We start from the raw sequence: 140,077 nt of genomic DNA on the forward strand, positions 1-140,077 counted from the left end.
ATAGTACTCTAACACATTAAACATACTCTAGATACTAACATAAATGGTAACAAGTACCCTAACATGTACTCTATAAAGCATACAGGTAAACTTACATGTACCCTGAAATCACCTAATATACTCTAACCCTGACCCTAACATGTATTCTATCAAGTACCTTGACATGTACTGTAAAATATACAAGTATCCATACATGTACCCTAACATGACTCAAACATAAGCTAGCATGTACCCTAACATCTGCTCTAACATACCCTAATAAGTACTGTAAACCACACAAGTATGTTTTTTTGCATCCTAACATGTATCCCCAATGTTCCTTACACATACTCTAATCTTAACATGTATATTAACATGTGCCCCAACCACTAACACACAGTAACAAGTACCCTAACACATACAAGTACTCTTATAAGCACCTTAACATGTACCCCAAATGTACCCTAACACTAACCCTAAGCAATACCCTAACACACGTCGTAAACCTAACACAATATTGACTTGTGGCCTGAAACATCATAGTTCCCTAACATGTGCTCTTTTACCTAGGTACCCTTACAAGCACCCTAACATGTACTCGAAATGTAACCCAACACATACCCTAACACGTGCCTGAAAAATAACCAAAACCATAACCTTAACCAATACCCTAACATATGTCCTAATCCATGTCCTAACCCAAACACATACTCAAACACATATCCTAATGAATACCCTAACCACTAATACATGGTCTAAACCATACAGGTAACCTTCATGTACCACAAATGTATAACCTGACACATGACCTAGTGCTGGCTCTAGTCCTAACATGTACCTTAACCCTAACATGTACCGAAAATGTTCCCTAGCATATACCCCATCATACACCCTAACTCTGGCCCATACTCACACCCTAACATATGCCCTAACCTAAATCCACACACAAACATGTACCCTAACACCTTATGTACCTTAAAATGTGCCTCAATCATAAAATGTATGGTAAACATTAACATGTATCCTAACAAGTACCCTAACACGTACTCCAATTGATCCTTACATGCACCCTAACATGTATCCTTACATGTACCCTAACATGTACCCTTACACATACCTAACCCTAACACATAGCTTAACCCTAACAATCCCAAACACTTACCATAACTGTACCATGTACCCTAATGTATACCCTAACCACTAATATGTACAGAATCAAGTACCCTAACATGTACTTTAAACCATAAAGGTTTGTGTACACCCTAACATGTACTCCAAACCTACCCTAAATGCATGCCCTAACATGTACCCTAATGTACCTTAAACCCAAACACTATCTTAACTTGTTCCCTAACGTGTACCCCACCATACACCCTAACTCTGAACCCATACTCACATCTTAACATGTGCCTTATCCCACACTCATACTCATACACTAAGACATACCCTAAGCCACTCAGCAATCTTATGGCCTCACACTAAACCAGCTGCTAACCCAAATCCATAACTGTTTGACTAACACTTTCTACAACTCCCCAAACCTACATTAATCCTTTACTAACAAATTACCTAATCCTCACTTGTTCGATACCCACTCTGAAGACTGCTCCATAACATATCCAATATCCTAACCCATCCCACAAAGTTCTTCCTTGCACGTTCCCAAACTAACTCTGAACCTAACTTTAACATGTATTTTAACCCTAACAGATTTCAAAATAGCACTCTAATACATTACACATACTCGAGACCCTAACACATATGGTTAAAAATAGCCTAACACATACTCTGTAAACCATACATGTAACCTTACATGTACCCTGAATGTACCCTAGAATTCTCTAACCCCGACCTTAACATATACCCTAACATGTACTCTAACAAGCACTGTAAAAAACTATAACCCTAACACACATCCAAACATATACTCTAATACAAGCTCTAAACACTTACATGTATCCTACAAGTACTCTAACATGTACTTCAAGTATTACATGTACCCTGAAGTGTGTACAACACAGGTAACCTTACATATACCCCAAATGTATAAGTACCCAAACATGTACTCTATAAACCTAACCTTAGCCTGACCCATTCCATAATCCAAATGTTAATCCCTTCCATAACTCCTAACTTCACCAGATCCCTAACCCATTCTCTAACTAATCCATTATCATATGGTAACATTGACCCTAACACTAACTTAGCTCTTCATACAAACCTGCTCTGTTTGGCTAATTGAAAACCCAGCACCTGATCTAACCTAGTTCTGATCCATAACAAAAAATTTAATTCTAACTTCCACCTTGAGTAGCCCTAAAACACCCAAACTTAACCCTGCCCTTAGCATCAACAACCCTACACCTACAACCAGTTCCTCAACAATTCTTTCATAACCTTATGCCTCTCATAGCTTTGGGAAGTTGGTCAAAGCTCCTGAATGTGTTAGGTACACACTTTGTGAATGGATTTGAGTTAGCTCACAGCAGAGGACAGAGGGCAGGGTTGGGACCTAGAGTCATCAAAGTTGTTCTGACAAGTAACAACTTACAAGCAGGAAGGAGTAGTCCTCCCTTCCTCACAAATGCCTTCACCCCTTCTCCAGGTAACATAAGCACAGATGAAAGCACGGTAGAGATGAGGATGCAGACCTAAGTTGGGTCTCAGTCTGCCAAAGCATACATCGAGTTGTAGAGCAAGATTCTACATGCATAATTCAAAGTGTGTGAACTCTCCCCAGCTTCTCCTGACACTCAGTACATTTTCTCCTCAAAGTGCCTACAGGCAGAGGCAGGCAACCATCAACAAAGGATAGGCATCCAGGAGCCCTGTCACAGACAAGTGGGATCTGGTATGTCTGACAGGGAAAAGAAAAGGCTGGGTTATGCCTTCTGCTTCCCTCAAAAAATCCTTATCAGAATGTGGACATGACTCCAGTCTACAGAAACTGATTGGCTTCTAATGCATAAAATGGAGAGCTAAGTGTTGAGATGTTGCCCTAGCCTGTGAAGAGCCCTGAACATAGTATCACCAGAATTCAACAAAGAAAATTGAAATACCTTGGAATGCCTGACAAAAGGTCTGTAAGGTGTATGTAATGAAAACAAACGTGTCACACATCCTCTCACCCCCTAACCACCATACCTTATGCAGGACATAGCTGAAAGCTCAGTAAAGACTTGGTGACATGGATACAGGCCTGGGATGAGCCTAATGTGCTCAAATTTGTTCTGACAGGTATCAACTTACCAAGCAGGAAGGGAGAGGCTTCACCTCGTTCTCCAGGCCCAAGTGTAGACATGAAAGTATAGATGAAAACTTGATGCAGACTCCGAGAAATGCCAGCGGCAAGAGCAAGTTCTGATGGGATCCGATCCGTCCAGACCATCCCACATTAGTCTATACACCATGAACCTATATTCGTGATTCCAAGCTTCCAGGATCTCCCCATTTTATCCTGACACTCTGCGTGTTTTCTTCTCAAAATGCCTATAGTCAGAGGAAGACAACATGCATCAAAGTCTGAAAATCATGGAAAACAGCTCCGGACGCCTGGCTCAGTGCCTAAACACCGAAGTCACCTCAGGAAGTGCTCAAATGACACACCGGGAGAGGCAGGCCGCACTTCACACCCTTCCACAGACACCCGCACCCAGGCCTGGCCCTAGACAGCTCCGGACGCCTGGCTCAGGGCCTAAACGCACCGAAGTCACCTCAGGAAGGGCACAAATGACACACCCGGAGAGGCAGGCCGCACTGCTCCACCCTGTGCCCCACCAGCCCCACCCCAGGCCCCGTCCGCACCTGGCCGGAGGCCGCTCGTCCTCCGCAGCCGCCTCACGGTCCGCTCAGCTCCGCTCGTCCTCCGCAGCCGCCTCACGGTCCGCTCAGCTCCGCTCGTCCTCCGCTGTCGCCTCACGGTCCGCTCAGCTCCGCTCGTCCCCCGCAGCCGCCTCACGGTCCGCTCAGCTCCGCTCGTCCTCCGCAGCCGCCTCACGGTCCGCTCAGGCCCCGCGTCCCGCCTTCTCCACAGACAAGCTGACCGCGCAGAGCCCGCGTCCTCCAGGCGCTTCCCCCGTAGAAAAGCCGCTGGCGCCTGACAGGACCGGGTCGGAAGCCCAGCCCGCCACAAGACCACAGCGCGCCAGCTCCACAGGCCCCCACGCCACCGCCCACCGCGCGCGCTCGGAGGAAGGAGCTGCCCGCGGGTCTGCCGCCTCAGAAAGAACCGGCCCAGACTAGTCCAGCCCTCCGGCCCGCCCCCGCCCCGCTCACTTCCTCTCTCCTGCCCCGCCCCTCACGCGCTCTGCCCCACAAGCCCCGCCCATATCCTGCTCACTCCCAATCTAGTTCTGCCCTTCCCATGCTCTATCCCCCCGAAGTCCCGCCCCTGGACCACTCACTTCCTCTCTCTAGTCCCGCCCTTCCCCCCCCTCCTGCACAAGCTCCGCCCTGCTCCCCGCAGGCCCCGCCCTGCTCCTGCAAAGCGCCGCTGGCTCCGCCCCGCTCCCCACAGCCCCCGCCCTGCTCCTGCAAAGCGCCGCTGGCTCCGTCCAGCTCCACACAGCCCCCGCCTTGTCAGGCAGAGCCCCGCAGGCCCCGCCCTGCACCTGCAAAGAGCCGCTGGCTCCCCACAGACCTCACCTGGTCCGGCAGAGCCCCGCAGGCCCCGCCCTGCTCCCGCCCCCCCTGCTCCTGCAAAGCGCCGCTGGCTCCGCCCCCTCGCCACAGGCCCCGCCCTGCTCCCGCCCCCCCCTCCTGCAAAGCGCCGCTGGCTCTGCCCCCTCGCCACAAGCCCCGCCCTGCTCCCGCCCCCCCCCCCCCCGCTCCTGCAAAGCGCCGCTGGCTCCGCCCCCTCCCCACAGGCCCCGCCCTGCTCCCAGCCCCGCCCTGCTCTCCACAGGCCCCGCCCTGCTCCCAGCCCCCGCTGCCCCTGCCTCCACTCCACTCCCCACAGGCCCCGCCTGGTCCGGCAAAGCCCAGCAGGCCCCGCCCTGCTTCCAGCCCCGCCCTGGTCCTGCACAGCCGGAAGACCCCGCCTCGCAGGCCCCGTCCTGGTCCCCGCAGAGGCCCCGCCCACCCTGCGCCGAGAGGCGACCCAGCAGCAGGCAGCCAACCAATGGTGGTGGGCCAGCGCTGCAGGGTGCTCTGGTGGTGGTCGTGGGAGTCCGCAGCCGTGGGGTCCGCGGCCAATCTCGGAGGAGGAGTGGCAGAGGGGGAGGAGGCGGGGTTAAAGCCAGCGCCCGTGGGCGGGGCCAGCAGGGTGGGCTGCGGGGCGGGGCCGGGATTTCCCGCCAAGGTGGTGGTTCTTGTGAGGCTTGGAGGCGCAGGGTGTGGTGGGCGGGGCCGGGATTTCCCGCCAAGCCCCTCTCGGTGGCCGCTGTGCTTGTGAGGCTTGGAGGCGCAGGGTGTGGCACGCGGGCAGGGCCTGGATTTCCTGTGGGGCGGGGCCGCGGGGAGGGGCTTGCGGAGAGGGGCGGGGCTAGGAGTTCCCGGGCGCGGTGGCCCGGGCAGTGCAGCGGCAGTGGCGGGAAGTCAGAGGCGCCAGGGCCCACGGGCGGAGCGCTGGACAGGCCGGCACCGCCTGCTTTCGAGACCCTACAGGAAAAAAAAGCACAAATAAGTCCCGAACCCGCGTGATCCGACCCTGTACTGGAACTCAGCACACCCGTGCGGGGGGGGGGGGGGGGGGGGAGGAGTCCGCGTGTGTGCAGGGGTGAAGGGAGGGGTACTGGGGTCAGGAGGAGGGATCAGGTGGAGGAGGGCTCAGATGGAGGAGGGATCAGGTGGAGGAGGGTCAGGTGGAGGAGGGATCAAGTGGAGGGAGGTCAGGTGGAGGGAGGTCAGATGGAGGAGGGATCAGGTGGAGGGAGGTCAGATGGAGGAGGGATCAGGTGGAGGGAGGTCAGGTGAAGGGAGGTCAGGTGGAGGGATCAGGTGGAGGAGGGATCAGGTGGAGGGAGGTCAGGTGGAGGAGGGATCAGGTGGAGGGAGGTCAGGTGGAGGAGGGATCAGGTGGAGGAGGGATCAGGTGGAGGGAGGTCAGGTGGAGGGAGGTCAGGTGGAGGAGGGATCAGGTGGAGGAGGGATCAGGTGGAGGGAGGTCAGGTGGAGGAGGGATCAGGTGGAGGAGGGATCAGGTGGAGGGAGGTCAGGTGGAGGAGGGATCAGGTAGAGGGATCAGGTGGAGGGAGGTCAGGTGGAGGAGGGATCAGGTGGAGGAGGGATCAGGTGGAGGGAGGTCAGGTGGAGGGAGGTCAGGTGGAGGGAGGTCAGGTGAAGGAGGGATCAGGTGGAAGGAGGTCAGGTGGAGGGAGGTCAGGTGGAGGAGGGATCAGGTGGAGGGAGGTCAGGTGGAGGAGGGATCAGGTAGAGGGATCAGGTGGAGGGAGGTCAGGTGGAGGAGGGCTCAGGTGGAGGAGGGATCAGGTAGAGAAGGGATCAGATGGAGGAGGGTTCAGGTGGAGGGGGTCAGGTGGAGGGAGGTTAGGTGGAGGAGAGATCAGGTGGAGGAGGGCTCAGGTGGAGGGGTCAGGATGAGGGGTCAGGAGATAGGGGTCAGGTGGACAGGGGATGGTAGAAGAAGGCAGGATCCCCTCCTCTGAGCCCAGGGGCATTTAGGGACAGGGATGAGTGGCCGTGCGGTGGTCAGAACTTGAAGACAAGGGACCGGGCAGGGGCTGAGATCAAAGGCGGCAGCAGAGATGTCTCCTAGACTTAGGGGACAGGGTCTCCTGGGGGTCAGGTCTCCTAGACCTGAGGGTCAACGTCTCCTGGGGTCAGGGTCTCCTAGAGGACAGGGTCTCCTGGGGGACAGAGTCTCCTCGGCCTGGGGTCAGGGTCTCCTGGAGGTCAAGGTCTTTCTGGGGTTTCATGAATGTTCCTGGGTCATCTTCAGCGGCCTGAGGTATGGAGTCAGTGTCTGCCCAAAGAGCAGCAGAGGCTGAAAGTGGGTACAGCAGGTGGCTGGCATGTGGCATGTGCTGGGGACCCAACCCTGTGCCTCAGGCTGCCCAGGATTCCTCCCAGGTGACAGATGCTGGGTATGTGGGGGGGAGGTGCTAGGTGTCCCCATGGAGGGTCTGACTGCTGAGTGTCCCCACAGTGAGCCTGAGTGCTGAGTGTCCCTGTGGTGGCTGAGTGCTGAGCGTCCCCACAGTGAGCCTGCATGCTGAGTGTCCCTGTGGTGGCTGAGTGTCCCCACAGTGGGCCTGAGTGCTGAGTGTCCCTGTGGTGGCTGAGTGCTGAGTGTCCCTGTGGTGGCTGAGTGTCCCCACAGTGAGCCTGAGTGCTGAGTGTCCCTGTGGTGGCTGAGTGCTGAGTGTCCCTGTGGTGGCTGAGTGCTGAGTGTCCCTGTGGTGGCTGAGTGCTGAGTGTCCCCAGTGAGCCTGCATGCTGAGTGTCCCCACAGTGAGCCTGAGTGCTGAGTGTCCCTGTGGTGGCTGAGTGCTGAGCGTCCCCACAGTGAGCCTGCATGCTGAGTGTCCCTGTGGTGGCTGAGTGTCCCCACAGTGGGCCTGAGTGCTGAGTGTCCCTGTGGTGGCTGAGTGCTGAGTGTCCCCACAGTGAGCCTGCATGCTGAGTGTCCCTGTGGTGGCTGAGTGCTGAGTGTCCCCACAGTGAGCCTGAGTGCTGAGTGTCCCTGTGGTGGCTGAGTGCTGAGTGTCCCCACAGTGAGCCTGCATGCTGAGTGTCCCTGTGGTGGCTGAGTGTCCCCACAGTGGGCCTGAGTGCTGAGTGTCCCTGTGGTGGCTGAGTGCTGAGCGTCCCCACAGTGAGCCTGCATGCTGAGTGTCCCTGTGGTGGCTGAGTGCTGAGCGTCCCCACAGTGAGCCCGAGTGCTGAGTGTCCCTGTGGTGGCTAAGTGCTGAGCGTCCCCACAGTGAGCCTGCATGCTGAGTGTCCCTGTGGTGGCTGAGTGTCCCCACGGCAGGCCTGAGTGCTGAGGCACCCTTACCACACCCAAACACCAACGTCTTTCGTAATGCATACCCTAACATGTACCCTTAATATATACCACAACACATACCTAAACCATAACACATACCCTAACTGTAACACAAACCCTGCCACATACTATAAATTATACCTTACCCTAATACATACCATAACATACACTCTAAACACTAACATGTATCATAGCAGTAACTGTTATGTGAACTTTGAACCATACAGTTACTCTTACACATACCCTAGCATGTACCCCAAACACTCTAATGTATACCCTAACCAAAGATAAAAATTAAAAGATACGCTAACATTTACCCTAGACATAACATGTACCCTAACCCTATCATATACTGTAAACCTTACATATACCCTAACAAGTACCCTAAACTTATGCCAACACACATCCTAACATGTTGCCTAACCGAAATCATAACCATAACCCTGAGACATGCCCAAACATGTTCCCTATATCTAACACATTAATGTGTCTCCTAACAAGTACTCTATCATGTACTATAAGTCATACATGTACCAGTATATGTACCCTAACATGTGCCAAACATACCATGTATCCTAGTATGTGCTCAAAACACTCATATCCTAACAAGTACTCTAGCACATACTCAAAACCATACAGGAACCCTTACATGCACAATAACATGTACCCTAGAGTAAACTAATATACACCCTAATATGTGTCCTAGCTTTAACATGTATCTTAACCATAACAGATTTCCCAATAGTATTTTCACTCTAACACACCAAACATGCTTTAGACACTAACACATATGGTAACAAGAACCCTAACATATACTCTATAACTCATACAGGTAACCCTTACATGTACCCTAAATGTAACCTAACATACTCTAACCAAAACCTTAATCCTGACCTTAACATATACCCTAACATGTACCCTAGCCACTAACACATGCTCTAACAAGCATCCTAACCCATACTCTAATAAATACATGTGCCCATACATGTACTCTAACATGTACCTCCAACATACCCTAACATGTTCCTTAACCCTAAGATATACCCTAATATACACCCTAATATGCCCTAACAAATATTTTAATCTAAACAGGTACCCCAATGGGTACCGCCAATGTACCATAGCACATATCCTAACATGTGCCCTAACCCTAACAGTAACCATAACCCTACCCCAATTGAGTACCCTAACACTAACACATTCTGTAACATACCCTAATGTGTGCTCTAACTCTAACCCAGACCATAACACCAACAAATCCCTTATCAATTATCCTAACTCTAACATATACCCTAACATGTACCCCAACACATATCCTAACACATACCCCAATACATAACAGATATATTAACAAAATGTACTTTAAACCATAGTTACCCTTACATGTACCCTAACTCATACCTTAACACAAAAACTAACCCAAACCTTAATACCCTGACACATGCCCTAAGGCAAACGCCAACATGTATACTAATGTGTACCTTAACCACTAATACATACGATAACAAGTACTCTTACACATACAGATACCCTCACATGCACCCTAATATGTACCCAAATGAACCTTAACACTAACTGAAACTCAACCCTAAGTAATACCCTAATACATGCCCTAACCGTAACGCATACCCTAGCCATGTACCCTAATCCTAACACATCATCTAAACCCATATCCTAATTAATTCCCTAGAACATACTCAAAACCATGCAGGTACCCTTACAAGCACTCTAACCACAAATGTAATCTAACATATTCCCTAACACATGTGTTAACTTTAACAAAACCATAAACCTTATACCCTGAAACATGTCCTAAACTTAACACATACCCCATCACATACCCTAACATGAACCATTAACATTAGCACATATCTTGATATGTAGCCTAACTATGAACACATACTCTAAATGATACATGTGCCTAACATGTTCTCCAAATTTATGGCATAACAGTAGCCTATAACTTGCCGAGATCCTAACATGTATCCTGACATGTTCTCTAACATATATACATATCCTATCTCTGGCCCATACTAACTCCCTAATTTGTAAACCTAACCATAACCCATACCTTGACATGTACCATAACTAACACATATCTTACCATGTACCTTAAAATGTGCTCTAACCTCAAAATATTATTTCAACATTAACATGTATCCTAACAAGCACCCTAACAGTACTCAAAACCACCCTTACATGCACCCTAACATGTACCCCAAATGCACCCTAACAAATACTCTAACATGCCTTAGCCCTAACAGGTACCTTAACCCTGTCATTTCCTACGCTAACATGTACTCTAAATCATAGCAATACCATTACATGCCGTGGAACATGTACCCCAAGCAACTCACCAATCTTATGTCTCACTCTAAACCATCTACTAACCCCAATCCATACATAACTACACAACTAACACTTTCTGCAATCCTAACCCTAACAAGTTCACTAATCCTCACCTGTTCCATAATCAACTTTGAAGACTACTCCATATCCATACCACATCCATAATCCCAACCCATCCCACAGAGTTCTTCCTCACACATTCCCTAACCCTAAACCTTTCCTGGACCCTTACTCTAACATTTCCTCAAGTGCATCCCCAACATCACCCTTTGTCTACCATATTCCCTACACCCTTTCCTGACCTTAAGACTGACCTATTCCATAATCCAAATGCTAGCCCTAACCTCACCAGATCAATAACTTTAACCCATAATCCTAACACTGACAATGACCCTGACTCTGACCCTAACCCACAACCCTAACCCATACCCTAGCACATGCTCCAACATGTACCCTATCAGTTATCCTAACACATACCTTTACTCTAAAACCCTAAACTGTAACACATACCCTAATAAGTACCATAACAAATATAGTAAACAGTGTCACATTCTATCAAGTACCCTAACAAGTACTGTAAACCATACAGGTACAGTTACATACACCCTATGATCTACCTCAAATTCACTTTAACACATACCCTAACACTTGCCCTTAACCCAAACTATAACCCTAATATACACTATAGCATATACCTTAACCCTAAAAATACCCAAACTCTAACACAAACCCTGACATATACCATAAACTTCATCCTAACTCAAACACATGCCATAACATATACTCTAAACACTAAAATGTGTGGTAACTACTCTTACATGCACTCTAATACATGCCCAAACATACCCTAATACATAACCTTAACCCTAAGCCAAACCCTAACAAATACTCTAACATATACCCTACTGATTAACACAGACCCTAACCATTATCATGTACTGTAAAGCTTACATATACCCTAACAAGTACCCTAAACTTATCCCAACATACTTCCTAACATGTTGCCTAACCCAAACCATAACTGTAACCTTAACACATACCCAAACACATACTCTAACACACACTCTAAACATTTACATGTATCCTAACAAGTACTCTAACATGTACTTCAAGTCATACATGTACCCGAACATGTGACAAAATATACCCTGTTTGCTAACATGTACTCTAAACACTAACTCATACCCTAACAAGGACCCTAACACTTATTGAAAACCATGCAAATACCCTTAAATACACTCAAACTTGTACCCAAAAGTAACCCAATGTACACCCTAATATGTGCCCTGACTTTAACATGTCTTTTAACCCTAAAAGATTTCCCAATAGTACTCTAACACATTAAACATACTCTAGACACACATACTCTAACAAATACCCTAACACATACTCTATAAAGCATACAGGTAACCTTACACGTACCCTGAATGTACCTAACATACTCTAACTCTGACCTTTACATATACCCCAAATACCTTGACAAGTACTCTAAAAAATAAATGTACCCTAACACGTGACTCAAACATATCCTAACATGTACCTTAACCCTAACATGTACCCTAACATGCACCTTAACATCCCCTAACAAGTACTGTAAACCACACAAATATCCTTACATGCACCCTAACATGTACCCTCAATGTTCCCTAACATATAGCCTAACATGTGCTATAGTCTTAACATGAACCTTCACCCTAACGAATCCCCTGTGAAGTATGCTAACTCTAATACATACCATAATATGTGCCCTAACACACACTCTAACATGTACCGTAACCCTAACAAATCCCCTATCAAGTACCCTAACTCTAACACATACCCTAACATGGACTCAAACACATACCCTAATACATGCCATTACTTTAACATGTATGTTAAACCTAACAGATTCCCAATATACTGTAATACACTAAACATGCTCTGGACACGAACCCATATGGTAATAAGTACCAATTCACATATTCTATAAACTGTACGTGTACTCTGAATGTACCCTAACAAACTGTAACTTAACATGTACCCTAAACGTAGCACATCCCCTAATAAATACTCTAAATTCTAATACATTGTCTAAACCATACAGGTAACCTTATGTGTACTCCAAATGTGTAACCTGACACAGGCCCTAGTCCTGACACATACATGTACCCTAAAATATTCCCTAACATATACCTCATCACACACCCTAACTCTGGCCCATACTCACACCCTAACATGTACCCTGACTGACATCCATACGCCAGCATGTACCCTAACTCTAACACCCTATGTACCTCAACCCTAAAATTTGTGGTAAACATTAACATGTACCCTAACAAGTACCCTAACGTGTACTCTAAGTGAGCCTTACATGCACCCTAACATGTACCCAAAATGCTCCAGTGCTCTGCTTTTCCACAAGCCCTGCCCCTGGGCTGCACACTTCCCTGCTCTAGGCAGAAGGTGCTCTAGGCAGGTGCACCGTCCATGGAGGACACTGGGTTCAGTGAGGGCTGCTTCCCACCAGAGGGCGCTCTAGGTATGCACCATCCTCCTCAGGACCCCGGGGCCTCCCACAATCTCCGCCCCTGGCCTGCTCACTTCTCCTTTGCCACACCCCTCCTGTGCTCTGCCTCCCCACAAGCCCTGCCTCTGGACTCGTTCTTGCCCCACTCCTATCACTCTCTGCCCCTCCACAAGCCCCGCCTCTGGACCGTTCACTTCCATGCTCTGCTCCTCCCACAAACTAGAGGGTGCAGTGAGCACTGATTCCCACCAGAGGGCGCTCTAGGCTTGCATACTGTCCTCCTCCTCTCAAGACCTGGAGTACATTAAGGGCTGACTCCCACCAGAGGGCGCACTAGGCAGGTGAGCTCCTTGCTGCTCTCCTCAGGACCCAGGGTGCAGTGAGAGCTGATTCCCCCAGAAGGTGTCTAGGCAGGCTCATCGTTATCTTCTCCTGAAGACAGGGTGAGGGGGGTGGGAGTGCAGTGAGGCTGCTTCCCACCAGAGGGCGCTCTGGGTGTGTGCACCGTCCTTCTCAGGACCAGAGGGTGCAGTGAACACTGATTCCCACCAGAGGGCGCTCTGGGTGTGTGCACTGTCCTCCTCTTCTCAGGTCCAGGGGGTGCAGTGACCACTGATTCTCACCACATGGTGCTCTAGGTGTGCACATCATCCTCCTAGGACCCCAGGGCCTCCTACTAGCCCCTCCCCTGAACCCCTCACTTCTGCTCCCTTGCCACACCCCTCCTGTGCTCTGCTTTTCCACAAGCCCCGCCCTTGGACCGCTCACTTCCAAGCTCTTGCCCCTCCCTTCTCATGCTCTGTCCCTCCACAAGCCCCCATTGATCTGCTCTTTTGCACTCTTGCCCCATCCCTCTCAAGCTTTGACCCTCCACAAGCTCTGCCTCACTTCCAGGCTCTTGCCCCTCCCCTCTAGTGCTCTTCCAGTCCACAAGCCCCGCCCCTGGGCTGCTTACTTCTGGGCTCTTGCCCACCTTTCTCAAGCTCTGCTCCACCCACAAAACCTGAGGGTGCAGTGAGCACTGATTCTGGCCAGAGGGCGCTCTAGGTGTGGAGCCTTCCTGGTGTGGGGCCTACCTGGTATGGGGCCTGGTGTGCGGCCTGGCGTGGGGCATGGTGTGGGACCTGCCTGGTGTGGGGCCTGCCGGTGGTGGAGCCTGCCTGGTGTGGGGCTTGGCTGATGTAGGGCCTGCCTGGCGTGGGGCCTGCTTGGTGTAAGGCCTGCCTGGTGTGGGACATGCTTGGTGTGGAGACCGTCTGGTGTGAGGCCTGGCATGGGGCCTCCCTGGTGTGGGGCCTGCCTGGTGTGGGGCCTGGAGTAGGGCCTGGCGTGGGGTCTGGTGTGGGGCCTGCTTGATGTTGGGCCTGGCATGGGGCCTGCCTGGTGTGGGACCTGGCATGGGGTCTGGTGTGGGGCATGCTTGATGTGAGGCCTGGCATGGGGTCTGGTGTGGGGCCTGGCATGGGGCCTGGTGTGGGGCCTGCCTGGTGTGGGGCCTGGTGTGGGGCCTGCCTGGTGTGGGGCCTGCCTGGCGTGTGGCCTGGTGTGGGGCCTGCCTGGTGTGCGGCCTGGTGTGGGGCCTGCCTGGTGTGGGGCCTGGTATGGGGCTCCCTGGTGTGGGGCCTGCCTGGTGTGGGGCCTGGTATGGGGCTCCCTGGTGTGGGGCCTGCCTGGTGTGGGGCCAGGCATGGGACCAGCCTGGTGAGGGGCCTACCAAGTGTGGGTCAGACCCGGCACTCACCACTCCAAGCTTCTGAGCTCGTCCCATTCTCTCACTGCAGCACCTGAGGTCAAGGGCAGTCTCGGGAGAACAAAGAATCAGCGTCCTGCAGGCCCTCCGCTGCTGAGCAGGATCTGGAGTATGGCTGAGAAGAAAAAGAAAAAGCCATCTCAACCACACTGTCTGCTCCCACCTTCTGCTACCAGACCCAGCTCCTAAGGAGACAGATCTCAGGCCAGGCCCGAGGCAGTGATGGTTTACTCCTAATAACCCTGCCAGTGAGAGGGTCCTCCAGGCACAGAGAAAGATCACAAAGGAGTTTTACTAATGGGTCTGCAACTACTGCGTCCTGAGCTCTGTCAGAACTAGGAGCAGCTGCAACCTACAAGGCTTTTGTTTTCTCCTTCCCACAGGTGTCAGCTCTCTGCAGGCCCCTCAGCTCTCCAGGCTCTCTGCCTCTCCGCCGGCCCCTCAGCGGAGCCCCACCGGCCTGAGGAGAACCCTCGCCGGCCTGAGGGGACCCCGCGCCGGCCTGAGGAGACCCCGCGCCGGCCTGAGGAACCGAGGCCCGCCGGCCTGAGGAACCAAGGCCCGCTGGCCTGAGGAGACCCTCGCCGGCCCCTCCGCGGGTCCCTCAGCCCAGCCTCTCCCGCCACAGGAACTCCTCTGCCAGGCCCCTCCGATAGCCGGATCCCATACCACACTTCTCTCCTGCTCGGCCCCACAAACCCCGCCAAGTGCCACTCACTTCCTGTCCTGCTCTACTCCACAGACCCCGCACTGCGCCACTCACTTCCTGTCCCTAATCCCGCCCCTCTCCTGCTCGGCTCCGCAAACCCCGCCCTGTGCCGCTCACTTCCTCTCCCTAACCCCGCCCCTCTCCTGCTCGGCTCCGCAAACCCCGCCCTGTGCCGCTCACTTCCTCTCCCTAACCCCGCGCCTCGCCTGCTCGGCTCCACAGACCCCGCCCTGCGACGCTCACTTCCTGTCCCTAACCCGGCCCTCTCCCTAACCCCACCCCTCTCCTGCTCCACAGACCCCGCCCTGCGCCACTCACTTCCTCTCCCTAACCCCGCCCCTCTCCTGCTCGGCCCCACAGACTCCACCCTGCGCCCCTCACTTCCTGTCCCTAACCCCGCCCCTCTCCCTAACCCCGCCCCTCTCCTGCTCGGCCCCACAGACTCCACCCTGCGCCCCTCACTTCCTGTCCCTAACCCCGCCCCTCTCCCTAACCCCGCCCCTCTCCTGCTCGGCCCCACAGACTCCACCCTGCGCCCCTCACTTCCTGTCCCTAACCCCGCCCCTCTCCCTAACCCCGCCCCTCTCCTGCTCGGCCCCACAGACTCCACCCTGTGCCCCTCACTTCCTGTCCCTAACCCCGCCCCTCTCCCTAACCCCACCCCTCTCCTGCTCCACAGACCCCGCCCTACGCCACTCACTTCCTCTTCCTAACCCCGCCCCTCTCCCTAACCCCGCCCCTCTCCTGCTCCACAAACCCCGCCCTGCGCTGCTCACTTCCTCTCCCTAACCCCGCCCCTCTCCTGCTCTGCTCCACAAACCCCGTCCTGCGCTGCTCACTTCCTCTCCCTAACCCCGCCCCTCTCCTGCTCTGCTCCACAGACCCCGCCCTGCGCCGCTCACTTCCTCTCCCTAACCCCGCCCCTCTCCTGCTCGGCTCCACAGACTCCGCCCTGCACCACTGACTTCCTCTCCCTAACCCCGCCCCTCTCCTGCTCGGCCCCACAGACTCCACCCTGCCCCACTCACTTCCTGTCCCTAACCCCGCCCCTCTCCTGCTCGGCTCCACAGACCCCGCCCTGCGCCGCTCACTTCCTCTCCCTAACCCTGCCCCTCTCCTTCTCTGCTCTTCCCACAAACCGAGAGGGTGCAGTGACCACTGATTCCCACCAGGTGGTGCTATAGGTGTGCGCACCATGCTCCTCTCCTCAGGACTAGAGGGTGCAGTGACCACTGATTCCCACCAGATGGTGCTCTAGGTGTGCCCACCATACTCCCTTTCTCAGGACCAGAGGGTGCAGTGACCACTGATTCCCACAGGATGGTGCTCTAGGTGTGCACCATGCTCCCTTTCTCAGGACCAGAGGGTGCAGTGACCACTGATTCCCACCAGATGGTGCTCTAGGTGTGCACCATGCTCCCTTTCTCAGGACCAGAGGGTGCAGTGACCACTGATTCCCACCAGATGGTGCTCTAGGTGTGTGCACCATGCTCCTCTCCTCAGGACCAGAGGGGGCAGTGACCACTGATTCCCACCAGATGGTGCTCTAGGTGTGTGTACCATGCTCCTCTCCTCAGGACCAGAGGGTGCAGTGACCACTGATTCCCACCAGGTGGTGCTATAGGTGTGTGCACCATGCTCCCTTTCTCAGGACTAGAGGATGCAGTGACCACTGATTCCCACCAGATGGTGCTCTAGGTGTGCACACCATGCTCCTCTCCTCAGGACCAGAGGGTGCAGTGACCACTGATTCCCACCAGGTGGTGCTATAGGTGTGCACACCATGCTCCCTTTCTCAGGACTAGGGGGTGCAGTGACCACTGATCCCCACCAGATGGTGCTCTAGGTGTGTGTACCATGCTCCCTTTCTCAGGACTAGGGGGTGCAGTGACCACTGATTCCCACCAGGTGGTGCTCTAGGTGTGTGCACCATGCTCCCTTTCTCAAGACCGGAGGGTGCAGTGACCACTGATTCCTGGGCCCTCATTTCCGCTCGTGCTCCACTCTTCCGGTACTCTGACCACACCGGCCCGGCCATCTTGAGCATCAGCACAGGAAGGCGGCCGCACCCTCCAGCCCCGCCCCGCCCAGAGCCAGGCTGCGGCCCGCAGGGAAGCCGGCTCCTGGCTGCCGGCGCTGCCGCGGGGGTCCGGGCGGGGCCGGGGGTCCTCAGGCCGAGCCGGGCGACGCGGAGGCCCGGCCGGACACAGCTGCCGCCACGCGCACCCCGGGCCGCGCAGGGGCCGAGCGCGGGGAGCGAGGGATGCGGCGGATGCGGCCATCTCCCCATAACACCTCTATGTAACGGAATGTGAATGGGATGGTTTCCCTAACTGTGGATTGTTGGTGCACAAAGGCCCGTCCCTGTGCGTGAAATCAGCCGGTTCCTAGGACTCAGATCACACACCTGGATGCCCCGTGTGCACACACACAGATCACACACCTAGATACCCTATGTACACACACCGATCACACACCTAGATACCCTATGTACACACACCGATCACACACCTAGATGCCCGTGTGCACACACACAGATCACACACCTAGATACCCTATGTACACACACCGATCACACACCTAGATACCCTATGTACACACACCGATCACACACCTAGATACCCGTGTGCACACACACAGATCACACACCTAGATGCCCGTGTGCACACACACAGATCACACACCTAGATACCCTGTGTACACACACCGATCACACACCTAGATACCCATGTGCACACACACAGATCACGCACCTAGATGCCCGTGTGTACACACACAGATCACGCACCTAGATACCCGTGTGCACACACAGATCACACACCTAGATACCCGTGTGTACACACACAGATCACACACAGATCACACACAAATCACGCACCTAGATGCCCGTGTGTACACACACAGATCACACACCTAGATGCCCGTGTGTACACACACAGATCACACACAGATCATACACCTAGATGCCCGTGTGTACACACACAGATCACACACCTAGATGCCCGTGTGTACACACACAGATCACACACCTAGATGCCCGTGTGTACACACACAGATCACACACCTAGATATCTGTGTGTACAGAGATCACACACAGATCACGCACCTAGATGCCCGTGTGTACACACACAGATCACACTCTAGATGCCCGTGTGTACACACAGATCACACACCTAGATGCCCGTGTGTACACACAGAGATCACACACCTAGATGCCTGTGTGTACACACACAGATCACGCACCTAGATGCCCGTGAGTACACACACAGATAACACACCTAGATTCCCCTGTGTACACACAGATCACACACCTAGATACCCGTGTGTACACACAGAGATCACGCACCTAGATGCCAGTGTGTACACAAAGATCACGCACCTAGATGCCTGTGTGTACACATACAGATCACGCACCTAGATACCCTGTGTACACACACAGATCACACACCTAGATACCCTGTGTACACACACAGATCACCCACCTAAATACCCGTGTGTACACACACAGATCACACACCTAGATGCCTGTGTATACACACACAGATCACGCACCTAGTGCCCGTGTGTACACACACACATCACACACCTAGATGCCTGTATGTACACACACAGATCACGCACCTAGATACCTGTGTGCACACACACAGACCACACACAGATCACACACCTAGATGCCTGTGTGTACACACACAGATAACACACAGAGATCACACACCTAGATGCCCGTGTGCACACACAGATCACGCACCTAGATGCCCGTGTGCACACACACAGATCACGCACCTAGATGCCCGTGTGTACACACAGATCGCGCACCTAGATGCCCGTGTGTACACACAGATCACGCACCTAGATGCCCGTGTGCACACACACAGATCACGCACCTAGATGCCCATGTGCACACACACAGATCACACACCTAGATACCTGTGTGCACACACACAGATCACACACCTAGATGCCCGTGTGTACACACAGATCACACACCTAGATGCCCGTGTGTACACACAGATCACGCACCTAGATGCCCGTGTGTACACACAGATCACGCACCTAGATGCCCGTGTGCACACACACAGATCATGCACCTAGATGCCTGTGTGCACACACACAGATCACACACCTAGATGCCCATGTGCACACACAGATCATGCACCTAGATGCCTGTGTGCACACACACAGATCACGCACCTAGATGCCCATGTGCACACACAGATCATGCACCTAGATGCCTGTGTGCACACACACCTCAGCACAGGCGATGCCAACACCAAGGAGACGCGCTGGTTACACACTCACCCTAGGAGGCCCCGCCCTGCTCCTGCAAAGCACCGCTGGCTCCGCCCTGCTCCCCACAGGCCCCGCCCTGCTCCCGGCCCCGCCCTGCTCTCCACAGGCCCCGCCCTGCTCCCGGCCCCGCCCTGCTCTCCACAGGCCCCGCCCTGGTCCGGCAGAGCCCCGCAGGCCCCGCCCTGCTCCTACACAGCCAGAAGACCCCGCCCCTCTCCGCAGGCCACGTCCTGGTCCCCGCAGAGGCCCCGCCCACCCTGCGCCGAGAGGCGACCCAGCGGCAGGCCAACTATGGCGGGCCAGCGCTGCAGGATGTGGTGGTCCTGGGAGTCCGCAGCCGCGGGGCCCACGGCCAATCTCGGGAGAGGAGTGACAGGGGAGGAGGAGGAGTTAAGGAGAACGCCCGTGGGCGGGGCCAGCGGGGTGGGCTGGGGGCGGGGCCGGGATTTCCCGCCAAGCCCCCTCTCAATAGTGGGGTGCTTATGAGGCTTGGCAGTGTGGGTGTGGCACGCGGGCAGGGCCTGGATTTCCTGTGGGGCGGGGCCGGGGGAGGGGCCTTGAGAGGGGCGGGGCTGCAGGGAGGGCGGGGCTGCAGGGAGGGGAGGGGCTGCAGGGAGGGCGGGGCTGCAGGGAGGGCGGGGCTGCGGGGGAGGGGCGGGGCTGCAGGGAGGGCGGGGCTGCAGGGAGGGGAGGGGCTGCAGGGAGGGCGGGGCTGCAGGGAGGGCGGGGCTGCAGGGAGGGGAGGGGCTGCAGGGAGGGCGGGGCTGCAGGGAGGGCGGGGCTGCGGGGGAGGGCGGGGCTGCGGGGGAGGGGCGGGGCTGCGGGGAGGGCGGGGCTGCAGGGAGGGGAGGGGCTGCAGGGAGGGCGGGGCTGCAGGGAGGGGCGGGGCTGCAGGGAGGGGCGGGGCTGCAGGGGAGGGGCGGGGCTGCAGGGAGGGCGGGGCTGCGGGGAGGGGCGGGGCTGCAGGGAGGGGCGGGGCTAGGGCTTCCCGGGCGCAGTGGCCCGGGCAGTGCAGCAGCGGCAGTGGCGGGAAGGCGGAGGCGCCAGAGCCCACGGGCGGAGCGCTGGACGGGGCGGCAACGCCTGGGTTCGAGACCCTACAGGAAAAAAAAAGAAAAGAAAAGCACAAAACGTCCCGAACCCGCGTGCTCTGACCCCGTACCGGAACTCAGCACACCTGTGGGGGGGGGAGGGTGGAGTCCGTGTCTGTGCAGGGGTGAGGGGAGGGGTACTGGGGTCAGGGTCAGGTGGAGGAAAAATCAGGAGGACAGGAAGAGGAGTTGTCAGTAGGAGGGGTCAGGAAAGGGGATCAGGAGGAAGGGTCAGGTAAAGGAGGGATCAAGTGTAGGACGAGCTCAGGTGGAAGAGGGTTCAGGTGGAGGGGGTCAGAGAAGGGTCAGGAGTGAGGTTCAGATGGACAGGGGAAGGTAGATGGGGGCAGGGTCCCCTCCTCTGAACCCAGAGACATTTGGGGACAGGGACGAGTGGCCTTGGTGTGGTCAGAACTTGAGGACAAGGGACCAGGCAGGGGCCGAGATCAAAGGCGGCAGCAGAGATGCCTCCTACACCTGGGGTCAGGGTCTCCTGGGGGTCAGGGTCTCCTAGATAGACCTGGGGAACCAAGTCTCCTGGAGATCAGGTCTCCTAGGGGTCAGAGTCTCAGACCTGGGGACAGGGTCTCCTGGGTGTCAGGGTCTCCTAGACCTGGGGTCAGTGTCTCTTGGGGGTGAAGGTCTCCTAGATTTGGGAACAAGGTCTCCTAAGGGTCAGGGTCTTCTAGTCCTGGGTTCAGGGTCTCCTAGGGAACATGGTCTCATAGACTGGGGGTAAAGGATCTCCTGGGGTTCAGGGTCTCCTAGACCTGGGGACAGGGCCTCTTAGGGGTCAGGGTCTCCTAGACCTGGGAGACAGGTTCTCCTGGGAGTAAGGGACTCCTAGACCTGGACAGGGTCTTCTAGACTTGGGGGTCAGTGTCTCCTGGGGGTCAGGATCTCCTACACCTGGGTTCAGGGTCTTCTGGGGGGGCATGGTCTCCTAGGCCTGGGGGACAGGGTCTCCTAGATGTAGGGTTAGGGTCTCCTGGGGGTTAGAGTCTGTCTGGGATTTCATTAATGTCCACTGGTCCTCTTCAGGGGCTTGGGCCTGAGATCTGGAGTTAGTGTCTGCATAAAGGGCAGCAGAGAGTGAGGGTGGGGACAATGGGTAGCTGGAATGTAGCACATTCCAAGACCCAGCCCTGTGCCTCAGGTCACCTGGCATTCCTCTTGGGTGACAGGAGCAGAGGCAGACACTGGAGGTGCTGAGTGTCCCAGCAGTGGCTGAGTGCTGAGTGCTGAGTGTCCCCACACAGGCCTGAGTGCTGAGTGTCCCCATGGTGGCTGAGTGTCCCCACAGTGGCTGAGTGCTGAGTGTCCCCACAGTGCCTGAGTGCTGAGTGTCCCCACAGTGGCTGAGTGCTGAGTGTCCCCACAGTGGCTGAGTGCTGAGTGTCCCCACTGTGGCTGAGTGCTGAGTGTCGCCACAGTGGCTGAGTGCTGAGTGTCCCCACAGTGGCTGAGTGCTGAGTGTCCCCACACAGGCCTGAGTGCTGAGTGTCCCCACACAGGTCTGAGTGCTGAGTGTCCCCACACAGGTCTGAGTGCTGAGTGTCCCCACAGTGGCTGAGTGCTGAGTGTCCCCACTGTGGCTGAGTGCTGAGTGTCCCCATGGTGGCTGAGTGCTGAGTGTCCCCACATAGACCTGAGTGCTGAGTGTCCCCATGGTGGCTGAGTGCTGAGTGTCCCCATGGTGGCTGAGTGCTGAGTGTCCCCATGGTGGCTGAGTGCTGAGTGTCCCCATGGTGGCTGAGTGCTGAGTGTCCCCATGGTGGCTGAGTGCTGAGTGTCTACACAGTGCTGAGTGCTGAGTGTCCCCACTGTGGCTGAGTGCTGAGTGTCCCCACTGTGGCTGAGTGCTGAGTGTCCCCACTGTGGCTGAGTGCTGAGTGTCCCCATGGTGGCTGAGTGCTGAGTGTCCCCATGGTGGCTGAGTGCTGAGTGTCTACACAGTGCTGAGTGCCACCAGAGGGCATGCTAGGCAAGTCAGCAGCATGCTCCTCTCCTCTTGACCTGGGGTGCAGTGAGGGCTGCTTCCCACTGGCCTGTGTGCAGTAGGACAGATGGGGGGTACAGGGGGGGCAGTGGGAGTGTGCCTGGTGTGCAGCGGGAGGGGTCAGTAACAGGGGGTGTGCCCCGTGTGAATCCGGACTGGGGGAGGGGGGCAGTGACAGGGGGCGTGCCCCGTGTGAATCCGGACTGGGAGAGGGGGCTTAACAGCTTGGCTCTTTGGGAAAGGTAACTGTACAGCCTCTGGGTCTTGCAAATATAGTCATGGCAACAAGGTAGAGTCCTTTTTTTTTCAATCCCTTGGCATAGGGACTGTGGAGGATGTGGCAGAAGGGTATACCCCTAGCTACCAAGTCTGAGGACAGACCACTAGTTATACTCCAATAGGACTAATAAATGAATTACATCTTTAAAGAAAGACATTGATGAGGGGCCTAGGGACTGGGGGGAGCTAGCCTAGCACCCATGAAAGTCCTGGAGTTCAATCCTCAGGAACTGAAAAGCAAAACAAGGTGGACCCAAAAATGTGCTGATTCTTGTAAGCTTTGTTTTCTGGATAGAATAAACAACACAATTAAAACACGAATTTTCCTGGATCTATCATCCCTTCCAAAATTTAAAAAAGAGGCAGGCAATGTAATTCAGGGACAATGAGGGATGAGGGAACAGCTGCCAGGAATTCTAACACCGATGCTTTCCTAATGATTGGATCAAGTAAAGGCACATACACTCTATTTTCTTTGTTTGAAGCCTTTCAGTATCTCAAATGCTGCCACACTCAGTAACTACGACAGGAGAGAAATACAAAAGAGCAGATCCCTTCCTCTGTCCTTCTGCCCAAATAATTAGTATACTCTAGAAACTAATCAGAGATATCTTAAAGAAGGCAGGGCTGGGCACATGTGGCTCATGCCTATCATCCTAGCTACTTAGGAGGCTGAGATTTGAGGATCACAGTTAAAAGCCAGCATGAGCAAGAAAGTTCGTGAGAATCTTATATCCAGTTAACCACCAGAAAACTGGAAGTAGACCTGTGACTCAAAGTGGTAGAGCACTAACCTTGAGCAGAAAAGCTCAGGACAGCACCCAGGCTCTGAATTCAAGTACCTACAATGGACAAAAAAAAAAGTAAAAGGAAAAAGAAAGCTGGGTGCTACTGGCTCTTTCTGTAATCCTAGCTTCTCAGTAGGCTGAGATCTGAGGATTGTAGTTTAAAGCCAGCTGGAGCAAGAAAGTCCACAAAATTGTTACCTATCTCAAAGGAAGGATGTTTCAAAAACCCTCTAAATGCCAGGCATGGTGGCTGGAAGCCAGCCTTGGCAGGAAAGCTCGTGAGACTCTTATCTTCAATAAACCATTTGGAAAACTGGAAGTGCTGTGGCTCAAGTGGTAGAGCGCTCACCTTGAGCTGAAGAGCTGAGGGACAGCGCCCAGGCCCAGAGTTCAAGCCCCAGAACCACTACCACCACCAACAACAACCAAAAAAAAAACCAATCCTCCAAACAATGAGAAGAAAGCAACCACAGGGTTCTTTTTTAACTACACAAACTCAAACTAGCTAGCTTTCCTTCTTTTTAATTTTCTTTTTCCTTCTCTGTACTGGATGACTGTGAATTCAGGGCCTGGAACTTGTCTCCCTCACTGAACAAGAGATGTTCCACTTAAGCTACACCTCAGCCTTGTTTTTTTTGAAGGGGGGTCAGTCGTGGGGCTTGAACTCTGGGCCTGGGCACTGTCCCATCGCTCGCTCTTCATCTCAAGGCTAGCCCTCTACTGCTTGAGCCACATGACCACTTCTGGTTTTCCAGTGGCTTATTGGAGATAAGAGTTTCACGGACTTTCCTGCATGGGCTGGCTTTGAACCGTGATCCTCAGGTCTCAGCCTCCTGAGTAGCTAGGATTACAGGTGTGAGCCACCAGTGCCCAGCTTTACCTCAGCCTTATTTTGGAGCAGTAATGTCTTGGATTTTCAGCAAGTTCTTTTAAAACAAGATCCACAGGCTGGGAATATGGCTTAGTAGCAGTGCTTGCCTAGCATGCATGAAGCCCTGGGTTCAATTCCCCAGTGCCACATACAAAGAAAAATCCAGAAGTGGTGCGATGGCTCAAGTGGCAGAGCTCTAGCCTTGAGCAAAAGAAACTCAGGGACAGAACCCAGGCCCAGAATTCAAGCCCCAGGACTGGAAAAAAGAAAGAAAGAAAGAAGGAAAAAAAGAAGGAAGGAAAGAAGGAAAGAAAGAAAGAAGGAAGGAAGGAAGGAAGGAAGGAAAGAAAGAAAGAAAGAAAGAAAGAAAGAAAGAAAGAAAGAAAGAAAGAAAGAAAGAAAGAAAGAAAGAAAGAACCCAAACCAAACAAAAAACCCATGATCCTCCAGAGCTCAGGCTCCACAGCTAGGGTTACAGTCCTGCGCTGAGCTTTTTCCTTTTTTGCAGGGAACGGGCTGGGCAGCGTCTTGCGGTCTTTGAGATCCAGGCTAGCCTAGAACCTGACATGTTTCCTGCCACTCCTCATGAGTGCCATATGACAGTACAGGCAAGCACAGGCCACTACAGCCAGCCAGTTTAGTTGGGTATTTCTCAGGAAACTCTGTAAGGGAGGTGACTATAGAAGAACTTAAACCTTTTTGCCTGTCCTCCAACCCTCACTGCCCCCAGCCACATAAGAAACAACAGGACACCAAGAATAAAGGACCCCTCTACCTAGACCCTCCTGGACACTCATGCATCCGTGTCAGAATGTGCATAACTCATCTTCTGTCAATTTGAAACTTCTCCACAAGGTTTGTGACAGAGCTCAGCAGAACGAGCCACTTGCCTAACACAATTGAGTCCTAGTTAACCTCAGCAGGAACATCTTTTCTGAGCATATTCTCCCAGGGCCTAGAGATTCTGCTTGTGACTGGCCGATTGCTGGGTTCGTTGGCACCTCTCTACATTGCAGTCCTCCACAGCTTGGTATATCCTCTTTTCCAAGTCTGATGGATCAGCTGTTTTCTCCTGTCTCTCCTTCTTCCTGTAAAGTAAAGGTCTGAGTTCTCTACTGTAGCTTCAACATCAGATGAAGGCTGCAGAAGCAGCCAGCTCTCCATAGGTGGTCTTTCTTTGGAGAAGAATGGCCACCAGCTGGGCAGCCACTTAGAACCCTATCCACATTGTCACCTCTTCCCTCCTACTGCTTAGGTTGCTACTGGTAGAGGCTGTACTCCTCACAGTGTCAAAAACAAAAGTGCCAGCAAAACAAAAAGGGAAGAAAAGAAAATGTTTAAAAGCTCCCTGGATTAATAAATATGGACTTGTAGATACAGTGATTATGAAGGAATTGAGCACAAAAAAACTTCCAATAAGGAACAAAAGTGTAATGACAAAAACTTAAGAAAAAGAAACTTAGGCCGGGCGCTGGTGGCTCACGCCTGTAATCCTAGCTACTCAGGAGGCTGAGATCTGAGGATCGCGGTTCAAAGCCAGCCCGGGCAGGAGAGACCGTGAGACTCCTATCTCCAATAAACCACCAGAAAACCGGAAGTGGCGCTATAGCTCAAGTGGTAGAGCGCTCGCCTTGAGCTGAAGAGCTGAGGGACAGCGCCCAAGCCCAGAGTTCAAGCCCCACGACCGACAAAAAAAAAAAAAAAAAAAAAAAAAAAAAAAAAAAGAAAAAGAAACTTAGAAGACCCATGGTTTTAAAGTTCCTAAAAGGGTGTGTGTGTGTGGGGGGGGGGGGGGGGGGGAGTATGGCAGTGACAGGCCAAAGTACTTGTCCTCCTGGCCTATAGCATGTTAGGGTAGCACTGACTAACAGCCTTCTATTAGCATGGCCAGGCTCTCCTGCGACAATGAAGAACACATATACATTCTATTAGCACGGCCAGGCTCTCCTGCGACAATGAAGAACACATATACATTCTATTAGCACGGCCAGGCTCTCCTGCGACAATGAAGAACACATATACATTCTATTAGCACGGCCAGGCTCTCCTGCGACAATGAAGAACACATATACATTCTATTAGCACGGCCAGGCTCTCCTGCGACAATGAAGAACACATATACATTCTATTAGCACGGCCAGGCTCTCCTGTGACAATGAAGAACACGTACACACAAGCCTGTGGAGATAGCTTCCTTTAGTAACCATCACTTAGAAGACACCGGCTTGGTACAGTTTCACCTTGAGCCTGGCTGGCATCTTGGAAGACTGACTTCTATGCATACAGAACATAAGTACATTGGAAATGCCAAGGAGCAGGTCAGAAGCAATGCCACACTTAAACATGTTACATATGCACATTTGTTTAGTTTTTGCTTTCATGAAAAATTATGAATATATTATTAAAGAAGACTGTACATGAAGGGCACCAATAAAATCTTCACATCTGAGTAGAGGGGAACCATTCCAGAAAAAAAAAAGGCCAAAGTCCTACTGAACAGTTTATTTATTGAAAACTAGACACTGTAGATAAAAGGACAATTAGACAAACTCATAGACAGAGCTGTACCTAAAACAATCCTTTCTTTTTTCCACAATTGTAAGGTGATCCTTTTAAGGACTTACAGATAGGGCTGGGAAGGTGGCTCAGTGGTAGAGTGCTTGCCTTGCATGCATGAGCCCCTGGCTTGATTCCTGAGCACCACATAAACAGAAAAAGCCGGAAGTGTTGCTGTGGCTCAAGTGGTAGGGTGCTTGCCTTGAGCTGAGGAGATGAGGGACAGCGCCCAGGCCCAGAGTTCAAGCCCCAGGACCGGCAAAAAATAAAAAAAATAAAGTAAATACAAAATGAAAGACTTACAGATAGACAAAAACAAAGCAAAACAAAACAACTCTGACTTTATAAAATAGTTTTTGTTGTTCCTTTGTTCATGGGAGGTGTTTTTGTTGTTGTTGTTTTAGATGGTGGGGTGTGAACTCTGGACCTGGGCGCTGTCCCTCAGCTTTTCAGCTCAAGGCTACTGCCCTATCATGGGAGCCACAGTGTCACTTCCCATATTCTGGTGGTTTATTGGAGCTAAGAGTCTCACAGACTTTCTTCCCCTGGCTAGCTTTGAACCTCGATCCTCAGATCTCAGCCTCCTGAGTAGCTAGGATGACAGGCGTGAGCCACACCAGTGCCCAGCTTCATGATTATTTGTTATCTTTGTCTCACCTTTGGCTGAGACTGGCCTGCAAAGGAGCCCTTTTTAGCTTCCCTGTTGTTGTCATACCTGCTATGATGAAGTCCCAGGAAAAAAGCAATCTTAAACTGTTTTTCTGAACAAAACATATCTACTAAACATTCAGATACTATAAAATAGAATCGCATACAAATTACTTCTCCAAGCAGCCAAGATCCCTTTAGCCACCCCACAAGATGGCACTCACAGTACCCTTCTTTGACTTTAGGCCCCAAGTTAAAAACGATGTCTGCTTTCTTTTTCTTTTTTCCAAAGTACATCAGAAGCAGACTGCCCTGGGGCCGGACTGGGGAGGCTGAGGGATAAGTTCCCTCCTGGAACAAACCTCCACCCTTCCCCAGATGACGGAGGCCCCTGAGAAAGCACCCCAGGCCCCTTGAGGGCTGAAGTGAGCCCTGCAGCTGGCTGGGAAAAGCCAAACATTGCTTAATTCTGTTTATGTGGAAATACCTAGAATAGTCAAATCTAGAGACAGGCAGCTGAGGTCCAGAGGTCTCACGCCTGGAATCCTGGTCATTCAGGAAGCTGAGCCGGTCTAGCACACCATCTCTGCCTCTTTATTAAAAATACTTCACTCTGTTATTACTGTGGAGGCGATGTAGAGAGGGGTGAGCATCCCGCCACCCAGATTTCCAGTGTCTTCCTCCCTGCCTCCGGGCCCGGCCCCATCACCTGCTCCCTCCCTGCCCCATCACCAGCTCCCTCCCTGCCCCTTCACCGGCTCCCTCCTTGCCCCATCATCACTCCCGGCCGGCTCCATCAACAGCTCCCTCCCTGCCCCATCATGGGCTCCCTCCCTGCCCCATCATGGGCTCCCGGCCTGCCCCATCATGGGCTCCCGGCCTGCCCCATCATGGGCTCCCGGCCTGCTCCATCATGGGCTCTCTCCCTGCCCCATCATGGGCTCCCTGCCAGCCCCATCATGGGCTCCCTCCCTGCCCCATCATGGACTCCCTCCCTGCTCCATCATGGGCTCCCTGTCAGCTCCATCATGGGCTCCCGGCCTGCCCCATCATGGACTCCCTCCCTGCCCCATCATGGGCTCCCTCCCTGCTCCATCATGGGCTCCCTGCCAGCTCCATCATGGGCTCCCGGCCTGCCCCATCATGCGCTCCCGGCCTGCTCCATCATGGGCTCCCGGCCTGCCCCATCATGGGCTCCCTGCCAGCTCCATCATGGGCTCCCGGCCTGCCCCATCATGGGCTCCCTCCCTGCCCCATCATGGGCTCCCTCCCTGCCCCATCATAGACTCTCTCCCTGCTCCATCATGGGCTCCCGGCCTGCCCCATCATGGACTCCCTCCCTGCCCCATCATGGACTCCCTCCCTGCTCCATCATGGGCTCCCTCCCTGCTCCATCATGGGCTCCCTGCCAGCTCCATCATGGGCTCCCGGCCTGCCCCATCATGGGCTCCCGGCCTGCTCCATCATGGGCTCCCGGCCTGCCCCATCATGGGCTCCCGGCCTGCTCCATCATGGGCTCCCTCCCTGCCCCATCATGGGCTCCCGGCCTGCTCCATCATGGGCTCCCGGCCTGCCCCATCGTGGGCTCCCGGCCTGCCCCATCATGGGCTCCCGGCCTGCCCCATCATGGGCTCCCTCCCTGCCCCATCATGGACTCCCTCCCTGCTCCATCATGGGCTCCCTGCCAGCTCCATCATGGGCTCCCGGCCAGCTCCATCATGGGCTCCCGGCCAGCTCCATCATGGGCTCCCGGCCTGCCCCATCATGGACTCCCTCCCTGCTCCATCATGGGCTCCCTCCCTGCTCCATCATGGGCTCCCTGCCAGCTCCATCATGGGCTCCCGGCCTGCCCCATCATGGGCTCCCGGCCTGCTCCATCATGGGCTCCCGGCCTGCCCCATCATGGGCTCCCGGCCTGCTCCATCATGGGCTCCCTCCCTGCCCCATCATGGGCTCCCGGCCTGCTCCATCATGGGCTCCCGGCCTGCCCCATCGTGGGCTCCCGGCCTGCCCCATCATGGGCTCCCTCCCTGCCCCATCATGGGCTCCCTCCCTGCCCCATCATGGACTCCCTCCCTGCTCCATCATGGACTCCCTCCCTGCTCCATCATGGGCTCCCGGCCAGCTCCATCATGGGCTCCCGGCCAGCTCCATCATGGGCTCCCGGCCTGCCCCATCATGGACTCCCTCCCTGCTCCATCATGGGCTCCCTCCCTGCTCCATCATGGGCTCCCTGCCAGCTCCATCATGGGCTCCCTCCCTGCTCCATCATGGGCTCCCTGCCAGCTCCATCATGGGCTCCCTCCCTGCTCCATCATGGGCTCCCTGCCAGCTCCATCATGGGCTCTCTCCCTGCCCCATCATCGGCCCCCGCCGGCGCAGGTTCCGGGCGCCCAGGCCCTTCTTGAGATGACTCTGAAATGCGCCGCGCCTGCGGTGAGGAAAGTCTCCAAACCGAACGCAAGCCCCGCCGCGCGGTCCACGCGCAAGGCCGGGGCTGATCCGCCCAGCCGCGGGCCGGGGCTGGGCTGAGGCCGCGCCCCCCAGGCCAGGACGCGTCCGCGGTGCGGCTCCGCGCTGGGACAAAGGCCGGCGGCCGGAAGTGGCCGGCGGAGGCCGCGCGCGGGGCCGGGCCCTTTAAGGGGGCGGGGCGGGCGGGCGGCGCGGAGGGCGGGGCGGCGGCGCGGGGAGCGGCGGCGGCGGCGGCGGCGGCGGCTCGTGCTCGGCGGGGCTCCGGGCTCCGCACCGCGCCTGTCCCCGGCCCCGCGCCCCGCACCGCGCGCGCCCACCGAGCAGCAGCCATGCCGCCGCGGCGCAGCATCGTGGAGGTGAAGGTGCTGGACGTGCAGAAGCGGCGCGTGCCCAACAAGCATTACGTGAGTGTGGCCCGCGCCGCGCCCGACCCCGCGCCCCGGCCCCCCGCGCCCCGGCCCCCGCGCCCCGGCCCCCGCGCCCCGGCCCCCGCGCCCCGACCCCCGCGCCCCGACCCCCGCGCCCCGATCCCCGCGCCCCGGCCCCCGCGCCCAGGCCCCCGCGCCCCGGCCCCCGCGCCCCGGCCCCCGCGCCCCGGCCCCCGCGCCCCGACCCCCGCGCTCCGGCCCCCGCGCCCCGGTCCCCGCGCCCCGGTCCCCGCTCCCAGGCCCCCGCGCCCGGGGCCGGCTGGCGAGGCTGTCGGTGCCCGGGCCGTAAACGTGCGCCTTCCGCGCCGCCCTCCCCTCCTCCCCGTCCCACTCGGTCCCCGCCGCGCACCCGGGGCTCCGCCCCTTGCTCGTCCGCCGCCGCGCCCTCCCGGTCCATCCCCGGCCCGCGGCCCCCACGCGGCCTGCCAGGCCATCGCCAGCCCGGTGGAGACCGCGAGACAGACCCGGAGCGGACGAAAGCTCGGGCCTTGCGACCTCAGACAGCCCCCCCCCCCCAGGCTCGGGACGGCGCACCCCGCGTCTGGGGACGGCGCACCCCGCGTCTGGGGACCCCGCGTCTGGGGACGGCGCACCCCGCGTCTGGGGACGGCGCACCCCGCGTCTGGGGACGGCGCACCCCGCGTCTCGGGACCCCGCGTCTGGGGATATGCCTGTCCTTTGGAGAGATCCGGGAACTGAGTATTGGCGACCCTCGCTCGAGGCAGCTCCTTCTGTTGACACCGCCAAGTTTTATTTTCTGGCCTGGCTGTCGTGTGTGGTGCGGCCGGCAGGGAAGAGGGGCAGCTGCCGACGGGCCCCAGGGGCCTCGGAGGGGCAGCCGTGCCTGAGTGGGGTGCCCGGCCTCACAGTTCTGTCCGCCCCGGGTCCCTCCAGGACGGGAGGGGATGGGGTCTGGGTGGTGAGAAGGGGGGATGGGGTCTCGGCGGTGAGAAGGGGGGATGGGGTCTGGGTGGTGAGAAGGGGGGATGGGGTCTGGGTGGTGAGAAGGGGGGATGGGGTCTGGGTGGTGAGAAGGGGGGATGGGGTCTGGGTGGTGAGAAGGGGGGATGGGTCTCGGCGGTGAGAAGGGGGATGGGGTCTGGGTGGTGAGAAGGGGGGATGGGGTCTCGGCGGTGAGAAGGGGGCAGGGGCCGCCGCTGTGGAGAAGTTAACCAGGAAGGAGGGAGGCGAGTGGACAGAGGGGCACGTACAATGGCTGGGAAGGGCGTTGGCCTGGGCGCTGCCCCCTGGCCTCTCGGAATCCCGGCTAGGTCTACCTTCTCAGCCTCCCCGGAGTGCCCGAGCCCTTGAGGTTCTGGAAGGGACGGGCCTGGTTCTCTAAGGTGGGTGCGGGCTTGTTGCTGGCTGGGCACGTGGCTGGCCCGGCCCACAGCAGGGGAGCATTTCCTGTTCCTACAGCATCTTTAAACACAAAGTTTCCTTGATTCCTGAGAGCAATTCAGTGGGCTTGTTTGTTATTTTCCTGTTCTTTTTTCTTCTTTTTCTTTGCAAATCTTGGTTCTTGTTGGAGACTGTTGAGTGTGCTAACTGATTACACTGCTTAAGCCCATTTCACAGATGAAGAAACTAAGGCTCAGAAAGATGAAGTCTTACATTTTACTAAACCAGACCAGATCACACCAGTTCCCGGATCCCAAAGCCAATGGTTTGCACAGGAAAGGTTCTCTCAAAATCTGGGAAATCTGCCATCCCATTGGGGATAGGCCAGAAGTGTCTCTGCTCAAGCACGGGCTCCTCTGCCGGGGCTGTGAAGGTTGTGCAGTGTTGTAGGACATCTCTCTAGGCCCAGCCAGCTGTGAGGGCCCATTAAGAAGGGTTCAGGGCTTGACCTCACAGCCAACAGGGACCTCTGAGCCTCAGTTTCCTGATCTGTATGCTGAGCATGGTGTTTCCCATCCCCAGAGGAAGCAGCTTAGGTACTGACAGGAATGTACTTCCTTTACTGAGCCCAGTGCCTGCCATCTGCCTCGGACTGGAAGCATGCAGAGGCCATGGAGAAGGGGCTGTTTCCCCAAAGAATTGTTTCTTTGCATGAGGGTTTTAGTCATTCCTGTGATTCAAGGGGCCCTCTCCTTGCTGGCCAGCTTTTTGCTTCATGAACTGTGGATGAATGATGGGGGTAGGGTGGACTGACTCAGCTCCAGGAACAGAAAATTTAGTGCCACAGTGGCATGGGTTCAAACCCAACAGAAAAGACAGCAGCCATCACTCCTGTCCCGAAGCCTATACGGCATTACACACTCTTGAAGGAATGGCTGGGGAGGGGGGGCCTACTGGCAGGCTTAGACCTTGACTATCATTTGTTATCCCCCTTTTGAAGCCATTCTGGGTAGGGCATGAGCAGGCAAGTTGGACAGCCCTAGGCTCTCCCACTTCCTGCTGTCTGACCCTGGGAGAGAGATAGGGTTACCTCTCAGCTCCAGCTTCCATGATGTGCTCATTATCAGTATTGCTCTGTGCTTCTGTGACTGCGTTTCTCAGTTTCAGTTCTGCTGGTATTTCCCAGATTATTCATTTTGTGGAGGACTTTCCTTGGGCCTTGCAGGACATAAGGAACATCTTTGCCATCTACCCACTAGATACCAGTACCATCCTTCTCCCTGGTTATGACAAGCAAAAACATGCACAGGTATTATCACTGTCTCCTTGGGGATTTTCTGTTACTTTAACAAAGTATACAAGGCTGGGTGTTTTGTAAAGAGAAGAGACCTGTCTAGCTTGGAGTTTGGGAGGCTAAAAGTCCAAGATAGAGCAGTCCCATTGATTTGGTCTCTGGTAAGAACACCCTGGGATTGCTCACAGCATGGTGGAAGACACCAGGGGATGTATGAAAGGGTAGCTCACACGGTGAACCTAGAGGCCGGGGAAGGGTCTATCTTGCTCTTTATATAGCAACCCACTGTCTTAGACACTAACCGGGTTCCCTCTCCTAATTCTGGCCAAGGGCTTCACACCTACCTAGTGACCTACTCAGACCCCACTAGGCTCCACCTAGTTCCCACCACCTCCCATCACCTACAATCTTCCAGAGCTTGAGCTCTTGGAGACAGACCATAGCCACACCATAGTAGGGCAACATCACACCCTCCCTACACCAATCACAACACCACCACAGAATGCACCAATCGGTTTGAGTGCTTACTTCACTACTGATTCCCATCGTCCATTTCCCGTGGCCACCATGTGCCCCTCAGTCAATTACCTGGCATGGACGATAGTGTAGGTGTGGTGGGCATCACTAGAGAACTGTCCCTGGAGTGTGGGCTGCCTGCCAGGGCTCAGCCTCTTCTTGCGCCACAGTGACATCTTCTGCCTGTCAGGACGCAGCCACGTCCACCAGTGGGTAGAGGTTGCTGTGCTCCTAGGCAGGGCCACAGGCCAGATGTACAGGATGCACCATGCTGCCCAGAGCTCAAGTGCTTTGGATGAGATGTGAGGAGATTCTCCTTGACTGAGCTGTCTTCCAGCTTGAGCAGGAAGGGAGTCCTGTAAGATAGAAGGAGTTGTTGGGAACCTTTGCCACCTGTCTGTGCAGAGCACTGGATTACCAGACTGAATAATAGCCAGCAGCTGAGTCCCTGCTAGTGCATGGTGAAAGAGAAGACAAGGCTTGTACAAAGGCCATGTGTCATCTAAGGCCCCAAACTGGGCTCTTCTTTGCTTCTGTCCTTCTACTCTTAGCCTTGGCCTCTGGGAGGTAGATGGCTTTGTTAGGGAGATTACAGTGAGCTTTTGTGCAGAAAATCTGGGTTTTTTGTGAGCTGGGATGGTTGTCCCTGGAGCTTCCTGGCTTGAGGGCAGCTCCCAAAGTCCAGGCTCTGAGCTCCCTTTCCTGTATAAAGCACGCTGGGGCTGGAGGAACCCTGGGACGTTGTGGGACCGGCTGATGGGAGCGATACAGGAGGCTTTGTCATCGGCAGTGTGGCCATGGGCAAGTGCCTGTGTGGTTGTACCCACCCCTACCCCTGACTCTGCCTCTTCATGATCCCTCAGGTTTTACCTTTGACATAAGGCTGGTTCTTTTGCCCTGCTGTCCAAGATCCAGTGCATTATCTCCCTGGCTGACATTCTCTCTCCATTGTGAGCCTCAGTGCACAGGTCTGCTGGCCTACAGTTCCTTCATGACGCAGGGAGAAGGGGCTCGGGGGTAGAGCTCTGTGCCTGCCTATCTCAGGCCGGTCTGTATGCCTTGGGGTGGCCAGATTGACGAAACAAAATACAGCACTAGTACTGTAATTTGAATTTCAGATAAGTCTGAAGTACCTGAGATGAGTGTATCATTATTTATCTGAAATCTAGATTTTCTTAAGCATCCTGTATTTTGAAAAAAAAATACTACCTCTGAGAACCCCTTCTATGTTGGAACATTCACTGTGTTTCTTGAGAAATAAGGGGAAAAGTTGCTCCAGGGAAGGTGTGCTTTTGAGCTCAAGGATAATGTCTAAATGACAAATGGAGCATGAGACCTTAAGGGGATCAATGTCCTGAGAAAGACAAGCAGACAGGTCACTGTGGGGCTGGCCCAGAAGGTAGGGGGTGAACAGAGTCCTCTGCGCTTGGCTCTAGCCCACAGAAGTGATCCGAGGCTGATCTGAAAGTATGGGAGGAAGGTTACCAATTAGATAAGGATGAAAGAATATCAGACAGATAGAACAGGAGAGCAGAGAAATAGAAACACAGGAACCCAGCATATTTGGGAAGGCTGTAGAGAGTTGAGTGACAGAGGATGCCTGATGACTTCGGGGGGTGGGGGGGCGGGGAATCCCAGGACTAGCCGAGGCACCACAGAAGAATGGTCAAGGCCAGAGCGCCGGTCCAGTGCTAGAACTGAGAAAGAAGCTGTCCAATGCAGAAGCCACCAGAGCCCCTCACTGGAACTGAGCAAGGCCTTGCTCAGCCTTACTAGAGGGCAGAGCTCACACACCTGGACGCATTGGTTCACAGTGTGGGGCTTCGAATACAGAGAGGAGCAGAGGGAATTATGAGCAGCACTGTGAACACCAGTCGGCATTCTGAAGTTTGAGGGGTCTTTTGTGGTACAGTTTTGTCAGAATGTACTAATTATTATTAATAAGGCTCATTATCGGAGGTAGGGACAGGAAGATCACAGTTTGAGGCCAACCAGGGCAAAAGTTAGTAAGATCTTAACTGAATAAACAAGGTAGGCATGATTGCACACACCTATGGCCCAACTACTCTGGAGGCAGAGGTAGAAAGATCATGGTTCAAGGCCAGCCTCAGGAAAACTGGTGGACCCTATCTGAAAAGTAAATGAAAGCAAAGCAAAAGAGCTGGAGACGAGACTCAGGTGCCTGCCTGGTAAGTGCAAGGCCTTGAGTTCAAACCCTAGTCACTGCTCCCCGAGTACCCATACCTCTAGTACTACTCATAATACCATGGTATTGGTATAAAATAGCTTTCATTCACTTGAGTGCCTCTCCTAGACGCAAAAGTCTTTATGCTTTTTGCCACTGCATTTTGTACAGCAGCTCCGTGAGATAAGGGGTCGATGCACAGGATTTTGGGGTTGCAAGTGACAGAAACAAGCCTGATTAACTTGAGCCAAAGAGTCAACCCAGAGAGAAGGCAGGCAGATTGAGAGGGCAGTTGAGCAGTCTCAGAAAGAGCATGGGCCTCCGGAGCCTTCCGAGGGCTTGCAATGGGATATCACCAGAGGCAGACCTCATGTACTTGAGTCTAGTTCTCGGAAGGGACAATCTGCTTGGTCCAGTCAGCTGACCTGACCATCTGCCAGGCGTTGGAGATCCTGATTGACATTTCTGTGCACATCACAAACGGTGGGGAATATGGGAAACCCAGAGCTGTTGCTGGAAGGTGGAGGTGCGGAGCCTGGGAAGGCAGAAACAGCAGATGTCTACTACGTGGGCACCGCTGGTAGCTCTTTTTACAGTTGTGGAAACTGAAGCTTAGAAAGGTGAAGCAGTTTGTCCAGGATCATAATTGTCTCCACACCCTACCACTAACTATTGTGAGCATTCAATCAGATTGCCACTGCACACTTGAAGGGAAAAGTTGTCTTAAAGAACATAAGGTTGTTAGATTCAGTTCTGCTTAATTAAGCAGAACTGCATGGACCTCCACCCACCATGAGGGCAAAGCCAGCCAAAAACCACGTGGTGGCGTCACTGTTTCCTACTCCTTCGCCAAGGTGTGAATCAGCAGCCTGTGGCTTTCAGCCACCCTTGGATTCTGGTCAGTTCCGCAGTGTGTGTGTGTGTGTGTGTGTGTGTGTGTGTGTGTGTGTGTGTGTGTGTGTGTGTGTGTGTGTGTGTGTGTGTGTGTGTGTGTGTGTGTGTGTGTGTGTGTGTGTAGAGATGACCAGCACAGGCTTGTCCTCGGAGAGGTCAGTGACAAGGGTTGTGACGCAGTTCCGCAGGTGTGTGTGTGTGTGTGTGTGTGTGTGTGTGTGTGTGAATCAGCAGCCTGTGGCTTTCAGCCACCCTTGGATTCTGGTCAGTTCCACAGGGTGTGTGTGTGTGTGTGTGTGTGTGTGTGTGTGTGTGTGTGTGTGTGTGTGTGTGTGTGTGTGTGTGTGTGTGTGTGTGTGTAGAGATGACCAGCACAGGCTTGTCCTCGGAGAGGTCCCCTGTTTAGGATGTGTCAGTGACACAGGCCGGAGGACAGAGCTCTACGTTGCCCCTTTCACATGGGGACACAGGCAGGCACTTTCAGCTAAGGTCAGAGCTGAGAGCTTCTCTGTGTGGACCCTCACACTTGAAAGGGGGCAGGGCGGGAGGGGGCCAGGGGCTAGGAAGAAGAACGTTGATACTGTTTGGTTTACACAAGTTACTTAACCTCCCTTGGCCTGACTTCCCCCTCTGCAAAATACAGTAAATACTGTAAATACAGTGCCATCCTGCTGTAATGTGGGACTCCTTGCGCATATTCTAGACCTTTGAATGTGATCACAGTAATTTGTATATATTTCTACGTAATATCTAGATTTTTTTTTCTACAGAGCAGAAGACACATAAAATGTCATAAAGTTCATGGAGGGCTCTTGTGGGTGTTAGAGGAGTAGCCCTGCCAGGTCAGGCTAGGGCAAGGCAGGGCCACGGGGTTGGCTGAAGGTACGGTAGAATCTGGCTTTTGAGAACCGCATGCATTTCAGGCAGGAGAGGCTGTCTGGTTTTACTGAGCTAGAAGCCGGTGTGTGTAGCTCCACTCCTAGATCTAGTACGGGAGCCTGACCAGGAGTAAGGAAGTGGTTTTGCTGGTTTTCCTTAAAGGGGAGACACTGAAACTCAGAAAGAGAAGAATAAAGTTAGTTACTGTAGGTATTAATCAGTGTTTCATTGCTGCAGCAAAATATTGGACAATGAGTAACTTATAAAGCAAAGAGCTTTATTTAGGTGACACTTTTAAGGCTGAAATCGTCCACATGGACAAGGCCAACGCTGGGGAGGACACTGATGTGGCATCCTAATGAGTGGAACCACAGCACACTTTTGAGAGGGAGAGGACAGCCAGACAGAGGCCAGAGAGATGGGGACAATGTCTGGCTTGCTCTTCTGCAGGAACTCCCCTGTGTAGAGCCAGCCAGTCCTGGAGTGTGCAGCCCCTCGATGACCAGCCACCTTGCACTAGGCCTGTGTTGTGAAAGGGCCCACGGCCCCGCGTGGGGGCTCATGGCTACCCCGAAGGCTGTGTGCACACAGAAGGGTCGCGGTGAGGAGCAGGGTGAAGGCCAGGCTCTGCCGCTCTTCGCGGCACTCTGTCTCCCATGCATTTCTACCCACCCCTGGTCTACGTCTTTTGCCATTGGCTCCATGCAACTTGGAAGCTCCTCCCAGGTTCTACTGACCTGGTTTGAGAAGATGCCAGGCTTCTGAGATCTCCTGAGTCCTGGCTGGGAGAGGCGGGGCCTCTGCGGGGATGCTGGAGAAATAACGGAAGCCGCCCTTTATTGAGTGGCTGCTGTGTTCTGGCACTGTGCCTGGGGTTTCACATGCACCGTGATCTAATCCGCGCACCTCAGGAGGTAGGAATCACACTCACCCTCAGTCATCAGAGGAGTCAAGACTGAGGTAGGATTTGCCAAGGGCCATACAGCTAGAAGGTTATAGAGCCAGAATCAGAACTCACAGGAGTCAGAGTCAAACTGGTTCTTTTCTTTTTGTTTGGGGACGGGGGGGGGGGGGGGCAGGCGGGGAGGGAGACTACTGGTTCTAGGGTTTAAACTGAGGGCTTGGGCGATGTACCTGAGCTTTTATGCTCTAGGTTACCCCTTCACCACGTGAGCCACTTCTAGGTTTTTGGTTGGTTAGCTGGACATAGGAATATCATGAGCTTTCCTGCCTAGGCTAGTTTTGAGCCAAGAACCTCAGATCTCAGCCTCTCGGGTAGCTAGGATTGTAGGCATGGGCCACCCGCTTCAAACGGATTCTCCCCACACATTCCATGCGTATGAAGCAGCCAAGTGAGGGCTGAGAGTGTGGCTGGGCTATGCCTGGTCCTCACGCCATTTATCTGTACATTCAATCATGTACTACAGAACACCTCCCACACGGCTTTGGCTTCACATCTGTGGTTTTCTTCATTCCCCTTCACAGGGATGCCGCCCCCCCCCCCCGTCACCTGTCTGATAAATGATGGAGGCAGGTTCTTTGTGTTTCTAATATTTTTATTTGAGTTGACATATAATTGTACATATTTATGTACACAGTGACACTTCAGTCCATGAACACAAAGAATAATGGTGGTTCAGGGTAATTTTCATGCCCGTCACCATAGATACTTTTATCGTTTCTCTGGGTTGGGAATATTAAAATTCCTCTCTACCAGCAACTTTGAAATGTACAATTAATTGTTGTCCTTCATCGTTGCCTTACTGTGCCACAGAACATTAGCAGTTACTTCTCCTAGCCAGCTGTGCCTGTACCTTTGATCTGTCCTCTCCTTCCCCTCCCCACACCATTCCCAGCCTTTGCTAACCAGTTTTCTACTCTCTGCTTCTATGAAACCAACTTTAAAAAAATGGCTTCTACATATAAATTAGAACCCATGGTATTTCCTTTGTGTGTCTGACTTACGGCACTTAGCATAGTGTCTTCCAGTTCTCAATCTTTTATGGCTGAATAATATTCTGTTTTCTGTATTATTCACCCATTCATCCATCAGGGACTTCCCTGTCTTAGCAATTACAAATAGTTCTTCAGTAAGCATGGGAGTGCCCACATCTCTTTTACATGATGACTTCATTGCCTTTGGAAATGTTCCAGGAATTAGATTTCTGGATCATATGGCCGTTCTATTTCTAGATTGCTGAGATACCACCATACTATTTTCCATAATAGCTACACTAATTCATATTCCCACAAGGTATGAGAGTTCTTTCCTGTACTCCTACAGTATTTGTTATTCCTGGTCTTTTTGGCAGAAGCCACTGTAACTGAACTCAGATCGTATCTCATTGTGGTTTTGAACTCTGCTTTCTCAATCCTGGAGTAAATTCTGATGGCTGCTGCTTCTCTGCTCTACTTATTCTCACCTGGTCCTCCTGGTTAGGATAGCCATCTAGTCTGGAATCTAACAAACCTGATTTACAATTCTGACACCCTCACTAACTAGGTATCTGACTGAGCAAGTGGCCTAACCTCTCCAAATATCTTTTTTTTTAATCTACTACAAAACGGAGCAAATAATAAGCTGCAGAATACTGAGGATTTAACAAGTTATCATTAGGCGTTGCTCCTCAGCTAGAGAACTACTCATCCCTCAAGATCCAGAGTACTTGTTTCTTAGTCTGGAAAACCTTCCCGAGCACCAGTAGCAAAATTAGCCTTCTGTCTTTCGCAGAATGCTCTGAAAATCTCACTAGTGTCTTTGCTGAGCACCTGTTCTGTGGAGCTGACCGTGTACCCTCGTCTATACCCTGCAATGTCACACTGCCCAAATGCAGTTCCTGGCGCTGCCCCGCACTGCTGTGAGACTGGGAAAGGTAGCTACCCTGTGAGTCTCTGATCAGATGAGATACCATCACCAAAGGATTTTGTGTATCGACTTCTCAGCCCATTTCTGTGGCTCTGAACCTTGTGTGTTGCTCATTGCCATCCACCAACCTGCAGATGGCTTTGGCTTTCACGGTGCCGCCGTTTGCCCTGCTCACAGAGTGGGCGCTGTCGTAAGCTGCTCCACCTGCCTGGACAGCTCCGTCTACACAGGAGAGGCCATGATTTGACACCCTCTGCTTAGCTCTGTTCTCACATGGCCAGGCACTTCTGTGAGCCTGGGCACACTCGAGGTTTCCACTTGCCCTAACAGCCTGCTCTACAGATTTTCCTAGAAAGCCAGGAAAGGTATGTTGGTTTTGCCTGGTCTGACTATAGCTGCCAACACTTCTACTTGCCCCTGGAAAGTTCCCATGTTGCCTGGGCCAGATGTGTGTGCAGGTTGTCACCAGCCCAGAGCATGGATCCTGACACACACTGGGAGCGTGGGCCAGAAATGGACATGTCCTTCATCTGGCCAGCCTGTGACAGTCCCTGCCTGCCCTTGGCCTGGCGTGCGCACGTGCGCCGTCAGCAGGGGAGGTAGTTGAGCAGATGGACAGCCCAGATGTGTGTACACGCACTAGCCTGTTGACTTCACCCAGGAGCCGCTCGTGACTTTTCCCTTCCACAGATTACTCATCGCAGGGTTTGAACTGACCCCAGGGACATAGTCAGGCCAGAACTGTAGTTTCCTCTGCAGTGAGTTATTAGGGATGGCTCAGGCACTTTGTGTGGCTGGACATTGTGCTGGCTACCTGTCAGATAAACATTCTCTCCTTGGTGAGCCTGTCAGGTGGTACCGTTACCTGTCTGTATTCAGACACAGAGCCACCAAGAAACTGCAGAAATCACAGCCGCTTTAAGCTGCACAGCCAAGATTCAAACCCTAATACTTTACATCTTTTGCCCCTGTCTTCAAAGGTTCTTTTTTTTTTTTTTTTTTGTCTGCTTGTTTCTTTTTCCTTTTTTTCTTTTCTTTTCTTTTTTTTTTTTCTTTGTCATTGATGGGTCTTGAACTCTGGGCCTGGGCACTGTTCCTGTGCTTTCAGCTCAAGGCTAGCGCTCTACCGCTTAGCCACAGTGCCACTTCTGGCTTTTTTCTTTTTGCTTATGTGGTGCTGAGGAATCGAACCCAGGGCCTCATGCATGCAAGACAAGTGTTCTACCACTGAGCCACCTTCCCAGCCCCTTACAGTAGATTTCTATAGGGATAATCATAGACAGGATGCACAACAATTCCAACACTAGCCAGGGAAGCCTTTGGCCTGGCCTGGTCTACCTGGCCTGTATTTTTTTTTTTAAATTGGTCCTGGGGATTGAACTCAGAGCTGACACTGAGCTCTTTTGCTCAAGGATAGAGCCCCACCACTTGAGCCGCAACACCACTTCCAGTTTTCTGCTGGTTCATTAGAGATTAGGAACTCCCAGACTTTCCTGCCTGGGCTGGCTTTGAACCACAATCCTTGGATCTCAGAGTAGCTAGGGTCACGGTGTGAGCCACCAGTGCCCAGCTGGGCCTGCCTCTTAAATGTAGTGGGACAGGCTTCCCTGCAGATTTTAAATTGTTCCTGGGAAGTCTGTTTCTCCATGCTCCACCTAAAAAGGCCCTGGGTAGAAGGTGGGCTTTTCTTCAGGCCTCATGCCTTCTCCTGGGGACAAAGCTGGCTGTTTCTGGTACCTTTGAAAGTTAAGCTGCTCATCCAGACACTGAAACACACTGATGCTCTCTAGGCCCAGAGAGTGCTGAATGAGGCCACTTTGGTCTGGCCCTCTGGCCCTGTTTGGGACTTTTGTCTATAGAAGTGGTCCACCGGCTGTTTCCCAGGCGCCTACAATCACCAGGCACCGAGGAGACTGTGGTGAATGAATTAGACTGGTCCCTGCCCTTGCAGGCCTGTCACAGGAGTGGGGATAACCCCTGTGCAGGTGCTCTGGTGCCTCTGACCACATATGGTGAGAAAGGGCGACCCAGAGGAAACCTGTCACACCCAGACTCGGGGTGTCCAGTAAGACTTCTGCGAGAAGGTGGCTTCTGAGCTGACCCCAGAGAAAGGAGGACTAAGCAAGAGGATGGAGAGGTGATGGCATGTGCTGTTGACCTGGCACAGGGGAAGAGAGCTGGCAGGCTGACATAGAAGGAAGACACAAAATGTGGATGCCCTACCCCAACCATGTGCCATCCAGTGGCTCCTAGAGTCATGGTCATGCCCCCAATCCAGTCTCTGATGCCCATGAGGAAGAGGCCATCAGACTTCCACTGTAGATGATGTTCCTCTCTCCTATTTCTGATGGGCACATCTGCAAACAGGTATAATCTCAGCTCTGCCGTTCACTGAGACCTCACAGAGTGCTTTGTTAACAAAGAACAGCCAAAGCATAGGCTTATGTTAGTGTCTGCAAATGATACTAAGCACCACCAGTACTAGGACAGTCAAAGCACAGTCCCAAATCAGTGTCTGTAAATGATGCTAACACCACAAGTACTAGTGTTTGGTCCCTGTTCCAACTATTCACCTGACTGGAAAAGACATTGGCAGCCCGATATCCCTGCTGTCTCTTGGGGAACCTCACTGTTGACTCGGGGACACCAGAACTACTGACATAAAACTAAGAAAGCTGAGCCCTGGGCCTGGGAGAACCCGAAGAAGGGACTTCAGAGGCTGAGGCGCTGGGTAGAATCTTGGCATCACCTATCTCTAGCTGCTTGACCTCAGCCATCTTCATCCTACCCAAGGATGAGCCTCCTTCCTGCCATCCTACCCAAGGATGAGCCTGCTCCTTCCTGTCATCCTACCCAAGGATGAGCCTGCTCCTTCCTGTCATCCTACCCAAGGATGAGCCTCCTTCCTGTCATCCTACCCAAGGATGAGCCTCCTTCCTGTCATCCTACCCAAGGATGAGCTTCCTTCCTGTCATCCTACCCAAGGATGAGCCTGCTCCTTCCTGTCATCCTACCCAAGGATGAGCCTGCTCCTTCCTGTCATCCTACCCAAGGATGAGCCTCCTTCCTGTCATCCTACCCAAGGATGAGCCTCCTTCCTTCCTGTCATCCTACCCAAGGATGAGCCTGCTCCTTCCTGTCATCCTACCCAAGGATGAGCCTCCTTCCTGTCATCCTACCCAAGGATGAACCTACTTCCTGTCATCCTACCCAAGGATGAACCTACTTCCTTCCTGTCATCCTACCCAAGGATGAGCCTACTTCCTTCCTGTCATCCTACCCAAGGATGAGCCTCCTTCCTGTCATCCTACCCAAGGATGAGCTTCCTTCCTGTCATCCTACCCAAGGATGAACCTACTTCCTGTCATCCTACCCAAGGATGAACCTACTTCCTGTCATCCTACCCAAGGATGAACCTACTTCCTGTCATCCTACCCAAGGATGAACCTACTTCCTGTCATCCTACCCAAGGATGAACCTACTTCCTGTCATCCTACCCAAGGATGAGCCTGCTCCTTCCTGTCATCCTACCCAAGGATGAGCCTCCTTCCTGTCATCCTACCCAAGGATGAGCCTCCTTCCTTCCTGTCATCCTACCCAAGGATGAGCCTGCTCCTTCCTGGAAGGTAGTGAGGGTGAGGCACAATGTTGAAACACACTCGGTGCATGGCGACACACAGTCAGCAAATTCCTGACATACGGGAATTTAATCTTAGCCTCACACCAACTTGGGCCTGCCTGGCTCTACTAGCCCCTACCATTGTGAGCCTTGGCAGCATTGCTGTCCAGAAGAAAGCCACATTTTCCAGCACTTCTGTGGTAAGGCTGCTGTAGGGTGCTGGGAAATTAGACAGGCTGCAGGCTCTTGCAGTTCCAGAAGGAGGCTGGAGGCACTGACCTACATAGGCCAGATGTTGGGCAGACAGCTGGAGAGTCAGCATGCTACAGCCAAGGGGCGGTCTGCAGGAGGAGCGGTGGGGTCATGTTTCCTGTTAGTGCAGCCACAGGAGTGGAGTCAGCTGCCTCTGTGCCCTCCTCCCTCCCTCCCTGCTCCTCAGTCCATTCACCTTCCCTTCTCCCTCCCTCCCCTCCTTCCTTCCCTCCTTCCCTCCTCCCTCCTCCCTCCCTCCTTCACTCCCTCCCTTCCTCCCTATGTCCCTCCCTCCCTCCCTCCCTGCCTTCCTTCCCTCCTTCCCTCTTCCCTCCCTCCTTCCCTCCCTCCTTCACTTCCTCCCTTCCTTTTTTTTCTTTCTCCCTTTTTCCTCTATTTCCCTCCCTCCCTCTTCCTCTTATTTCCTTCCTTCTCCGATATACCTCTTATCCTCTGAGGGTTATTGCCCATCTACCTTAGACCTGCTGGCCAGAGCACATACTACCACGGGAGAGTTCTGGAACGCAGCCTGTTATTTATAATCTCACTCTTATCAGGATCATCCAACTCAAGAACCCGCTTAAGGGGATCACATACACCTTTTAGCAATGGCCTGACACAGGGGTCTGGAGATCCCTGGACAGCCTCAGATAAATTCCCAAGAAAAGGAGTTCATCTGCATATTTTCAAATTATTATTTTTAATTTTATGAATTATTAAGTGTACATATTCCTGGAGTAGAGTGTGATGTTTCCATACATTGGGTTAGAAGCAAATCAGGTAGTTAGCAAAGCTGTCACCTTACTCATTTCTTTGTGGTAAGCATATTCTTTACCCAGGCAGTGCTGGCTCACACTTACAATCCTAGCTGCTCAGGAGGCTGAAATCTAAGGACTGCAGTTCAAAGCCAGCCTGGGAAGCACACTCTGAGATCCTTATCTTCGGTGGATCACCAGAAAGCTAGAAATAGAGCTGTGGCTCATGGCAGAGTGGTAGCTTTGTGGGGGGGTTGGTGGGGGGAACTCAAGGACAGTACCCAGGCCCTGAGTTCAAACGTTAGTACAGGCACCAAAGTAAAAATAAACAAATACATGAAATATATAAAGGATGGTGAAGAGCAGAATTTTCGCATAATGAACCCTAGAACCCTCCGTTGTCTGCCCAGAGCCCAAGCCATGTTTGCAGTCACTGCTGACAGTGGCCTTGCGGTACCACTGTCCCACAGCATCTAACCATTTGGCTTGCAGGCGGCTGGGTTGCACCCTCTGACACACAGAGATCCACCGTGTCCATGTGCTGTGGAGACCAGGGTGGGGACCCAAATACCCACCCACTTGGGCCCGGCAGAAGCCCGGAGCATCTTGGAGGCCAGTTTGACATCTGGCGTAAGTTATTTCCAAGAGCTCGGCAGGTTTATGGTTCTCTGATCACGTCACAGTGCAGGAGGCCTCCAGGGGCATGGGGAGCTTGTGGGATATTTCAGACATGATCATGGAAAGGAGAAGAGTCCACAGCGGAGCAGGTAACCCTCGGCCAGCCGTTCTGTTTCCATTTGTGTGGAGTGGTTGGAGGAGCTCAGGGCCGCACCCGCTGCCTCCCACGTGGCACGCAGGCTCCACTAACCCACCAGAGTGCTGAGAGTGCACTCTCAAGCACCTGGGGGAAATGGCTGCGGCCCCATTTGTGCCCTTTCTTTAGATGGTTCCTTCCGTCTCTTACTCATTTTAGGCCACCCACCAGCATCGTAGAGCCAGGGCTGAGCTTCTGACTTGAGTAATGTTGTGTGTGGTCCACTGAACTGCAAATAGTCAAACATAGACTTGGGGAGAATGGCGAGGAGCCTCAGGAATAACCCTCGACACTGTTTTCTACACGCTTAAGTTCCCTGAGCTGTATATACCCAGTGTGGTGTTGTTCTTCACATGGACTCATTTTTTTTTTATTTAAATTATTCTTAAAGAGAGACTTGGCTATCTACCGTAAATGGGTAACCTGTATTACTTGCTAGGAATAGAAGGAAATAAAATTCAAAGAAAAGGAAAATCACATTACTCACAACTAATATGGCCTCTCTTGGGAGTATCCTTAAAAAGAATCCAAGAAACACAAGCTCCTATCTGGCCCAGCCTCCAAATATTACCACATGCTCCTGTGACCAGCGCATCAGCTGAGTCCTTGGCCAGCCTGGAAACCCCACCCGGTGGGGCTGCAAGGCCGGGCGAGGCGGGAAGCCACTCAGTGACTCACAAAACGGATTGGTGGGGTGAAGTCGCCTGGTCCTCGTGTGTTCACGACGAGCACCCAGCAGGGCCAGGGTGGTCAGGGTGCTTTTGACGCCGAGCGGCAGCTTCTTCCCTCGGTGGTGCCTGCAGCAGAGGCCCGCGCGGGGGTCTCGGGCGGCACAAACCCTGCGGACATGGCCGGGTATGCCAGCGAAGGGTCTTGGCAGCCAGCTGCAAGGCCAGTAACAGCTCATCTCAAGGTCTGGGGGCCTTGAGAAGTGGCCTGGCTGCTCCTGGCTACCATTTAGCTTCATTTTGGATCAGCCTCTCTTGTACTCTCCAAGGCATTTAAGCTTGATTCTGACTCCAGTCTTGGTCTGTGGCTGTTGACAATTTCCTGCATTGTCCCCTGGCACCTCCAGGCAGTAAAAGACTCAAGCACAGTGGCCTGGGCTCGGGCCTGCCGAGGGAAGTAAGGATTGTGCAACATTTAGAAACCATTTTCTCTGGAGCTCCAGCCATAGCAGATTCTATTCAGCATGTATTCGATTTCCAAAGAGTTACAATAGCCTGTAAGGTAGAAAGAACTAGCATCCTTAGGCTATTTCTCAGAAAACACAGGAGTAAGAAACCAAGGCCTTCTCCTGACTCACACAGGAAGCTCGGCACCACATCCCATCTGCTGACCACAGCTAGTTCCAAGCCTGAGAGAGACAGCACCCTGCCACCCCGACACTGGCTTCCCTGTGCCATCAGTAATCTATACCCAGTGGGGCTGGGAAGGTGGCTCAGTGGTAGAGCACTTGCCTTGCATGCCTGAGGCCCTGGGTTCGATTCCTCAGCACCACATAAGCAAAAAGAAAAAAGCCAGAAGTGGCGCTGTGGCTCAAGTGGTAGAGCGCTAGCCTTGAGCTGAAGAGCTGAGGGACAGTGCCCAGGCCCAGAGTTCAGGCCCCACGACTGCACCCAAAAATTAAAAAAAAAAATCTATACCCAGAAAAGAAAAGAAAGTGCCCCAGTAACCCTGTCTTACAGTACTCCTAGGGAGTGACAGCCTTTCTGGACTGGGGACAGTTGGCCTTTGCACTGAAGTTTGAACGTTGGTATCTGAATATCTTCCTAAGCAAGTGACAGTACTCCAGCCCTCCATTGCGGCGTGCAGCTCCCTGTCAGCTCTGCGATCGTGAGCGAACCAACACGCTCCGTGGCGCATTATGTTGCTGAATGGAAAGCTGGATAGGTTCGGTGGAGTAAATGAATTTGGTGGAGTCTGCTTAGGATATTTTCAACTTGGAGGAGTTTATGAGGACAAACCCCATTGTAAGTCAAGAGACAGTGTTAAAGCATCTGAAAATGCAAGAAAACATGAAAGACAGATTTTTTTAAGTCCTCCATATTCCTGTCAACCCAGAGTAAGCAAGAGTAAATACACAAGTATTTACAAGCATGCAAGTAAACATAAATACATGTGTGTACAGACACAGGGACAGGCCTGTATGCACATAGCACACAGACACACAGACATAAACAAATGCAGATACACACAATTTATGCCATGCAGTTGATCCTTGTTTTCATCGACACTCTATTTGTAGGTGTATATGCTTGTTGAGACCTGTCACCTGAGTTGGTGGCCTCCTCACTTTGGTGGGTGTTTTAAACATGGGAGCCTGTGGTCACCCACAGTTAAGGGGGCAGCATGACATTTGGCCTGGACTCAGCTCTCATCCTTGAAGCAGGTGCCCTTTCCCAGCTCTGTGCGGGGCCACGCTTCCTCGCGCTGAGGCTATGTAAGTCCTGCAAGAGGGTATTATAGACACTAAGGAAGAAGAAGCTAAGGCTCAGAGACAGTAAGTAACTTGTCAAGTCACTGGCAGAGCTGACAGTCAAACCCAAGTCTTTCTTTCAACCTGTGTTCTCCAACAGTGCCAGGGACAAAAGACTTCCTCCCTCCCTTCCTTCCTTCGTTCCTTTCTCCTTTCCTCCCTCCTTCCCTTCCTCCTTCCCTTCCTTTGTCTCATTCCCTTCCTTCGCTCCTTTCTTTTTTCCTGGTTTTAGGTGTCTCATGCTCTCTTTCTACTTGCTTTGCTGATAGGTGGTGGTCTGCCATTTGAGGATTGCCTACAGCCTGATTTTTCCTAGTTATTGGGGAGGGAGTCTCACAGCTTTTCTGCCCAGGATGGCTTCAAATTATGATTTTCCAGATCTCAGCCTCCTAAGTAGCTAGGATTAAAGGCTTAAAGACCCCTTTCTTAACTCCATTTTGTATATAGCAGAATACAACAAATGAATAATTGATAAAGAATGTAGATTTATTTCTTATAGTTCTAGAAGGTGGGAAATCTAAGATCAAAGGGCTTGCGTCATATAAGATCCTTTTGGTTACATAATCCTGAGCAAGGAACTAGAGGCGTGGTTCAAGTGATAGAGCACCAACTGTAAGCATTATCCATAGCACAAAGCAGACATGGCAGCAGGAGAGAAGATGAACAAGCAAATCCAATGACATGTACCTCAGATAGTATTAAATCCATTCGTGGATCTCTAGATCTGATTACCTGATCACCTTTTGAGGATCTCCCCACATTCAACGCATAACTAACCCCTTGGCGTTAATACCTGTCTCCTCGGTCTCTCCTGCAGGTCTATATCATCCGGGTCACGTGGTCCAGTGGCTCCACGGAAGCCATTTACAGGCGCTATAGCAAGTTCTTTGACTTGCAGGTAAGGATTTGGGGTCTCTCATAAGCTTCCAGGTGAGAATGAGTTAAATTTCAGAGTTGCTCTCCACTATCATAGTGAGTCTGGACCTTTTTTTATGTCCTAGACTTAAAAATGATGTCCCTTACTTTGGAAATAATACAGAATAATAATAAATAATGCTCTTTATTTCCTTATGTTTTTGTAGTCAGTATTTTCCAAATAAGGGTAAAGTCCTCCCCCAGAAGGGAGGGAGATCTGGAAGGTGCTTCTGTATGGCCTTGGCATGCAACTTAGATGATTTTGTGCATTTTGTTTGTTTTTGTTTTGTTTTTGTGCCAGTCCTGGGGCTTGAACTCAGGGCCTGGGCACTATCTCTGATCTTTTATACTCAAGATTAGTGCTCTATCACTTGAGCCACAGCTCTACTTCTGGCTTTTTGGTACTAAATTGGAGATAAGAGTCTCATGGGTTTTCCTGCTTGGGCTACCATGACCCTCAGATCTTAGCCTCCTGAGTAGCTAGGATTACAGGTGTGCACCACAGTGTGTTTTAGGCAGTAGTTGTGTTTGCTGGTGAGCCTCCTCACTGGCTCCTTTTCCTATCAGTATTCTCAGTCTCTCTGACTTGTTCTCTGACTAGCAAGGGGCACCTGCTCTGTATCCCTGCAGCTGTGTGTGATTCTCTCTAGTGAAGTGTCTTCCCCAAGGCTGCTATGGTTTGGATCTGCCCAACACCGATACTAAAAGCTTGGTCACTAGCCTGTGGCACTGTCTGGCCTAGTTAGAGGAAGTTAGGTCACAGGATGTGACATTGGAGAGGATATGGAACCCACCCCCACAGTCCTTCCTCTTACTGCTTCTGGCCACCATAAGCTAAGCAGGCTTGTGCCATCATACCCTACCTCCCTGCCATAATGTTCTCCCTCACCACAGGCCCCGAAACAGAGGAGCCAAGTTGACCATGATTCAAAATCTCTGACACCATGAGCTAAAATGAGCTTCTTCTCCACCAGATCACAGCCTCGATTATCTCTGGTATCTTGTCACACTGATGGGAAATTAACACAAAGGCTGAAGTACACAGTGCACGTCCAGTCAGTGTTCAGTGAATGAATGAACACTGCTGGTATCAGAGAGAAGAGTGTCAGCACAGTCACATGGGGGTAAAATGGCAGCTCCATCTCAAGAAGCAGCTCAGAGCAGTATGAAGAGTCATGGTCCCTGAACACATGCAGGACAACGCTCCTTAGGAAGTGTCTGCCTCAGAGACAAGAGGAACACGCTCAGTTTTCTGAAGTGTTCCCCAAGGATCCATGCCACCTCTCAGGCCCCTACCGGTCTGTCCTGAGACAGACATCTCCTTCGATATGTGTATCAGTCTGGTCACTTTTGATGGGAGTGACCAAATCAACTCAGACTTGCTTCAGTACATAGGGAGCTGGTGTGCAACCGAATGTGACAGTTTTCAGGTCACCTGACGTTACTTCTGTATCAGTGCTTCTGCTATGTTGGCTTTACCCTCGGATCCCACATGATTATAAAAAGGGTTTTGACAACTCTGGGCTCACTCATCACAGAAAAGAGTAATACTTCTCAGAGTTACAGAAAGCACGTTGTGTGTCACAGACTCATCTCTGGCAGTTTGGCAGGCTTTCCTTGTCTGTGTTCTATCCCTAGCCTCAAAGGTGGACTGAGGTAGGGAGAGAAGTTGACAAGTTTTGTTTTGTTTTGTTTTGCCTGTCCTGGGGCTTGAACTCAGGGCCTGGGCACTGACTCAGAGCTTCTTTTACTCAAGGCTAGCACTGAGCCATATTCCCAGCTCCACTTGGCAGGTTCTAACAGAAACCTGGGTGATGTTGACCACAGGTTGGGTATGTAGGCACAGTCTTCTGAAACTGACAAATAAAAACCTTGTAAGGGCCCATATTCCATTGTGGCAGATGGAGAGATAATAACGTGCTCCTAGACATTTTTTGCAGTGTTTTTGAAACATTGTCAAATGCCTATGACAGACTTATTGCATAAGCAGGTGAGATACCCGGCAGTCACTCAGTCTGATTGAGCTACCTTTCCTGCCTTAGACTTAGACTGCACTGGAGAGTCTATGGGAAAGTGGTACAGGAGCTAGCAGGACACTGAAGTGACTAGAATGTCCACAGAGCTGAAAGCAACACATCATGGAAAATTGCTTTCATGTGTAGTAAGAATATCAGCAAGCATTTGGCAGATAATCAGCCATTAAATGTGCCAAGCACTTGATTTAAATGCCATTTCTTTTAGTCCTCATTTATCAAGCATGCGGTCAGTATTATGTCTACTTCACAGACAGGAACTTGAAGTTCTAAGAGATAGTCGCATACCCAGAAGGCAGGGGCAAGATGGGAGGTGTGGCTATACTCCCACCCTACCTCCTCTCTGCTCAGTTTGCCTTTCCATCAGCCCATGCAGAAGTGTGCCTGTCCTCCTTGAGGCCTGGCAACACTGGCCTCTTCCTAAGGCCATTTGTTTCCTACCAAGAGGCAGCAGAGTCTGTCCTGCAGAAGGCAAGTATACAAACAGGCCTCAGACCTATGAGGATCCCCTTTATATTGTGTCGTTACTCAACAGCCAGCACATCTTGTATCTTGTGTCTCTGGTGGGCATGAAGGTTGTTTAGTGGCTCTTGACACTCACACTAGCACTCTAGCAGGAAGAGAAGCCAATGCTTGGAGTGTGGCTAGTCCCCAAGGCAGCAGAAAATGAAGAACAGGAGCCTTATGCCAGCCCTGCGTGCACATGTCACTGGGAACAGGCCCACGTTCACGGGGTGCTCAGAAGCACCAGAAATGTGCTTACCACACCCAGGTTGTAACCTATGAAGTTATGTCACAACCTGCTATCATGTGGCAGCCTTCAAGATGAGACCCTGAAAGGTTATGCTGCTCCCTCAGAACCATAGAGGGTAAGCAGCAGGTGCTTGTGGGTTTGAGCACTGAGTTCACATTGCTTCCTTATTATGTCAGAGCTGCATTTATGGTGCCCCTGTTATTCCCCTACTTCTGACCAACCTACTTTCCTTCTCTGGTCCCTTCTGCAGCACCTTGTAATCATCAGTCTGTGTTTCAGACTCTTCTTGGGGCGATGAGCCTTTTCATGGCCAAGCCCATGCATCCAGTACAGAGCCAGTTACCCATCGGTCTACAGAACAAACCTACAGCCTTCTGAGTCGATTATGGGAGTGGATTATGATATGGTGGCATGGACTTAATCGGATGAGAGGAGTCTTGGTGGTTTGTTTCTAAGCATGCCTGTCAATTCTCAGGAAACAGGATGACCTGCCAGTCATAATAGTCCTAAGCCTGTTGCTCACATCTCAAGTCCCATATCCAAAACCTCCAGGAAACCAGGAACGATCTCTTGCAACTCAGCCATCTCAGTCTGGGAGATACAAATGTAAAGAATCCATAGGTATCCGAGAGACAGCTGGTATCTCCTTCCTTATCACTTCAAGTAGAAGTTCTGAAGAGCTGGGTTAAGTGAACCTTTTACATATCCATCTCCTTAATTCACATAAGTCCTTTAACTGTCACCAATACATTCCTATTCTGAGAGCTTCTCCTATGTTGTGTTCTTCCCCCTTAGATGCAGATGTTGGACAAGTTTCCCATGGAAGGGGGACAGAAGGACCCCAAGCAGCGGATCATACCCTTTCTGCCAGGTGAGCGTAGTGTGCACAGTCGGACGGGGGCTCCGGGACTTCGGAGCGGCTCCCAGATCTGCAGAACAGGGTTGGCTTTGAGTGCATCCCCCCCTCCCTCCCTCCTTCCCTCCCCTTCCTCCCTCCTCTCCTCCCCTCCCCTCCCTCCCCTTCCTCCCTTCCTCCCTCCTCTCCTCCCTTCCCTCCCTCCCCCTCCTCCCCTCCCTCCCCCCTCTCCTCCCCTCCCTCCCCCCTCTCCTCCCCTCCCTCCCCCCTTCCCCCTCCCTCCCCCTTCCCTCCTTCCCTCCCTCCCCCTTCCCTCCTTCCCTCCCTCCCCTTCCTCCCTCCTCTCCTCCCTCCCCCCTCCCTCCCCGCCCTCCTTCCCTCCCTCCCTTCCTCCCCCCCTCCCTCCCCCCTCCCTCCCGCCCTCCCTCCCTCCCTCCTCTCCTCCCCTCCCCCCCTCCCTCCTCCCCTCCCTCCCCCCCTCCCGTCGTGGGGCCTGAACCCCGGGCCTGGGCACAGCTCAAGGCGAGCGCTCTTCCGCCTGAGCCACGGCGCCACTTCCGGGTTTGCACTGGTTCATTGCAGATGAGTCTCTCGGGCTCTCCTGCCCGGGCTGGCTTTGAACCGCGATCCTCAGCTCTCGGCCTCCCGAGCAGCTGGGGCGCGGCGTGAGCCCCGGGCCGGCCGGGCGGCTTTTACACACGCAGCCCTCGGACAGCATTCTAAACCGGGGTAAACCGGGGACTGGCAGCTGAGGGCGCTGCGTAGGTGTTTTCTCAGACTGGAGACCCGGCTCAGGTCATACCAGGCCCCGGAGCCCCCCTCCAACACGGGCCGCAGCACCCTCGGGCAGATCTACAGGTGGCCGAAAGGGTGAACCCTTTAAGAGCTCACATTTTCAGTGCCTCCGTGGAAAAGCAATGATTTTCCTGCCAGAGGAGGCCCCACGTGCGCGCTTCGGCGGCTGCGCGCGCGGGCCGCGGAGCATGCGCTTTGCGCTCTTCAGTGGCTGCGCGCGCGGGCCGCGGAGCATGCGCTTTGCGCTCTTCAGTGGCTGCGCGCGAGGGCCGCGGAGCATGCGCTTTGCGCTCTTCAGTGGCTGCGCGCGAGGGCCGCGGAGCATGCGCTTTGTGCTTCGGCGGCTGCGCGCGAGGGCCGCGGAGCGTGCGTGCTTCGACGGCTGCACGTGAGGGCCACAGAGCATGCGCTTTGCGCTCTTCAGTGGCTGCGCGCGAGGGCCGCGGAGCGTGCGTGCTTCGACGGCTGCACGTGAGGGCCACAGAGCATGCGCTTTGCGCTCTTCAGTGGCTGCGCGCGAGGGCCGCGGAGCGTGCGCGCTTCGGCGGCTGCGCGTGAGGGCCGCGGAGCATGCGCTTTGCAGTCACACGCTCAGCGGTGCCGTGTGCCCCTTCTGCAGCTCGGTTTGTCCATCTGTAAAATGGGCCGTGACTGCCGGTTCACAAAGTCTAACCCCGGCTGAGTAGATTCTCAGCAGAGGCAGCATCTGGGCCCCTGGGAAGCCTCGGAGGCCGTTCTTCGTCTCCATGTTGGAGCCATCCCTACAGGATGAAGAACGTGAGCGATGGTCGGGTTAACCGGCTCTCTGTAGAACTCTATGGTTGCTCTTGTTGGGAGAAAAGAGAGCCGGAGGCTACAGCGCTGTTTCTGGAGGGAAGGCAGTCCAGCCCTGGAAAACCTTCCCAGGACAGAACTTGAGCCCCCGAGGGCCTCGGTGGCCCCGGCACGGTTTCCCACCCGTCGTTGGGGACGGGCGCGCGGGGCTGGCGGGGACCGTGCGCGGAGGGTCGGGCAGAGGGCAGGAAGCAGGTCCCTTCTCCCTCATCTGTTTCTCTCCAGCAGGACAAAGGCTAGTCTTATGTCAGCCCAGGCCGGAGCAGGGGATCCGCCCATATAACTTTCCATCCCAGCGGGAGCTGAGGAGGCCAACTTGGCAGGGGCTAAGGCTAGAAAAATAAGAACTACAGTTTGGCCTTCCTCCACAGTGGAAAACAAAAGTCAGCCCCTTCCCACCATGGCTGCTCTCTCCTCTGAACACCCTTTCTTTGCCAGGATGGCGGCAGGCTTGCCCTCTTTCTTTTTTCTTAATAAGTTTTTTATTGTGAGAATACTGTTCAGAGGAGGGGTTACAGTTCATGAGCAAGGTAATGAGTACATTTCTTGTCAAGCATTGTTGTCTCCTTTGTTTTTCCCCTACTATCCCTGCCCTCCCATCTCCACGACTACACTCTCCCCACCCCCTGCCTAAATTGTAAAGTTCATTTTTCAACATAGCATCTTGTACACTGGATCCCTGTTTAAACAATTTGTTTTTTCCCTTCCCCTCCCCAAATTATACCAATATCAAATACAGTGAAAACAGGGGTTATGCCATGGGGGAGGGACATACAAAGCAACAAAAAAAATCATGTGGTACCTTATAAATACATTAGAAATAATAGCAAGAAAGAAAAAACCACTTGTGTCCTTATCTTGGGGTTCATTTTGCTTAGCATCATCTCATCTGACCTTTTCTGCTTGTCTCAGACATATACTAGTTATTGCAAATAAGGAAACCATGGGACCTATGTTTCTTTGTTGCCCTCTTAAGACTCAAATAGAAGCAAACACCAGGACCACTGCTCACACACACTCCACACTTCTCCGCTGAACACAGCTCAGCCCTGCTGGAGAGGGCAGGAAACCATCTGGAGGCTGAGCTTTAGGAGTGCGGGGAAGGAATTCCTGTGCTCTTTTTTGTTGTTTTGTTTTTAATTTTTAAATTGTTATTTAAAAGGTGGTGTACACAGGGTTACAGTTACTAACTACCCAAGATGCCAGCAGAACCCTTCCATGCCAGGGACTCCCAGCACTAACAGGGAGGTGCCCACCACAGCTGTGTCCACTGATGGAGAGAAGAAAAGTCTATGATTGGAAGGGTCTCTGATCGTTGCCTCTGGGGAAAAACAGGCTATGAGCACATACTGTTTCCCATACCACTTGTGAGCCTTTCTCATTCTAAATGGCATGTTCTGATTCTAGAGGCAAAAACTGTTGATAGTGGACACTTTAAAGAAAAGTGAAGAATAAAGTAAAAGTTCCCTGTCTTCTATCCCTCAGAAGACAAATACTTTGAATCCTATGAAGCATTGTCTTCTGGGTTTTTCTTTTCCAACAAGCATAGGTGAATCTAAAAGGCAAAGAGCTTAGATATCTGGGAGAACCTGAGATGCAAGAAGGTGATTGAAGAAGGGGGAAGGAAAGAGACTGAGCTGTTGGGTGAGGGCAGATCTGAGCACTCAGTCTGAGCCCAAGTGCTGGACGGAGCTCAGACCACCAGGTCTCTTCTCCCTTCGCCAGGCAGGGACCCTTCTTTCTGCAGGCCACTTTCAGCATCCCATGCCACATCAGATTCCCTCACTGAAAGCTGAGCATGGGACAAGTGTTGTATGTTTTCATCTATAGCTAAGAGGTTGGCCGCACGTGAGGCAGAGAATGGTGGTCACCAGGGCTGGGAAGGGAGAAGAGTGGGAGGATGGGTCACAAGTAGGAGGTACAGCTAATAGAGAAGATTTTGAATGTTCCAAGCACAAGGAAATAAGAATCTGTGGGCAAGTCAGCCACCCTGATCTGATTTTTCAATCACGTAAATTAAAATGTCACATGATACTTTCCCAAAATGTACAGGTATGGTGAATTAAACATAGGTTTTGAACTTTCTGGTGCCGCTTAGGTCTACCCCAAGAGAACCAGTCCACAGCCTCCCCAGTTTCTGCTGCCAGCGATCTTATCCTCATTGCCTGCTCTCATCCGCAGGTAAAATCCTCTTTCGACGGAGCCATATCCGGGATGTGGCGGTCAAACGCCTGATACCGATTGATGAATACTGTAAGGTAAGGTACACTTTAAGATAAGGATGGAGGGGCTGGGAAGGTGGCTTAGTGGTAGAGTGCTTACCTTGCATGCCTGAGGCCCTGGGTTCGATTCCTCAGCACCACGTAAGCAAAAAGAAAAAGCCGGAAGTGGTGCTGTGGCTCAAGTGGTAGAGTGCTAGCCTTGAGCTGAAGAGCTGAGGGACAGCCCCCAGGCCCAGAGTTCAGGCCCCATGACCGGACCCAAAAAAAAAAAAAAAAAGATAAGGATGGAAAATGTCCCATTGTCTTTCTGTTTCATGTTATTTTCTGGCTTCAAGATGCTCATTGTGGGGAAAAAATGTATACAGTTGCAAGAAATGTAAAGAAATTCATAGAAGACAACCATCCATGATCTGTCAACCCAGAAGAGCAATGACAAGGGTTTTACAAGTGTCTTTGTCACCCTTCCTCTCTGAGAAACTACATTGTGATAAGACCATCCTGTATATGTTCTTTTGTTGCTCTTTCTCTTACTGTTGTGGCATAAGAATCTGCCATGATATGCTACAAAGAAATCCTCTTGCCAGGTACCAGTGGCTCATACCTGCAATCCTAGCTATTCAGGAGGCTAAGATCTGAGGATAGCAGTTGGAAGCCAGCCTAGACATAAAAGTCCAGGAGACTCTTATCTCTTAAGTGAAAAAGGCAGCAAAACACATGGCCCTGAGATTAGGCCCCAACACCGACACAACAACAACAACAAATCATCTTGACAGTTGGAGACATGGCTCAAGTGGTAAAGTGCCAATCTATGAGCAAGAAATCCTCTAACGTGCACTTTTAATGGCCATAATGCTCCCTCAAGTATGATGTTCCAGAAGTCATTCAGCAAATCCCTGTTTATGGCCAGCTGACCTCCCACCTTGCCTGTGTTCCGGAACAGCAGGGGCCTGCCATTTGGTTTGATTTGATTAAGCCATGGTCATGAAGGAAGCATGTTTTATTTTGTTTAGTGTTTCTTGTCTTTAGCATTTTCATCTGAAGTAGCAAATTTAAAGAATGAGAATAGCGAAGAGATACCCTACCACAGTTCCCTGTTTTACTGAAGGGTCTAGCTAATGTCAGCACCCAAGGAAAAGATATCCAGACTGAAAAGGAAGAAGTGCAATTGCTTTATCAGATGGGGGAGGCCAGGTACATCGGCTCACACCAAGATCCTAGCTACTCAGGAAGTTTAAATCAGGAGGGTCACAGTTCAAGGCTAGCCCAGGCAAAAACTTGTCAAGACCCCCACCTCAACTAATAGAAGTTGGTATGGTGGCTCACACCTTTTTCCTAGCTATGCATGAATCATACATGGACAGATTATGAATGAGACCCAATTCAAAAGTAACTAAAATAAAAATTTAAATGCATGAAAAAGTACATGCACACAAAGACTTGAAAGCAAATGTGTACAACCAGGATGCATAGCAGAAACATGATGTTAAATGAAAGGAGGAGAGGGAGGCCACACAAAGTTAAAATAAACAACATTGGAAAGTTTGGGAGTTAATCTCAGACATTTTACACCTCGGTACTCACTTAAACTTCTCTAGAAAAATGTAAGAAGTCTACAGTCACTAGTAGCTCACATCTGTAATCCTAGCTACTTAAGAGACTGAGGTCCGAGGGTCATGGTTTGAAGCCAGGCTTGGCCAGGAATGTCTGTGAGACTCTTATCTCCAATTAACCACCAAAAACGCCAGAGATAAATGGAAGTGTGGCTCCATTGGTAGAATGCTAGCTAGACTTGAGTAAAAAAACTCAGGATAGCACTCAGACCCTGACTTTAAGCCCCAGGATCAGTGCATGTGCGCATAACACACACACACACACACACACACACACACACGTGCGCAAACACACAAGTATTTGGCCATGTAATTGTAACCCCTCTGTATGATACTTTCACAATTAAAAAAAAAAAGACGTATTTGGGTGTGCATCCTAGAACAAAACTGTAGTTTGGATATGGTCTGAGCATGTTCCCTGAAGTTGTATGCCTGAATGACCCCCGTGTGGTGTGTTGGAGTCTGTGAGAGGTGGGACCTGGTACAAGATAACCAGGTCGTGGGCATTACCCATGGAATGGGTTCATGCTGATCCTAAAGACAGTTGGCTCTCTCAAGAGCAGGTTGTTGCAAAGCAATACCACCCAATGCTCTTGGCCACTTCTGGAGGTTTCTTTTCTATTTCTCCACAATGATATGATGTAGCCAGGATACTTTTAACAAGATGTCAGCATCATTCTCTTTGGACCCTTCTAAATCATGACCCAAATAAATCTCTTTGCTCTATGAAGTACTTTAAATATTTTTCATATAGGAATAGCAAATAGGCTGGTAATAAGCAGAAGGACTCAGATTCTTCTCTCTCCTAAGTAAAAGAGTAGGGTAGTAGGCAGAGATAACTATTCAGACATAAGGATATTACCACTGCCTTTGTCTATTTCCAAACCTCTAAAGCCTGGTCTTCCTGTTCTAGAGATACATTCTTTGTTCCAGGCCCTGTTGACCCGAACTTTGGACCCTTAAAGTCCTGCTGGTACCTTCTCCTCAGCAGCTATCCCACAGCCCACATTACCCTTTCCTGGTTCCACCCCTGCCTCCTGACTTTCTCCAGGCAAACTTTACTTATACCAAGCTCCTATCCTCTGTACACTGACTTTTTATACCAGGCTCCTATCCTCTGTACACTGACTTTGTAAAGACAGTTTTAAATCTTGCAGCTGCCAGCAGCTGTCTGCTTCTGGAATGATACAAAAGCCATGATTTCATCTGGAAAAAACACAGGGAAGAAACTGCTTATGTTAGATAAGCCACATGGCAGTTACCACCCCTGGCTGTTAGTGACTCATAAGAAACAGTCACTGTTTTACAATGTTGGCTGGCTAGATTTCCTGGGCTCACATTTTAGGGACCTGCCTCCTGAGAGGGATTATACAGTCTTTTTTGTCACATGATCCGCAGTTTTACAGAGATATAGAATATTCCTTAACATTGAGATACCTGTTACTGACAAATAGCTTTTTTGATTGGCAATTATTACAGTTAGCTTATTTTTTTTTTTTTTTTGTCGGTCATGGGGCTTGAACTCCGGGCCTGGGCGCTGTCCCTCAGCTCTTCAGCTCAAGGCGAGCGCTCTACCACTTGAGCTACAGTGCCACTTCCGGTTTTCTGGTGGTTTATTGGAGATAGGAGTCTCACGGTCTCTCCTGCCCGGGCTGGCTTTGAACCGCAATCCTCAGATCTCAGCCTCCTGAGTAGCTAGGATTACAGGCGTGAGCCACCAGCGCCCGGCAGCTTATTTTTTAAAAGTAGAAATCGCTGGCGCCGGTAGCTAATGCCTGTAATCCTAGGTACTCAGGAGGCTGACATCTGAAGATCATGGTTCAAAGCCAGCCTGGGCAGGAAAGTCTATGAGATTCTTATCTCCAAATAACCACCAGAAAACTGGAAGTGGCGCTGTGGCTCAAGTAGTAGAGCGCTATCCTTGTGCTGAAGAGCTGAGGGACAGCACCCAGGCCCAGAGTTCAAGCCACATGACCAACCAAAAAAAAGTAGAAATCGATCATTTCCAATAGGTATAGATAGACAAGTGCTACCAAACCTGGTGTATATTACAATGATAAACTTTGTACTCTACTAGATCTATAAATTTTCAGTAACTAACACAGCATGGTATTGGCACAAGGACAGACAGACCTTAATCCATTCTTCCCTCTTGACTTACATAGCCCCCACAGGCCCTCTGTCCCAATACTGCTAGAATGGCAGTCACATTTCAATATGAGTATTGAAGAAAGAAACAATATCCAATTCATACCACAGGCCTGCACCTGCAAAGATCTTTTTTTTTTTTTTTTGTCGGTTGTGAGGGACAGCCTGGGCGCTGTCCCTCAGCTCTTCAGCTCAAGGCAAGCACTCTACCACTTGAGCCACAGCACCACTTCCGGTTTTCTGGTGGTTTATTGGAGATGGGAGTCTCACGGACTTTCCTTGCCCGGGCTGGCTTTGAACCGCAATCCTCAGATCTCAGCCTCCTGAGTAGCTAGGATGACAGGTGTGATCCACAGGCGCCCAGCCTGCCAAGATCTTTGTTCCCAAGGAAGGAACTTCACATCTTGACTACCCATCATTGGGGTTTAGCTCTAACACAGACATGCATGTGTGGGTATGTATGCCAGTGCTGTGTGTTTAAGAAAACCATATGTACTATAATAGCAGTGTTTATCACACTCCAGATAGTGGAGACCTCCCTCCCAGAGTTTTGTTATTTGTCACTACCTGAATGTTAATGTTTTCTTTAACTGGCTTTTTAAGCTTGTTAAAAAATAACATTTTTGGAGTGAGTGAGTGAGTGTGTGTGTGTGTGTGTGTGTGTGTGTGTGTGTGTGTGTGTGTGTGTGTGTGTGTGTGTGTGTGTGTGTGTGTGTGTGTGTGTCAGAAAGGCAAAATTTACTTCTGTGCAGAAGGGTGTCCCATTGGCAAACGGGCACCAAAAATAACATGTTTTAGGGGAAAAGAACTATATTTCAGTCGTAATAGAAATCTTGTTTCATGAAAGGGACAAAATGCAATGAAACAACAACAGGAGAATGGTTTAAACACAGCAAGCTGCTGTGCTTGCTCCTTTGCGGATCCACAGAGCCAGGCCCTGCTCTCAGGAAGCAAGTTAGAAACCTGTCACCTCGTGAAGACATTCTTCCTAAAGTGAAAGAGGATTCAAAGATAACAGAGGAAAATAAACTTTCTCCCAAGACACTGTGAGTTACCAGAATCATCTCGCCACATTTAAAGCCTTGTATTACTGCCATTAGTGCATCCAGTACTAAGAGCTAAAGGAGCTGGTGTTTGTCGATCAGCTGATACAGGATTTAAAGAAAACCTTGTAGCCATTTCTTCACTCTATAACATAGCCATCTGAGAAACATGGTGTTTCCATTTTACAGATGAGCAGACTGAGGCTCACAGATGTGGAGCTTGTTCAGAATCACATAGCAAGGAAGGAAGGAACAGCCAACTGGTTCTGTCTGGCCTTATATCAATACTTTAAATTCTGGTCCAAAGGGCCAGAATCCCTTCTGTAATGGAACTGAGTTCAGCTAGATCTGTTTGTGTGGTACTTGGCACTACTGGGATTCCAAGACAGTCCTGGGGTGTTCCAAAGGCAGAATCGTTTCTCAGGCCAGGCCTGTTCCCTTTGGAATGGCGGCAACTTCAGAGAATGCAGCACTGCCTTTTAGGTGGAACGTATCTTATGGTTCGAGGCTTAGGTTTAGCCTTTGCCTAAGCTAGGAAGAGAAGTTGGCATTGTGGGGAGGTTTCCAGTGAGCTTTCCTTTGCTGGCCGGTCTGGAGCCTTTTTCCTCTTCATCAAGGAGGATGCCTGTCCCTCAAGAGGAAGACCACCCTCCAGCGGCTCATGGCCCTCATGTCCCCACTGTCCTCTGCAGGGCCCCGTGACTAGGTCCAGACCTCCACCCTCCAGCGGCTCATGGCCCTCATGTCCCCACTGTCCTCTGCAGGGCCCCGTGACTAGGTCCAGACCTCCACCCTCCAGCGGCTCATGGCCCTCATGTCCCCACTGTCCTCTGCAGGGCCCCGTGACTAGGTCCAGACCTCCACCCTCCAGCGGCTCATGGCCCTCATGTCCCCACTGTCCTCTGCAGGGCCCCGTGACTAGGTCCAGACCTCCGCCTCACGCTAATGTATCCAGCCAGCACCTTCTGACCTGATGTCCGGGGTTTGCCCAGCACTGTGTAGGGAGGGAGGAAGAAGAGCTACTGCCATTCCGACTTCCGTGGAGATTTGAATCAGCCTATGTTGGCTCTCTAGTCCAAGTTACCTATCACAGCCTCCCATTTCCCCACCTCCAAAACAGGCCAGCACTTGCAGAATTCCTTGAAGAGACACAGATAATGCCACTTAGGAGTCATCGAGTGATGAACCAAGGTCAAGGAGCATTGTTACTGAGTTCTGGGGAGGGCTTTGCATACCAAGCAGCTATGGCCACCTCCTTCGTGACATGGTTGGAGATACAAGAGCTGTAGGATTCAGAAGAAAGAGAGAGACCCACAGGAGGCTCAAGACAATGGCTTGTCCTGGGAGAAGAACGGCCACTCACTGTCCAAAACCAAAAAAAAAAAAAGAATCAGATGAAAGGTGGGAAAGACAGTGCCCACCCTCTCCTGCTGCTGCTCTGCCTCAGCCCAGCCCAGCCCAGTCCTGAGAACTGGCAAGGGACAGGAGCCACTGCCTAGCTAAAAAATAGACACCAACGACCCCTGTGGCTCAACACCCTGCAGAGCCAAGGACGGCCGACCTCTGGAACCGTCCTCCCACCTACCCGGGTGCCATTCCTTGCAGCCTTCCACAGAGGGAAGGGGTCTGTCTGTCCTAAGGGGAGAGCCTGGCTCACAGTGTGCAAGGGCTTGGACATGACCCAGTACCATGCATGTGCAGAGCCTCAGGTCTGACCCCTAGCACTTCCCACTCCCCCCAAAGCAAGTAGAGTCCATGGATGGACAAATGGATGAACAGAATGTGGTCCATACACACAATGGTATGTATTTCCACCTAAAGAAATTCTGACACTGCTACAACACACATAACCCTTGAAAATGGTAAAATATTTTATGTAGACACAAAGAGACAAATACTATATGGTTCCACTTAGACAGGAAGTTCATAAGGACAGAAAGAAGACTGATGGGCCAGAGAATGTAGTGTTTGATTGAAACAGAATTTCTGTTCTGTGAGATGGAAAGACCTCTAGGATAGATGGGATGTATTAATACCACTGAACTGCGCACTGGAAAATGTCTAAAGAGGTAATATATATAGAGGGGGGGGGAGAGGGAGAGGGGGAAGGGAATAATATATATGGCCATAAACCCTCTAAAAGGTGCAACATTAGAAGCCTCTAGTCAGCTTTCTACTGGTCTTCCCAAGGCCAGTGTTCCTCCAGGATTGTGCAACATCTGGGGTTGAATGTCAGATCAGTTTTAAGGTAGTTAGCTATCAGACAGAAAGTACAAAGCATATCTCCTCCCCCCAGACTCAGGCCCAGCATAACAAGAAAACAGGACATGTGAGAAAGTAGCAGGTCCTGATAGGCTGGCTTATGGTCTGTGCTATTTAAGTAATGTACTCTTGCTATGTTGGTAAAGAAAGGTGGACCTGAAAAGGCTTTACCACACTCAGATCAGAGTTCCCACCTTCCAGGCCTAGGACCCAGTGGGGCTTAAGTAGATATTTGTAAAACGGAGTGGTTTAGCCACATCTTAGTTTAAAATCCTTTAATGATTAGGATATACTCTGTACTTCTCTTGGATTTGGCACAGAAACTAATGCAGTGCTGGGCACAAAGAAAATGCCTGTTAAGCCATTGAATGAATACCTTTTGTAGATAAAAGGGTTCCACGAATTTGTACTTGCACCTTGTGCCTTCTCCATGTATTCCCAGGCCAGCCTGTTGGCAGACACTGTTAGCGCCTTGCGACCCAGCTGGTGGCCGCAGGCCAGGTTACCCTGGAACTAGTTAGTAGGCAACTAGGATACCGACCCCTTGTTAACCTCCATCAAAGCTATCCATCAGTGTCTTCACTGTGACGCTTCAGATGCTGCATGCATGTGTGCGTGTGGTGGGAACAACCTGAATGTTCACCATTCGAAACCAGTCACCTAAACTAGGACACATCTGTGCTGTGAACACCCAGCATCCAATATCATTCTACTGGGGACGAAATGGTGAAGAGAGAAAAACAAAGGTGGAGAGTGAACAGTTTCTAAGTGTAAATGTATGAAGACAACGAGAGAGTTATTCTGAACTCCTGAAATATAGTGAAACCCCACTACAAACTAAAAGAAATGAGGAGGGAGGGAGGTAGAGGAGAGGGCAGGAGGGGGGACAGGGAGGAGCGGGGAGGAGGGGGAGTGGAGAGGGGGAGGAGGGGGAGAAGCCAGTCTGACCAGCAGAACAGGAGAAGGCTAATGAAGAGGATAGATGAGGGTGGATTTGGTTGATGTAGTTTATTTGCATGATGACAATGGAACAGTGAAATACAACAGTGAAAGCAGAACACAATACAACTAATGTGTGCTATTAAAAAAACAAGATAGCTGGGTGCTGGTGGCTCAAGCCTGTAATCCTACCTATTCAGAACACAGTTCAAAGCCAGCCCAAGTAGGGGGTCCAGGAGACTCTTATCTTTCCAGTTAACAAGTAGAAAGCCAGAAGTGAGGGTGTGGCTCAAATGGTAGAGCACTGACATTGAGCAAAACAATCTAAGGGACAATTCCCAGGCCTTTCCCCCTTACTAGCATCAAAAAAAAATTATGAAACTATGTGAAGTTAGTGAAAACGTCACTTTACAAAATGACATTGTATAGTTTCGTCTGATTCATACAAATGTGTACATGCATCTTCAGCATGTGTGTGTGTGTGCCAGAAACCGTGACATCAGCTTCACCTGGGGGCATTATTAGCCATGCACACCTGCAGGCCCCTTATAGACCTTTGGAATTGGAAACTCTGGGCTCTGGCCCTATCTGTGTTTTTGTTTGTTTGTTTGTTTGGGTGTATTTTGGGCTTGAGCTCTGGTCCTGAACACTATCCCTGAGCTTCTTTTGCTCAAGGCTAAGGCTCTACCACTCAAGGAGCCACAGCTCCACTTCCTGCTATTTTGGGGGGTAGTTTATTGGAGATAAGAGTCTCACTTACTTTACTGCCCAGTCTGGCTTTTGAACCCTGATCCTCAGATCTCAGCCTCCTGAGTAGCTAGGATTACAGGCGTGAGCCACTGGTACCTGGACATATCTGTGTTTTATCAAGCCACCAGTGACTCTGATGTCTGCCTGAGTTTGAGTAACACTGGTTGTGGCATCTTTGATGCCTTTCTTTCCCTTGGACTTACCCAGTTCTCTTTTCCAGGCCCTGATTCAGCTGCCTCCGTATATTTCTCAGTGTGATGAGGTGCTGCAGTTCTTTGAGACAAGGCCTGAGGACCTGAATCCCCCCAAAGAGTAAGTTTCTCTGTGGACTTCCCCAGATGGAACCCTTACCAACCTCCCTCCTTCCAGTCCAGCCAGATTCACAAGGAGCTAGAATCAAACAGGGTACCTTTAAAGAATAACTTCTGTACACCTAGAGTCACTTCCCTGTCTTTAAGAAAAGGAAAGATGGAAGGAAGGACAGAACGGCAAGGAAGCAAGGAAGGAAGGAAGGAAGGAAGAAAGAAAGGAAGGAAGGAAGGAAGGAAGGAAGGAAGGAAAAAAGGACTGGTTGGTGAGGGCCTTTGGGTAACTCTCAAGCTACGGCTAGAAGTCTCATTTGAGCTCCACTTGTTGGTTTGAGGGTGATGAAACTTCAAAGACGACCACCAAGGGGTTGACAAACTCAAGTTAAGGCTTGAGTGGGGACTGTGGGGTCGTTCCTGGCCAGTGTGTAGGTGAGGACATGGTGGCATCTGGCTGCTGACACTCAGAATGCCCTCTCAACCTCTTAGGGTGTCAAGCTCCCTGCTCCCACCTGAAGGCACTGTGAAACCCTTCTACCTGATGGGTACAACCCAGACCTGAAAATCAGATTATACATTTCTCCAGAGAAGAAACACAAATGACTAGTAAACATAACAAAAGATCCTCATCTTATTTGCCACAGGAAATATGAATCCAGACAAAGATTCCACAGATTTGCACCATTAGAATGGCCACCATCAAATGGTCAAGGATATAGAGAAGTTAAAACTTCATATGTTTTCATGGCAACATAAGATGGTACCCCTACTGTGGAAAAGTCAGGGAGTACCACAAGAAGTTAAAGTTGGGGGCTGGGAATGATTGCCAGTGTGCTGGAGCACTTACCAGGTTAAGAGAAAATTAAGAGGAAGCTTTTCTAAGAAGGCTAGATCCCTGGGGTAGGCTTGAATTTCATTCAAGTCACTGACAAAGTCGTTGGATGACATCTGTTTCCTAATGGAAGACTTGTGTCAGTTCATAGCAAGACTCATTGCTTTCTCTTGTACCCTTCTTTCCTGTATAGAGAGCACACTGGAAAAAAGAAATCTGGTAAGTATATTTTCCATTTTCTTCATTTCAGTGTTCTGAATATTCTTACTCCGCATCTGCCCTATGCCAGGTGCTAGGTTCCACCCTGGAGACCCAATAATGTGGATGGATGGATGGATGGGTGGATGGATGGATGGATGGATGGATGGATGGATGGATGGATGGATGGATGGATGGATGGATGGACGGGTGGGTGGATGGATGGATGGACAGACGGACGGATGGATGGAGGGATGGATGGACGGATGGACAGACGGATGGATGGATGGATGGATGGGTGGATGGGTGGGTGGGTGGGTGAATGGACGGGGTGGATGGATGGGTGAGTGGGTGGGTGGGTAGAAGGAGGGATGGGTGGATGGATGGATGGGTGGGTGGTTGGGTGGATGGATGGATGGATGGATAGATGGATGGGTGGGTGGGTGGGTGGATGGATGGGTAGATGAGTGGATGGATGGATGGATGGATGGATGGATGGATGGATGGATGGATGGATGGATGGATGGATGGATGGGTGGGTGGGTGGGTGGGTGGATGGGTAGGTGGGTAGGTAGACAGCCTTAGCATTGGTCCCTCCTCTGTGGCTCCTTCAGGGAGCCAGGTTATAAGTAATGTGCTTCATCCATTGCCATGCATGTTCACCTCATGTCTTCTTGTTCTTGTTCTTCCTATTCTTATTAGGAAACTCTCTTTCTTCCTAATGATGTCTGGCCCAGGGTCACACTTGTCTGATGCTATTTTTTTCTGCCATTGTTTAAATGGCAGAAAAGTGACTTCAGTTTCCCTGGCTCTGGTAGCTTGACTGCTTCCTGGGGACAGGGCCATGAGCAGCTTTACAGGCACCAAAAAGAAAGAAAGTGAGAAGAGCTGGCTCTCTGTCTTGAGATGCAGCATCTGGAATGGATGCTTGCGTTTGCTTGGCATGTGCAGCCCTTCTTTCTGGTTAATGGGCACTGGCGATGACCATCGGATCCTTCTAGTGCTGTGAATAGTCTGAGTCCTGGAATAATTACATGTCTCTTAGAAAAGAATAAAGGAGAGCTGCTACTCTTGGGCTGGTCACAGGGTTCCTGGAAGAAGAGGGTGGGAGGGAGGAAGACAGGAAAGAGACAGCTCTGGTTTGTGAAGACAAAAGTGTTGGTTGGAGCAGGCTTGATGAGTGGACTTGTCTGGAAAGGGAGACACAGCTCTAATTTGTGGTAACCATGTTGACATCATCACCTGCAATGATGGGGCATAGATTTATTTATAGTTCAGCTGGGTGGAAATAGCATCTTTTTTTTCCATTTGGACTAAAAACTCATGCTGGCCTTAGTCTTATTTTTATCTGACCTTTGAGCACGGACTTGATTTTCGAACTAGCCATCTTTATTGAATTGTGAAGAGATTTACGGTTAGCAGACTTGAACCCTAAGCTTTCTATGCCTGTGCTCTGGAAAAGGTTTGCCTCCCCTCAGCATTGCTTGCTTGTGACTGGCTGGTCTTGCAGACTGGCCAGTGTGGTCTCAAATTCTGCTCAGCCTGCAGAAAAAAAATTTTCTCACCACAATTTAACAGAGCGTTTGAGTTCTTGGTTTTTCTACCCTTTACTTACTAAAATAACTCAAATAGCCCTTGTTTATGGATTCTTTCAGCAAGCCTGGCAATGTAGTACATTTCTGGACAGAAAAGTCCACTGTTGTCTACTTGTCTTTTTAAAAATTAAACACATACCACCTTTTTTGTTGTTGTTGTTGGTCGTGGGGCTTGAACTCGGGGCCTGGGCACTGTCCTCAGATCTTCAGCTCAAGGCCAGCCCTCTACCGCTTGAGCCACAGCTCTACTTCCAGTTTTCTAGTGGTTTATTGGAGATAAGAGTCTCATGGACTTTTCTGCCTGGACTGGCTTTGAACTTCGATCCTCAGATCTCAGCTTCTTGAATAGCTAGGAATACAGGTGTGAGCCACCAGTGCCCAGCTGACATACCATCTTAAAGAAAATACACAAATGGGCAATTCCTGTGATAGGTTAGGCAGTATACTACTTGACTATTTTTAACTGTTTAACGATAAAAACCACCCTTCCACTGCTAAATCCCCTTTCTCTAGACCTCTTCCTTTCATATTTCCTTCTGAGCCACATGATACTCCCTGCCTACCTAGAACTCTGCTGCCTGCCCAGACCTTGAGCTGCTGTGACTGCCATGCACTCTAGGGCGTGGCTGTGTATTCCCCACAACGGGGGTCTCTACAGGATGCCTAAACACACCTAAGCACCACCGGTTAGACCACACAGAATCAGATTCTTTTTTTCACCAGTTTTGGTAATTTGAATATGCTGAGTAAAATAAAGATGACTGACTCTGGAAGAAGAGGAAGGAAGGAAGGAAGGAAGGAAGGAAGGAAGGAAGGAAGGAAGGAAGGAAGGAAGGAAGGAAGGAAGGAAGGAAGGAAGGAAGGAAAAGAGAGAAAGGAAGGAAGGAAGAACTCTGTGCTCACCGCTGACCACTGTGTGGCAGAGAACTGCAGTTTAAAAACTCAGAGCAAGTCTTAGAGCAAGTATCAGCCTTGAGCCTTGTGACAGACCCAGGTGAACTTATGCTGGACAGAGGCCTGATCCCTACACCTGCCTGCTCAAGTCCTGGCTTCAGGCCTCACAACTCCCTGCTTCTGTTTCTGCTCATAATTTTTGCCAAATTCTTTTGGCAGATGGATTAGGAGAATTGGTGCAGAATTGACCAGGCTAGTCTATTCATCAGGATCCTGGAAATAACTGTGGGAATAACTGTGCCACAGTCAGTTGTTAAAACTGGACAGAGTGACCTGTCTTAGTGGACCGTCACAAAACCAAAGGTGGTATTCCTACTGACCAGAAAGGAGAAGGGGTCTTTGGTTGCCTGTAGATGGTCAAGGCCTATTGGTAGTTGTCAGCACTGGGTATTTTCAGGAGGAGGCCAGGGGCTTTGTCTGGAGCAGGGTTTACCAAAGTCTGCATTCATCCTCTGTTCAGTCACTATGCAGACTGTACCAGGTGAACGAGACAGACAACACAGCAGTATTTATCTGGTATTTATCCAGCACCTATGTGTTTGAGTCTCAAGGACAACAAAGCAAACAAGATGTGAAAAGCATATTGGCACCAGTGGCTCACACCTGTAATCCTTACTGTTGCTCAAGTGGTAGAGTATTAGTCTTGAGCACATAAGCTCAGGGACAGTGCCTAGGCCCTGAATTCAAGCCCCAGGCATTAAGAAAAAATGAGAGTCTTGTAGGAAAGACAGGTGTATGAGCAAAATAAAATGTGAGGAAAGACATCTTAATTCCAACTAAGGTAAAAAGTTCTATGAAGCTAATTTTAAAATATTCGTTCTTTTATTTAAATATCCCTTGAGCCTTAGTAGATTCCTCCAAGATCTAGGCCAGGGATGGGCCAGCACTTTCTCTAAAGTAAATTGCAGGTAGTAAACATCACACTTTACAGGCAACACAGTCTCCGTCACTATTATTATTATCATCATCATTATCATTATTAGTTGTTGTTGTTACTGTCACCTGTCTTTTCCCCAGTCTCCTTCTTCACACTAAAAATGCTTAAAAACATTCTTAACATCCTGCACATAAAGAGCTCATAGAACTGTGCGATTGACAGAGTGAATACAGTGGCAGTCAGGAAACAGAGTCCCTGCTGGAATCAGGCTTCTGTGCTATAATAGAAAAATAGGCAATAACAAAACAAGTTAGATATACAGTATCCATTTAAAACAACAACAACAAAAAAAAAAAAAGCACTAGGGCTGGAAATGTGGCCTAGTGGTAGAGTGCTTGCCTAGCATGCCTGAAGCCCTGGGTTGGATTCCTCAGTACTGCACAAACAGAAAACGCCAGAAGTGGCACTGTGTCTCAAGTGGAAGACTGCTAGCCTCGAGCAAAAAAGAAGCTCAGGGACAGCACCCAGGCCCAGAGTTCAAGCTTCAGGACTGGTAAGAAAAAAAGTACACTATAGCAAGAGATACATACACTGGTGAGGTAGAACTCACGTTCAGGGAGGTGTCACTTGAGCAGAGAGGAAGGGCTGAAAGACACAGTGCAGAGGGAGCAGAAAACAGAGCTCTCAGAGAGAGGAACAAGTTATGCCTGACAAGGAGTAGCAAGAGTGCTCCTAACTAGAGTGGCCTACCGTGTCTAGATGATTTAGGTTTGACTGCAAGTGGCAGAAAATGAAACACAATTGCTGTTTCAGCAGTTTAACTTTGCTTCTTCCAGTGGTCCAGGAGTGATACAACACTTAATAATAGCAGGGTTCATGTCACGATGGCCAGAGCACAGAGAAAGAGGGTGCAGGAAGGACCAAACGTAACCACCAGCAAAGACCTCCCGGAGCCTGCTTCCCCAGTGAGCCCCACCTCCCCCTGCCTGCCAGCAATGCCAACATAGGACGACTCCCTCAGGGATGAATCCATTGATTAGACCCGAGCCCTTGGGATCCTTCACAGAAATACTCAGATTGTGCTTTACTGGCCTCCTAGGCAGCTCTCAATCCAATCAAGTTGACAGTTAAGATTAACCATCACACAACCCAAGCTGTGGAGAACCCGAGAACACTGGGAAGCCATGAACAGTAGAGCCTTATGCCTAGACATTGTGTTTCTGGGCTTTTCACCCTGTCTCCAGTATGGAGGGCAGACTTGAAGGGCAGGACAGACCCCCCTTGCAAAGTGTCTCATAGTCTCAGACCCTGATGCATCGGACATGGTAAAATGGGCCCTGACAGAAAACCTGCCTCTTGCACAAATCCTGCGGCCCATGAGGAAGAATCCGTACAACAGCTTACAAGTGGTTGCGGAGAGTGTAGGAACACAGCTCAGTGATCAGGTGCTTACTCAGTAGCACCAGGGCCCAGGACTGCCAGTACTGGGCCGTCCTCCTTCCACACTGTCTGCTGTTCTAACAGTTGCCCAGCTGCCTCCTTTTTGGGTGCCTAATCACAGACACTTCTTTTTGGGGGCGAGTGTCGCTGGGCTTGAACAGGGCCAGAGGTCTGTCCCTGAGCTGCTTCACATAAGACTATCACTCTACTACTTTAACCACAGCTCCACTTCTGGCTCTTTGGTAGTTAGTTGGAGATAAGAGTCTCATGGGGGGGCTGGGAAGGTGGCTCAGTGGTAGAGCATGGCCTTGCATGCCAGAGGCCCTGGGTTCGATTCCTCAGCACCACATAAGCAAAAAGAAAAAAGCCGGAAGTGGCGCTGTGGCTCAAGTGGTAGAGTGCTAGCCTTGAGCTGAAGAGCTGAGGGACAGTGCCCAGGCCCAGAGTTCAGGCCCCATGACCGGACCCCCCCCCCAAAAAAAAAAAAAAGAGTCTCATGGGCTTTTCTACCTGGGATGGTTTCGATATACCATCCTCAGATCTCGGCCTTCTCAGTAGTCACCATTACAGGCATTAGCCACTAGCAGCCAGCACAGATGCTTCCTTAAGTTTAAAGTACCTGGATTCTGAGTATCTTTGCCCTTAGCCAGGACTACCCAGGTTTAGGGGACACTGACTACACGGTATGTTCTGGAAGCTTCCAGGAGGCCCTCCCATGCCATCCTCCACCACTGCTGCTCTCCTTTGCTCACCGTGGGCTCTCTCCATTCTCCTCATGGCAGCCAGTTTGCTTTTAAATATGTAAATCTCATCTTGTCATTTGCCCCTTCACAGCCCTGACATGGCTTTCTGCTTCAAGACTGAAATGGTTTCCCCTGAAGGCCTCTCCTCCCTGTGAGACGCGTACTGCTGTCCTGTCACGCACTGGACTCCAGCCCTCCCCAGTGCAGAGTTGGTCCGCCTCAGACCCTCCCATTCTTAAACTCCTCCCTAAGCCTGCTTGGCACAGAGCAGCCGTTGCACTGAAAACAGAGCAGGCGGCAAGGAAGGAGCAGTTCCTCTCTCTCCCCCTAGGTTCCTGTGGATAAAATGTGGCACTGCCTAGCCTTACCGTTGTGGTTCAACTTGGTGATACCCAAAGAACAGTAGAAGGTGTCTACTTTCTGTCCCCTCTTTAGTGACCACCCCTTTAATACTGCTCATTTTCTGCCCCAGCATGCTGCTGTTTCCAGCAATCCGCACAAATGTGATTGTGTATGTATGTGTTTGTGTGTGTGCCTGCCTGCTTGACCAGCTTGAGTTACTTGAGGCTAGGTGTCACATTATCCACACCCTCAGGTAGCTCAAGCTCCCAGTGTTTACACAGAATATACACTTGCTAGGCTGCAGTGTGAGCAGCAGAGGAATGGAAGAAGGCAGAGCTGCAGCACCCTTGGGATGAGTCTGGTAGCACTTTCTCTGTGTTTGGAATGTCCCTGGCTATCAGCCTGTCTTCTGCCTCCTGCCCCTGCACACGTGGCACTGAGCTTGTGCTTGCTGTCCACAGGGAGCGACCTGACGTCAGGAGACCCCATGGTTCTGGAGCAGTATGTGGTGGTGGCAGACTACCAGAAGCAGGAGAGCTCAGAGATCAGCCTCAGTGTGGGGCAGGTGGTTGACATCATCGAGAAGAACGAGTCAGGTAGAGACCTGAACCCTGGCCCTCCCCTTCCAGCATCACCAAGGCCCCGGGTCCAAAGGCACGTGACACTCAGGAACAAACATCCCCGCCCGGCCGGTCTTCCCAGATCTGGCTCCTGTTCTTCTAGCAGCTGCTTCTGTTTGAGCAGCAGGCTGGAATAGCCATGTGGTCACACCTCACCAGCATCCTGCTGTGTCACATGCAGCTGATTTGTCCCCATGTTCATGTTTCCTAAATATCCCTCTGGTGTTCGGGTACTTGGAGATGCGGATCAAATGGTGCACTAGAAATGCGCTCCTGATCTCTTTCCTCGAGGCATCCCCAAGAAGGCCCTCTAGGAGCCAGCCTGGTTGCCACACCTGCGACCTCAGCTCTCCAAAAGCTAAGGCAGGAGGACTGTGGTTTAGCAGGGGCAAGGATCTGGGAAGGAGGGGTCTCCTCAGCCTACCATCATCCCAGGGGCCGCTGTTGGGGATTCAGTGACTGAGGTACAGAGCCTGGACTCCACCTGAACTTCAGATTGCTCAGTGGGCCAGGTTGAGTCATTTCTCTGGCTATTGATTTTCTCACACAGAAAACGACACCCCCTCCGCCCACCCCCACCGCCGCCGCCGCCACCAGCTATTCAGGGATTAATTGAGATACCATAGAGGAACAGCCTAAGCCTGCTTGGAACATACAAAGTGCCACAGAGTGGCCATTGCACTGAAAAATTTTTTAAAAACCCAAAACATGTAGGAGGAATATATAGGCTTTATGCAAACACCTTACCATTTTGTATATGTATATATGGAAGTCCTGGGGCTTGAACGCAGGGCCTGGGGCCTGTCCCTGAGACTTTGTGCTCAAGACTAGCATACTACCACATAACCCACGGCTCCACTTATGGCTTTTAGGGCTAACTGGAGATAAGAGTTTCACAGACTTTCTTGCCCAGGCTGGCTTTGAATTGCAGTCCTCAGATCTCAGCCTTCAGAGTAGATGCGACTACAGGCATGAGCTCCTACACCATTTCGTAGAAAGGCTATGAGCCTCTGGATTTTGGTCCTAGAGCTGGCTCTCCCCCATCCAGGGACAGCTGTGTATTCTGCTTCAGCCCAGGCCTCGCCCTGTCCCACTAACATCTCCCCGGACTCTCACCTCTACAGGCTGGTGGTTTGTCAGCACCGCTGAAGAGCAAGGCTGGGTCCCTGCCACCTGCCTTGAAGGGCAGGATGGCGTGCAGGACGAGTTCTCCCTCCAGCCCGAGGAAGGTAGGAAGAGGTCCTCCTGGGGTCACTGGGGCACCTAGGCCCTGCCACTCGAGCTCAGTTGCCCCTTCACTGGTCCCTGCCCAGTAGCCTCGGTTTCTCACTGGCTCAGCCTGTGAGTGTGAAGCAGTCCATGGATCAGGGCTGCAGAGCAATTCCACACTTTCTCAGGGGCCTTCCCTGGTATAGCTGGGCCTTCAGCCTGTACCACTGTCGCCAACCACCGCCAATACCGTGACTATTCCTCCCTAGAACTGTTCCAGTGGCCAAGACCCAGGCTGCTTCTGGCTCACTTGTGGCATTTGACTCCATCTGTTTAAAGATGTGCACGCTCTCTGTGGATGCAAACAGCCCTGCCTGGGCCTCACACACACACACTTTATTGTCCTACGATTCCTGAGGCACCAGCGATTAGTGTTGCTAGTCCAACTGTCCCCAAAATGTCCTAAAACTGAAGTGCATATGCATCAAGACTACTTCAGATGTTATGGGGTCAGACATAAAATTTGGATCTCATTTGATTGATTTGGTGCTAGCAATATAATCTTTCTAAGCCTCAGCCTCTTCATCTGAAAGTGGAAATGATTCTCTTATGGGATTAAGAAACGTTAAAGTCTTACATGAAAAGAACCTAGAATAACAAATAATGAAGAGCAGGTGGCAAATTAGCTCTTGTCTACTAGGCTTGAGTACTTGGGTCTTTCAGCGGACTGTTTTGAGAAAGCACAAAGCCACTGTTAAGTAAATATGTATCGGAAAAGAGGGTGAGGAGAAGGGGAAGATCCCTAAATTCAAAGATGAGCAAAAAGATTGCATGTGGTTTTGAGTTTAGCTGAACTTCAGCCAACAGCCCTCAGAGTTGGTCTGCTCCGGGTTTCAAGGTCCTCTGGGCGTGAGTGGCCGGGTTCCGCACTCGGTCAGATGAAAGGGAGGTGGAATGCTGCGTGGAGTCAGAGCTCCCTCAGACAGTCCATGCTGCCTCTGCAGGCAGGCAGGATGGGAAAGGGCTGCATTTGCTGAGACCCACAGAGCTGAAAGACGGGTCTGGAGGTTTCTCTTGGTGCCTCTTCACACTCGTGCTAGGAATCGTTAGGTCTGCTGGGTGCTCCTCACTCAAGCTTCAAGCTAGCACTGCACACTGGCCCTTCTCCTCAGACAACGGGGGCTTGGAATCATCTCAGAAGTACTGCTCTCCTAAGTATTGCTCGCCTTGGCCTCAAGGCCCAGGAGGGCTCTGCCCTCACCTCTGCCTTCTGCCCTCCTCCACATGCTGTCCACCAAGACTCCTGGAGGTACTGGTCTCTGCCCCAGCCTGCGGGCCGCCGCCGGACCCTGGGAGACTTGTACGCCATCAGCTGGCGTCAAGGTGCCTGCCTCCCGGTTTTCCTTCTGCTCGTGCTTGGAGTCAGGTCCTTGCATCTGCATGAGCCCCTGCTGTGGGATCACCCTTGCCTGCTGCATGTGAGAAACGTGGTCTTGTCGTCTTCTGTGTGTGCTGGCATGCGGGCAGAGAAGGCATGGACACGGGACATTTGTGGGTTCTCAGCTTCAAAACAAATCTGGAGACCCTATAATGCTGAACCAGAGGCCGGTTCCTTTCATCAGCTCATTTCAGTCACCAGGGGAAAAAACCCAAAACCTGTCAGGTTAAGCGTGAAGGGAGGAGTATTGGCTTCTATCACTGACAAGTCCAGGATAAGATGAGCTTGATGCACGGCTAGGCCCGTGGCCAGCCCTGGCTCTGTCCCCTGCCTGTGGATGCCACTGTCACAGTGGCAGCATGTCCAGGACCCTTTCAGGAAATAGCTTCTTATTCAACACGAGGCCCAGGACTAAACCCTCGCTAAGCACCAAGCACTTGCTAGGGAGCTGCAGTGCCATGGCCAGGCAAGACCACAGATACTGACCCTCCAGGAGTACTAAGCTCAGCCCCTCCCAAACCACACGTGGGGGGAGCGGGGCGGGGGAGGGCTAGCCAGGCTAAGTCAGCAGATGTCCACTGTGAGAGCTACAGGGCTTCCACCCTAAGCTGATCTGGATATGCTTAGCATCCTGTGGTCCCCAGAGACGGCCTCGTTGGTGCTAGACAGTCCCCTGTCCAGAGGACATAGGTACTAGAGGACAGTTGCAGGACTTACTGCATGTGGGCAAGAACCCCAGCTGGACTGCACAGAACTTCCATGATGGACAGGGCCACAGTCCCTTCCTCTGGTCCAAGCACAGCACCTGAGCCCACAGCGTTCTGGAGGGACCCCTGGCTGTGATGAACCCAGAATGTGTACAGCAAGTCAGGCGGGCCGTGGAACAGGCCAGCAGCTCCACCCATTGGTCGTCAACCACAGCTGAGTGCTTAGAAAGCCCTTCCGCTGCACTGCAATGGCATCTTCCCAAGGAGGCACTAACCATGGCCAGCCAGCCATGGCTGGCAGGTCACCCCGTGGTGGCTGACACAACCAAAGCAGGACAGCCCTCCCCCCCCTCACTGGTGGCCCTGGGACATGCAGCCACTTCCGTCTCAGACTGAGCTGAGGACACAGGGAGCGGGAGCCGCCCTTGCTCCCTGCAGCTCTGCATTGATGAGCAGCTCTCCCGGTGACACTAGTCCTCCACGGCGGCTGTGGTGCACACAGCTGACAGCAGCTCCCGGAGGAACATGGGGTGTAAAAGGTGGGCCTGTGCCTTCTGGGGCAGGGAGACAACAGAACAGGGTAGACATGAATGATCAGAAGCTAGATCCAAGGACTAGAACACAGTGAAAAATGCAGCTCAACTGCCAGCTGGATAATGAGCATCACCTGTGTCCCCTCCTGGGTGGGTAGAGGACGTGACCATCACCTGTGTGCCCTCCTGGGTGGGTAGAGGTCATGACCATCACCTGTGTGCCCTCCTGGGTGGGTAGAGGACACGACCATCACCTGTGTGCCCTCCTGGGTGGGTAGAGGTCATGACCATCACCTGTGTGCCCTCCTGGGTGGGTAGAGGTCATGACCATCACCTGTGTGCCCTCCTGGGTGGGTAGAGGATGTGACCATCACCTGTGTGCCCTCCTGGGTGGGTAGAGGACGTGACCATCACCTGTGTGCCCTCCTGGGTGGGTAGAGGTCATGACCATCACCTGTGTGCCCTCCTGGGTGGGTAGAGGACGTGACCATCACCTGTGTGCCCTCCTGGGTGGCAGTTTCAGCATGAAGCCACTGGCTGCCCACGCAGCTTATCTCTGACCTGACCCCTCTCCACCTCACCAGGGAAACCTACCAGGAATTTTCCCTCTGGGTGACCAAAGTGGCTCCTAGCAGGCCTTTAGGCCTTTCATTTACTAATTAGAGGCTTACTTGCTAAACAGTGACTAAACACTGCAGGCAGTAAATATTGCCCAGTGCTAGAGACGGAAGAACGAGATAGGCAAAGCATGCCTTTGTGGTGCTACAATTTTATGCAAGGAAGTAGACATGAAATAACAAATTAATCAGTGTTATGTTAGAAGCGTACTCCTGGAATGGGGGGTTAGCGTGCCGTGAGTCAGCGTGTTTCCCTAAGAGATTACAACGGTAACCTTGCAGCCCAGATCCAGGGAGGGAATGGCAGTGCCACCCGGACTGCCCTAGGTCCCTTGTCCTGCGGCCGCGTACAGTGGCCCGGCTCCATGGGGCCTGTCGGTGCACTGGAATCTCTGGAGGAAGTCATCTCTCTGTCCTCATGGGAACAAGTCCATTTCTTACTCCCCCATCTTGTTGCTACAGAGGAGAAGTACACAGTTGTCTACCCATATGCGGCTCGTGACCAGGATGAGATGAGCCTGGAGAGAGGGGCTATGGTGGAAGTCATCCAGAAAAACCTGGAAGGCTGGTGGAAGATCAGGTATCTGCTGCTTTGGGGTCACATAGGGTCCACCTTCCCAGAGATCTCTAAGTACTGCGGAGGGGCAAAGTTTCTACAAGAGGACATTTCTACCTCTTGGCTGTTCTGGCCTCCTTCTTGGCCCATATCCTTGCCTAAAGTCCATAATAGCAAAACACAGTACTGTTGGGCAAGAGTGGGTCCTGAGTAAGTGGACACTGCATCTTCTCTGGGTCAGTCACACCTCCCATGGCTCCACCAAGACCCACTGTGCACCTCACCACTCCACTGCAACCCACTGTACCATGCGTATGCTCCTGAGCCTGTGTGTGTGACCAGCCAGACCAGTGAGGTTTGTGCAAGCACACTATGTATGCACAGCAACGGTATTCTCCAACTGCACCTCAGAAAGTACGTCCACTGTATGCGACTCTGATCTTGTCTGGCTACATAGCACTCTAGCCCAACATTTCAGTGGGTATGAAGTTCAGGAGTACTTGATTGAACATGGGGCCTCTTTTTTTGGGGGGGGGTCCAGTCGTGGGCCTGAACTCTGGGCCTGGGCGCTGTCCCTCAGCTCTTCAGCTCAAGGCTAGCGCTCTACCACTTGAGCCACAGCGCCACTTCCGGCTTTTTTCTTTTTGCTTATGTGGTGCTGAGGAGTCGAACTCAGGGCCTCATGCATGCAAGGCAAGCGCTCTACCACTGAGCCACCTTCCCAGCCCACTTGGGGCCTCTTTTGAGGCTGTGGTCTGGATGTCAGGGTGGGCTGTACTCAGATGTAGGTTCACCTGAGGCTGGAAAGTGATAAAAACCAGTATCCGAGACTTGACTTCCTCATCCAAGGCCTCTGCTCTGGCATCAGGCCTCCAGTGATGGCCTGTCTCATGCTAGGCGCATGGATTGCATTAGCCTTTGGTTTTCCCAGTAAAGAAAGATGTATTCCCTCTTACAGGACATTGTAAGATTGACAAACACCGAATTTCTGAGATTTCTAATTGGTCTCCACATCTGTGCTTCTAAAGAATCTTTTTTCCCCATTAAAATCCAGACATATTTAGTCTAGTTTTTTGCTTTTAAAATTTTTTGGTGTTGTTTCTGAGACTTGAACTCAAGGCCTGAGCTTCTGTGCTCAAGGCTAGCACTTTACCCCTTGAGCCACAGCTCCACTTTCAGTGTTTTGGTAGATAATTGGAGATGAGTCTCATGGATTTTCCTGTCTGGGCTGGCTTTGAACTGTGATACTCAGACTTCCTCAGTAGCTAGGATTACAGGTGTGACCCACTGGTACCTGGCTCCTGTTTAGTTTTTGAAATGACTCAACAAAATATTTGTCCACATAAAGCTTGGTACTCATCTTTCCCCACACGTGTGGAGATGTTTTGAAAGGTGTTGTAAACCAGCTTACTATGAGAAAGATGCTCTGAGTTATGTTTAACAGTTTCCATGGTGTAAATGCTTCCATCGAGCCCAGTCTCAGTCACCAATGTGGTGTCACCAAGTGTGGAGTTCAGCAGGTGTGTGCACTGTTAGCACATGAGTGGTGTGTGCTGGCTCCTGCACAGCTCTGGACCACACTCATCTCTGGCCGTGGCCATTAAACTGAATTCTGTTGTGCAGAAAATTAGCTGATCATCACACTCACTGAATTTCTTTTGTGGGGGAAAGAGAGCTGGTCTGGCAGGGTCCCTATCATTGCTCAGTCCACTGGCAGTCGCCCCCAAGGTGTTCTGAATCCACCTCTGCCTCAGGCACTGGAGATCTCTGTGCCTGAAAGCTGGAGGAGCGGTGGGAGGGAGAGGAGAACGGTGCGGGGGGAGTGGCACGGGCTAAGATGCCTCTCACACATGGACATGTGGAACGGAAACTCCGTTGTGTGACCATAGTGAAAAAACAACTTTGAATTCAGATTTGAGTATCTCTTATCTGAAATCCTTGGGACTAGAAGCAGTTGGGTTTTGAATGTTTTTAAATGTTGGAATAGTTGCATGTATAAAAGGAGGGCTCTTGGGGATGAGACACCATTCTAGCCATGAAATTCATTCTTACAGACCTACCTTGCATATACTGGCGTTTTGGCTGCCCCTCCCATAGGATGAGGTGTGGAATTTCCTGGGTGTCACAGTGGTGCTCAGGAACGGTCAGCCTTTGAAGCTTTAGGATCCAGGAGCGCTGGGGCTGTATACAGTCCCTCCCTCCCGAGGCAGGCCAGGAAGCACCTAGGGCAGAGCCAACACACCAAGTGCCTTTTCTCCTGATCATTGCTGTTGTTATCCTATGGTGTTGACTGTCAGGGACAGCCCGGTTGCAGGCTCTGTGGCTCCAGCCAGCTGGCACCCAGCTTGTTCACTTGTCCTTTCACTTATTTTTAAAAAATATCTTTTATTTAAGTAGTTGTACCAAAGAGTTGCCATTCCTCTGGGCACCGGTGGCTCACGCCTGTAATCCCAGCTACTCAGGAGACTGAGATCTAAGGATCACGGTTCAAAGCCAGCCCGGGCAGGAAAGTCCATGAGACTCTTATCTCCAATAAACCACCAGAAAACCAGAAGTGGTGCTGTGGCTTGAGTGGTAGAGCACTTGCCTTGAGCTAAGAGCTCAGGGACAGCGCCCAGGCCCAGAGTTCAAGGCCCACAACTTTAAGAATCCAGTGCATCTTTTCCTTTCATTTCTCCATCATCTCACTGGCAGCCAGGCCACCAGCAGCAAGCTGAACCAGCCACAGTCCCTGCCCCAGAATCGTGTACTCTGACTGGGAGACAGGATGGCCACAGCCCAGTGTGGCACTTTGTGGACGTTGGGAAGCCATGGGGACAGGGCTTGGGGTCAGGAAGGGCTTGCATGAAGAATGGTGTCAACAAATCCAGGAAGCAAGTTCTCAGCAGGAAGGAGCAGGGAAAGGGCTTTCTGAAGATAGAAGAACACCAAGAGCAGCCTCATGTGCCCATGACAGACAGTGGTGCATTTGGGGAGCTCAAGCCTGCTAGATGGGTGCTGCAACCAGACAGGAAAGGCCCGAAGTTCAAGCCAGGGGCTCAGGCCCCATCAGAAGGCCGTGGGCCAGCCTCTGGCCCTGGGCATCTGCCATCCAGTGCCTGAGGTGTGACCATCAGCAAGAGCAGATAGCGTGACTGATGTCCTTGCTCCTCCTTCCAGGTTCCAGGGCAAAGAAGGGTGGGCCCCCGCGTCCTATCTAAAGAAGAGCGGAGGAGAGCCCCTGAAGCTGGGTCCTGCCTCTTCCAGTCACGCAGGGACCCTCGACCTTGACGGCGTTGGGCGGCAGCAGACCGCCACGGGCAGGGAGAAGGAGCTGCTCAACAACCAGAGGGATGGCCGCTGTGAAGGCCGCTTGGTGTCTGATGGCGACATGAAGCAGAGTGAGTACACCACACACACGAGCTCCATCTGCTGGCCTAGGCTTCCTCGCCGCCACTCTGGGTAGACCATGACACGCCAGTTCCACAGCACGTGCATCAGCTTGGCAAAACAAACCCTTAGCCAGGCCCTGGACCATCGCATTCAGCCTTCTGACCTTGAGGCACAGACCAAAGCAGTCCAATTCCAGGGTGAAAAGACCTGAAGTCAGCCGGGCGGTGTTTGGTTCCCCCTCTTTATGTATTATTTACGCTGGGCTTGCTCTAGAGCACAGAGGAAAGCATCACGACATTGATGCCTGCCCGCCGTGAGCCAGGAGCTCCATGCACTGCCCTGCAGAGGGGTCATGTGGCTTTGTCCCGTGCTGGAGGCCTGTGAGTCTAGACCCAGCCGTGTGCTTTGTCCCGTGCTGCGAAGCTTTCCACTACTCAAGGCTCCATCCCCTTCTGTTCTGTTTCATTGTCCGTCATGGGGCTTGAACTCAAGGCCTGGGCTAGTGCTCTACCACTTTGATTAACCGGAGATAAAAGTCTCACAGGAACTTTTTTCCCCAGGTTGGCTTTGAACTATGATCCTCAGATCTCAGCCTCCTGAGTCGCTAGGGTTACATGTGTGAGCCACCGGCAGATGGCTCAGAGAAGCGGTGCATTTTTTGTGCTGGAACTTGAACTCGGGCCCTCACACTCTCACTTGGCTTTTTCTACTCAAGGCTGGTGCTCTACCCCTTGAGCTACACCTCCACCTCTGTTTCTATGTAGAAAAGATCCAAAAAGGCCAAGCTGACAGGATCCTGAGTCGGGTGAGGAGAGCTTGAGCTGTACACTGTGGAAGTACATGGCCTCCCTGGATCCACACGCAGGGTTCTTTCTGTCTGTGGAGCCTTGCTCCAGGATGAAACACATCTTATTTCTCTATAGGATCACCAAAGATGAGGCAGAGACCCCCTCCTCGCCGGGATATGACCATCGTAAGTGTGGCCTTGCTCTGGAAGACTGTCAGGGCTGCCCCCTGGGTCCCCCCTTCCAGAGATACTCTTTCCTATGCATACAGTAGCCTTCTGAGCAGGCTCTCCGTGACAGGTGGGAAAAGGGAGGTCCAGGTGGAGACACATGTCTGTGTTCCACAGTGCACTTTGACATTTCACACTGGGAACCTACTACGCTTCCTGAGCTCAGGCCTCTTAGGTTAATCTTCTCAAATGATGCAGATTCTCAGATAAGGTGACAACGTTTTGTATCATCCATTTTTTTGTTTTGTTTTTGCTTTTGGTGCTGGTCCTGGGGCTTGAACTCACCACCTAGGCGCTGTCCCTCAGCATCTTTTGCTCAAAGCTAGCGCTCTACTACTTAAGCCACAGTGCCACTTCTGGCTTTTTTCTTTTTGCTTATATGGTGCTGAGGAAATGAACCCAGGGCCTCAGACATGCAAGGCAAGCGCTCTATCACTGAGCCACCTTCCCAGCCCTACCCTCCATCTTTTAACTCTCTTGTTGCCTTTCTCACTAATCCAGGCTGGACATCCCTAATCTAAAAGTCCAACACCTGAAACTTCTTTATTTTTTTTTATTGTCAAGGTGATGTACAGAGGGGTTATAGTTACATAAGTGATAAGTACATTTCTTGTCAAACTTGTTACCCCTTCCCTTTTTTCTCCAACTTCTCCCTGCCCCACAAATCTGAAACTTCTTGAGCACTGATATGATGCCATGAGTGGAAAGTCCCACACTTGACCTCACATGATACGCTGCAGTCATAATACAGATACATTAAAAATGTTGTCTAACGATATCGCACTACATACATGCATGCATTTATGCATGAAATATGAATGAGTGGCTGGGAAGGTGGCTCAGTGGTAGAGCACTTGCCTTGCATGCGTGAGGCCCTGGATTCCATTCCTCAGCACCACATAAGCAGAAAAAGCCAGAAGTGTCACTGTGGCTCAAGTGGTAGAGCGCTAGCCTTGAGCTGAAGAGCTGAGGGACAGCGCCCAGGCTCAGAGTTCAGGCTCCTTGACCGACAAAAAAGAAAAAGAAATATGAATAAATGTTGTGTTTAACTCTTGGCCCCACATTTGCATGAGGGCTGCTCACCCTGTCCTTGGAGAAGAGGGCTTCCACGCTTTTACGTTTGCCATTGATTGAGCACCTGTTGGTGCTGTGCTGTACATCAGGTGCATCCCTGTGTTCTCAGCTGATGCTTGGCGACAGGCCTACCAGATCAGCACTGCATTATGCTCAGTGCACAGGACACACAGGCAGGGATTTGCCCAGGATCACATCCATCATCAGTTTGTTCAGTCCAGATTGATTTGCAAATTTGTGTTCTTCTTAAATTCAGACTATTCTTAAAGTCCTCTTAAATTAAGAAACTATTGTCTGGTCCCAAATTTTCATGATGCAGCTAAAAGCCCCATGTTTCTTCTCCCTGCTTTAAAGTTGAAGGGCCAGTTAGATTTCATCTGGGGGACAGCAGCGAGTCACCAGGGCCAGCAGTGGCCTTGTGTATCTCCCTACCCCCAGTCCCTCAGTCCCACTGACTCAGTGTTGCAGTTACATGGTTAGCCTGGAGTTAGCCCTCTGTATAACCCTACCAGCCTCGAGGTCTCAACCTGCCGAAGCCCCCCATCCCACCCCAGGTGGAAGAAGAGTACTACACCATTGCTGAGTTCCAGACCACCATCCCAGATGGCATTAGCTTCCAGGCTGGCCTGAAGGTCGAGGTGAGTTCACCCACTGTGCCTTGCCTGCTTTCATTCTCTGTGTGTGTGTGTGTGTGTGTGTGTGTGTGTGTGTGTGTGTGTGTGTGTGTGTGTGTGTGTGTGTGTGTGTGTGTGTGTGTGTGTGTGTGTGTGTGTGTGTGTGTGTGTGTGTGTGTGTGCTCAAGGCTAGCACTCTACCACTTGAGCCACAGTGCCACTTTCGGCTTTCTCTGAATAGTCTATGGAAGATAAGAGTGCCATGGGCTTTCTTGCCTGGGCTGGGCTGGCTTTGAACTGTGATTCTTAGGTCTCAGCATCCTGAGTAGCTGGGGTTATAGGCGTGAGCCACCGGCGCTCCTGCTTTCACTCTTGATTCTAAATATCATCCCTTACACTGTTTTCCTACCTCCTCTGCTTCTGAAAAATAGGAAGAAGTTAGTGGCTTTATTGAGATATAATTCACACACTAAACCATTCACCAGTTAGAAACGTGAAATTTAGAGCTTTGTATGTTCACAGAGTTGCATGCCCATTGAGGTTGGAGGTGTAGCTCAAGAATTGTACATCCATCATCACTATCTAATTCCAGGACAGAAAGAAATCCCTAACCCAGTAACAGTTACTCCCTGTTTTTCCACCTCTCCCCTGGCCTTTCCACGGCTGTACACTCACCTAGTTTACTTATTTCAAGAATTGTATAGTATGTAGTTCTTTGTGACTGACTTTGTGTCTTCTGTATCTCCCCCATCTGCTTTCTCCTCTTTTTTCCCCTTTTTTTATTCCTCACTCCTTTGCTTCCTGTTCCTTTGCATGTGCATTGTAATCCCTGGCTTGTGGCTTCCTTTGGCCCCCTCCCAGGTAATTGAGAAGAGCTTGAGTGGCTGGTGGTACATTCAGATGGAAGATAAGGAAGGGTGGGCGCCGGCAACCTTCATTGACAAGTACAAAAAGACCAGCAATGCCTCCAGACCCAACTTTTTGGCACCCCTGCCCCATGAGATGACCCAGCTTCGGCTTGGGGATGCAGCAGGAATGGAGCATAGCACGAGCAATGAAGTGCTGGGCCCCTCCCGGCCCCTCCCAGAGGCACCACATGGTACTGTGGACCCCGGTGTGATGTGGTCCAGAGACTGGAAGGGAGGGAAGGAGGCCCCGAGAAAGGCGTCCTCAGACATGTCTGCCTCTGCAGGCTATGAGGAAATCTCAGACCCGGACCTGGAGGAAAAGCCTAGCCTCCCTCCTCGAAAGGAGTCTATCATCAAGTCAGAAGGAGCGCTGCTGGAGAGGGAACGGCCGAGGGTCGAGCAGCACTGGGCTCCCGGCTCAGTTTTGCCAATGACTCCAGCCAAGCACAGCCCTCCAGCCCGGGACAGCAGGAAGCCAGAGCCCAAACCTGATAAAAGCAAGCTGTTCCAGTTGAAAAATGACTTGGGGCTCGAGTGCGGCCACAAGGTTTTGGCCAAGGAGGTAAAGAAGCCCAACCTCCGGCCCATCTCCAAAGCCAAGGCCGAGGCGCCCGAGGAAAAGCCAGGAGCCGCCCCCCAAAACCCATTCCTGAAGTCCAGACCTCAGGTCAGGCCCAAACCGTCTCCTTCCCCTAGGACAGAGCCAGCTCAGGGTGAAGACCACGTGGATATCTGCAACCTCCGGAGGAAGCTCAGGCCCGCCAAGTCCCCAGAGAAGGATGGGGAGAACCACCAGGCTGCGGGGGGCCAAGACACAGCCCTGAGCCAAAGCTTCCTCCCCGGGGAGGGACCTGCCAATGCCCAGGACCGGTCTGGCAGACAGGAGGGGCTCAGCCCCAAAGAGATGTCCTGCAGAGCCCCACCAAGGCCAACCAAGAGTGCAGATCCTGGGCTCAAGAACGTACCCATGTCTCTCCAAGAAGCTACCCAGCAAAGACCTGCGGTCCCACCCAGGAGGCCACCTCCCCCCAAGAGCACAGCATCGTCATCCTCCAGGGCCTCCCCTGAGGTCAGACTGCAGCATGAAGGCCATGAAAACAGGGCGGCTCCGACTCCAGGCCGCCCCCTCTTGGTTCCGCCCAAAGCCAAACCTTTTCTCTCTAACTATTCTGTGAGCCAAGATGACATACGAGGCAAAGGTGGCCCAGGACCACGTACAGCCAGCAAGATGGGGGAAAACAGGAAGGGAGGATCCGCAGCCTCCTTCCCCAAAACCGAGGGCTTGAAAGACACTTTATATGTGGCTGTGGCCAACTTTGAAGGAGATGAAGATACCAGCAGCTTCCAGGAAGGGACGGTGTTTGAAGTCCGGGAGAAGAACAGCAGCGGCTGGTGGTTTTGCCATGTTGTCAGTGGGGCCCCTTCCTGGGAAGGCTGGATTCCTTCCAACTACCTCAGGAAGAAGCCCTAGCCTGCCCCTCCCTGCGTGGCCACACTGTCCCTGCGGGCCTACCCCGCATACTTAACAATCATACTTTACTAGGCTCCATGAATTTCAAAGGACGGGTGCCCAGTAGGGCTGGCTTCTTCCCTCCCGTGATGGAGTGAGTGGCTGGGATGGCACAGGGCTCTGAGTCTGACCCCCACCGTCCCGGCAATCCCCAGGACTCATAGGCCACAGCTGACGAGATGGAAATCCACACTGGCTCCTTGCCTTAACAAGAAAATGCTTACTCCACTCAGTGGCACTGCCCCTGGCAGTGGAACAGAGACTTCTCAGACTCCAGGGCCCAGACCTGGCAACTCAAGAAACGCTGGGAAGTCTCTTGTTGCTTAGAGGCAAATGGTAAGGGGTAGCGCCCCCAGTCCGTGGCGACTGGCTCCAGCAGCTCCCTGTGTCTCCAGGCCTGTGGCTGTATTCAGTTTCCAACATTCCTACCATAGAGAGAACTGTCCATTGAAGCTGACTCCGTTGCCAATCTTCAGAAAGTGTCTTCTTCGAGCCCTGGGGGCCTTTGGCGTCTGAGGCCGCACCACATGCAGCGACCCTTGAAGTGGCTCTGGAGAGCATTTCAGCTCCCGTCTTCTGCCTTGGGACTGTGACTCATCCTCACGATGTGACCCCACCCCGGAGCATGCTTCACTCTCCTGCTGCAGACTGGCCCAACCAGGGCTTTTAAAATGAGAATTCCTGCACCCTCTTTGGGGCTTCTCATTTTTGTCTACCTGGAATAAGAGTCTCCACGCTTGTTTGAAGAAGGGAGCATTTGAAAGGCACGTGACTCACGAGCACCCCTTTGCTGAGTAGCTAGTTGGTGCCAAAACTGTTCTTGGCACTTGGCATTCATGGTTTACCCTCGCAACTTCCTTGTAATATTATAGCCATTTTCTGCTTAGGAACCCCAGGCTCAGTGTGCCCAAGAATGCAATGGAGAGGAAAGGAGGAGCGAGGGTTGAGGCCTGCCTAATCCCTCTGTAACAGGCAGATCAGTCAGGGAAGAGACTAGGCCTGAGGAGCAAGTGGCCAAGTAGCTTCTTTGTGATGTGAGTGATGATGCTCATGGCTGCTCCTTCCTCCTCCCTCCCAGCCATTCCTGGACTCCCAGTTGCTTCTCCAGGGCAGGGGATGGCCCTGGTTCTGGAGGAACAGAGCTCTGTGCTCTGCCTCTTTGCTGGTGTCCTCTGGGGGGTGGTGCATGTCGGGCAAAGGGAGCAGGGGTCTCCTGCTGGCTGAGCAATGGTGGCTCTGTGAGTCGACGGGCTTCCTGCTCCACTCTGCCCCATTAGGGTGGTGGAACCTAAGCCAACCACTTCACATGTTTTACTGGATAGGGCTGAGGCCTGAGTAGGCCCCAGAGTCAGCCAGGACCCAAGGTCTAACACTGAGCTCAGACTGCTTCAGCCTATAACCTGGCTACTACTATACAGAAGAGGAGGCAGCTCTGCCCTGCTAGCCTGCCCCCAGAGAGGTCCACTTCAGTGCTTTCCATGGATGCCTGCATCTACATACAGTGCCAAAGGTTGTGTTCCTCCCCTGGCCCCTGCCACAGGCTCTGGAAGCTTCTTCAAGCAAAGAGATTTCCTCTGGCCAAAGTAACATGTGTCGCTTCCTCCTTTGCTGAGCCTGCAGGTCCACACCCTAGGTTGTCTTGGGACACTGCAGGAGTGTGGGCGATGGTGGTCGTTGGAGGGTCGCTCCAACACCCCTGACTCGGGATGTTGTCCTGACTTTTTAACCTGCTAGGGTTTAACCAGTGTCTGTAAAGTTGTTTTGCAGGGTTTAACTACCTTTCAAAAGACAAAACTGTTTCTGGTTTGCTTTTGGCTTTCCATGACCTTTTCAGATATTTTGTGAGTGCTGACCATGTGCTAGGCACTGGGTAGGCAGTGGTGTGGTAAAGAATTTAAGTGTTTCTGCTGGCTCTACTGAAGGAGAGTCCCTGTCCATTTCCTTCTTCTCCCAAAGGTGAAGACAGGGAGGATGCGTAAGCTTAGCTTCCTATGGCCACAATGCTTTCCTGACGCTGAAGGAATGCCTTTTCTTCTGTTACTCTTCTGGCATGAATGATAGGAACAGGAGAAACATTCCTTCCTGCTCTTGGGGAGAATTCCTGTGTCTGGCTCCATCTACTTTAGAGGTTTATTTAAGTTACAACATCCACACTTGCTGCTGGTCTTGGAGCAATGATAGGCATAATTCCTGACGGGCTCCTGAACTTGGAAAATACCCACGGCTCTAGAAGCGCGGTCCATACCAAGTACCCGACAAGTTACAAGCCTTTTGACACACTACTGCCCTCAGCTAGTCTCACAGCAGCCCTGGGGGTGACTAGTATTGGCCCTTAAGTGTGGCCTAGTGCAGAGTAGCTGAGTATCTTTCTCCCAAACAGTGGCCATGCTAAGACGAAAATCCAGAATATAAGGAAGTGGCGCTGTGGCTCAAGCGGTAGAGCGCTCACCTTGAGCTGAAGAGCGCAAGGACAGTGCCCAAGCCCAGAGTTCAAGCCCCATGACTGACAAAAGAAAAAAAGAAAAAATCCAGAATATTTTTTTCCCTCCCTCATCTCCATGAGCTTTCCTAGTGCCATCGGCAGAGAAGTGTGTGTGGAGCCCCCAAGGGGGTCAACTGACCCAGCTGTCCACCCTTTGGGCAAACGTTTCAGCAGGGTGCAGGCCAAGCCGTGGTCCAAAGAATGGGCGAAGTGCGATTCTCTCTCCCTCTCGCCACCTTATCGTGACACTGTCTCTTACCCAAGAACAAATGCACAGCTTGTAGAGCCACAGCGTTTTTGGAATGTCAGAATATGAGAACCACCATTCCGGCTTTGCGCAAATTTTTGCTCAGAATCACTCTGCCAACAGTGAGTTTATGTTATTGTTCCAGGCTGAGATTTGAGGAGCTGAGCTCCAGCTAGAATACATTTACTTCCCCACCTAGGAGCTTGTTAGAGCCCATACTAGGCTCTTGATACTCCTTTTAAGCTTCTGACACAAGACTGACCCATAGACTTGATGTCTAGGGAAAACTTCCTGGCCTTATACCATCTCTGACCCTACTGGGAATTTCGGTATTGGCAGAAAGTGGGAGGACATACTGCCACATCAAAGCGTAAGTGCTGAATCTCGATGACCCAGGACAGACTTTGGGCTGAAGAATAGAGACTAATCCTTATTGCCAAGTGCCTGGCTCTAACTATAATAAGAAATATAAACTGTTCCTGACTCCAGTTTTTGGTAACTTGACATCCTGAGGAACAAGGCTAGCTAGGGTAAATCAGTTGTAAAGCTCTTGCCCAGCAAGTGCTAGGCCCTTGCTTCTATCCCTAGCACTGAAGGTAAGGAACGAAAAGTGCTGGTTAGGCTACCCACTCACAGGCTTGCCCTTCTCTTTGGACTGTGGCAGTGGTACTAATACCCTGAGCTGTGTGTGGCAGTCTCGTCTTCCTTTCTGGTTGTCCGAACTCATTCTTTGAACTTGAATGGGTGGGAAATCAGCTTACATTGAGGCCTAAGGGTGCAGGCACCCTGTCTTGGCCAGGAGGAATCCATCCTAACTCGGGTAAGGTTCTAATAGCTAGACTAATCCCAAACAGAGCTGGAGTGTAGATGGGGGCTCCAAGCTCCTCACCTGCCATAGACCAAAGACTGTACTGCCCAGCTCCTAGGGGTGCTGTCTGGTTTCTGGTGCTATCTTGCTAAGGTACCAAGCCCATCATCCTATGTTTTGTTTTGTTTATCAGTCCTGGGACTTGAACTCAGGGCCTAGTACGGTCCCTGAGCTTTTGTGCTCAAGGCTAGCACTCTTCTGCTTTGAGCCACAGCTCCACTTCTGGTTTTTAGGTAGTTAATTGGAATAAGAGTCTCATGGACTTTCTTGCCCAGCTTAGGTTTGGACCATGATCCTCAGATCTCAGCCTCCTGGGTAGCTAGGATGACAGGTGTGAGCCACCAGCACCCGGCCCTTCATCACATTTTAACATTCCATCTATTCCAGAGTACAGCTCCTTAGCCCCAGTGAGAGATGAGGGCTCAACTTCTTAAAAAGATCCAAGTGCCATTGCCAGTGGCCTTTACTTTCACATCTTCTACATGCTTTTTTAAGGTGCCCCTACCAGGCTTACTACAGCAATAAGCAGTTCTAATGCAACAAAGGTGTACATATTTTATCCAAGTGTATGCCTGTTGATGCCTCTTTTCCTTATAGGAGTCATGAAAAACTACAGTCACCTTAGCCCTAAGCCACATTTTCTGCTCCAGGGACTGAGCTGAATGCCTGGAACCTTTTTTTATACCCCTCCAGGAACAGTAGTCTCTGAAGGGCATTGTCTCCCTCCTGTCTATCCATAGGATAGGGTTAGGGTCCCTGGTATTTCAGCCCGTCTCTTTCCCTCTCAGTAAACTGACAGCTTCTGGTAGTGGGTTTTGATTCCTTTCAACAGAGAAAACACAGTGTGTAATAGGAGGAGGAGGAGAGGGGCAGACAACTGACTGTAACATGTAGAGATGATATACTTTAGTGTTAGACATTTTCTTTTTTAAAAAATAAAGTGCTTGACTGGTTTCAAGCTTCATTGTGAAGCTAGAGTGTCTGTGGATTTTATTTGGCTGAAGACAAGGTACATATAGCTTCATTCCCTGGCATCGTGGTCTTAGTCTTTGCAGTCATAGAAAAGAAACCAATGCAAGCTATGCTTAGATGTTGCCTAGAAATGATAACTCTTCAGTGGACTCCTAGGGCAGTCTCATTCTGACAACTAAAATGTGCCAAAACCAACAGCAAAAAATACTTACTTGCTGCATCTTCTTCACATATTTTAGCTCTGAGCCTGAAGACAGAAAACTTCATGAGTCTAAGGAGTGGCAAGGCTCTTGGGAGGCAGTAAGACATTTGGCTTCACTGGGCCCCAAGGACGCCTAAGCCAGCTGCACCAAGGAGGAGGTGGAGAGCATAGTCTGATGTGTATTACTTCTCCAAAAGGAGATCCAAAGCAAGAATCAACCTCAGGCGAATCTTTACAAAGTACTACCTTCTCACTGCAGAGCTCCCGAACAACTTCAGAGGGAGGATTCACCTACAGTTGATTCACACACACCCTTTCCAGGAAACACTGTAAAGAGGAACATGAAGTGACAGACCTTGCTTAGAATAATAGTCAATGAATTCATCCCTGTGTCCTTAAGAAGGAAGAAAGCCTGGCACCAGCCCCCATGGGGTCTTGTTCATTCTCGTTCTTAGTGCAGGTAGGGGGTGGGTTAAGCTCCCCAGGGTGAGGGTGAAGGGTAAAGGCTGAAGTGTGGTCATAAGCCAGAACTCCCAACTTCCCCTCAGGGCTGTGTGCTGGACACCAGGGGCCCCTGAGGCTCCCGCTCCTTCTCTTCAGGAGAGCCTTGCCCCACAGGCCCGGCTGCCCGCCCTCACACACCCTCCCAGTGCCCTCCTTGGGGGTCACTCATGATCAGCTACATCATGGGACCATTCTTTCCCATTCTGGGTCCCTAATACCTGTTCCTTCTCTACTTCAGTATAATTTGAGTATTTGTAAGTGGTAACATGAAGAATTTGCATTTAACAGTGTCCTCTAGCCCATACTCTGAAAGCCACTCATGGGATTCCTGTTTCAACTAAATTGTAACCACAGATAGGTAAGTGTATTTAACAATGCCTGCTGTTAGCCAGGCAGAATGAAGTGGGCTTCCTAGAACATGTGGAGACAGGGCTTATGGGCACCTAGAAGTCTCCCAAAAGTAGTCTAAATGCAGTAAGGGCCTGTCCCCCGAGTTCCTCTACAGGGCACATAACTCAGCTCTGGCTTCATCCCGCCTGTCATGAGGATGTGGAATTCCTGCCAGGAAGGTTGAGAGGTAAGGGTTTCTGGTTCACTGGTGCTTGCTTGTGGAGGCAGCATACACACGAAGCTCTCCTGCCCAACCCATTGATAGAAAATGCCTACCACGTTCCTGCTGCTGAAGGGCTGTAGGTACTATAAACCAGCCATGGGCCGGGGTTCCTGCCCTACCCAGACAGAAACTGTGGGTAATCGATTGCGTTCTTTCAGCTTTCCTAGGCCCTTGGAAATACTTGCAGATCATACTGGGCAATGGCAGTCAGACCTGGTGTCTTGGCAGAGAGGGCAGCAGCATGGAGTTTCAGCCCAGGGCCCCTGAGAGGCAGGAGATGGAGGCCTGTGTTCCAAGGCCTGTGACCCCAGCCAGCTGCCATCCGGTTGCTTTCTCGCCTGCCGCCTGCCGCCCTCTGACCGGTTTTGCTCAGCAGCCCAGCTTGCCACACTTAGTGCTGCTAGGGCAGATAGTTTTCCCCTGCCACTGCGGCTTTTTCTTCATGTTACTGGCTCAGCAAAGGTGGGCACAAATGCTTTAGAAAAAAAGCCTTGAGGGTCTGGGAAGGTGGCTCAGTGGTAGAGCGCTTGCCTTGCATGCATGAGGCCCTGGTTTCGATTCCTCAGCACCACATAAGCAAAAAGAAAAAAGCCGGAAGTGGCGCTGTGGCTCAAATAGTAGAGCACTAGCCTTGAGCTGAAGAGCTGAGGGACAGCGCCCAGGCCCAGAGTTCAGGCCCACGACTGGACCCAAAAAAAAAAGAAAAAAAGCCTTGATTGGGATCTGATGTAGCACTCAGGTGAGAGCAGGGGCAGCAAGGAATGTATCTCCAACTGCTCACAGGGAGAAGAGCAGCTTGTACACAACAGCAGGGGAGAGAGCAGGTGTCTACACCCATCAAGGTACAGCATTATGCTAATGAAGGGGAGAGAGCAGGTGTCTACACCCGTCAAGGTACAGCATTATGCTAATGAAGGGGAGAGAGCAGGTGACTACACCCATCAAGGTACAGCATTATGCTAATGAAGGGGAGAGAGCAGGTGACTATACCCATCAAGGTACAGCATTATGCTAATGAAGGGCTGAGTGTGAACCAATAACAAGTCTTCGGTTGAACCACTTGCATAATGTAGAAATGGCAGTTGTGGCAGTTGGTCTGTTGAGCTGAGACTGGGACCAGCTACTTGCTGGGTCTGTACCTCCTGGAGCTGAAGTTACTGGAAGGTTATCTGGTTGGTGGCCTTTCCTGAGGTCAGCTAAGGTGCTAGAAAAGGGTCTAACAACTGCCAGGAAGTTAGGGCTCCTTAGCCCCAAAGATGTCAGCATAGTTTTAGAGAGAGGGAAAAGAAAACCTTCAAAAGGGTGCTTACAACAAGAATTTATCAACACTTTAATACTATTAAAAATAAACTTTCCAAAAACAAACTTTACAGCTTTGGTGGGGGTGGGGGGGATTAGGTGGGAGGGAGGCTGGAAAGGGATGGGAAGGGGAAACAAAGGAGGAGGCTACAATGCTTGATAAGAAATGTACTCATTATCTTGCCCATCTAATTGTAAGCCCTCTGTACAGTATTTTCACAATAAAAAATAAAATTAAACTTTCCAGGGGCTGGGAAGGTGGCTCAGTGGTAGAGCGCTTGCCTCGCATGCATGAGGCCCTGGGTTCGATTCCTCAGCACTACATAAGCAGAAAAGGCCAGAAATGGCGAGTGGCTCAAGTGGTAGAGCGCTGGCCTTGAGCTGAAGAGCTGAGGGACAGCGCCCAGGCCCAGAGTTCAGGCCCCATGACTGATGAAAAATAAAAATAAAACTTCCCAAAGTAGCTAGTGGCTATTCAGGAAGCTGAGATCTGAGGATCACGGTTCAAAGCCATCCCAGGCAGGAAAGTCCGTGAACTCTTATCTCCAATTAACTGCCAGAAAACAAAATGGAGCTGTGGCTCAAACTGGTAGAGTGCTAGTCTTGAACAAAAGAGCTCAGGGACAGAACCCAGTCCCTGAGTTCAAACCCCACAACTGACATTAAAAAAAAAAAAACTTTCTATAAAGGATGTCTACAAAAAAGGTATATCAATAATAGTATTTTATTATTATAAAGGTGACATACAGAGGGGCTGTAAGTTATATGAGAACATTTCTTTTTGGAAACTAATAGTATTTTAATATTTAAATGCTTCTGTCCCAGTGAAATGGTAAAAAGTTGTTTACATAACAAAAATGACCATTTTTAAAGATAATTCCGAACCTCTCTCTGGATTATAACAAGAGTATAGGCCTGTGCCTGTGGATCAAGCCTCCTTAAATCTCAAGAGGCTGAGACTGAAGAACCCTACTTTGAAGCCGGCATAGTCAGGGAAGTTTAAAACTCTTGTCTCCCACCACCAAAAAGCCAGAAGCGGAGCTATGGCTCAAGTGGTAGAGGCTTGAGCAAACAAACTAAGAGACAGTAGCCAGATACTGGGTTCAAGTCCCAGTATTGGGGCACACACACATGCACACACAAATCATCTCTGGTAGCCTGAGGGTTTGTTGTTGTTGATGTTTTTTTCCTGGTCCTGGCCTTTTTTTTTTTTTTTTTTTGGTCAGTCATGGGGCCTGAACTCTGGGTCTGGGCGCTGTCCCTCAGCTCTTCAGCTCAAGGCTAGCGCTCTACCACTTGAGCCACAGCACCACTTGCGGCTTTTTCTGTTTATGTGGTGCTGAGGAATCGAACCCAGGACCTCATGCTTGCAAGGCATGCACTCTACCGCTGAGCTACCTTCCCAGCCCCAGGTCCTGGTCCTTAAACTCTGGGCCTGGGCGCTATCCCTGAGCCTCTTTTTGCTCAAGACTAGTACTCTACCTCTTGAGCCACACCACTACTTCAGGCCTTTTCTGATTACTTTATTGAAGAGTCTCATGGACTTTCCAGCCCAGCTTGGCTTCGAACTGTGATCCTCAGGTCATAGCCTCCTGATTTGTAAGTTACCCGTGCCTGGCTAGCCTGGGTTTTTGAGCTCTTTGACTTTAATGACATTGAAGTCAGGCCTGGGTGTTGTTCTCAAGCTTTGTGCTGAAGATTAGCACTCTCCCACTTCTGGGTTTTGAGTGGTTAATTAGAGATACGAGCCTCAAGGGGTCTTTACTGCCTGGCCGGCTTCAAACCATGCTCCTCATAGGTGTGAGCCACAGGTGCCCAAATATGGTTTTTGTTTGTTTCCTGGTCCTGGGACTTGAACTCAGACTGGGCACTCACTATCCCTAAGCCTCTTTGGCTGAAGGCTAGCTCTCCATCACTTGAGCCACTCTCTTTGGACTCTAGAATGTTTTTCCATCTGGATTTGACTGACATGTCCTGAGAATTGCAATCAGAGCTTGCATTTCCAGTCAGCATATGACCCACATGGGTCAGGTCATTCTCTGGAAATCTCACTCTCCTCCCTGGGGTTGAACTCGGCCCGGGCACTGTCCCTGAGCTCATTTTGTTCAAGGCTAGCACTGTACCGCATAAGCCACAGCCCCACTTCCGGCTTTTTCGGTGAATAATTGCAGATAATAGTCTCACAGACTTTTCTGCACGGAGTGCCTTTGAACTGTGATTCTCAGATCTCAGCTTCCTGAGTAGCTAGGATTACAGGCGTGAGCCACCGGTGCCTGACTCCCCTTTCCCATATGAAGGGGTTAATTTTCATTATTTGGTAAAAATATTGTCTATTTTTTCTTTTTAATAATTACCATTCTTATAACTAACAATCTATGGAGTATTTTATGACAATATAAATACCTAGTTCCACATAAAGTTTCCTTCACATATGTGGTATTGATGATTTTTGTGAAGCCAATCTTTAGTAGTTGAAAATGATGTTTTCAGACTCCAATACTTATTCCATGTTTACCACTCAGCGTTTTACTGGAAGCATTTTACTCCTCTTTCCTACTCACTTCTTTATGATCTGTATGGATTCTCTTTTTTTCCAGGGATTTATAATAAATTATTGCCCTTAATTATTTTAACACCCAAATTATCCTAGGTGTGGCCACTGGGAGCCACTTCAACCTGAGAACTGTGTCCTCAGGGCATATGCTTTTTTTGGTTTTTGTTTTTAAAGGTATCCTTATTTTCTGGCCTAGCAGGATGTCCCAGGCTTAAGCTGTCCTTTCTGCAAGGAGTCCAGTGCCTCCAAGTGGTGAATGGCATCAGATACAAGCTCTGGATTTGCTTACCACTACTGTGCTTCTAGGCACACGTGCACATGTCTATGTACACACTCATTAAAAACATACACATGTGAATAGACACATGTGTACATGTAAAGCAAATTATACATGTTTTAGAAATCAATTTTGCAATAAACCTGTAATTACCATCTACTTCCACAGGATTCTTTTTTGCCTTCCTCAGTGTTTACTTTTTCTTCCTTTACGGTAGGAAATTTGGCTCCCAAATATCAACTTGTCAATTCATTTGCGTAATTTGATTAAGATAGTTTCTCAATTATTCCATTCATATCAGTACAAAAATAAAACATGATTAAAAATAATTCAGTATGTGTTTATAATTTGTTCTTCAAACCCTTAATCCTTAGCAAAACCTAGGACATATGATGTGTCTACATAAGTTACTTGAATGAATTCTTCAGTGTGGTTCTATATTCATTAAAATTGCTGGTAAGTCCTTTGAGTTTACACTCAACCTCAGGTAATTTGCTCTCCTCATTCTTGTTTATGTAATTCTATTTTTGGATGTATAGAATATTACCATACTTCCAAGAGAAAAAGAAAAAAATCACTCCTGTATTTTTTCTACTCAGTGTCCCATGGGTTGCTGATGACCAACTTCACTATTTTCTCTGGTATTTTTTGCACTTTGTAGTAAAAATAGGCAGATGGCTATGTCATATTTACTTATTCATACACATACATTTAACCTAAAAGCATGTCATGTCTTGGAAAACCTCAGTGTCAGTTTGTGCTCTTATTCTTTCACAGCTGCAGAATATTCATTATGGAAAGCATTAGACTTGGCTGGGCACTGGCTCACTCCTGAAATCCTAGCATACTCAGCAGGCTGAGATCTGAGGACGGCAGTTCAAAGCCAACCCGGACAAGAAAGTCTGTGAGAGTCTTATCTCCCATTAACCACCAGGAAACCTGATATGGAGCTATGGCTCAAAATGGTAGAATGCTAGCCTTGAACAGAAAAGCTCAGGGACAGTGCCTAGGCCATGAGTTCAAGCCCACAACCATCACCACCACCAACTATATATATATATATATATATATATATATATATATATATATATATATATGAAATCTATTGTATTATACAGTTTAAATTGGGAAATGCATGATGTATAAACCACATGCAAAGATAAAAATTTTAAAGCACCTTATAGTAGATGGTATTAGAGATGAAATAAAGAGGACAGTTGATCATCAAGCTGGATTCCACCGAGAGGACAGGTTCCTGGGGGAGGCAGCGGCAGGGCGGCCCGGGCTCATGGCGCGGTGCCCACCCTGGGCGCAGACCTGGTGCGAGTCTGGACAAAGCTGCCTCCGCAGGCCTTCAGCCACCGGCTCCCTCCGGGAGAGCAGGCACAGCCCGGGGCGGCTCAGGCCCGCGTCCTCGGCCCCGAGGACAGGGGTTCACAGCCAGCCCCAGGAGGCTCATCTCAGTTAAACACCCGAAACCGGAGTGGGGCGAGGCTCCCAGGCCGTGTCCCCGCGCTCCCGACGCTCGGGCCTCCCGCAGCATCAGCACAGGAGGAGGCCCGGCCCTCGGACTGGACGCCTGCTGGAGCCGAGCTCCCAGGACCCGCCGTCACCGACGCGCTGGGAGCCCCGGATGTTCCGTCACCCGCGGGCACCCGAGGGCTTCAGCGGTCGGGAATGGCCCAGCCCCGGCTGAGGAGGAGCGGGGTGCTCACACACACGGGGTGCTCACACACGGGGTGCTCACACACGGGGTGCTCACACACGGGGTGCTCACACACAGGGGGTGCTCACACACACGGTTCACACACACGGGGTGCTCACACACGGGGTGCTCACACACACGGGGTGCTCACACACGGGGTGCTCACACACACGGGGTGCTCACACACGGGGTGCTCACACACACGGGGTGCTCACACACACGGTTCACACACACGGGGTGCTCACACACGGGGTGCTCACACACACGGGGTGCTCACACACGGGGTGCTCACACACGGGGTGCTCACACACACGGGGTGCTCACACACGGGGTGCTCACACACGGGGTGCTCACACACACGGGGTGCTCACACACGGGGTGCTCACACACGGGGTGCTCACACACGGGGTTCACACACGGGGTGCTCACACACACGGGGTGCTCACACACGGGGCGCTCACACACACGGGGTTCACACACGGGGTGCTCACACACGGGGCGCTCACACACACGGGGTTCACACACGGGGTGCTCACACACGGGGTGCTCACACACGGGGTTCACACACGGGGTGCTCACACACACGGGCGCCTACGCTCGGCCCGCCAGGCCGCAGCCCGGGCCCGGGGCTCTGGGGTCCCGCGGTCACCGGCGGAGGCGGAGGGCGCGCGGCGGGACCCCGGGCCGGGCGCGGCCTCCGGGGGCCTCGGGAAGGACGGGGGCGAGGCCGGCCGGTGCCCTCCGCAAACCGCCGAGGTTCACGAGGTCCGGCCGGAACCGGGTCCGCAGCCCTGGCCCGCGGGCGTCGAGTAGGGCGCCCGCTCCCTCTGGCCCCCGACAGCCGGGCCGGGGCCGGGGCGGGGCCGGGGCCGGGGCGGGGCGGGGCCGGGGCGGGGCGGGGCGGGGCCGGGGCGGGGGCCGGGGCGGGGGCCGGGGCGGGGCGGCGCGGGGCCGGGGCCGGGGCGGGGCCGGGGCGGGGCCGGGGCGGGGGCCGGGGCGGGGCGGGGGCCGGGGCCGGGGCGGGGCGGGGCCGGGGCGGGGCGGCGCGGGGCCGGGGCGGGGGCCGGGGCCGGGGCGGGGCGGGGCCGGGGCGGGGGCCGGGGCGGGGCCGGGGCGGGGCCGGGGCGGGGCCGGGGCGGGGCCGGGCGGCCGCTCCGCTCAGCCTCCTTTCCCCGCCCCCCTCCCCTCACGCGCTCCCTCTGCGCGCGCCGCCCTTCCCGCCCCGCGCCGCCCCGCCCCGCCCCGCCCCGCCCCGCGCCGCCCCGCCCCGCGCCGCCCCGCCCCGCCCCGCGCCACCCTCCCCTCCCCGCCCCGCCCCGCGCCGCCCTCCCCGCCCGCCCAGAGCCCGGGGACTCTGCCCCGCCCCGCCCCGCCCCTCACCGCGCGACCAATCAGAGCGCGCCTTGCGGCGGCCCCGCCCCTCCGCGGCGGTTCCGGCCGGCGGGCGGCGGAGGCCAGGCCGCGCGGCGCGGAGGGCGGTGCCGCGGGCGGGGGCCGACGCGGGCCGACGGGGCCTGGGGAGCCGGCGGCGCTGGGCTCGCCTGGACGCGGGCGCGCTGGGCCGTGAGGGGCGAGGTGGGCGCCGCGGCCCGCCCGGCATGGGCCGGCCGGGGCCCGGGCAGGCCGAGGCCGAGGCGAGGGCGGCGCGCGGGCCCGGCCTGCCGGGCGGGCGGCCGGCGGGCTGAGGCCGCGACGGGCGCGGAGGAAGGGGCCGGCCCAGGCGGGGGCGGGCCGGGACGCGGCGGGGCGGGGCGGGCGGGCGGCGGCGCGGCGGCGGCGGCGGCGGCGGCGGCGGCGGCCGGGAGCGCCGGGCGGACGCGGCGCGGCCCCATGGGCGGGTGCGTGGGCGCGCAGCACGACTCCTCGGGCAGCCTGCACGAGACGGCGGAGGGCGCCGGAGGTAGGTGACGCCGCGCCGGGGCCCATTGTTCGCGCCGCCCGCCGCGCGCCCCGCCTCCGCCGCTCCGGCGCCGCGCGGAACAAAGTCCTGCGCGGGCCGCGGCCCCGCGAGCGCCGCCCGCCGGCGCGGGACCCTCGGAGGAGCGGCGCGGCGCGGCGGGGGCCGGGCGGGCGGCGCCGGCTCGGCTGACAGCGGCCCGCCGGGCCCGCGGGTGCCGACCCGGACGCCGGTGTCGGCCGCGGCGCCGCGGGGGGCTCTGACGGGTGAGCGGCCGCGGGGAGCGGGGCCCGGCTGCGTGGAAGCCCCCGGTTGCCCGGGCCGCCCGGGCGGAGGGCCGCGCCCCGCGGAGGACGGTGCTGCGGGGCGCCCGGCCCGGCCCGGCCGCTGCGCCCGAACTTGTCCGCGCCCCGAGCCGCGGCGGGCGGCGTCTCCGGCCGGGGCGCCTCACCGGAGATGGGTTTCCAGCCTCTTCTGCCCGGCTGGCCTTGAACGCGACCTCAGCGCGGCCACCGAGCCCCGTGCCCGGGGAGAGGCGCCCCGGCCGGGCAGGTGTGGTCAGCAGTGGCGGGGCCGACGGGAAGCACCACGGCGGACCTCCTTTTCGTTTGCTTCCTTCTTTCCCGTCCAGTCCGGGGCTGGAACTCGGCCTGGGCACTGGAGCGGGGCCGGCGCTCCAGCCCCGCGCCGCCTCCCCGGCCCCGGGGCGGCCCGGGCCCTGCCCGACCTCCGGCCGCACGGACAGCGCTGGGGCGCCGTCAGCCTGTAGCTATCAGCCCGCCTTATTTAAAAACTACTGAAGAAGGACCCTTTGGGCCATTTGGTATACGTTTTATATACCTTCTTCAGCTCCAAGTATCTTGTTTGTTTGCGGATCTCTGTATGCGGTGGATTCCTTTTCTAAAGGGATCCAGGAAATTTTTGCAAGAGATCATGAAATACTGGAATTGGACTAATTTACATAACATTTGTGTTTTCATTTTGGAATTGTTTGTATTATCATCCTCTAGCCTACTTTGCCTATAAATCAGATTTGAAGTTCAGCTACTTAGGCTGTTTCTCTTATGCCTTATTTTTATCGACAAAGGTATATCAAAAGGAGTTACGTAAGATCATTTAATATGTGCCAGACTTTCATACCCGAGAAATTCCCATTGTGTTGACATTTTTAGAAATATTCTCTATGGTTATCTGCTCTGTTATGATAACATTGTGATACCGGAACTTCTAGACAAGGTTGTAGTTATGGCATTGTAAAGAATGAAATCCCTTATTACTTTTTAGGAAATATGTGGGGAAGAATTAGTCAAAGATAGCCAGTGTGCTTATTTTCTTAGGTCATCTCTGTGATGAAAGTAGTGGTATACAAAGTTCTGACTTTGTGAGTGGATCATTTTTGATATCCCAGGAGAACTGACCCTGTTCGTTGGCCTCAGGTGTCCAGGAGGATAACCCAGTGCTGGACATTCATTGCTTTACTCTTTCATTTCAAAATGTCTTGGGAACATCACAAGGTTCTTTTAGATTCCCATTTTAGCAACCTTACAGACACCTACTCACCTACTCAATGATTAACAATAGTTTCTGAATCATAACATCTACCGTTTACCTGGTATCTGTTATGTAACAGGTCCTGTGAGAAGGGATTCTTTGATTGAGTCCACAACGACCCTGTGAGGTATATAATACCGTTCTCTATTATAGAAGAGGAGAGTGAAGCCCAGTGAAATTAAATAACTTATTCAACATCATGTATGTATGTATATATGGCAACCAGAATTAAATGAAGGTTGTGATGGAGTCACTAGCTAACCAGCTTGCTTGCTTTTCTTCCTTCTCCTTTCTTCCCTCCCTCCCTCTTGTTCTTATTTATTTTTTAAAAAAATTATGGTAAAGCACATAAGCTTTCTGTTGTAACTTTTTTCTGAGGGTGAGAAAATACTGGAGATTGACCTCTGGCATCCTTCCTGCCACTTGATCTACACAGTCAGCTTTTTTTTTTTTTTTTTTTTTTTGGACATAAGGCCTTGCTAATTTTTCTCCTTGTTGCATTAATATACTAAAAGATCACGTACCACCCATCTATCCATTTTAACCACTTTCAACTGCACAGTTCACTAGCATTGGTTATATTCATAATTTTATAAAACCCTTTCCACCTTATCCAAAGTTTTCTTCACTCCAAACAGAAATTGTGGCTCTCTTAATCAATGGGGCTTCTCAGTCTCTAGTCTTCATTCGTCTCTTGTACGCTATGGATTGTCCAGTTGTAGGTGTTACACATGTGTGAAATTGAACCATGTCTGTCATATCAGTGGGTTTATTTCACTTAGCATAGTGTCTCTAAGGTTCATCCTTTTTATGGTCAATAAATATGCCATGGTGTATGAAATGGTGGACTTTGGTATACAAGTTTCTTTTCAAATTCTTTTACCTACATACTAAGGAATATAATTGTTGGGGCATATGATAATTGTGTTTTCCCTTTGTTTTTGGTTGTGGGGATTGAACTCAGGGCCTGGGGGCTGCCCTCGAGCTTATGTGCTTAAGTGTTCTACCACTTTGAGCCACAGTTTTCTGGTGGTAAATTGGAGAATGAGGATCCATGGATTTCACTTCCCGCACTGGCTTTGAACGGCAATCTTCAGATCTCAGCCTCCTGAGTAGCTAGGATAATAGACAGCGTAGATGATAGGAGCCACCAGTACCCAGTTTGTTACTTAATCTTTTGCTACTCAGGTGTTTTGCTCGTGTTTAGTGGAATGTTTGAATTGGTGGGGAGGAGGGCCTGAGTTCAAACGCCAGTACCATCAGAAAAAGCACATCTCTAAAAAAAAAATAGTTCTTTTCTATAATCACTGTATCATTGTTCCTCCTGAGATTAACTGGTGTTAATATTCCCTGAGGTGTAGTCCATAATCAGAAATCCTCAACTTTCCCCAAATGTCTTTTTTAGCATTTTTCCCAAAATTGAGTTTTGTCAGTAATTAGGCTTTGCATTTATCTCCACTCTTTTTAACTCTAGGATTCTTTCTCCCTTTTTCCCCTTATGACATTGAGTTTTTGGTGTCTTAGATGCCACAATCTGGATTTGTCTGAATGTTGCCCTGTAATTACATTTTCCATATGTACTTGTAGCTTCTGCATTTTTTCCTACATTGGAATTTGGTAGATTTAACAGATGATAGATTCCCAGGGTATAGATCTATAAACTCTTCCTCTTTCTTTGGCTCTTTTCTAACATTGAGGCAATCTTTAATTTACTAACTAAGTCTGAGCCTTTTTCTCATTGCATTTACCATTCTTTCTTTTTTTTTTTTTTTTTTTTTTTTTTTTTTTTTTGTCGGTCGTAGGGCTTGAACTCTGGGCTTGGGCGCTGTCCTTCAGCTCTTCAGCTCAAGGCGAGCGCTCTACCACTTGAGCTACAGCGCCACTTCCGGTTTTCTGGTGGTTTATTGGAGATAGGAGTCTCACAGTCTCTCCTGCCCGGGCTGGCTTTGAACCGCGATCCTCAGATCTCAGCCTCCTGAGTAGCTAGGATTACAGGCGTGAGCCACCGGCGCCTGGCTTACCATTCTTTCTTTTGTGTATTAGTTATCTTGGAATGTGAACTGCGTTGAGTAGACTTCAAGTTTCACCTAATACTTTACCTTCAATTACATTTATGTGAATCACATTTCTGATTTTATTATAGAAAATATTGGGAGAGAAAGCCTTAACTTGATTCTAGAACAGGATATTTTAAAAATAGTACTACGGGCTAGGAAGGTGGCTCAGTGGTAGTATGCCTGCCTAGTGTGTTTTATGAAACCTTGGGTTTGATTCCTCAGCACCACATACACAGAAAAAGCTGGAAGTGGTGCTGTGGCTCAAGTGGTAGAATACTAGCCTTGAGCACAAACAGGCTCAAGGACCAAGCCCAGGCCCTGAGTTCAAGCACAGGGCTGGCGAAAAAACAAAACAAAAACAAAACCCAACTATGTCATAGTGTTAGGACATGTATTTTTAGGGAACGTGGTTCGTCTGTCTTGTGATGATAGCATACATTGAGAACGTTCATCTGAACTGTGACATGTACTACGTGGCTGTTTTGTGTGTTCACTTGTCCTAAGTGGATATAAACGTGTTCATATCAACAAAGGGTATTGTATAAACTAGTTTTCCAATTAATAACATGCTTTCAGAAAGTTTCCTAAGTTTTCTATATTCATAAAGATTGCAGAGGAATCTTCATTCCAATATCTCTACACTTGGACTTGGAGTACAAGCTGATATATTTCATGATGGGGTCATTGTGTTTGAAATCTAGCACTTGTGGATTTTTTTTTTTTAAGTTGCTGGTCATGGGGCTTAAACTCAGGGCCTGAGCACTTATGCCTGAGCTTTTGTGCTCAAAGCTAGTGCTCCACCAGTTTGAGCCACAGTGCCACTTCCAGCCTTTTGGTAGTTAATTAGAGATAAGAGATGGACTTTTCTGCCTAGGCTGGCTTTGAACCACGAACCTCAGATGTCAGCCTCCTGAGTAGCTAAGATTACAGGTGTGAGCCACCAGCACCCAGCTAGGCTAATTAATTTTAGAACAAATAAAGGAAAGGTAAAACATTAACAATAGATCAGTTAAAGTGGTCACTGTGTTTATACATGCCAATAAATATAGTCTGGACATAGATTCTGGAGTCCTTTTCTCTATCCTTTCTCTGTCCCTTCCTCCCACTTCATTTTTGCCAGAAATTGTGTCCAAGGATGAGCAACAAGCCCTCCCTCTTTGTCTTCCAGATCAGCTTTGGTTTCATAATCTGTGTGAGGTGGTTCCATTATTATTTTTTAGTGTAAAGATACTGTACAGAGGGGTTTCAGTTACATGAGTAAGGTAATGCGTACACTTCTTATCGAGTATTGTTACCTCCTCCTTTGTTTTTCCCCTATCATCCCTGCCCTCCCCACCTCCCCTACTCCTCCCTCCCCCACCCTCCACCCTGAAATTGTAAAGTTCGTTTTCAACATAGTGTCTTGTACATCTCATTGTTACAATGGGTAAACCTGTATCCTTATTTCAGCATTTTATTTCCCTTCCCGTCTCCAAATTAGAAAAATGTATAAATAACATGCAGGGCACTGGAATCAAATACAATGAAAACAGGGGTTATACCATGGGGGAAAAACATACAAAAGAAACAAAAAAAATCATATAGTACATTATAAATACATTATTTATGGTGTGAGCCTTACCTTTCAGTTCATTTGAAGCTCAACTGTTCTACTCTGCCTCCTACCTCTTAACTTGACTTCCTCTCTTAGGCATAAAATATTCTTTTTTTTCCCTAGAATTGAGGCAGACTTGTATTAGGGTTAACTTTAGGAAATTCAGACAGGAAGTACTTCCTAGAAAGGCCCCAGATAGGTAAAGTTTGTCTGGGTGTTATCAAAGAGGAGGTAAGGGGGGCGCTGCTGTTTGTGAAAGCCACCTGCCTGCATAACTGAAAAGTACAAAAGCAAAGGAAATAGGTAATAGGGCAGAATAGAGGCAGATTAACTGTTGAGAAGGACCTGGGGTCTGATGAAGACTGGGTTAGGTTGAAATGAACCAGAAGGGGTGCCAGTGGGAGTCTCAGCATCTAGTCAGAAAGCATAGTTTTTTTCCATTCCAAGATCTTTGCTCCATTCCCTTGGAATGTAAATGGTAATGATGCTGATTATTACAGTTCTTAAAAATAGCATGACCTCACAATGCATTTTTTAATTACTTTTAAGAAATAATTTCCTGTCTTCCCTTAGCATACTGTAAACTCTGTGAGGCTGGGAACTTGTCTGTTTGTTTTTTTTTTTTTTTTTAACTATTTCTTAGTACTCTGAATGGTTGCTGGTATACCTATAACAAATAGTTGCTGATTGAATAATATGTAATAAATAGCTGTATTTTGTTATGTGGGGGATGAAAATTTCATTTGGTTTCTGAACTTATTACTAATTAGTTCCTTAGATGTACAAAAGTTCACCATCTTTTGGGTATTCTCCTCACTGATTAAGTCTGCGATAGATTTTTCTTTCCCAGGCAGTGACCTCATTTGCTTGGTAAAGTCTCTACTTAATTTTGTTTTTTAATATTGTGTTATTCTGTCACCTTTAGCAAACTTAGTGTTGATTTGACTTATTTGGATTTAAACAGAAAGTTAATTAGTAGCCTAGCTAGCCAGTGAAGTTTTGTTACCTTCCCCTTCACCTGAATCTCTACTTACATTGGGAAGTAGAAATTCAGATTTTATTTGGTTATTTATTTTAGGAAAGAAAGTTCAGGTTTTATATATACCTTGTACTGACTACTCTGAAGTAGCAATAAGCAAAGGACACCTTTAAGAACTCCTTGAATTTAGGGCCAGATGTGAAGGCCTGTATGTGTAATCTCAGCACTTGGGAGGCTAATGTAGGAGGATTGACCTGGTCCTCCACCCTCTAAAAGATGTGTGTCTGTGAGAGAGAGGGAAAATGTCTGTGTTTGAGAGAGAGTGAATGTCTGCGTGTGTGTGTGTGTGAGAGAGAGAGAGGCAGGGGGAGGGATGTATTTGTGAGAAAGGAGAATGTATTTTAAGCAGACATTTTGATGGGCATTGGAGGAAGATAAGAATTATGGGGAAATTATCTGTTGGAACTGGTCCCTTTTTTTTTTTTTTTTTTTTTTTTAAACTTTTTTCACCTGCAGGGACAGAACAATCTGACTTGTAACATTTGTATGGTTCTGGGAATTGAACCCAGGGCCTCATGGTAGGCAAGCATTCTATGAATGAACTACATAAAAATTATTTAGAGCGTCCAGTGCTGGTGGCTCACGCCTGTAAGGCTAAGATCTGAGGATCACAATTCAAAGCCAGCCTGGGCAAGAAAGTCCATAAGACTTATCTCCAATTACCCACCAGAAAACTGGAAGTGGTGCTGTGGCTCAAAGTGGTAGAACACTAGCCTTGAGTAAAAAGAGCTCGAGACAGTGCCCAGGCTCTGAGTTCAAGCCCCTCAACCAACAGGAAAAAAAAAAAGTATTTTAGAGCCTTGTTTTAGGCAGGTTTTTTCCCTTCATACTGGAGTTTGAACTCAGGGTCTGATGCTAGCTCCGCTTGTATTCTGTCACTTGAGCATGCTTTTAGCCCAACTTTTGGCTGGTTATTTTGGAGATAGTACCGCTTGGACTTTAAACCAGGATCCTCCAGACCTCAGCCTCCTAATTAGCAAGTATTCAAGCGTGAGACACTGGCACCCCACTTAGCTGGAAGTACAAGTACAACTTTAAACAACATAATACATAGTTTAAAGCTTTATAGCATAGGTGGAGCACTTAAAATGTGTTTGTTTGTTTGTTGTCAGTTGTGGGGCTTGAATCCAGGGCCTGGATGCTGGCCTGAGCTCTTTTGATCAAGGCCAGCATCCTACCCCTTGAGCCACAGCGCCACCTCTGGTTTTTTGTGGTTAATTGGAGATGAGTCTCTTGGGGACTTTTCTGCCTGGGCTGCCTTTTTTTTACATACCTTTTTTTTTATTCTTACAAGAACTCTTTAAGGAAGAGTTGATGTTAGTATCTCCGTTTTACAGAGGAGGAAACAAGAATAAAGTTTAGATTTGAACAAGAAATAAGAGTAGCTCAGATTGTAGGCTCTGTCTTTCTTAATTAATTTGCTTCACAGATGGTAAGAGTTTTTGATTGACTTTTTTCTTTTCTGGCAGCAGAAGTATGTTTTCCTTTGTTGCCGTAAACAGGCTTGAGTTGAAGCTAGCAAGATGTAGGTTTTAAGGACTCTTTGCTCATCCTCTTACAGTGGAAATGAAAGTAGTAAAAAATGAGATGGGTAATTGTCTTTAATGTTAACAAATTTCATTGTATCTCATAACAAAAATTTGAACTAATTAATGGGATCAACTAGGAAAAAGAATGCTCTCATCATCTTCTGTGCCTGTTTATTCAGTTATTTTTCTCATTGTTGCCTCTTCATCAGACTATATGCTTGCAGTTTAAAACTTTTCAAATGTGTCTTGAACACAGCTGTTCAACTGTATGTGGGGAGGACAGGAATAAGTTTGAGATCATTAAGGAGCAAACAAGAAAGACTTTTTTTAACCTAAAGAATGCTTGATAAAGTTTTTGTAGGGGTCTGGGAAGGTGGCTCAGTGGTAGAGCGCTTGCCTTGCATGAATGAGGCCCTGGGTTCGATTCCTCAGCACCACATAAAGCAGAAAAAGCTGGAAGTGGAACTGTGGCTCTAGTGGTAGAGTGCTAACCTTGAGCTGAAAAGCTGAGGGACAGCGCCCAGGCCCAGAGTTCAGGCTCCATGACTGGCACAAAAAAAAAAAAAAAAAACCCAAAAAGCACAAAAACAAGCTTTTGTAGGGATATTTTTTAAGTACAAGTGCTTGAACTCTTGACTTTTGCTTTATTTATTTTTATTTTGTTTTTTGCGAGTCCTGGAAGCGCAAACTGAGGGCCTAGGTGCCGTCCCTGAACTTCTTTTGCGCTCAAGGATAGCACTCTACCACTTGAGGCACAGTTCCACTTCCAGCCTTTCTGGCAGTCTGTTGGAGATAAGTGTCTTAAAAAGCTGGGCACTGATGGCTCATGCCTGTAATCCTAGTTACTCAAGAGGCTGATCACTGAGATCAGTTCTGACGCTAGCCTGGGTAGAAAAAGTCTATGAGACTCTTGTCTCTACTGAACTACCAAAAGAAGCCAGAGGTGGGACTGTGGCTCAAGTGGTAAAGCGCTAGCCTTCAGCCAAAAAAGAAGCTCAGGGACAGTGTCCAGGCTGTGAGTTCAAGCCCAGGACTGGCCAAAAAAAAAAAAAAAAAAAAGGTATAGGCTGCCATTTCATAAATGAGGTAATGAGTACATTTCTTTTTGCTTTTACTCTTTACAATTTTTTTTAATTCAGTTTTTCTCAATGGGGGTATACTGATTTTTTTTTTCTTCTTTTCTTTTTGGCGGGTGGGGGGGGTCAGTACTAGGGATTGAAGTCAGGGTCCTGCACTCTTGCTTTGCTCAAGACTGCTGCTCTACCATTTCCACTTCTGTCTCTTTGCCACTTAATTGGGGATAAGAACCTGGAGCATTTGCTCTAGCTATCTTCAAACCAAGATCCTCAGATCTTTGCCTCCCGAATAGCTAGGATTATAGTTGTGGGCCACTGCTCTTGCCTAACTTCTTAAAACTCTAACGATGTCTTTTTCCAGTGTGCTTGGTAATTCCAACATCTGGATCATCTCAGGGATTCTCATTTGTTTACCATCTTTTCCCTTGAAAATTGGTCACATGTCTCTGGTTCTTCATGTCCTGAGCAATATTGGGTTGATGCCTGTACAACTTGAACATTTTTACAAGTTATAAAGAACCTTTATAGTTTAACCTTTAAAATACTGGAATTTTTTTTTTTTTTTTGTCAGTCATGGGGCCTGAACTCGGCCTGGGCGCTGTCCCTCAGCATTTCTGCTCAAGGCGAGTGCTTTACCACTTGAGCCACAGGGCCACTTCTGGCTTTTTCTGCCTATGTGGTGCTGAGGAATCGAACCCAGGGCCTTAGGCATGCAAAGCAAGAGCACTACTACCGAGCCACCTTCCAAGCCCAAAGACTGGAACTTTTTTAAACCTTCTGAAGAATACTTCTGGTTTGGTTTGGTTTAGTTTGGTTTGACCTGGTTAGGTTCAGACAGCATATTCACTCTTTGATTTTGTCTTTTGTGATTCTAATGCCAGTTAACTTTTGAAAGTCTTTGTTAGCCTTCATGCTAGCACCAGTCAGGAAACTGTAGGAGTTCAGTGGTGCTTTTGATCAGAGTTTATTTCCAAAGCCATTGTTGCATGGCTTTCGCACCATACTCTGCACATGCAGGTCAGGTAAACCTGGAGCTTGACTGGGTTCAATTGCAGAGTTTTTATTCTCCAGTTTTTCCTACTCTTCAGTTTCCCACCGTGTTCTTTGTTCCAAGGAGCCTTTTCCCTTTGCCTTATGACTGGAAAGATTGCTCAGAGTTGTTGCCAGTGCTACCACCCAATTCCTGTAACTAACGCTGCCTTGGGGTAATGTGGGGGTACCGTGACACGAATGGAGAGAGAAAACCCTGCATTCTTCATTTTGCAGTACTCAGAAAACTGAGTTTGTGACCATTTCACTATTACTATTGGTAGATTTCAAAAATTAAAAAAGAGATTTCCCTTTTTTGAGAGCTCCTTTTTGCTATTGTGGCCCAAAAGAACCCTTGTCAGTTCATCTAGTATATTTTGTTACGTGTTTCCATACTTGAGCTGCTCTCAGATACAATCTGAGAGAAAAAGGAAAAACATGAAGCTCACCCCAGTAAGGAATGTTTTTCAAATTTAGGCTTCTCCCCATCTGCCTACTATTTTGAGCTTTTGGAACTTCAGTTGCTTTTTGTATTTTTTGTCCTAAATGTTTGCTATAGCTGTGAGGGAGATTTACTCCAGTGGACTTAGCAATATTTTGGCCTGTGCCAAATGTCCAAGAATATTTCAACACTAATGTGGGAAGAAAGAAAAACTTCTTGCAATAAGAATTGATTTATTGAGTGAAATGTAGCAGTCTTTTAGAATGTTGTTGCTGACTTATGTTCTCTGTTCCAAGTAAGCACCAGCCCGTTGATGAGGATTTTCCTGTATCTCCTTTCTGTTGTGAAGCTCTAACGGTTGATAGGTTTCACTGCTTAATAAGGGACATGAGAATATGCAGAAAGGTTAGGGATAAGCTTGAAAGTTTGTGCATGTGTGTATGTGTGTGCGTATGTACGCACACGTGCACTTGCTCTATAGAAATTGAAATTTAAACAATATAGGCCTATGGAAACTCAGGATTCACCTTTTCAAATCAAGGAGAGTTAGCTGTGGTCTCCAACTCATCTTAAAGGTCTTCCCCCCACCCCCTGTTATACTGGCTTGAACTCTGGCCTCACATTCTGAGCTATTTCTGCTTATAGCCAGTGTTTACCAGTTGAATCATGCCTCCACTTGTAGTTTCTGAATTTTTTTTTTGTTTTTTTGATTAAGAGTCTTGAGGATTTGTCTGCCCTGTCTTGGCTTCGAACTGTGATCTTCATATCTCAGCCTCCTGAGTAGTTGGCAGTCTGTCACTTGAGCCCCAGCTCCACTTCTGGCTTTTTGATAGTTAATTAGAGATAAGATAGTAATTGGGGCTGACTTTGAGCCTCAGTCCTTAGATCTCAGCATCCTGAGTAGGTAAGGATTACCTACAGTGTGAGTCACTGGTGTCTGACTTCTACCTTCATGTCTTTTTTTTTCACATAAGCATTCAAGAGGAACCAAGCAGTTTCTCTGACAAGTTGCTGTAGCCCATAAATATGTCACTTTTTATCAACATAGTCTTTTCAGCTAATAATGAATTTTATTGTTCACAAGCTCTACCTTTCACGGAACACCAAAACATAAACAGTTCAGCCAAGTTCTTTGCCACTGTATACCTTTCCTCCATTACCTCATCAGAATGGTCTTCATTCATGTTTCTAACAGCATTCTTTTTACAGTGATTTCTGTATTCTGTGAGAAGATAGGGGCTTTCTTTCAAACTTTACTCTTCCTTGAGAGAACACAGCAGAACTGTGCTGTAGCTTGGATCTTGAGAGTGTCCCACAGAGTCTTTTGTGATTTTTCTTGGGGGGTGGAGGGAGATAGGGAAGGGTGGAGCCTTTAAGTGGGAAGGTCTAGTGAGAAATCTTAAGGGTGTTCAGGGCCTGGTGTTGAAAGGGATAATGGGACCCAGGCCCACACATTCCCTCTCTGTCCAGATATAACCAGTTTGCTCTACCAGGCCCTCCCACTATGAGGTACTGCTTACACTGGCCCAAATTACCAGGGCCAGTAAATCACAGGCTGAAGCCCTCAAAATTGTGAGCCAAAAAAAGACCTTTTCACTGTTGGATGGGTGATTGCTCCCTCATTTTCCCAGCCTGTACCCATTAGGTAGTCTCACTTCCACATTTCTTGGTATTTGTTATATCAGTACCCTACTACTTGGTACCAGTATTCACTTTTGTAAGATCAGGTTGCTGTAATAGAATATTGCAGACTGGATGACAGAAACTTAATTCTCATGATTCTGAAAGCTGTTGTGTCCTAATACCAAGGGGAGAGCTGGTTTGATGTCAATAGAGAGCCCTTTTTGAATACTCCTGACTGTTTTCTCTGTGTGTCCTCACATGGGTAAGATCATTTTTTTTCTCCTGTCTCCTTGTATAAGGGCACTAAATTTTGCTTACAATGGAGTAGTGGCTAGGTTGTGTATTATTTTCTTTACCAGATTAGAGAGGTGTGGCTTAGTCGTCAAACATTCTGTTTGAATCCTCAGAACACTACTGTAACTATGAGCTTTTACTTGTGGCAATCCCTAAAAGAATACCAGTCCCTACTTCTTTAGATGAATGTAGAAGCAGTGGTGTATCCAGACAGGCCTAGGTGAACCAGAATGGTAACGGGAAGGAGATAGTGTGGCTTATACTGATACCCCAGGTGTGGGTTGTGGGGAAGAAGGGGTGGCAGCTCTGAGCTTAACACAAAGTGGAGTTAGAGGAGGTAACGGGTGGAGGGGAAAGAGACGTCAGAATTGAACAGGTAGACACATAAGAACACAAAGACAGAGTGATGTTGGGCTTTCTGTTACCAGATAAAAGTGTAGGTAGCAAAGATTAGGAATGGGGAAATAGAAGAAAACAAGAAAAAAGAGAAGGAAAGTATACATGGGGAAGAGCAGTAGGAAAGGGAAGGAAGTGTGAAGGAAGATTGAATACTGTCATGGCTCAGATATGACTGCAGAGAAAAGGAAGGGAGGGCAAAGAAGAACTACAAAGAGAAGGAGAGGGAGAGCACAAAATTAAGCATGCTGTAGACATACGAATAGAAAGTCCAAGGCAACTTTGTATGAAACAAAAGCTGGTCTTTTTCAGCTGTTGGCCTCAGCTGGCACTCTCATTCTTCCAAGAGGAGTCTGGAGTCTCTGCTTCCTGTGTGCCAGGTGCGTTGAGCAGCTGCCTCTGGCATGCCAGCTCCCAAAACAGCCAGTGCTAGGCTGAACTGCTCTGCGGGGCCCTGTGATCACTTTTCCTCTCTTTGAACACCTATTGCGACCGACTTACACCCAAACTCCATGACAAAGTAGTTCAGAGACTCCTTGAGCATGATTGTTCTTTTTCTCAGGCTCCAAGGTCGTGGAGTTGCTGTGGAATGCCTTCAACCATCAAGGATAGCCCTTCCACACTAGACTACTTGCTGGCTCACAGATCCTTGTACTGGAATGAAGGCTGGAGGATGTGTGGGCTTTTCCTGCAGCTAGTTTTACAGTTTGTTGCCAGCGTTCTGTGCTTCCTTGTAATGGTGTCTTCAGCAGCTTCCCCTCCCTCGGGAGCTGGGGCTGGCCTTGGAACTCCTCAGTACTTCTCTTCTTTTGCCTTGTTTTCTCTGATTTTCTGCCTCCCACCACCTCCTTTGTGGTTCCTGGTTCTCTTCTGTTTCTTGCTTCAGAATCTAGTCTTTTCTCTGTTGCCAAAATCTTGCCAAAATTGGCATTTCTGATCTGCCGTCTTTAATTCATGGTCTTGGCCTTTCAGCCTAGCACTCCTGTGCCCTGCTACCTTGCCCCTTCTTTCATGTCTTGCTACTTCTCAGGGTTCAGTCACCACTCCCTAAGAGAATATTGTGAGAATACTCAAATGTGAATGTGAATAGTATGTAAGATACATGCTTCCTAGATGTAAGTTCAGTAGTTGTTTCTGCTATATGTTCCGTTTTCTCGCGTGTGTTTGTGTATGCAGACATGCACATTCCTTTTATGGTCAAACCATTTGAAGGTTGTAGATAGCATCATGACAGTTCACTCCTAAAAATTTCAGCATATCTCTCCTGTTTCCCACTATCATACCAAGAACATTAAAGTGCTTTTTTTGTTTGTGTGTTTCTGTTTTTGTTGGTTGTGGGGCCTGGGCACTGTCCCTAAGCTCTTTTGGCTCAAGGCTAGTGCTCTCCCACTTTGAGCCACAGCTGTACTTCTGTTTTTTTTCTTCTGGTCGTTGGAGATAAGAGTCTCCAGACTTTCCTGCCCGGGCTGGCATCGAACTATGATCCTCAGATCTCAGCCTCTAGAGCAGCTAGGATTATAGGCGTTAACTACCAGCATGTGGTGGTCGTGGCATTTAAATCTGTGTATTCTTATTTTTATCTTGCCTGTTAATTGCTTGAGGTAAAGGAAATACACATATTGCGTATATTGTATGTATGTATGTGATAGTACATTTATCTTGAAACAAGAGTATGTCTATACCATGTCTGAGTGGATGAATATTATCAAGAGGTTTCTGTTGTTGGGCATGGGGCCTGTGTGCTGTCCCTAAGCTCATCAGCTCAAGGCTAGCACTCTACCACTTTGAGTCTCAGCACCACTTCTGGTTTTCTGTTGGTTAATTGTAGGTAAGAGTCTCACATACTTTCCTAGCTCAGGCTGGCTTTGAACCACAATCCTCAGATCTCAGCCTCCTGAGTAGCTAGGATTACAGGCGTGAGGGACTGGCGCCCAGCTCAAAGGCAGGTTTTTTGTTTTAATAGTAAATGTAGAGTAATTGAAAAAATTCTGGAATAACTTTCAAAAATTAGATTGCTTTTGTTTCTAACTAAACTGGGAAGAAAACTAAGGATTATTGACTTTTTTGATCTTGAAAACAGAAATTTTGGCAATAAGAGATACAGGAAAAGTGCTTTCCTAAATAAACCAGAAGCAAATGGCAAGCATGAAACAGCTCTTCAAGGAAGAACATTGTGCTAAATTCTTCATCCTTAAGTACCTTACAGGAATACTCTGACCTGGTCAAGGGGGGGTTCTTTCACTTTCTTGAATTTTAGGTAGTGAAATAGTAGAGGTTTATTGTTACTTTGAGATTCTCTCACATGACAAGAAAAGTGATATCATCCCCCGCCCCCCCCCCCCCCCCCCCCCCGGCTTCCAGGTCTGGTATGTATAATTCATATGACAGCAAATACCTCTCTGACATTAGGTAGACTTGAAGCTTAAATAGGTATCCTACTGAGTTGACTTTCTGCTTCTGCTTCTGGCCCAGTATAAAGTGATTGTGTATGAATTATTTTTGACCCACCTAACTGGTCATACAGCAGAAAGTAAAACTGTCCTTTGCATTGTGTTTTGACACACACCCTCCCTCTTTCCTACCTGCTCTCACTTAATTCCCACCCACTCTTTTATCAAGCTTAGACTATCTTTTTACGTCTTCCATCTATCAAACGTTTCTATTTGTGGCCAGTGGTGCTGTGAGCTCATCAGGTATCTAGTGCCCCATGAAATTGTTTTAGGATGGGAGAGAGAGGTATGGGAGAGTAATGGAGGGGTGAGTTTGATCCAGATACATTGTATCTAAATGAGAAAATGTCATAACAATCCCCTCCCCTTGTACAATTAATGTATGCTAATAAATAATTTTAAATAATGGATTTTGGTTCACAGGAGAATTAAAAAGAAAAGTACAGAAATTTCATTTATGTTCCCTGCCTGGGCACATGAAAAGCCTTCCCCTTATCAACATCTCTCACCACAGTGGTACATTTGTTGCGATTATAGTTTTTTAATCTTCGTTTGGGGAAGGCGTGCTGAGGGGAGAGACTGCTAACTGGTCATTGAACATTTTGCATAGAGCTGTTTCCATTTTCTTTGTTAAAGTGGATTAGGGCAGTGTAAGCCAGAAATTATCTAGTAGGTAAAAACAGCTGGTAGAGAAATTTGTACCTAAATGTGGTGAAAGAATCCAAAAGGAGAATAGGTAACTTTTCTTATAAAAGAAGAGTATCTTGGAAATTTTGATGTCTGTCATTCTTCTTTTCTTTTTTTTTTTTCAGTTGCTCTAGGTCGGAACCAGCCTTTGAAAAGGGAGAAGCCAAAATGGAAAAGCGATTATCCTATGACAGACGGACAACTCCGCAGCAAGAGGGATGAGTTTTGGGACACTGCACCAGCTTTTGAAGGCCGTAAGGAGATTTGGGATGCTTTGAAGGCTGCTGCGCATGCCTTTGAGAGCAATGATCATGAACTGGCACAGGCCATCATCGATGGTGCAAGCATCACACTACCGCATGGTAAGTCAGACGGTCCTGCAGGACAGAGGAACACATCAGCTTCTTTCTGATGACAGGAACACATAGCAAGGCACTTTGGTTTTTCTGTGTTTTTTGTGTGTCTTTGTATGTTTTTCAGCTGGAGATAATTCACTTTGTGTTTATATATTTTTATTTATCTGTATTCATTCATTCATTCATGGGTGGTGTTTGGGTTTGTAATCCTACTAGCTGGGCAGGCACCTGACTGCTTGGGCCATTCTCCTAGCCCTCATTTTAATATTTCCTAATCTCAGAAGATAGTACTGTTGAAATAGTGTTTTTGTAGTTTCAAGATCACCTAGTTGTCTGTAAAGATGTCTTGTACGCTCCTGCTTCCTCCTCCGATTCCCATCCCTCAGCACATCTGTAAGTGCCTCTACCCCGCTGCCTTCCTACTGGGGGCAGAAAAGATCTCGCTTCAGAGAGTCTCAGGGTACACCTTTACATATCATATTTTCTCTTTACGCTTATTTGTAGCGCATAACAGACTTAGAAATGAGTCTCGTGTCTTCTCAAGGGTGGTGTTCTAGGATTATAACCTTGAGCAGTATTAGAAACCTCTCTTTGATTAGGAATGTGACTAAAGACAACTATAAACTTCAAATGTTAACAGAGATACATATATTCTGGATCCATCTTATTTGGTCTCCAGGATTAGAATCATTAAAAACTTGGATTAGAGACATGACTCAAATAACTGTGCTTCCAAGAAACATTTCTTTTTTTAAACTAGCTGCCTGTTATTTATTATAAAAGCTTATTAGCGTAGGCTTTTTTTTTTTTTTCTTTATGTGGTGCTGAGGAATCGAACCCAGGGCCTCAGGCATGCAAGGCAAGCGCTCTACCACTGAGCCACCTTCCCAGCCCCTAGCGTAGGCTTTTATTGAGCACCCATTGATCACTTTTTCAACATATATAAAATGATCCTTTCACATTTGAAGTATTTGTAATATAGTGCTATTTTAGTATGACATCTTTTTTTTTTAATGTGCCAGTCCTGTATTTAAACTCATGACCAGCACACTGTTCCTGAGCTTTTACTCAAGGCTAGTGGTCTGCCACTTGAGCCACAGCTCTCCTTTCAGCTTTTTGGTGTCACTTGGAGATAAGAATCTCATGAACTTTCCTGCCTGGGCTGGCTTCGAAGTATGATCCTCAGTTCCTGGCCTTTTGAGTAGCTAGGATTACAGGTGTAAACACTGGTGCCCGGCATGACTTCTTTTTCTCTTTTCTTCTTTTTTTTTTTTTTTGTGGCAGTGCTGAGCTTTGAATTGAGGCCTCCTGTTTGCGATGCAGGCAGGCGTTCTACCCTTGAGTCATACTTGCATGCCTTTTTGCTTTAGTTATTTTTCAGGTCGGGTCTGGAATTCATTGCTTGTTACTTAAATGTTTCTGGCATAGCTGTGGTGACAGCTCAGCTTTTTTGTTGAGATGGAGTCTTGAATACTTTTTCTACTAGTTGGCCTCAAGGCACCCCCCTAATCTCTGTTTCCTGAGTAGCTGGGATTGCAGATACATTTTCTAAGATATAAATGATGGGCCTGATATTTGGAGTCAGCTCTGAGGGTAAAGCAGCTCAGTATACATCTGACACTATTTCTGTGTGTGTCCTGTAAAGTGATTGCACAAGTCATCTTCAATGTTGTTCTTATTTTGGGGGGGTCCAGTCGTGGGCCTGAACTCTGGGCCTGGGCGCTGTCCCTCAGCTCTTCAGCTCAAGGCTAGTGCTCTACCACTTGAGCCACAATGCCACTTCCGGCTTTTTTTTCTTTTTGCTTATGTGGTGCTGAGGAATCGAACCCAGGGCCTCAGGCATGCAAGGCAAGCGCTCTACCACTGAGCCACCTTCCCAGCCCTCGATTTTTTTTTTTTAGATTTATGTTTATTAAATGTACAAAGGAGTTCAATTGTACTCATGAGTACAGTGCATCTTGAGCGAGAGTTACCCCTTCCATTGCTCTTCCCCCATCTCTCCCAATCCCATCCTATGTAACTATGTCAAGTTAAGTAGTTAAGTTTTGCCATCGTGTTCATTGAATATAATGACGGTGTTTGCCCACCCTGCCTCCCTGCATTCAAGTGTTCCCTCTCATTACCACTCCCCACCGCCCCCCAAACATGTTCCGGCTTCCTGGTATTCATTTTGTTAAATGGTTCATTAGTTTTACTTCCCTAAGTATAACATCCTTTAGTCAATTTGTGTATACATACTTGTGGCTCTTTAATGTTTATCCCATGTCTAACTTAGAATGGTTTTAAATGCATATCATATTTTAAATGGTGTCTGTCTTTAGTCCTATAGGGAAACAAGCAGTTTCTCAAAAACAAATTGCTTAAAAGCAGGCTGGGAAATTTTGGGTGCTTTAAAGATACCTATAAAAATTTGTCAGAAATAGTGCTTTGGCTCAAGTGGTAGAGTGCTAGCATTGAGCACAAAGAGGCTCAAGGGGGGGCAGGGAAGATGGCTCAGTGGTACAGTGCTCACCTAGCATGCATGAAGCTCTGGGTTTGATTCCTCAGTACCACATAAACAGAAAAGGCCGAAAGTGGCACTGTGGCTCAGGTAGTAGAGTGCTAGCTTTGACCACAGAGAGGCTCAGAGACAGAGCCCAGTCCCTGAGTTCAAGCCCCAGGACTGGACCAAAAAAAGAGGCTCATGGACAGCTCCCAGGCCCTGAGTTCATGCCCCACAACCGACAAAAAAGAAAAAAGAAAAAATTTGTCATTGAATGAACATGTTAGTCCATAAAAATAACCCGTAGGAATGAAGGCATAAGGATATTGTACTTACAGGGGAGGTGAGAGATTTTTCCCAGGATGTTACTGTGTTTGGAAATTAAATGTGCCTTAATACAGGATCTGATGACTAGTTAATCATAGATGTTATTTCATTTTCCTGGCTCTATCCTCAAAGAGACAAAGATAGTTATAAAGTATAAATTTGTCTACTCCCCTGCTGCTGTCATCCTCTTTCTTCAATTAGAGCAATGAAGTCTGAAATTAGCTGAAGTAGGAAGTTGTCCTAAGTCCGTAGGCTTGTCTCTTAAGAAGGCCTCTTTTCTATGCTACTTGAGTGGTGATAGGGAAGCCTGATTCTGGTGAGATCCCATGGGGGGGGGGATGCTCTACCAACTGCTACTTCTATTAAAGCCAGATAGCTTTAAATAGATCACCACATCCAAGTGCTTTAGAAATATGGCTAAGCATTTTACAACATGTGTTTTTTGGTTGGGTTGGGTTGGGTTGGGTTTTGTGTGTATGTGTGTGTCAGTCAGTTGGTGTATGTGTCAGTGAGTCAGTCCTGGGGTACTATCCCTGAGCTTTTTTGCTCAATGCTAGCACTAGAGTCACAGCTCCACTCCAAGCTTTTTGATGGTTAATTGGAGATGAGTCTCATGGACTCTGCTGGCTGGGCTGGCTTTAAAACAGGACCTTCAAATCTCAGCTTCAGCTAGGATTATAGATGTGAGCACTGATGCCCAGCCTTAATGTTGTTTTGACCATCACATGACTAACAGTTCTCATAAGCTAAGCCACCTTACCTCCTCCAACCAGAAGAGATGGTGATGATGGTAGGCTTGGGTACCTAATCCTCGTCCTCCTTAAGCCTAAACACCATCAGAGCCTGTAGTTGTATGTTATAGCATCCCTTCAACTGCTCCTAATGTCTGGTTGAAGGATAATGATGCTCCTTTGATACAGTCTTACTGCAAAGTAGATTTGTAGCAGAGCTGGTGAGGTATGACACAGTAAACTCAGATGCTTGGAACTTTGATCATTTGTGACATTGCTGTTCAAAAATGTTCCCTATCATTTTGATTCTGAGACTTAAACCGCGAGTAAAAAGAGAATCAACATGACTGTTTCTTATGGATTTAGAGTGCTAGGCAACTTTACATGTTTTATTACTGAATCCTTAAAACTCCCTTGTGAGGTATGTACTATGATTGCTGGTTGTGGTTTTTGATTTTGGCCTATCACAGGGCTTGAACTTGGGGCCTGGGCCCTGTCTGAGCTCTTTCACTCGAGACTAGCATTCTACCACTTTGAGCCACAGTGCCACTTTTGGTTTTTTGGGAGATAAGAGTATCATAGATTTTCCTGCCTGGGCTAGCTTCGAACCATGATTATGAGATCTCAGCTTCCCGAGGAGCTAGCATTACAGATGAGAGCCACTGGTGCCCAGCTGATACTGTAGTCTTTAAAGGAAATAGACCCCACCTGTGCCAGACTAGTCTCTGCATTCAAATGGAAGTTGATCAAAGCCACTGTCCCATTTATGGTTTACCTCTTCCTTCAAGGTCTTCTGCCCCCTCACCAGGCTCCCTTCTATGATACTTCCTGCTGCTTCCTTCTTTGATGTCAGTGAGCTCATCCTAATGAATAGCTGTGTCCAACTCACTTCAATGGTGAGGCCTTTCTTTGCTCCTAGGAGGTCATGGTGGTTGTTGTTGAAAAGTACACTTCAAGCCTTGGGGTTCTAGGACATTGCCCCCTTAATTCATTTGGGGAGGGCAGTCTTTGATATGAGTTATATGATCTAAATTTAATTTTTAAACCCTATTGATGCATTTTTGATGTTAAGTATATAGTTTAATCAACTTTGACATGTGGGGCCATCATCCTCACAGCCAAGATGGCTTTGTTATTGTCATGTTGACAGATTCTTTTGTAAACCTGTTTATACAGCAATGTCAATCTCAAGTGATGAAAAAAATTATAACAAGCTACCCTGTGACAAGAGTGAGAAGGTAAGCAGAAAAGTCTAGAAAGGATTAAAAGTACATCTTTCTTTTCAGCCTGAAAGGTTGAGAGAATGAAGTGTTAGACTTAGTGGCATCTAATAAAACTTTTTTTTTTTTTTTTTGTCGGTTGTGGGGCTTGAACTCTGGGCCTGGGTGCTGTCCCTCAGCTCTTCAGCTCAAGGCGAGCGCTCTTCCACTTGAGCTACAGCGCCACTTCCGGTTTTCTGGTGATTTATTGGAGATAGGAGTCTCATGGTCTCTCCTGCCCGGGCTGGCTTTGAACCGCAATCCTCAGATCTCAGCCTCCTGAGTAGCTAGGATTACAGGCGTGAGCCACCGGCGCCCGGCTTTAATAAAACTTTTTTTTATTTGGCATCCAATTGAGTTTATCTTTAGGGTTGTCAGTGAAATATTTTGAAACTTAATTATAAGAGTAGCCAGAGAAAACAGCTCAGGAAAGAAGGTAGAACATCTGAGCCAGTCATTTAGATAACAGAAACACCTTCAGAAAAAGTGTGTATGACATGGGAACAGAAGGTAGAAGCGGGCAGCTTGGCAGCTTCCTTCCTGCGAGGTGGGCCTCAGGGCTTCCTGGCCTTCCTGGGGAAAAGATGCCCTGGCAGGCAGTTATCCTCATGGCCATCTGTCTAGAACGAGACTCCTACAGTGGGTTTGTGAGGGGAAACGCAGAACGGAAAAGAGTCTTGCACACAAGCCTGGCAGAGAGAGCAGCCTGAGAATTGGTGAAGAATTGCTGAAGCAATTTGAACCTTCAGTGGCCAGAGTGGTGATGGAAAGTAGGCTGCAAATGCAAGCACAGCTAACTGTGGCCAGGGTTCTACAGGGGTGGGCAGGGTAAAAGGAAGAAAAAAAATCCCCACACAATTTTTATTTAAAATGGCCTTTTGTGGGGCTGGGAAGGTGGCTCAGTGGTAGAGCGCTTGCCTTGCATGCATCAGGCCCTGGGTTCGATTCCTCAGCACCACATAAGCAGAAAAAGCTGGAAGTGGTGCTGTGGCTCAAGTGGTAGAGTGCTAGCCTTGAGCTGAAGAGCTGAGGGACAGCGCCCAGGCCCAGAGTTCAGGCCCCATGACCAAAAAAAAGAAAAAGGTAAAATGGCCTTTTGTTAAAGCAAACCTCTCAATTTTATATTGTTCTGTTTTTCACTCTCCCCAGACACTGTAGGGGAGACCAGGAGGCGCAGTGTTCTTTGTGTCCCTTCCGGTGGCAGCTGTGCCACAGGTGCTTTCTGTCGCTGTCACCATCGTTGCCTTTGGCCTTGCCCTGCATTCCCTTTGAGCTGTCCGTGGCCTCACCAGCTGAGCTTATCTAGCTGCTGGGCTGTATTGTGCACTATTCATTATTGCCCTTTGTGGTGTATTTCTGGCTTTTCGTCTCACTAAGTTCATATCTTCCTCCCAGTAACTACCTCATTCACCTAAGAGCGAGCCTGTTACTGTATTCTTGTAGTGGGATTTGAACTTAGAGCTTTCCACTTGTTAGACCTTCCACCATTTGAGCCATATACCTCCAACCCTTTTTTTTTTTTTGCTTTAGGCTTTTTTCTTTTCCCAAATAAGGTCTCATGTTTTCTGTCCAGGTTAACCCTTACACTGGACCCTTCCTACCTAAGTCTCTTTTAAAAAGATAGAGTTACAGGTATAGACTGTCCTATCTGGCTTGTTGGTTTAAATTGGGTTTTGTTTTCTGTCTTGGATGGCTCTGAACCATGGTCTTGATATCAACTTCCTGAATAGCCTAGATTATAGGCATATGAACTGTCATGCCTGGCCACTTGTTATTTCTCCTGCTCACATTTGATTTAATATTTTCTTTTATCCCGAGAACTGGAAATCCAAGTCCAGGGTTTGGCTTATGGTAGGAAAGTGCTCTACCTTTTTTTTTGGTCATTCATGGAGCTTGAACTTGGGACCTGGGCACTGTCCTGAGCTCTTTTGCTCAAGACTAGCACTGTACCACTTTTGAGTCGTAGCACCACTTCCAGTTTTCTGGTGGTTAATTGGAGTCTCACAGACTTTCTTGCCTAGGCTGGCTTTGAACTGCGATCTTCAGATCTCAGCCTCCTGGGTAGCTAGCATTACAGACGTGAGCCACTGGTGTCTGGAATCTCCTTTCTTTAATTTGCTTTCTTTTTCTAGTTTCCTAAAGGGGAAGCTTAAGTGATTGACCTAAGGTCTTTCTTTTCTCATATATGCATTATTATAATTTCCATGTAAGCAACTGCTTTTACCATATCCCATTAATGGTGATAAATTTCATTTAGTTCATGATACTGTAAAATTTCTCTTAAGATTTCTCCTTATACCTGTATTTGATGTAGTATTATATCATATGTGTGGATTTGTAGTTTCTTTTATAGTTTGAGAGTTGACTTTGTATAATTTCTGTTCTTATTGGAGTATATTTTTATGGCTTAGAGTATGGTTGTATTGGTGAATTTTCTATGTGAGCTTTAATGTGTATTTTGCTATTGTTTGGAGGAAGTAGTTTAAACATGTCCTTTATGGTGTTAAGTTTATGTCATTTCTGATCTTACTGCCTGTTAGATCTCCATTTCTCAGGGGGTTGAAGGCTCCAACTGTAGTTTAAGCATTAAAAGCTATTAGCTTCGGCTGGGAAGGTGGCTCAGTGGTAGAGCGCTTGCCTCTGGGTTCAATTCCTCAGCACCACATAAGCAGAAAAAAATAAGCCGGAAGTGGCGCTGTGACTCAAGTGGTAGAGCGCTAACCTTGAGCTGAAGAGCTGAGGGACAGCACCCAGGCCCAGAGTTCAGGCCCCAAGACCGGGCCCCCCAAAAAAAATTTAAAAAAAAAAAAAGCTATTAGCTTTTGCCTTACATATCGTGATGATCTATTGAAGATTATTTTGTCTTGAAAAATGGACCTCTTTTTTTTCTTTTCAGTGTCCTTGCTCTATATAATGCTATACCTGAAATTAATATAACTACTTCCATTTAGTTTTTTGTTTTTGGCAGTACTGGAATTTGTACTCAGGGTCTTCTGTTTGCCAACCAGGGTACGCTAACCACTTAAACTTTGACCCTTTTGTCCAGCAAAGGCATTTGCCACTTCTTCAGCATTTCTTTGGTTCTTTCTTACACTTCCCATCTGTATGCTTTCTTCATACAGCGTACATACTGTCTACTTTTCCCATTGGAACTATGAGCATATCAATTATAAGTATTTTAAATTCTTAGTTTGAGATCCTTGGTATTCCATCTGTCTGCGTGCGTGCGTGCATGTGTGTGTGTGTGTGTGTGTCGCTTGAACTCAGAGCTTGGGCACTGTCTTTAAGCTTTTTTGCTCAAGGCTAGTGCTCTACCACTTGAGCCACAGCTTTTTTGCTGATTAATTGGAGGAGAGTCTCACAGAGTTTTCTTCCCTAAAGTCTGAGACCTGAGATTCTCATTTCTTAGTGTAAGATTATAGGTGTGAGTCACTGGGGTTCAGCTTGGCTGAGTCTGTGTTTGATGCTTTTTTCTGTCTTTCAGTATATCTTGTAATTTTTTTGTTGAAAGGTGGACATACTCTACTTTGTAAAGAGAAGCGTTATAAATAGGTCTTTAGTAAGGTATGGAGAAGGCATTCTATACTTCTATAATACTCAGTTTGAGGAAAGGACACATTATATGTAAGCTTAAAATAGTTCAGTATCTTATGCCTTCAAGTTCCCCATCAAGAAAGTCGTGATAATTATAATTCAATTTGTGCTTTATAAAGAGATGAGCTAAAGGGGAGGGATCAGAGAGAATGAAAGCTGTCATATTGATGAAGATGCGTTGATGAGTAGATGATTAGTTGAGTAGCAACTAAATATAAAATAGACAGAACAAAATAAAATAGAATTTAAAAAAAAGGAAAAACAAAATAAATAAGCCACAGTTGACACTTTTTTCCTCTCCCCCAAGATAGCTTGTTTTAAGCTTCATACCCTTGCGGTTGTTTTTCTGTCTTGAGAGCCTCTGTAATGGATAAATTTGGGTTCGGCAAAACACCCCAGTTGTTTCTATGGTAATTATTTGTGCAGATGAGGTCATGTATAAGCAGCGAGTATGCAGCAGCAGGTACAGTTGTTTGTGGGGTTTATTTTGCCAGTCCTGGGCTTGAATTCAGGGCCTGGCCAATGTCTCTGAGCTGCTTTTGCTCAAGGCTAGCGCTCTACCACTTGGGCCACAGAACAACTTTTCTAGCCTCTTCTGTGTATGTGGTACTGAGGAATCGAACCTAGGGCTTCCTGCATGCTAGGCACTAAGCCACACTCCCGGCTCTACTGTTGCTTTTGTTTTTATTTTTTCGTACTGGGGATTGAACCCAGGACATTGCACTTGAGAGGTGAGCACTTTGCCACTGATGTTTGTGATCTTCTGGCCAACTTTGGTTCTTTAGTCTGGGCAGAAAGAAAACAACTCGTGAATACTGTTGTAGTAAATTGGGCTTTGAGATCCTCTCTCTTTCTTATGTCTTTAAGGTGAACAGTATGGTTTGTTATTGAAAAGATACATGTAGGGCTGGGAAGGTGGATCAGTGGTAGAGTGCTTGCCTTGCATGCATGGGGCCCTGGGTTCGATTCCTCAGCACCACATAAGCAGAAAAAAGCCAGAAGTGGCACTGTGGCTCAAGTGGTAGAGTGCTTACCTTGAGCTAAAGAGCTGAGGGACAGCGCCCAGGCCCAGAGTTCAAGCCCCACGACGACCAAAAAATAAAAAAGACACATGTAATTTCAGCTTCCCTTTCATTTGATCTTAGTACTGATAATACTAATGTGTGACTTGTGTTTGCTTTCTTCCTCTTCTGCTTGCTGAAGTTGAGCAGTTGGTGTTCAGTGATAAAGCAGAGGTAGGGTAAGAAGTGAGGGTCCTTGCTAACTAATGAAGATGTACATTAGACACAACTTGAAGGTGGTAGGTCATCACTGGCAATTAGTGGACAACGACTGGTATTTTATGCTTTTCTCTTTACTGGGATGTGCTAGCAAGAGAGACTTAAGCTTTCTGCAGACTATAAACCAGAAGTACTCATTTCAGTTTTTAATCCTGTCTTTTCTCTCTGAAGGTGCACTTACGGAGTGCTACGATGAGCTGGGAAACAGGTACCAGCTGCCAGTCTATTGCCTGGCACCACCAATCAACATGATAGAGGAGAAGAGTGACATAGAGACTCTGGATATTCCTGAGCCACCACCCAATTCTGGATATGAATCTCAGCTGCGTTTGCGCCTTTCCACAGGCAAAGACCTTAAGCTTGTGGTACGCAGCACAGACACGGTATACCACATGAAGAGACGGTTACATGCAACTGAAGGAGTGGAGCCAGGCAGTCAGCGGTGGTTCTTCTCTGGTAGACCTCTCACTGACAAAATGAAGCTAGAAGAGCTGAAGATCCCAAAGGACTATGTCGTACAGGTTATAGTAAGCCAGCCTTTGCAAAACCCAACACCAGTTGAGAACTGAATTGATGCTGTTGGCCAGTGCCCAGGTCCCTCCACTCCTTTCATTCTGACACTTCCTACTCTACGGCGTGAAACTTACTTTCACTCCTCTGAATTCCCTATGAATGGATTTAGTTCTGAGGAATTATGAGTGAAAAATTCCATCTGTGATGGAGACCAACAAAAATAATAAAACACAAAGAGCCAGCCTTTCAGACTCATGTAATTGCAGCCTCTAATTTGAGAGACAGGAAGTAGATAAAACCATTTGTTTTAAAACACCCAACCACTATAAAATGCCTGTATTCAAATGGTTTGGACTGTAAATGGAACATCGCCCATGAAGAGCAGCACCAAACACCTTTTGAATGCAGGGTTTAAAAAAGAGAATCAAATTACACAATTTTAAGAAGCCAATAGTTACCAACTAAAGCTTTTAAAAATGGAATCTAGGAAGAGCTATGAGTCTGGCTTCTGTTCTGAGTCTTGATCTCAGTAGAGCTTGGCGACCTGTGTGTCAGTGTTTCTTTGCTCACCTCCACATGTTGAGCTCCTTGTTTACAGTCACTAAATTTTGGTGTCCTTTTTCCTCTTGCTGCATAGTTATTTTGAAGCACAGCAACCCAGACTGAGAAGGCCACTACTACCAATGCCTTCACTGTGTGCTCTGCTTGGACATTCCACAGCTAACACTGACCCCACAACACACAGTTCTGAGCCAGGGGATGCAGGAATCAGTATGGCTGTTCCCATTGCAGGATCAGACAGTGATTCTTCTGCCTCATTTTGCAGGAGTATAAGGAAAACCATTCTGTGTGGACCAGAAAAACTGATTCTGTCTTTTAGAGAAAAATTTACCTCAAAATTTTCAAGTATGGGCCGGGCACCAGTGGCTCACGCCTATAATCCTCACTACTCAGGAGGCTGAGATCTGAGGATCATAGTTCAAAGTCGGCCCATACAGGAAAATCCATGAGACCACCAGAAAACCCCAAGTGGTAGAGCACTCACCTTGAGCTGAAGAGCTGAGGGACAGCACCCACGCCCAGAGTTCAGGCCCCATGACCAACCAAAAAAAAAAAAAAAGAAGAAGTCAAGTATGAAAGGTTGATTGGTGTCACCTAAACATTGGCAGTGTGACCAAATGCTGACACGTTAGTCATGTCCACGTCATGTCCAGTCAGATGGCACTCTTCCTCCCTCATCTTTTCCATCAAAGAGGCAAATTAAGGACCATCTGCAGAGTAGCTTAGAGGCCTAAAAGGTACAGCAGGATGAACTGATTCTTGGTAGTATGACTGGCTGTAAAGCTGCCAGAAGTTCTGTTTTACTGTGAGAAGAGAGTAATAAATAACCTGACTACCTAGGACCCTGAGAATCTCAAATGGAAAAGTAGAGGGAAGAAGGCACTGCACGATTCTCAGTGGGAAAATATTAAACCTCCACATCTATTTGAACATAAAACTGCTGATTAGTCTAAATATATAATGTTAAAATGGCATTAAATTTCCTATATTCTGATTCAGTGTATCTGTAATTGCAGTTTTTCAGGTCAGAGAGCTTTTACCTGCTTCCCTATTCTGTTCCATTGTTTTAAAGACTGTGGCTTCATCTAATTAGATTTGTTGATGATCAAGTGTAACTTCTAAACAAGAGGCTGGAGATGTAGCTCAGTGGTAGAGCACCTAATAGCAATGTACAAGGCCCTGGGTTCACTCCCAAGCACCACCAAAAAAAAGTAAATAAATTCAGGCAAAGATAGCATTAATTCCAAAGGAGAGTTTTTCTATTTAGAGGTGCAGGTACAAGGGTATTTCAATATATTGCCCTGTTATCGAAAGGGTTTTTGTTCATTTGTGTGCCACACTTTCAAAGATCATCAACTAGAAGAAAAACGGTGTTCTGTTTTTTTCTTCAGGAAGAATGGTTATGCCAACAATAATCCACTGGTTGGTAGAAGGTCTTGTTTGTTGAGGACTTGCCCTCTCTTTAAGAGCTTTTTATTTTAAAGGAACATACGCTTTGAATAACAGTTTTCTGGGCATGTTTAACCTGGATGAGAAAACCATGGTGCTGTTTTAATTGTCAATAGGTCGATGTAAGACTGGACCAATACTTGATGTGTATAATTTTAGTATGTAGGGTTTTTGTGCTTTTTTAAAAAAATGTTCAATTTTTCTCTTTGTCTTTGCCTTTATTTGGGGTTTTTAGCTGCTTTCTGTATATAAGGGTAGTCTACCTCATTCTGATAAGTAGTGGGAAGGCTACTCCTTTAGCTCATTATCACCAGATGTAAGCTCTGCTATGCCAAACCACTGGGAAATGTGCTTCATCTTTTGCCATGCAATCTTGTTCCAAAATACGTTTTCTTTCCCCCTCTTAACATCATGCTGCCAGCCCTGAAGGTGGCATATAGATGTAATCTCAGGACATGGAGGTGGAAGCAGAAGAATTTTAGAGTGCAAGGCCAGCCTAGACCACGTAGACACCTTGTACCCACAACACACAAAACCAAAATAACAAAAGATATGCTACAGACCAAACTCAAAATTCAGTTTTTATGAAGCATTAAACTTACTTATTTTTACATCAAAGTGGCAGGTTTTGATTTCCTGAATTTTAATATTGATTTAAAATAGGTGATACATGCTCATGAGAAAAAACTTGAATATACCAAGGTAAAAAAATCTCCCACTCATCTCCCATTTTTCTCCTAGGTTTAACAATGATCACAGTTTTTCTGGATTTTTTTTTTCCTCATAGGGCTGGTGATTGAACCTAGGGCCTTGTTTGAACCCCAGCCCTCCGATAATTTTAAAGATACTCAAACACCGTAGTTCTCAAACTTGTGCATGTATCATCATCACAGACTACTAAGAAATATATAGAAATGTATTAAGATATGTATACCTGTATAGCCTGGGCTACTCATCTCAAATAATAATAATATGCTAAAACCGGCAGAGTTCTGTCTATAAGCATAGCCGTGTTTTACTGACCTTGAATTTGAATCCTGGCTCTACCACCTGTCTGAAATGTTCTTGGGTAGGTTCTTAATCTCTAGGCTTCAGTATCATCTGCAAATTGAAGATAGTACTACCCAATTGGGTCAACAGGATAGTCGTGTATTTAAGTGTTGTCTAGAGTACTGGAGGCATGGCTCAAGTGGTAGAACATCAGCCTAGAATTCATGAGGCCCTGAATTCAATCCTAGTACCACAAAGATAAATTATTGTCTAACTTGTAAGCACATGATCTGTAACAACTGTTTGTTTGGGTTTTTTTTTTTTTGGGGGGGGGTCTGGTCAGGAGGCCTGAACTCCGGGCCTGGGCGCTGTCCCTCAGCTCTTCAGCTCAAGGCTAGCGCTCTACCACTTGAGCCACAACACCACTTCTGGCTTTTTTTTTGCTTATATGGTGCTAACAACTGTTATTACCAACAATGCAACCGAGTAGGGAATAGCAAAATGTCTTGCTAAGAGTATTTCATGTTTATAAAAATATTCAAAAGTGGGGCTTGGAAGGTGGCTCAGTGGTAGAGTGCTTGCCTTGCATGCCTGAGGCCCTGGGTTCGATTCCTCAGCACCACATAAGCAAAAAGAAAAAAGCCGGAAGTGGTGCTGTGGCTCAAGTGGTAGAGCGCTAGCCTTGGGCTGAAGAGCTGAGGGACAGCGCCCAGGGCCAGAGTTCAGGCCCCACAACCGAACCCCCCCCCCCCAAAAATCAAAAGTTGATACAAGGGCATGTAATAATTATTTTACCCTTTCTGATTTGATTAATGGCTTAGGCTTACCTCATCACAAAATCAGATTCTTAAACCAGAAAACCTCTCCGGCATTCTCCATTACCAAGGAGGACAACTCGAACCCACAAGTTGTAAACCCAGCCTGAGCAACTTAGTGAGAGCCTGTCTCAAAAGAAAACAGACTCCACACCATTAAAGCCAACTTTCCCTGCGGCTGAAGTTCTGTCACCATTGGCCATTTTAGAACCCTTGGCATCCGAGTGATCTCAGCCTGGAAAGATGAGAGTTGGTCCATGGTGGCCAATATTAAGGAAGCTTTAGCTTTCATTTGCTGGCTTATAGTAAGTTGGCAGTCATTTTGATTCACAGCTATCGAATGAGCAGGGTTGATGGAAAGCTGCTGCAGAATTGGGCCGTCTGGATAAAGTGATTGATTGGGGCTGGGGTACATGAGTAGAGTACTTGCCCAGCATGGGGGAGGTTTAGGTTTCATCCCAGCACCTCAAAAAAGGAAGATACCAGTTATGACCAGCAGATTCTGGGGTGACAGATACCCATGCAAATCTTGCCTTGGGGCAAGGCATGAGTCTAACCAACAGGCATGGCTACACCAACGGTATCTCTTGACTGCTTTTGTAGAGTCAGATGGTCCTGGGATTTATGGGAAAACAAAAACTCAGCAGTAAGGTACATAGTTTCTGTAACAGATGCAAGATGCCAGGAATCACTAAGGCAATTACCTACAGGGATTACTGTAGAAGGGCAGACACTCAAAACCTTGTGTCTTTACTTAAGACATAGGATAAACAATCACACAACCAGGGTCTTGTGCTGTCATCATTTATAGTCAGCACACCAGTCAAATCTGCAGGCATCCACAGTCCCCATAGAACTCTGGGTTCTTACTTCCCATGGCATTTTTGCCAGTTCTATGTGAAGCCATAGGTTATTAAAGGACTGCTGGGGTCGGTGAGCTCACCTATACGAAGGTCAGTGTAAAGATAACCAGTTTGATTCTCTTAACTTTATTTTTAGACATGTTAACAACTTAATCATGTTCTCCACTTCTAAATCTCAATTTCTACTGGGCATTCTTTTGGCTTACTATATTAGTTTGTAACCTTTTCATAAGCAGAGCCTTCCATTTGTCTTTCTCTTCCTCTTTCCCTTTTTCCTTTTCACTTCCTTTCTCTTTCTCTTTCTCTTTCTCTTGCTCTTTCTCTTTCTCTTCTTCCTCTTCCACTACTTTCTGTGTCTCCCGGGACTTGTCAGTGGAGAAAATAGTATACAACTTAAATTCCTTGTAATTAAGACGCTTTTGTTGGGAAAAAAAGAAAAATGATTTCAGGGAAAATCTGACATTTTGTAGCAGACAGTAGGATGTCTTAGAAACTTGGAGAGTTTAAAAGGCTCAGAATTGGAACACAATTATTATGTAGTTGTAGTCTTGAGCCCCGAACTTTAGGAATAAAGATCACTGTCCTAAGTCTCTGGCATCCCATCCAGATGTTGCTGGCTGGCAGCCCTGCTCCCCGCCCCCCCCCCCCCCCCGCCCCGTGGGAGCTGTCCTATTCAACTTGAGCCCCAGAACTTTAGGAATAAAGATCACTGTCCTAAGTCTCTGGCATCCCATCCAGATGTTGCTGGCTGGCAGCCCTGCTCCCCGCCCCCTCCCCCCCCCCCCCCCGTGGGAGCTGTCCTATTCAACTTGAGCCCCCACTTGCCGCCCCTCCCCATAGAGTCCTTTCTCTTTGCTCATGTTTCCATTATAGAACTTTCTAATTATCCAGACCTATGAACTCTTCCCCAAACAAGTTTCTATGCTTTTGTGGTCAGATTGCAGGATGTAGCATGTTACATCATTACATAAGTCAACCCTTTATCTCTTGTTTGTTTTTGCTTATTGGGGAAGTTTTTCCATACCTTCTTTGCCCATCTCTACTGTTATAAGACATTGCTTTCTTAGAAAGAGGAGCTGTTGGCTGGGATTGTGGCTTAGAGATAGAGTGCTTGCCTAGCACGCCTGAAGCCCTGAGTTTGATTCCTCAGCACCACATAAGCAGATAAAGCAGAAGTGTGCTGTGGCTCCAGTGGTAGAGTGCTAGCCTTGAGCATAGAGAGGCTCAGGGACAGAGTTAGGCCCTAAGTCCACACCCTAGGACTAGCAAAAAAGAAAAAGGGTTGTGCTGCACCTGTGGGGTCTGCACTTACACGGTCACCTGTGATGTCAAAGTCATGGAAGAGATCTCTGAGATCCTGTTTCTTGAGACCGAATAGAAATCTATACATGTGGAAGTTAGCTGCATCAATATTCAGTTCCCCATCCAAGTCTAGCAGGTCAAAAACAGGCCGGGAATGACGATACATGAACTGTTGTTCCAAGTGGTTCTGAGAAATTTGTAAAGTAGGGAAGAATATTGGTGTTGCCCTAAAAACTTGTGCTCCCAAGAGTTGTACTGTTACTAGCCTGTTCCCTAGAGAGCCAAAAGCAAAAGTGAAGTTCCAGAAGCTCAGGTAAGAGCATTTGGTGGCAACATCCTGGCCTAGCTGAGCGTTTGCATTCAAGGAGGGCCTGTATACCTCCATACCCCCTGTTTCAGTCAGCTTTGCCAGACAAAGCCCCTGTTGCCAACATTCACGCACCACCTCACCGGCAGTGCCGGCCCCGTGAACATACTACAGCGGCACACAGGCTACTTTGTCCAGGGCTCCGGTCAGGTAAGTAGTCCCTGGGGGGGATCCCGAAAGGGACATTGCTCATCTCTCACCAGTTCTCTGCAGAAAAGTGAGCAGAGGAACTGCAGGAAATGAGGCACTTTGGATAACTGATGCTTCCTGACACGGAGTGGGCAGGTGGTGAAGGGTGGTGGCCAGGGACGATAGTCCTTTACAAGGGGGGTCTGCAGCCAGCAGGGGCTGCCACAGGGGTGGGCTGCGCAAAGATGACCAGGTTATGAGTGCTTATTCAGAGATAAACCTCTCCCATTCTTTTTCCTTCCTCTTGCTTGTACTGCAGTGGAAGAGAAGAAACAAATCTCAGTGCCTTCCAACTGGTGCTAGCTGTGGCGAGCTGGTGGCCCTGGAAGCGCCCTGCCCCTGGCCCAGCCCCTCCCCGCATACTTGCCTGGTGTGACAGCAGTATACAAACCAACACGTAGAACTGGTCAAAGCCAATCTCCCCCACACACATCCAGTCCATCATGTCGAACACAATCTTGATCTGTCTCGATTTCAGGTTAGTTACGTGATGGAGGAAGTGATAGAACAGCACATCTGTGGAGGGGAAGGCAAGGAGATGGACTATTCTGGAACATTTCCCAAGTGTCAAACATCTAGAGTCATATAAACAAAGGTCGTAGTATTGGGTAGGGTGCTTCTTGACCTGGGAGGTGATTCTTCGGTTTCTGGACAATTCAGTACGCAGGTCCTTGATGTTGAGCTGTGGAGGATGACAGTAGTCAGCCTTGGCCACAGGACCCAGCCGCTGCTTGCCTTGAGGCAGACAGGCATACGGACATCGCTGAGAGGGGCAAGGCACTGATGGGGGGAGCAGACAGTGTTCCTTCTGAATGGGAGGGAGAGTTTTGTTCTCTCTAGGTGCTGAGGACACCATTCTGGATAGGCCATCATTTTACCTGGGCTTTTCCCTTTCAGGTAGGAGAAATTTAACATTCCTGCAGAAGTAGGTTCTTCATACTTAGTAAAGCAAATGATTTGGCTGATGTGGGCCAGAGCACCCTGACGGCAGCTCCCCGACACCTGCCCTTCCTGGTGAGGAATGTTATGTGTTAACTTTTTCTTTTTGAGACAGAGAGGCCACTTGCTGGGCCACTCAGAGGTCTTATCAAACTAATTCATGATTCAGGAAATGAGCATGGGACTGTATTTCCACCAGCTCCTGCGTGGTGTGGCTGCTGCTGGTTTGTAGATCATCCTGTGCTTGGCAGACAGCAAGTGGCAGTGCTGGGATTCAAATATAGGTCACTCTGACTCCACAGCCTTGTTCTGTCCGTCTTTAGTACATTGTTAGTACATGTTCTATCATGTATGTTCAGTGATACTTGAAGAGGGGGGAAGGGTGGTTTTTGATTTTGTTTTTTGAGGGGGTGGTACTGAGGTTTGAACTCAGGGGCCTGGAGCTTTTGAGTCTGAGGTTCCACCACTTGACCAAGGTTTCCAGCTGCTTTCTGCTGTTTATTTTGGGGATGGAGTCTCATGAACTTTTCTACTCAGGCTGGCCTCTAATCTCAGTCCTCCAGCTCTCAGCCTCCCAGATGTGAGCCAATGGCACATGGCCTGTCACTTACTCTCTAATCTTGTATTTCAATGAAAATAAGCTGACAGAAAGAAACAAAGCACCTTACCTACTGTGGACTATGGCTGGCCACAGTGAGACATACATACACAGGATAGAAAGGGATTTTTTTTTTTTTTTTTTTTTTTTGTCGGTCGTGGGGCTTGAACTCTGGGCCTGAGCGCTGTCCCTCAGCTCTTCAGCTCAAGGCGAGTGCTCTACCACTTGAGCTACAGCGCCACTTCCGGTTTTCTGGTGGTTTATTGGAGATAGGAGTCTCACGGTCTCTCCTGCCCGGGCTGGCTTTGAACCGCGATCCTCAGATCTCAGCCTCCTGAGTAGCTAGGATTACAGGCGTGAGCCACCAGCGCCCGGCTTAGAAAGGGATTTTTATGTGTACCTTTGTGATTTTTTTCTTGCTTCTCGATTACAGAAACTGTCTGAATATCAGTATAATTTGAAGCCCCATCTGGACCTATCTAGGAGCTCAGGGAACCTGTGGTTAGAATGTCAGGGTTTGGGGGCTTCCCATGGCCTCAGTGTCCCTTCTACCCTATGTGAGTGTGTACATGTGCACACACGCACATACAGTGAGAGCAGATGCCTGGAGGAATGTTTTCACGGGAGATGCAATAGGTATTTGGTAAGTACTGTTTTGCAACCCGTGGGCTCTAGCCACTCCAATTCCAAGGCCTTGAGAGCACTGTCCTAAGGAAGGCTGTTGTACCATCCTCGGTGATCAGGCCACGTGAGCATGTGTTTACTTCTGGGCACTGTGTCCTCAGGGAGTGGTTACTTAGGAGACTGGACTTGTCACAGCAGACATTCCACTGAGACCAGGAATGGGAGACTTGGTGTCTCAGGCCCGCCTTTCTGATTCATGGTTCCCTGTCCTGCAGCCACCCCCTCTGAGCCAGGCCAGTCAGAAAGCTCTGGGGAGATTCACACCGATAGGCAATCTCCATATGATGACAAGAACAAAGGCATGGCGTTGTGACACATTGTTTACTACTACATGCTGGGGCATCAGAGACACATCCCCGCCCTTCCATTGTTTCTTGTTCTTAGGACCCAATGAACTTTTAAGAAAATCTTGATGGAAGAAACCCCTTCATAAATGACATTTATTTCCTGAAAGGTTGGAATAAATGGACAGGGTGCCATGTCTTTACTTGGCTCTAACAGAACCAAAGACATGTTAATTGATCTATTACTTTAGCAGGTCTCCTATTAGTTTAATTGATGTCCTGTTTAATTGGTCTCTTCTTAGTTTAACTGGTCTCTTCTTAGTTTATGGACTCTGCATCACAGGTCCTATTAGAAAGGATGGTGCAGATCATCTGACCCAAACTTGCCATTTGCTACACAAGAAGTAAGAACTTGTTGAATAGTGCTAGCTATTAAGAAGAATAATTATAAAAAAGAATTATTATAAGGATGACTTTTAAAAATCCTTACCATGACTCAGACATTGCGTTTTCCACTCAGCGTCTCATTAAATGACCTCTCTCTGTGAAGTGGACTCCACTGGGGATGCTAAAGATGGAGCTCAGGATGTCTGAGATCTAAGGCCGAGCAATCCCCCACCCGCTGGATTTCATCATCATTCTAGCTGAGGATATTGACCAAGAGGATGGGATGTCCTCCCAACCACCAAACAATAGTTGATTTAGCAGGGCTTTGACCCCAGAGCCTACAGTTATATATACCCTTCCCACTACACCGCCACAAGCCTCAACTCTGTAGGCAGTTTCTTTCTTTGCTTCACGTAGGAGACCCAAGAAGTGTTTGTTAACCTAGCAACTTCTAGACAAGCAAGTTTTCCTGTGCCTTAGTTATTAGTTAAGGAAACGGGGAAGAGTGGGAAAAGACTGACCATTTAAGGTGTCCTTGTGGTGTGCATCAAGAATGTGAAAATACTCCACCAAGGCCTTCACATTTCTTAAAGACAATAAGCAATAGATTTTGTCCAGATAGAGGTACCACAGAAATGACCCTTGCTTCAATTTGATTCCCATAGGCGTTCAGTAGAGCTTCTGGCTATCCGAGTAGAATGGAGAGTTCTGCCTCAGAATTAGAACACTACACAGAGATCTGAGAGTAACAGGAGGTCAAAGGTCAGAGGAAACTTCAATAAGAATGTGAGATTGCTTTGTCCCAATTCTCCAGCTTTGCTCTATGTATTATTGTTTGGCTTTGTCCTTAACTTCATGATCCCCATCACTAGAATGGCCCTTCTAAACAGAAATCACAGGAGGTGGCAAAGTGGCTTATTCCTGTATGTAACTCCAGCTATTCAGGAGTCAGAAAGCAGGTGACTGCAGTTTGAGGCCAGCATGGGTAAAATGCTAGTGAGGTCCCAGCTCAGATTGTAAACTCTGGGTCTGGTGGTCTGTCCCTGCCATCCCAGCTATGAGGGAAGTGTGAAAAGGAGGATTCCAGTCTAGGCTGGGCTGGGCATCAGTAGGAGACCCTATCTCAAAAATAACCATAGCAAATGGAGTAAGAAGTGTGAGACCCTCCGTGTCACTACTGAAGGGAAAAAAGAGAAAGCAAGTGATACAGAAGACGACTGAGCTATGTTTCTAGTCATTCTGAATGTTCACATTCAAATGCATCAATTAGACAAGAAGGAAAAGGAAAAAAATGCACAAAAGTTCCAAAAGATCTAAAATATAGCAAAAGAAGACCAATTTTTTTTGGTAGTTGTGGGGCCTGAACTCTGGGCCTGGGCGCTGTCCTTCAGCTCTTCAGCTAGAATCGAACCCAGGGCCTCACGCATGTGAGGCAAGTGTGCTCTACCACTGAGCCACCTTCCCAGCCCCCGAAAAGGAATTTTAAAAGACCAAAGTACAGGGGCTGGGAAGGTGGCTCAGTGGTCGAGTGCTTGCCTTGCACGCATGAGGCCCTGTTTGATTCCTCAGCACAGACCAGGAGGTCAGCAGAGGCAGCAGTGGACGTCTCTTTCTTTTTAGGATGGAGAGATGCCAACACGGGAAGGTGAGAGGCCGGTGCAGCAGGGCCCCTTCTGTGTCCTCACTGCTCAGGAGGACAGTGACCAGACCAGCCTCCCCCCACTGCCCCGACCCAGACGGAAGAGCTCACCTGTAACAGATGTACTTAAAGGGACTCTCTTCCATAAGCATAATTACTATTATCAGACCCAAACATACGTGACAACATTCCTGAGAGAGCAATGTCCCTAGCTGTTCCTTAAACGTCTGAATAGATTATGAGTTCCAGTAACAAACCCAGAGAAAACTATGTATCACTTACTGTGTACTTACCTCCTTCCTCCTTCCCTTCCTCTTCCTTCCTCCTCCCTTCCTCCCTCCCTCCTCCTTCCCTCCCTCCTCCCTTCCTCCCTCCCTCCTTCCCGTCCTCCCTCCTCTTTTCCTCCCTCCTCCCTTCCTCCCTCCTCCCTCCTCCCTTCCTTCCTCCCCCTTCTTCTCTTCCTCCCTCCTCCCTTCCTCCCTCCTTCCCTTCCTCCCTCCTCCCTTCCTCCCTCCTTCCCTTCCTCCCTCCTCCCTCCTCCCTTCCTCCCTCCTTCCCTTCCTCCCTCCTCCCTTCCTCCCTTCCTCCCTCCTTCCCTTCCTCCCTCCTCCCTTCCTCCCTCCTTCCCTTCCTCCCTCCTCCCCTTCCTCCCTCTTCCCTTCCTTCCTCCCTCCTCCCTTCCTCCCTCTTCCCTCCTTCCTCCCTCCTCCCTTCCTCCCTCCTCCCTTCCTCCCTCCTTCCCTTCCTCCCTTCCTCCCTCCTTCCCTTCCTCCCTCCCCCCTTCCTCCTCCTCCCTCCTCCTTCCCTTTCCTTCCTCCTCCCTCCTCCCTCCTTCCCTTCCTCCCTCTTCCCTTCCTCCCTCTTCCCTTCCTCCCTCCTTCCTTTTCCCGCCTTCCTCCCTCCTCCCTTCCTCTCTCCTCCCTTCCTCCCTCCTCCCTTCCTTCCCTTCCTCCCTCCTCCTTTCCTCCCTCCTTCCCTTCCTCCCTCCTCCCCTTCCTCCCTCCTCCCTTCCCTTCTCCCTCATTCCCTTCCTCCCTCCTTCCCTTCCTCCCTCCTCCCTTCCTCCTCCTTCCCTTTCTCCCTCCTTCCCTTCCTCCCTCCTCCCTTCCTCCCTCTTCCCTTCCTTCCTCCCTCCTCCTTCCTCCCTCTTCCCTTCCTTCCTCCCTCCTCCCTTCCTCCCTCCTCCCTTCCTCCCTCCTTCCCTTCCTCCCTCCCCCCTTCCTCCCTCCTCCCTCCCCTCCTTCCCTTCCTTCCTCCTCCCTCCTCCTTCCTCCCTCCTTCCCTTCCTCCCTCTTCCCTTTCCTCCCTCCTCCCTTCCTCCCTCCTTCCCTTCCTCCCTCCTCCTTCCTCTCTCCTCCCTTCCTTCCTCCTTCCCTTCCTCCTCCTCCCTTCCTTCCCTTCCTCCCTCCTCCTTTCCTCCCTCCTTCCTTCCTCCCTCCTCCCCTTCCTCCCTCCTCCCTTCCCTTCCTCCCTCCTTCCCTTCCTCCCTCCTTCCCTTCCTCCCTCCTCCCTTCCTCCCTCCTCCCTTCCTTCCTCCCTCCCTCCTCCCCTTCCTCCCTCCTTCCCTCCTTCGTTCTCGATGCCAGTCCCGGGGCTTGAACCGGGGACCAGGTGCTGTCTCTGGCTCAAGCCCCAGTACAGGCACCCAGAAGAAAAAGGGGGGAGAGCACAGCACAGACCCGAAGACGGAGCCGTGAGCGATGCGGTGACCTGCGGCCTTCGGGGCCTGGCGGGCTCTGTGCGGGAGGCAGGGCTGGGGAGCGGGGCGTCCGGGCTGCGGATCGCCACGTCCGGAGGAGGACGGGAGCGCGGCACCCGGGGAGGACGGAGCGCGGCACCGGAGAGGACGGAGCGCGGCACCGGAGGAGGACGGAGCGCGGCACCGGAGGAGGACGGAGCGCGGC

The 140,077-nt window shown here is 49.8% G+C and overlaps 3 protein-coding genes across 4 annotated transcripts; 2 read left to right on the plus strand and 1 right to left on the minus strand.

The window, feature by feature from the left end:
• Positions 1-30,560: 30,560 nt before the first annotated feature.
• Sh3pxd2b (SH3 and PX domains 2B) lies at positions 30,561-91,745 on the plus strand. 2 transcript variants are annotated; one of them, XM_070021966.1, is made up of 13 exons: positions 30,561-30,639; positions 49,375-49,455; positions 53,055-53,130; positions 56,926-57,002; positions 65,939-66,030; positions 67,049-67,074; positions 73,466-73,600; positions 74,749-74,853; positions 78,591-78,708; positions 81,844-82,064; positions 82,980-83,029; positions 84,658-84,783; positions 85,621-91,745. In XM_070021966.1, exons 1-13 carry the CDS (start codon positions 30,565-30,567, stop codon positions 87,136-87,138), a joined length of 2,700 nt encoding a protein of 899 aa, XP_069878067.1. In that variant the 5' UTR covers positions 30,561-30,564; the 3' UTR covers positions 87,139-91,745. The 2 variants fall into 2 exon arrangements, with proteins under 2 accessions (XP_069878067.1, XP_069878068.1); XM_070021967.1 differs by lacking the exon at positions 74,749-74,853.
• Positions 91,746-100,703: 8,958 nt separating this feature from the next.
• On the plus strand, positions 100,704-129,318 carry Ubtd2 (ubiquitin domain containing 2). The gene is made up of 3 exons (XM_070021968.1): positions 100,704-100,800; positions 116,690-116,926; positions 126,765-129,318. The coding sequence occupies exons 1-3, from the start codon at positions 100,731-100,733 to the stop codon at positions 127,160-127,162; spliced, it is 705 nt and encodes a 234-aa protein (XP_069878069.1). The 5' UTR covers positions 100,704-100,730; the 3' UTR covers positions 127,163-129,318.
• A 2,590-nt stretch (positions 129,319-131,908) lies between these two features.
• Positions 131,909-137,222, minus strand: Efcab9 (EF-hand calcium binding domain 9). Its single transcript, XM_070021965.1, has 4 exons — positions 137,056-137,222; positions 134,010-134,158; positions 133,097-133,273; positions 131,909-132,200 (listed from the first exon to the last, which is right to left on the minus strand). Exons 1-4 carry the CDS (start codon positions 137,195-137,197, stop codon positions 131,967-131,969), a joined length of 702 nt encoding a protein of 233 aa, XP_069878066.1. The 5' UTR covers positions 137,198-137,222; the 3' UTR covers positions 131,909-131,966.
• Positions 137,223-140,077: the final 2,855 nt, after the last annotated feature.

The sequence above is a fragment of the Dipodomys merriami genome, unplaced genomic scaffold (assembly GCF_024711535.1).
Source record: "Dipodomys merriami isolate MVZ:Mamm:240054 unplaced genomic scaffold, mDipMer1.0.p SCAF_1491, whole genome shotgun sequence".
Lineage (NCBI taxonomy): Eukaryota > Metazoa > Chordata > Mammalia > Rodentia > Heteromyidae > Dipodomys > Dipodomys merriami.

Bases quoted from the DNA above. Each gene is read 5' to 3' on its own strand.
- Sh3pxd2b (XM_070021966.1), top strand. From the start codon at position 30,565: ATGCCGCCGCGGCGCAGCATCGTGGAGGTGAAGGTGCTGGACGTGCAG. The intron at 30,640-49,374 runs GTGAGTGTGGCC...TCTCTCCTGCAG, and splicing joins GCGTGCCCAACAAGCATTAC to GTCTATATCATCCGGGTCAC. The intron at 74,854-78,590 runs GTAGGAAGAGGT...TTGTTGCTACAG, and splicing joins CTCCCTCCAGCCCGAGGAAG to AGGAGAAGTACACAGTTGTC.
- Ubtd2 (XM_070021968.1), top strand. From the start codon at position 100,731: ATGGGCGGGTGCGTGGGCGCGCAGCACGACTCCTCGGGCAGCCTGCAC. The intron at 100,801-116,689 runs GTAGGTGACGCC...TTTTTTTTTCAG, and splicing joins GACGGCGGAGGGCGCCGGAG to TTGCTCTAGGTCGGAACCAG. The intron at 116,927-126,764 runs GTAAGTCAGACG...TTCTCTCTGAAG, and splicing joins AAGCATCACACTACCGCATG to GTGCACTTACGGAGTGCTAC.
- Efcab9 (XM_070021965.1), bottom strand. From the start codon at position 137,197: ATGGGAATCAAATTGAAGCAAGGGTCATTTCTGTGGTACCTCTATCTG. The intron at 134,159-137,055 runs GTCAGTCTTTTC...TCCCCTCCACAG, and splicing joins CCACAAGGACACCTTAAATG to ATGTGCTGTTCTATCACTTC. The intron at 133,274-134,009 runs GCAAGTATGCGG...CAAATTTCTCAG, and splicing joins GTATACTGCTGTCACACCAG to AACCACTTGGAACAACAGTT.